Source organism: Peromyscus leucopus, chromosome X (assembly GCF_004664715.2).
Source record: "Peromyscus leucopus breed LL Stock chromosome X, UCI_PerLeu_2.1, whole genome shotgun sequence".
Classification (NCBI taxonomy): domain Eukaryota; kingdom Metazoa; phylum Chordata; class Mammalia; order Rodentia; family Cricetidae; genus Peromyscus; species Peromyscus leucopus.
In genome coordinates this window covers 137,529,086-137,673,264 of record NC_051083.1, presented here as the reverse complement: position 1 = coordinate 137,673,264, position 144,179 = coordinate 137,529,086, and the positions used below count along the sequence as shown (strand labels likewise).

Genomic DNA, 144,179 nt, shown 5'->3' with positions numbered 1-144,179 from the left:
TTTCTAACTAGGCTTGAGACTTTGCTTAAAAAATTATAAAGAAAAGGGAGAGTTAATATTCCTTAGTCTATTTAATTTAAAAAACATTTTCTTATTTGAGTGGATCAATGTTATGTTAGTAAGAAATGCAAATGGGTATACTAAAATTTAAAGTGTAAAGAGTTTTATAAAACTTCTTTTGGATGTTTTGCTAAAAGTTTTCAGAGTGTGTTAATGGTTAGATTGAGAATATTGCTTTTCAATATGGGTTTGTAGGAATTGTGTAAGTTTGGGTTCCTCTAACTAGGTTTGAGATTTTCTTTAAAAAATTATAAAGGAAGAGTTATGAGGTTTAATTGTTTGCAGAAATTATGTTTAACCTATTGATATTAATGCACCCTGGTTTTGTGGAGTTAAGTTTGATGTGAATACATCGAAGTTTTTCCTATGTTCTGTTAGCAAGAAAATTCAAATGATTAAGAGTTAAAGTTGTGCCGGGCGGTGGTGGCGCACGCCTTTAATCCCAGCACTCGGGAGGCAGAGCCAGGCGGATCGCTGTGAGTTCGAGGCCAGCCTGGGCTACCAAGTGAGCTCCAGGAAAGGCGCAAAACTACGCAGAGAAACCCTGTCTCGAAAAAACCAAAAAAAAAAAAAAAAAAAGAGTTAAAGTTGTAAGACGGAGAAAACTGTTAACTATATATAGCACCATATATGCTAATTCAAATGGTTCTGTTAAGAGTTTGCTTTGTGTTGTAAGACTGGGAGAATTGGGACTATGTGTAGCAATATTTATGTTAACCTGTTAATGGCAAAGATGAAGCTAAGGAATTCTTTAAATTTGTAGTTGCCTTAAGAGTTTTTTGGTTTAGAAAGGGCTTGAGGCAGCTAAGACTGCTGTAATCACCTTGGACCTAATTCAAAAGAGAAATGCCACCTTTATCATCCTCTACTCCCATACTGGGAGGTTAACAGCTATGGAGATTGCTATAAGCCATTAATAATTAGTTATTTTTTTATATATTAAGAAAGGTCCCGGGACCTGTGGGAGCCTGTTTTTGGGTTCCTCGTGGCTTTACCCAGCAGGTCCACATAGAGGATGATTAGGACCACGGGCCTGAGTGCAGGTGTCTGAGATGGTCTGCACTTGGCTGTGCTGGGGGAGGAGGTCTTTTGCTCCAACCCTTGGTGTCTCTATAAATACTGAGGCAGAGACAGTCGGAGCGTTGGAAAAGGTTCCAGGCCCTCTTGAGGCTATCCTTTATTTTCTATCTGTTTATCTCCGCAAGATTCTCTGCAATAAATCCTTCTATCTAATATAGAAAACTGCTGCTCACACTCAAGAAAACTCTGGGGAGCTGTGGGGTTGGTGGGTAAACGCCCCACACCCGCTCCCTACTCTCTTCCTTCTGTTGCATTTTGAAAAGACAAAAGACATTAACTGGAGAAGTAGCTGGGCATGGTGGCATGCCTGCAATCTCAGTAGTTGGTAAGCAAAGGCAGGAGGATTATGAGTCGAAAGACAGTCTGAGCTACATGAGATCTTGTTTAAAAAAAAAAAAAAAGACAAAGGGCTGACAAATGTGGATCCATGGTAGAGTACTTTCCCAGCATACTCAAAGCCCCAAGTTCACCCACCACACACACACACACACACACACACACAGAGAGAGAGAGAGAGAGAGAGAGAGAGAGAGAGAGAGAGAGAGAGAGAGAGAGAGAGAGCGCGAGCGAGAAGAGTAGGTTTGATCAATTTTGTCTTGACTGAAAAAAACTTTAAATGTATGCAGTCTTAAAAAGACAATCCTAATTCTAGTTAGTTTCTAATAAGGACTATTTGAACTCTACACCTTCATTCTTTCTAAAATCAAAGAGAGATAAAGATATTACATATTAAGAAAAAAAATAGTTTTGTTGTCCAGAAAACATTATTTTACATATATAGTAGCTGTGGCTATAACATTTACTTACCCCCAACCACAGGCACACTTTATCAGTAGGGGGAACCGAAGCTTTGCAGTACAGGTTATCTGCCAGTAAAAATCTGGTCTCCATTGAATTGGTGGACTCCTTTAAAAAAATGACAGCACCACAAACAGGCCAGGTTGATATCAAGGTTATAAAGGAGGGAATCGTAAGACATTTAAAACAGTACCATCATGAAGACTTACTTAGTTGTAAAAAAACAAAAAAACAAAACAAAAAACAAATGGCTATAATATAATGAATGGCTAAAATGACTTGACATGGATTCTGATTCAGCTACTTGCTAGTTGTGTAAATTTGGCATGTCACTATTTATCTATGTTTCAAGTTCCTCATCCATAAAATAAGGACAACAAAAATCCCTGCAGCTATGAAGGTTATGGTAAACCTCCAAGAAACACATCTTAGTTTTAAGTTAGGCAAGGCCTAGAGTAAAAAGATGAACAAAAGTACTCCAATCAAATGGGATCTGGAAGCAAGCGTCACTATGCTAATATCTGACAAAATAGACTTTAAATTAAAATTAATCAGAAGAGATAAAGAGGACACATCAATCTAATCAAGGGAATAGTTAACCAAGAAGATATTACTATCCTAAACATATGTGCAACACTCTAGGGTGCCCAATTTCACTTTAAAAAAAAAATCTACTACTGGATTTAAAGATACAGATTAACATCAATCTATTAATAGTAGGTGATCACAATACCCCACTTTCTCCAATAGACATGTCATCTGGCCAAAAAACAAAAAAAACAGAGAAACATCAGAATTAATTGACATCATATATCAAACAGACCTAAGAGATATCTACAGAATGTTCTACCCAAAGACCAAAGAATATACATTCTACTCAGCAGCATATGGAAGCTTTTCTAAAACAGACCACATCTCTGAGACACATTGAAAACAGTTCCATGAGCAACATTTACAGCTCTAAGTGCCTACATTAAAAAAGGGAACTCATGAAAGTTGGATCAATGGCTGTGGAGCATACGTGGGACTGGACTAGGCCCTTTGCATGGTGAGACAGTTGTGTAGCTTGATCTGCTTGGGAGGCCCCCTGGCAGTAGGATCAGAATCCATCCCTGGTGCATGACTGGGCTTTGTGGAGCCCACTACCTATGATGGGACACCTCATGCAGCCTTGAGGCAGGGGGAAGGACTTGGACTTACCTCTACTGAATGTGCCTCCACATGGGAGACCTTGCCTTCTTGTGGGAGGGAGTGGGGGATGGGTTGGGAGGGGAGGCTGGGAGGCTGGGAGGACGGGAGGAGGGAAGAGGGGAATCTTTGATTGGTGTGTAAAATGAATGAAAAAATTTTCTTAATAAAAAAAATCAGAAAGAGCACAAATAAATGGCTTAATGATGCAACTTAAAAAGTTGGGAAAAGAACAAACCAAATTCAAACCCAACCAACATCAAAAAAATAATAAAAATCAGAGCAGAAATCAACTAAATAGAAACAAAGAAAACAATATTTTAAAAAAAAATTAACAAATCTAAGATCTGGTTCTTTGAGAAGATAAACATAACTTAGATACCCTTGGCCCAATTTAACAAAAGAGGGATCCAAAATACAGAATCAGAAATGAACAGAGAAACATAACAACAGACACCAAAGAAATGGAGATTATAAGGGAATATTTTAAAAACCTGTACTCCATTAAGCTGGAAAACCTAAAAGAAATGGATGAATAGATTCAGCCAAACCATGAAAATTAAACCAAAAAGTCAATAACCTAAACAGACTCCTAAGGAATGAAGGGATGAAATAAAAGCCTTCCAGCAAAAAAAGAAGTCTAGGACCAGATGGATTCAAAGAAGACTTATATGAGACATTCAAAGCAAAGAGCTACAGCCAATCCTTCTTAAATTATTCAAAGCAAAACACAAATAGAAGGATCACTCCCAAACTCCTTCTATGAAGCCAATATGCCAGCATCACACCCATAAAAATAAGTAAATAAAATAAAATAAAAGCACTTTTAAATTTTGCTACTTCAGAATAAGACATTTTAAAAATACCTAACATCATTTCTAATTAAAATTTTACACACAAAAGTAATTTAAGTGAGGAGCTTAAAATTAAACTTGATTTTAGGGGAAGGCTACAAAGCCATCTTTTTGACACAAATATACTATTTTTAATGTTATTGCATATGCTAAAGAAGGTAGGGTGAATCCTACTGCACAAATGAAGTACTAGTAACCAAAGAGTCAAGGAAATCAGGCCTCTGTCAAAGAATTCTGATTCACTTATACTTGCAAAGAAAAATACACTTACTTTTTTCTTCTGCATGTATTTTAGAATTTCCAAAGTCTGTTTAATTTCAGGAATCTGACCTTTCAGCCTGTGAGGAGGGATAAAAAGGTTAACATAGTATTTTATAGGCAAAAATAAACATCAGGACCATCTTACTAGCCTTGCAATTTTCAACTGATATGTCCTTTAAAGACTATTTACAAATATAAAATAGTTAAGATATTTCATAAATTTTATTTAAATATTTTAGATATAAGAGAAAATATTTATGATCAATATTACAAAACAAAGTATATTTATAAACTATATAGAGAACTGTAGCTAGAAGTTTCTCCAGTCCTGCCTGGGCCCTGCAGTCCTGTGGCCTGCTTATAAAATAGTCACAGAGGCTGCCAGCCCGCCATCAGGGAGCAGCATGTAATGGCACACAGGTAAAGCCACGGAACATGTGGCAACATATAGATTAACAGAAATGGGCTGAGTTTAAGTGTAAGAGCTAGTCAGTGGTAAGCCCGAGCTAATGGCTGAGCAGTTTTAATTAATATTAAGCCTCTGTGTGATTATTTTATAAGCAGGCCACGGGACTGCAGGGCCCAGGGAGGACCAGAGAAACTTCTAGCTACAGAGAACACTAAGAATATAAACATTTGATTAAAATATTTAAGGGACTAAGGAGATTACTCAGTGGTTTAGAACACTGTTCTTTCAGAGGACTCAGGATAAATCCCCAGCACCCATGTGGTGGCTGACAATCAAGTTACAGATCTGATGTCAGTTCTGACCTCCACAAGCACCAGGCATGCAAACCAGATTTATTGATTCTTTATATTGCCTTCTTTATTACTATTTAGTTGATTTGTGCTCTGAAAATTTTTATTTTTTTTTATGTTGATTGGGTTTGGTTTTGGTTTGTTCTTTTTTCAACTTTTTGAGTTGCATCATTAAGCAACTCTTTCTAATTTTTTTAATGCAGGTGCACAGACAAGGCAAAACATTCATATGCATAAAATATTTTTAAATTAAAAAGATAAGATGTAACACCATGGATATATACAATACATAGTATAAAATCCTTACTTTATATGTCTAGCTCTCTGTTAACATTTCTAGAACAAGCCACATTCTGTAGAAGTTATTCACAGGCTCTGCATTTGATTATAAACTTTAATTTATAAAACAACATGTATCCAAACATATTTAATCCCAATCTGAAAACATCAATCACCTATGTAGTATTATATGGTGCTGTTCCAGGTATACATTCTCAGCACAAGTACATTATAATAAGCTAAATATCAGGCAAAGCACAATGATGTTTTCTCAGTGTATACATTTGTCACACTGTTTTTTAAAATGTACAAAATCATCTAGATACCCTCTGAATCACCCAGTGTGAATTATTACCTATCTTATCATAGATACAAAGTAGAAAAGGGTATGGACATATATATGATCTCCAGAGGTAGAGAAAGGGCCAAGCTGTGAAGCTGAGACATATAAATACTGATCTCTACTTCATGGAAAGATGAAATGCAAATTAAAACTACAGAGATTCCATCTCACTAGAGTCAAAACAGCTATCATCAAAAACACCTGGCTGCACCTAGTGGTATAGGCCTGTCATCCCAGCTACTTGGAAGGCAGAAGCAGTAAGTTTGAAAGTTCAAGATCTATCGGGACAACTTAAGAACCTATTTCAAAATAAAAAATAACAAGGGCTAGTAATATAACTCAAGGGTAGAGCACCTGCCTAGTACACATGACGCCTCAGGTTCAATTACCCAATATGGCAGGAAAAATAAAGCCAGACCTTATGGTACATACCTGTAACTCCAACACTTGGGAGGTGAAGGCAGAAGGATCATCCTTTGCTACATAGCAAACTCAAGACCAGCTTGTGCTATATGAGACTCTGTCTCAAAAATAATTAATTAATTAGCAATACTTGCGAGGATATACAGAAAAAAGGTACCTTATAGACTGCTGATAGGAATGTAAATTATAATATCTTTTATATAAAACAATATGAATGCTCCTCAGAAATATAAAAATAAGACCAGAGAAAAGGGTCAGCAGGTAAAAGCCCTTACTGATGAGCAAGCCTAACAACCTAAGTTCAATCCCTAAAACTCATAGAAAAACAGGATGCAGTGGCTGACATCTGTAATCTAAGGATGGCAAAATGAGAACTGCCCAGGAGAAAGGAGAACTGCCCAGAAGCTCACACATCAGCTAGCCTGGAGTATACAAAGTGGCAGAAATAGCAAGAGACCTTGCCTCAACAAGGTGGCAGAAGAGAACTGACTCCAGAAAGTTGTTCTCTGACCTCCACAAATGCACAATGGCACATGAGAACCTATGCTTGCACAATGGCATGTATGAACCTGAACACATACATGTGCACACACAACTGAAAAAAATAAAAATGGAAATACTACCCGATTCAGCTATATTATTCCTAAGTACATACCCAAAAGGAAATAAAGTAACCATACAAAAGTTGTGTGCATACTAATATTCACTATGGGACTATTCATAATAACCAAGACTAACAGATGAATGGATAAACAGGTATGTATGCATGGCACATGCATTTATGTGGAAATGGAACATTACACAACAATTAGTAAGAATGAAAATATGTCATTTGCAACATCATTAACAGAACTATATAGGTCATCATATTAAGCAAAATATACCAAACTAAAGTAAAAGGAAAGTTTTTAAGCACAATATTTGCACGTATGGGTATATCAGAAAAAATTCATTAGCTTGTACAACTTATATAATTAATAATTATAGTACTTTTTAAATGTAGAAATTGTTTTGATTACCTCCTTTTTTTTTGAGCAAGGTTGAGTTCCATAAACTTATACTTCTGATATTGTTCATCCAGCTTCTTTAACACTGTATCTGCAGTCTCATTCCCAGGCTGCTTCATGAAAGAATCTACATCCTCCTTTAGTATGAAAAATATAAAATTTTAAATTCATATTACAAATCTGATTTTCACTTTATTTATAAATTGAAAAAGAACAAATTTTTTTCTTCAAAGGCTTGTTTTATTTAATTTTTTGAAAATGTTTTCATAAAATATATTCTGATCAATTTCCCCTCCTCCAACTCCCCCAAGATCCTCCCACCTCCCCAACTCCATACTTTTTCTCTCTCTCTCTTTAAAATACAGACGAATACAAAAAAACACCACAGCATAATTTTAAAAACAGAAAAAATACAAGAAACACCCAAAAAAATCCATAAAAACACAAAATCTGAAATAACATCCAAGCAAAAGGCCAGTAAGAGAAAAAAAAAATGCTCAAACAAAGCAATACAAGACAAGTCTACAAAAATATCATTGAATTCATTTTATGTTGGTTACCTACTGCCGGGTATGGAGCCTACCCTTAAGTGTGTCTAATAAACCCAGTGAGACTTCATTAGTGAGAACTAATTTTTCCAAAGGCTTGTTTTTAATTAAAAACATAATTATAAAACATTAAAGACAGGTACAGCTGGAGCTCAGTGGTATACCACTTGCCTACCAGACATGAAACCCTAGGTCATCCCCAGTACTGCCAGAAGAAAAGTTATAGATAAGCTAGACATGATGGTACAGGCCTATAATCCCAGAATTCAGGAAGTAGAAGCACAGCCTCAGACATACAACAAATTTGGGTTAGCTTGGGCTACATAATGCCTGTCTCAAAAGAAGACAAAAATAAGTAAAAGGAAGACCATTTGGGGAAGTTTACATATATTATATAGCTAACTTATTCTTCCCTTTTTAATTCTGATTTATATATAGGTTGAGATATATGACCTTGCCTGTTTTATACATTTCTCCTGTGGCCCTAGTACTAAATATGAAAATCACTAGCAATGAAACACACTGCCTATTCATGTGCCCTAGTTGCTAAAGAAGTGAGCAAATTGTGTGCCAAATTTGTCATTTTTTCTTACTGCTTTAATTCAATTGAACATGTTTTACTTTTCATAATAACTCTGTAAACATTGTCATCCCTATATACTCAAGGCTAAGCAGTAAATGGGAAGCTGGGGCAGGATTCAAATACTCTCTAATGTAGAATTTCATGTTGTTAAAATATCATACCACTACCATTAGCTTTGGAATATCAAAATAATTATGTATAGATTGGGCTGCTTATTATATCTTATTGGTATATTTAACCATATTTAGCTTTTTAAATTTTACTTAACCATAAAATTTTAGAACCAGATGTCACGGTGTCTTTAATCTCAACTCTTGGAAAGTATGACAGGAGAGTTGCTATGAGTTTGAGGCCAGCCTAGTCCACACAGTGAGTTTTAGACCAGCCTGGGCTACAGTGTGGGGCTCTGTCTCAAAAAGTAAAGTATATTTTAGGATAAGACTATACAACCTTCAGATAAGGTTTATATTCATTAATTCAACTTCTAAAGTTACCTCTGATTACTGTTATATTTAAGACACACGGGAATGTGTGTGTACACACACAATCTTATGTATAAAGCATTGTGGTAGGATTAGGAGAAATAGCACAAAAAAACTACCTCATTTCTAAGTAACAGAGCATGATCAAAGAGGTTCTGAAGCCCACGTGTCTACTCAAATGCAAAATCTGGGTACCTCATTTATATCCTGTGTGATCTGGGACAAATTATTCAGGGACTGTTTCTTGGTTTCTTCACCTACATCTACAAAATAGGAACAACAGCAACTCCCTCCTAATTTTTGCAAAATCTCTTTAATTTCTGAACCTCAGAAAATATTCATGTAAAAATCACTTGAAAGATTTTGTTTTGTTTTGTTTTTTTGTTTTTTGAGACAGGGTTTCTCCGTATCTGTCCTGTATCTCACTCTGTAGACCAGGCTGGCCTCGAACTCACAGAGATCTGCCTGGCTCTGCCTCCCCAGTGCTGGGATTAAAAGCGTGTACCACCGCCGCCCGGTGAAAGATATTTTTAAAAGCACAGCACACTGAGAATACCCAAAACAATTATTACACCAGCAAATTAAAATATACAATATAAAATGTGATTTAAGTAAAACAAACAAACAAAACGGGTCTTTTGAAGAATGTTAGACATAAAACCGAGTATATACTTTTGGTGCAAACCAAAAGGTCAAGGAAAATTCCACTAAGATTTTATAGCAGTGCTTCACAAATAAATGGGAAAATATATACAACTTCTACCTTCTCTTTGAATTTGTGTTGGTCTCCCTGTTACGTGAAACCTTCCAATTGCATTCCCCACAATTCTCACAACTGCATACAAATTTGTTGTCTACCCAAACGGCTTGAATGGTATAAGTAAAACCAAATGGTTTCAGACACCTAATCACAGCCGGTTACCCACTGCATAAGGTTTCAATTCCTAAAAGCAAGACACACGAGAACTTCACATTCGTGCTAACTAACTTTCTCGGCCGTCTGGTTCCATTCCCAAGGAAACGGCCCACGACCCTGCTCAAACTGATTAGGTGCCTTAGCTGTCCTGACTACTCACTGTCCTCCTGCATCATAGTTGTCTTGTGCTTCTCAATAACCCGACTTTTTTTTTTTTTTTTTCAAAAGTAGATGACCACTGGCAACAACTGGACAGTACCAAAGGAAGCCCGCCTAGCATCCGGATCTTACTCCGCAATGCTCCTCCCCGCTCCCTCTTCTGGGCCCTGGTAGGGTTACCACTCTTCCAAGCCATCCACTCACAGGGTCTGAAAAATCAAGATGCGGGTTGGGACAACAGGCCGGGTATTACATTCCGGGACCTTTTAGCTCAGTCTCCCTCCTCCCCCCAAACACCAGGCCTCTGTGGTGATTGGAAAGCAATCTTCAACTGAGAGCAAGACGCCAAGGAACAGGGTCTCTTACCACAAACACCGCTTCAGGAATCCCTAGGTGGAGCCGCCGCCCGTTTCCAGCAGCAGCTTCTAAGCCACATCCGTCCTTAGCCGCGGCCATCTTAAGAAAGCCCGAGCGCAAATAACTGCCTTCTGAGGCGGCGTCCGTTGGCGTCCGTGATTGGATCGTTTGCACCTGCAGGACCGCCTCTGTTCCTATGAATCTGCGTATTCATTGGTGCTTATGTCTAGGTGGTGATTGGCTATACGCGTATGAGTGACAAGTTTAGAAAGGATGTGGTGGAAAAGCCGCAACTGCTGGAGGACCAATTCCGACTCCTGGGAAAAGGAATGTCAGAGATTTAGGGAATGGGCAAGGCTAAAGCCCTGGGAATCCAGACCATGCCAGGCCTCACCTCTACCTGCACTTCAAAATGGAGCGCACTCTCCAGAGTGGCTTCCGGGGCGATCCCAATTCCCATTCGCAGCTAATGGACCTGATTCTGAGTATATCCCCTAGACTCAAAAAAATACCCCACATTTTACACCAGTCTTCCTCAAAAGACACCTTCATTGAGAATCTCATCACCCTCTGGGTCAAAAGCTTTCAAATGCTTATAATTTACGTGCAAAATCCCAAGAGCTGTGATTAATTTCATAGATTCAAGGACTTCCCCCAGCGTTGTCCTCCACAATAACCCTTTAAAAGCAAATGTATTGATAAACCCGGTGTGGTGGCATAAGCACTGCATGAGACACTGCAAATAAAAGCAAATGTAACATATAGAACCAAGTAATTATAAATTGGTATTTTTTAAGGGTGTGTGTGTGTGTGTGTGTGTGTGTGAAGTAAGATCTCTAGACATCCTTGGGAAATGGGTGGGGTTAGAAGAAGACTGGGGGACAATTGGTTGAGTTGCTGCGAAGAAACGAAGCAAGACTGAAGAAGCTAAGAAAGCTGGTTTTCAATGTAGTGATGTAGTGGGTTTTGTTTGTTATTGCATTGTAAGTATATACATTCAACACACATATGAAATCAGAACAAATAAAGAAAAATTTTAAAGAATGTTTATAGCAGATTGTATATGTATATAAATTTAGTTTAATTTAAAAAATGCTTATTAGGACCAGCAAGATGGATCAATGGATGAAGGCTCATTGTCAAGTTTGAAATCTGAGTTCAATTTCCAGGATCTAAATGGTGGAAGAAGAGAACCTACACTAGTAAGTTGTCTTCAGACCTCCATTATCTACTTTCTGGTATGTACCCCTACTCATGCACCCACCCCCACACACATATTAATAAGTAAAATTAACCAGCATCTTTATCATTGGTATGTAATTACAGCCATCTAATAGTTGACAAAAAAAAATGCCAAAAATACACACTAGAGGAAAGACAGCATCTTCAACAACTGGGAAAACAGGATGTTCACATGTATGTAGCATGAATTGTTAGGTCTTATTAATAAAAACAAACCCAGAGTCAGGTATTGGGGTGAATGCTGAAAGATCAGAGAAGCAGAACAAGCCACAGCCACCTCACCTTGCCAGTTCCTCAGCTGATCCTGTTTCCTCAGACTGGAAGCCTCTGAGTCCTCATCCAAATGAATCTCAGCTGAACTGCTGCTAAAAGCCAAAAGCATAACAGACTCTAGTTTCTGGTTTTCATGCCTTATATACCTTTCTGCTTCCTGCCATCACTTCCTGGGATTAAAGGCACATGTCACTATGCCTGGCTGTTTCCAGTGTGGTTTGAACTCACAGAGATCCAAAGGGATCTCTGCCTTCAGAATGTTAGGATTAAAGGTGTGTGCACCACCATTTTCTGTCCTCTATGTCTATCTAGTGGCTGTTCTGTCCTCTGACCCCAGATAAGTTTATTAAGGTGCACAATATATTGGGGGACACAATATCACCACATTTCCCATTTTTGTCTAAAATTTTAAAAAGCTTATAATAATACAAGAAAAACTATATCCAATAAGTATATACAATATATACAGTCAAGAATTATATCAACAGTGTCTAGTCCATTAACATTTGACAGATTCAGACAAAAAATCCATTAATATATAACAATATTCAGTCCATTAACATTTGACAAATTCAGATAAAAAATTTCATTACTTATCCTATTTAAAACAAGTAGTTCCTTTTTAAAAGTAGATTCAAATAATCTCCCTTTTTATCTTATCATATCCAAATTTTCTTTTTTTTTCTGAGTGGATCCAAAAATCTACGATTTATCTTATCATTTCTACATCTTCCCTTTTTTCAGAGTAGATTCAGGGATCTACCCTTTTCTATATCTTTGTTTTTCTTTTTCTTTTCTTTAAACAAGAACCCTGTATCTAATCTCCTTTGCTTAGCATTTTTTAACCATTAACAATTAACAACTTGTAAGCAATCATAATAAACAATAACAATTATCCAAAAGCCATTGAATAACCAAAAAATATGGGTGTCGTTTTCTTAAAATTACTTCCTGCTTTCTGGGGGTGAAGACATCTTTAGGGGATCCTGAAAAGAAAATTTTTGGGTCCTGGGAGAGGTAGCTGTATCATTTGTTGTCCAGTCTCTGCATAATGGGAAAGTGCAGGGCTTATCTCAAGTCCTTGCTCCAGTTGTTTGTGAATCTGAATCATCTCAGCCAGCCAACTTGAAATTGTCCTGAGCAGTTTGTAGTCCAAAGCTGATCTTTCTGTTGTGTTAATCAGCTTAATGGTTTTTCCATAGTCCATGTAGAATCATCATTGTGGGGTCCCATCATCCTTTTGAAGATTTCAAAGTTGCTGTTAGGCGTGGTCATGGTTCCCTTTAGGTGTGTGTGTGTGTGTGTGTGTGTGTGTGTGTGTGTGTGTGTGTGTGTGTGTGTGCCTCCTCTATGGTTTGGAGCAATCACAGTCTGATAAATGTCTGTCTCTCAGAACCATGAATGTTCTTCCCTAGAAGAGAAAATCTTCACAACAATTTCTCCCCACTATTTGTCTTGCCAAACTTTTCCAAACTGGCCTTTGCCGATGCTTTCTTGTAACATGATGGTCCTGGCAATTCTTCTCTGAACAAGCAGCAGTAAACCCTTCGTCCCAGGTAGCAGCATCATTGCAGTCACCAACATGATGAGAAGCAGCTTGTAGCTCAGAGCAGAAGCCACCACATCCATGGTAACACCGCCACCACTTGTGTCTCAGCCCCAGCTGAAGATTCTCCTTTAGCAAGCCTCCTAGGCTGGCCTCAAACTCGGGATCCTTCTGCCTCTGCCTCCTTCAGTAAATCCAACCAAGTGTGCTACCACAACCAGCAATGTGTAGCTCGGATCTGAGCTGGGGCCCACAAGGCCACAGGCAAGTAGCTTTTTCTCAAATCCGTACCATGAATATTGGGAACCAGATGTAGCAAAAGGTCTTATTAATAAAAACAAACCTGTAGCCAGGTATTGGGGTGAATGCTGAAAGACCAGAGAAACAGAACAAGCCACAGCCAACCTCACATGTAGAAGAATGAAACTGGGCTTATAACTATTACCATTCACAAAAATCAGCTAAAAATGGACCAGAGACCTCAATGTGAAACTTGAAACCCTGAAGCTGCTAGAAGAAAACATAGGCAGAACCCTGCAAGATTTAGGTGTGGAAAGGACTTTCTGAATAGGATTCCATTCATTCAGGAAGTAAGGCCAACAACTGACAAATGGAACCTGATAATTCTAAGAGGCTTCTGTATAGCTGAGGAAACAATCAACCTAGTGAAAAGGAAGCCCACTGAGTGGGAGAGAATCTTTGCAAGATAGATATCTGATAAAGATTAATATCCAGAATCTATAAAGAACTCAAGAAACCAGGAGTCAAAAAAAAAAAAGAACCAATAAACTGGAAGAAATAAAAATGGCTAGGATTGTGTCCAGTTTCCTTAGCAATTATAGAAGGTCCAGCCTCTGATGAACTGAACCTCAAACAGCATTACAAAAGCATATTTATTGATTGTTACACAGTTGTTTTTGGGGGTAAAGTATTTCTTCATACCAAGGTCTTATCTAATGTATATGTCTCTCTAAAGGAAAAAATCACATGCCCACATGACTTTAGTCCTTTATTGTGTGTATCATTTGCAGTACACAATAATTCAAAAGCCTCAGGTGTGCCAGAGGTGTCTTGTGACCAAAGTCATGTAAAGTCTGTAATGCCTCTTCAGAAAAACAATTCTATAAATCATGGAAAACATTCACTATTTTCTACAATGATTCTTCAAGGTCAAAGTACTTCTAGAAAACAACTATTCACTCTAATGTTTTCCCTGGATACAGTGAAAACTATAATGTTTACCCTAGTTACAGTGAAAACTAAATTCCTACAACAAAAGGAGAATTTTCACTTACTGTTGGTAGGATTGCAAACTGGTGTAGCTGCAGCCACTATGGAAATCAGTATGGAGAATTCTCTAAAAGCTAAAAGTAGATCTACCATATGGCCCAGTTATACCATTCCTTGGCACATACCCAAAGGATTTAGACATCCTACTTCACAGACACTTGTTCAGACATGTTCATTGCAGATCCATTCACAGTAGATAGGAAATAGAAGCAATCTAAATGTTCATCAATTGATAAATGAATGAGGTAACCCAGACTCAGAAAGACAAATGTTGAATGTTGTGTTTTATTTGTGGGTCCCAGCTCTGGATCCTTAGATTTGATTATATAACCTGGAATAACAGCAGAAGCCAGGAAAGTAGAGGCTATGGAGGAATGAAGAGCTTTAGAGAGAGGAATAGTAGGATACAGGTGCTATAAAGGAGAAGGAAAACGTGGGGATGATAACAACTGTGGAAGGGGAGGGAGGATAATACAGAAGAAGAAGGAAGAAGGAGAGCTAAATAACCCTAAGAATGTTGGGGAAAGTCATAGGGAAACATTGCTCTATAAGCTTACTTAAAAATGCATTTAATATAATAATATAATAAATATAATATGTGTATATGGTTTAAATAAAATTAAGCCACATGGGGTGATAATGTTCCCCCTAGGAGCCATAGACTAACAAATACCCCAGTACCAAATAAGGGAAACATCCTTTCAAGTTATTGGTCTGGGAATCTACGAGACCCACACAACAATATAAGCCATTGCTAATGCCCTTGGTTGCCTTCCAGAAGTTGAAGGTTAAAACCTTATTGCTGAAGACACCATACACTTCAGACACAGGACGGAGAAATCAAGCTGATACTGACCTGAAACCCCTCCTCCCCAAGCTAGCTCTCATTGTATAAGAAGGTCCTATGCAAATTGCCAAGGGAGAAAATTAATCAGTAGTTCTACCAGCTGTTAAGCCTGAAAACCGCAATGACTAGTCCAACAAGATATCCTAATGGTGTGATATTGACATGTATACCTTGGAAATAATCAACGGCTGTCGAATTGGATTTAAGGCCTGCTCAGTACAAGAGTACTATAAACCTACTCAACTACCAATGGCTGGAGAAATCACAGGCCCTGGAGGAGAAATTATTACTACCACTTTCCTAAATCATATGTCCACAAATAAGGGTTAAAAAGCAATTTTTCATCCTCCTTTTCTTCTTCCTTCTCTTCTTTTTCTCCTCCTCCTCCTCTTCCTTCTTCAGCAGACAGAGATCCATAGCTGATCAAAATGCAGAGACTAGGTGACCGTGGGTGCATAGCCTCAATTAGTACATCAACAACACAATTCCCACACTTAAGACTCAGGGAACATATTAGAAGAGAGGGGCAGAAAGACTGTAAGAACAGAGGACCAGAATACTTGCTGCAAGACAGTGAGTTCTAGACATGACAGGGATATGATATCCAAGAAATCTCAACAATGTGGGTGCCTAAACAAGACCTGCATAATGACATACCAGAGGACATGCCAATGAGAAGGAAGGAAATTTCATATGGCCCTGCTACTCAGTGTCTACTGAGGGAGGGAGAATAATCTTTTTCCAGAGCAAGGCCCCTAATAGGTTGCCCAATCCTAAATGGTCAGCCCTAAATACATGTAAATATGAACCACATTAAATGGACTCAGTAAGTTATATATGTTTATATAAAATACAATAACAACCATACAAGGAGAGGCCATACATTCAAGAGAGAGTGGGGAGAAGGAAAGAGTTGGGAGGGGAAAAAGGAGGGGTGGAAAAATAGCAAAAATAAAAATACATGATAAAGTTATTTGAGATTTGTACAATTTGGGAAGCCTTGGTGCTGTGGGATGGTCTGTATGTCAAATTACTCTGATTGGTCAATAAATAAAACACTGATTGGCCAGTGGCTAGGCAGAAAGTACAGGCAGGACTAACAGAGAGGAGAAAAGAAAGAACAGGGAGGCAGAGGGAGTCACTGCCAGCCGCTGCCAGGACAAGCAGCATGTGAAGATGCCGGTAAGCCACGAGCCACATGGCAAGGTATAGATTTATGGAAATGAATTAATTTAAGCTATAAGAACAGTTAGCAAGAAGCCTGCCACAGCCATACAGTTTGTAAGCAATATAAGTCTCTGTGTTTACTTGGTTGGGTCTGAGCGACTGTAGGACTGGCGGGTGACAGAGATTTGTCCTGACTGTGGGCAAGGCAGGATAACTCTAGCTACACCTTGGTATTTAGTTTATATATGATTTTGATAACTAAAAACAAAACAATGAAAATTAAAACTTTCTCTACCACTAAAAAAAATTTAAAATGAGTATTTTTTTTTTTTTGATTTTTCGAGACAGGGTTTCTCTGTGTAGCTTTGCGCCTTTCCTGGGACTCACTTGGTAGCCCAGGCTGGCCTTGAACTCACAGAGATCCGCCTGCCTCTGCCTCCCGAGTGCTGGGATTAAAGGCGTGCGCCACCACCGCCCAGCTAAAATGAGTATTAGCTGGGCATAGTGGTATATAGCATCTTATCCCAGAAACTAGGGAGAGACAGGAGAATTCTAAGAAGGCCATCTTGGATCATAAAGTTCAAAACCAACATAGACCACAAAGCAAGACACTTTCTCAAAAAAAAAATGTGATTTTATTTTCAGATTAAAAAAAACCTGTTTATCACCAACATGACTACATTAAATGCACATCTAAAAGAGTTCTTTCAATGAAGAGATATGATTCTAATACAAAAGAATGGTTAATAAAGAATTTGTAAATGTGTAGCTGAATCTAAATAAAACTACTATTATTAATATTAACACTTACAGTTTTAATTTGCAGGGGCTAAACTAGGAGGCATCAGATCATACTATGAAGCACTAAAATATGTGTCAGAAGTGTGCCCTGGTGCTGTGGGATGGTCTGTATGTCAAGTTGCTCTGATTGGTCAATAAATAAAACACTGATTGGTCAGTGGCCAGGCAGGAAGTATAGGCAGGGCTAATAGAGAGGAGAGAACAGGAAGGTGGAAGGAGACCCTGCCAGCCGCCACCATGACAAGCAGCATGTGAAGACGCCGGTAAGCCATGAGCCATGTGGCAAGGTGTAGATTTATGGAAATGGATTAATTTAAGATGTAAGAACAGTTAGCAAGAAGCCTGCCACAGCCATACAGTTTGTAAGCAATGTAAGCGTCTGTGTGTTTATTTTATAAGTGGGCTGTCAGACTGTCGGGGCTTGGTGGGACCTAGAGAGAAGCTCTCCAGCTACACCCTGGAGTAAGTATTCTAAGATCTTTGTATTACTTGGAAGGGAAATTAATATATTACCTTTCTTTATTTTGTAGTCAGACTTTTTTGTCAGAACTTTTGGGGGGGGGTAGGACACTGCCAGATCCCCAGTAATGACAAGGAGATTTTTTTATTAATTATTAAAGCTTGGCCTTTAACTTAGGCTTGTTCCCAACCTGCTCTTATAACTTAAATTAACCTGTTTCTATTAATCTATGTTTTGCCATGTGTCTTTCTACCTGTCCTCCATTCTGTATGTCCAATTTCCTCCATGTCTCCCTGGTAAAATCCCCTGTGCCAGATTCTAACCCAGAGTTCCTATCTCTTCCTGGAAGTCACACCTAACCTCTCCTGCCTAGCTATTGGCCATTCAGCTCTTTATTAAACCAATCAGAATAAAACAGTAACACATTTTCACACAGTGTGATCAAATATTCCACAACATTTTTATAGTATTTCAAAAGCAAATTTTAAAGAAATTATCCAAACAAAAATTACAAGAAGTTTTGTATAATTTAACTTTGCTAAAATACATGCTGCATAGAAAATTATTTTAATAGAGAAAAACAGGATAATTACTGAAACAAAATAGAGTACATAATCTCCAAAATATTGAATTGAATAGCCTCAAGATTATCAAATGCCAGGGTTGTGTTTATTGAATTTGGAAGATGAGGATGATTCAGTTCAGTTCAGCCTGTTGAAAGATCATAATTTTTCCACTTGAATCTGAGTTGTTCTGCTTTGTTGCCTCTACTTGAACTGCATCTAAGTAAAAGAAAGCAAAAAAATCTTTTATCATTTATACCTGTCTCCTTGGTTATAAAAATAAATTAAGAATGTTTTATTTTTCTCAGTATCTAATACCTGAAGCTTTGTTAGGCAGATGCTTAAGAATCAAAGCTAAAGATTGAAGAAAAACTTTGTTTTCTAGAAAACAGTACTCTGAGCCAATATACATTGACTGTGATGTTGAGTTTTTATCCTTTACACATTGATTAGTTGAAATTGTCCTCATCATTCACTACTCACTGTCCTGGAACCTTCCATCTTTGAATTGATTATCCCTTCTTCAAAAGTTTTCATGTATGACTATTGCCTGGCTGTCTATTTTCTAAATCTTACCATTCATCTTTTATCAGTTCTCTGGAAAGGTATCTCTGAAATGTTCAATCTAAATTACCTCCATTACTAATCACAGAATTGTTGAATGAATAAATGAATGGATGAATAAAAAGACCATTGAAAATATAAGAATCCAGATGAAGTTTAATAAACACAAGCTTATAAAGTTCTGTGCTAGGTAAGCATATTTTTTTTTATCTTTATATGATACAGGAAATGATAAAATTAGTTTTGTCTTTTACAAAAGAGTAATAATACAGAGAAATGTCTACTTTTAAAAATCCCATTATAAGACTAGGTCCTGCTTCCAATAATTTCTCATTTCTATCAAGGCTCTAAGCAACAACAGTTCAAATATACCTGGTAACCTGGGCGTCGAATGGGAAGATTGCTGGTCTTTAAATCATATTTAGTATAAATAATGGATCTAGATGACATTATGGGAGGAGATTCCATGGAAGTTGGAACCTATTAGTAAAAAAGAAAAGTGAAAACCTTGTTTTAATTGATTTTCTAATGCCATAGTACCAAGAGGACGGACAAGTGGGTGTTCTAGTGTAAATATTACATTTAACTAATGCCAAGGGAAGGAACTGCCAAACACAAAGAAAACAATAAATCTGTAAAGGTGCTGCTAATGAAAGAGTGTAAGGGGAATGACTTAATGAATCATTCTCATAAGCAATAATGAATTAATCACAAAGTAAGGTATATAAAGAATTTGTCACAATAACAAAACTGCCATCTCTAGACTTAAAATATTCATAGAAAAAGAACAGAAATCTATATATTGGTATGCATATATCTTTGATGAAATATTTTAGTGTGAATATAGGACCACTTTTGTAGGGTTAATGTGAAGGTTGTGTAAAGTTTATTGATCTAAGTAGTAAGGTAAGGACAGGACAGGCACATCAGGTCAAAGACATTCAAAGCTAAGGTATTTCTTCTATTTTCTCTCATTTTTCCAATGGCTTATTGTGTTCAAGGTTCCAAACATATCCAGAAGATTTAAAAAAGGACATTCAAAGAAGAACAAATATAAAACAGCTATAAAGATCTCTCTCATTTTTGGTCACAGAAGGTGAGATAGGTTCTTTCTCCGTCGTCCAGATTAATCTCAAATTCTTGATTTTCCTGCCTTGGCTTTAAGTGCTGGAATTACAGGCCTGGCACTGGTCTTCATCTTCATCAATAACAATGTTGTAAAGTGCAAGTTCACTAAGCATATGACTAATGAATAAATTTCAAATTATAATATATTAAAACAACTGGAAGTATTAGTGTTCTGACAGGCAGGGCTCTAATTCAATAAGATGAAGATTCATAATTTTTTTGCTCTTTAAAAACACCTACAATTGGGGCTGACGTGATGGATCAGCTGTTAAGAGCACTTGCTCCTCTTGAAGAGCACCCACAGTTTGGTTCTCTGTACTCACATGACTGCTCACAACCACCTATAACTTCAGTTCCAGAGAATCTGATGCTCTCTTTGGCCTCTACAGGCACCAGGCACACACATGGTGCACATTCATACATGCAGGTAAAATACTCATATACAAAAATAAATCCATTTTTTTTATTTAAAAATTACTCAGCTGGGCGGTAGTGGTGGACACCTTTAATCCTAGCACTCAGGAGGAAGAGGCAGGCAGATGTCTATGAGTTCAAGTCCAGCCTTGTCTATAGAGCAAGTTCTAGGACATCCAAGGCTACACAGAGAAACCCTGTTTCGAAAAACCTGAAAGAAAGAAAGAAAGAAAGAAAGAAAGAAAGAAAGAAAGAAAGAAAGAAAGAAAGAAAGAAAGAAAGAAGAGAGAGAGAAGAGAGAGAAGAAGAGAGAGAGAGAGAGAGAGGAGAGAGGAGGGAGGGAGGGAGGGAGGAAGAAAAAAAAGAAAAAGAAAAAGTAAAAAATAAAAATAAAAATGCCTACAGTATATAAAATATGGGAGAAGTGGTGCAATTAGATAGTACACTCTGAAATACTACCTGTGGTAACTAGACTAGTCATATTAGAAGTACCTTTAGTCATTTAGAAGAATATTCTTCATAATTTTAAAAGAACTAATATATATATAGATCTGAAGCTATCTGTATTTAAGGATGGGATTCTCATTCTGTAGTCTGGCTGGAGCTACTTTGTACGTGGTTCCCATCAGCTCTACTTCCTGCTCACCTTTGTGTGAAATAACTTGGCTTTTTATGTGTCCTTTACAGTTTTCAGTCTGCAAACCATACTTTTGGCCTCAAGTTCTGTTATCCTAACTGATGCCCTTTTTAGTTAATGGTGCCTAATCTTGCATTTCCCACAATCCTTTTGGGATTTTTTTTGTCCTGATCAACCACCCTTTCTTGTCAGTAAATTACAAAAGTTTAAATCATATTTATCATTTTTGGTATCTTGGAGTATTTCTTCTTCCCCAACATTCTGTACATAGGTACCTGCTGTGAAGTCAGTGCATAAGTGCCTGGAGATTTTACCTTGAAGAAAAGTTCCAATTACTATACATTTTCTACTAATATTTAATAAAAAATATACAGATTGTACTGCAGAACAACATCTCATCCAGTAATTGAGTGTATGTACAACAGTGGCCCCACAAGATTATCTCGGTAATGTTAACATAATTTTCTAATTTTGTATAAGCACACTATGATATTTGCATGACAAAACTGCCTAATGATACATTTCTCAAAATAAATTCCCCACTATTATGTAAGACATGATTATATTATAAGATACAGAAAATAGTTTGCTGCATATTTAGTATTGAGAACAGATTCATACTGAGTTTTTTACAGTTAGGATAATGATCTTTCCTTGCACATGGCAGACATAGAATGTTTAAAGGCATCCAATTATTGTTAGTACTATCTTGGAAGCCAAAGAAGAGTTTAAAGTAGCTCAAATTTACTGAGGATAGGAATTCACTTGGAAAACAAGTGAAATATGCAGTTAGCTAAGAAGGAAGAAGTTATGACTCTTCTTTTGGCATCATATGAATAATTATAACAAAATCACAGAAATAAAATCTTCAGCCACACCACCTCCAATAAATAAAACTCCATAAATTTTTCAGTGTTCACTTAAATTCTTTAGTTATACTATATTTAGATGCATAATACAATGTGAAAATAAAGATAATATGACTTGAATCACAGCAGATGAAAAGCAAAGTAATATGAGCACAAGATGCATGATTCTCAACCTTAATTAGAATTAATTTTAAAAGAACTAATTAATTCTGGACAATTGCAGTAAAAAGTCTCAATATTTTTCTTAGTTTTTGTCTATTCCTATGTAATGTAACATGATATGTAATGACTTTTGAGCTTTGACATACTCCAGAGTGCCAGGGATTATTCAGATGGTCTTGAATAGGAAGGCAGAAATATCATTTCTCTGATCCTTCCCGAAGTACTCTTATTCAATGGCTTCTAATTTCACTACTTAAAATTCCTTCATACCAGAAATTTGTTGTAGAATAAAATATTTATTTAACTAAGTAAAGTTTGTTACATTTGTTTGTGTTGCAGAATAATTGTTTAACTATGTGAAGATGAGTTGCATTTGTTTATTTGCATTTGTTTAACTATGTAAATATGTGTTCCTGTTTTACCTTCCTGCCTAAGGCACCTGATTGACGTGAATGGCCAATAGGTAGGCAGAGGAGAGATGGGTGGGGCTGGCAGGCAGAGAGAAAAGCAGCCAGCCAGGCATGAAGGAAGCAGGAAAGCAGGATGGACAGTATGTAAATGTGGTAAATGAGCTTTGGGGCAGCACATAGATTAATAGAAATGGGATAATTTAAGTTAAAAAAAAATTAGCTAGAAACAAGTGTAAGCTAAGACCAAACATTCATAATTAATAAATCTCCCTGTCATTATTTGGGGACTGGTGGTCCAACAAAGCCTGCTACGGAAAGTGTGTGTGTGTGTGTGTGTGTGTGTGTGTGTGTGTGTGTGTGTGTGTATGCCAAACTAAAATTAATGAATAATTTTCATTACTAATGCTAATATTCTGTAACTATGACAAGGCATTCTTCATTAGGCCTTGCTATTCAAACTGTAACTTGTGGGCCATAAACATCAACATCAGCTTGGTAAAAATTTAGAGTCTCAATCTCTATTCCAGATCTATTGCATTTTAACAATACCTCTAGGTGAATATGTAAATAAAAGCTTGACAATAATAATGAGAGGCAGACAAAGGATCTAAACATTCTTTCAAGGGAGAACTATTTCCATAATATTCATAATCTTCATTATTATTAGAAAATTATCATTATCCTTGCTTCTTATTGCTTCCTATGTATATAATCTTCCCTGAGGGCTAAGGTGATAAAATGTAATTGTTTATGCTTTATATCATAATGGGAGGACTGTGCCACAAAATATCATCTATCATCATCTCCACCACTACAACCGCCATCCATTGCACTTCTAGCTAATGTTTTTGAGTATTTATTATGACCTATGCACCATTCTGAGTATCTTACATGTATTACCTATTTAAATGTAGTAGTTTATTTTTACCACCTTATTTTAAATCATTTTAATAATTATATAAGGTAAGTGATGTTTTAATCTCTATTTTACAGGTAAGAAAAAAACTGAGGCATAGAAAGATTATATACCTTATCAAGATCACATACATTAAGAAAGCTTTTTCATAGAGTCTGAAACCACAGCCTGAACTCTTAACCACTATGACATAAATTCTTTCTGATCTTACAGCTTGACAGCAAATACACTAAAATTACTTCCTTCTTAACTTTATGAAAGAATTAATTTTAAACATTCTCACATCAAAAAGAGTATGGTGGTTTGAAAGAAAAGGCCCCCAAAGGGAGAGGCACTATTAGGAGGTATGGCTCTGTTGGAGTAGGTGTGTCTTTATTGGAGGAAGTGTGTTACTGTAGGGGTGAGCTTTGAGGTCTTCTATGATCAAGCTACTCCCAGTGAGACAGTCAACTTCCTGTTGCCTTCTGATCAAGATGTAGCCAGCATCATGTCTGCCTGCACGCCACCATGCTCCCCACCATAATGATAATAGACTTAACCTCTGAAATGTAAGTGAGCCACCTCAATTAAATGTTTCCTTTATAAGAGTTGCTGTGGTTATGATGTCTCTTTACAGCAAACTTAGAAACCCCAATTAAGACAAAGAGTAATATGACTAGGGATGTAGTAGTGATAGAGCATTTGCCTAGCCAGGATGAGGCCTTAGGTTCAATTCCCCGTATAAGAAAAATCTGTGGTAAGGTGGAGGGTAAATAAGTTATTTTGATTTATCCTTTCTATAATATATACATATGTGAAAACCTCACATTGTACTACACAAAATGTACAATTATGATTTATCAATTAAATAAATAACTTTGAAAGGATGAAATTTTGACCAATACTACAATATGGGTAAACCTAAAGACATTATGTTGAGTGAAATAAGGCAGAGATAATACACAAACATCATTTTGCAAGAGCCAAATATCTGAGAAAGAAAAGATTTCTTTCCCATGATGGGGAGCTATGGCTCTATGAGGGCAAGGACAGCAAAATTGTTTTTCTTTAAATTCTCCATTTTATTAACACTTGAGACAATTGATATGACTCAATCATACAAGTGGGCAGTATCTATCTACTAGAGAAGCTAGCTGTTCATGAACTCAGATCAGCAACAACTTCCACTACTTGTGTATGGGTAGGTCTAACCCTAAGCACAGCAAAAACTCTTATTAATAAATCTTCTCCATAACATCTATCAAAAGATAAATCAAAAAAGTAACAGTCAAATGTATATAACACAATTCAAACTTATTTGGCACATAAAGAGCTACCAAAAAATCTTAATTTGCACAGAAATAGACATTCAATATAGACTAATCAAAAATGGCACATATCATAGAAAGACTTGACAAAGAGAAGAAAGTAACTATCATTAAATTTTTTGGGTTTTTTCAGATAGGGTCTTTTTCTAAAACCCTGATCTAAAACTCATGTAGTTCTTAGCCTACTGAGTGCCGGAATTACAGGAAGAATCCCCCACACTGACTCATAAAAGGTATTTACTAAGTAATCATGAACACTCATGAATTAAAACATAAACCATCAACAAAGAAATACAAGATACAGAGAAAAAACCAAATGGAAAATAAAAGTGAAAATGAAAATCAACAAAAAACCTCAATGAGGCCATATTCAGCCTCCAGGCATAGCCTGGATCACATATCATATGATTTGGTTCAGTCTGGTGAGTTCCCTGTACTCTAGCCTGCCTGTGGCCTTCTCAATCTCCAGACCTACTCTGGGTGGCACATCCTGTATGCAGTCTGAGTTTGAGTCTGCCTGACCCTAGCCTGCCAGAGTGCCATATCCAACCTCAAGGCTTAACCCAAGCTATACATCCTGTGTGTCAGCCCAGTCTGGGAAGTCCACCTAACCCTAGCCAACCTGTGCCATAACCAACTTCCAGGCCTAACCCAGGTCACACATCCTGTGTACTGGCCCAGCCTCAAGAATCTATGAACTCTTGCATGCTCATGCCATCCCAAAACTTCAGGCATTGTCTTGGTTGCACAGCTCGTACATGAGCCTAACCTGATGAGTGTTCAAGGCTCCAGCACACCCACACCATTCTCACTCCCAGGCATAGCTCAGGTAGCATAGCTTGTACACTAGGCCAAGCAGAGCCAGCTATTTATCCCATTCACATGCTAGGTTTCAAAACACAGTTGTCACCAAAGATTTAAAACAAAGGATTGTAGACTTGTGCAGTTCTGATATGGAAAAAGCTCTGGAAAACAAGTTTGTTATACTTGTTACAAACCCTTTTTTGCTGTCAAATGTTACCTGAACCATAGTAACCTGAACCATATGAGGCATAGTTCAAAAATTCATACTCAGTCATGTTTGTATTTTTGCTCCAGTAATATTAATTTGTTTGATTGATATATGCAATTCTCCATTCTTCCTAAGGTATGATACACCTTGTGTATTTTCTGAAATGTAAAAACATTCTGCCAGTTGTTAACCAGTGACTTATTATTCACCTCATTTCTGTTTATCTCCTGCTCAACTCTTTTATGAAATTAACCAACATGCCTTGTATAGTATCACACATTCATAAATTATCTCTTTCAATATCATTGTTTGGTGATATGTCTAGCCATATGCAGAGCTCCTAGAAAATAGATTAAAGTTCCTAGTTTATTTTGTATTTCTATCATTCAGCACAGTGCCTGAACCTAACAGATGATTAATAAACAGGGAAAAATAGTGGAAGACTCTGTGATGGGAAGAAATATGCTAAACTTGAATTTTTATTTGTGAAAGTTTGAATATGTTTGAAATAAATATGAATGAAATATGTAAGAGCTGATTAAAAAGAAATTTTCTTTCTATATTTACTTCCTTGATATAAGTTTTTATCTTTTACATATACATCAAAATTTAAAAGAAATGATATAGCACAAATGTTGCCATGCCGGGAACAAGTGGAATGGGCTTAGAATTCCAGATGGCTGATATACAGGTATAAGTATTTAACTCCCATTTTATTTCAAATGATTCTAGTTTCTGGTCCTCACGCCTTATATACCTTTCTGCTTTCTACCACCACTCCCTGGGATTAAAGGCTTGCTTTCTGGAATTAAAGGTGTGATGAGTCACCATGCCTGTCTGTATCCTTGAACACATGGATTTCTGCCTCTGGAATGCTAGAATTAAAGGAATGTGCTACCACTACCTATCCTTTATGTTTAATATTGTGGCTGTTCTATCTCTGGCCCCAGATAAGTTTATTAGCATGCACAATATTTGGAGGAATACAATACCACAGGTTGTAGTCTGGTTATCCTCTGATTTACATCTAGTATCCACTTATAAGTGAGTATATGCCATGTTTGTCCTTCTGACTCTGGGTTACCTCACTCAAGATGATCTTTTCTAGTTCCATCCAAACAATGCTGATATGAACATAGTTGAGCAAGTGTCCTTGTGGTATGATTGAGCATTCCTTGGGTATGTGCCCAAGAGTGGTATAGATGGGTCTTAAGGAAGGTTGATTCCCAATGTTCTGAGAAACCACCATACTGATTTCCAATGTGGCTGCATAAGTTTTCACTCCCACCAGCAAGTGGAGGAGTGGACCCCTTGCTCCACATCCTCTCCAACATAAGCTGTCTTCAGTGTTGTTGATCTTAGCCATTCTGACATGTGTAAGATGGTATCTCAGAGTCCTTTTGATTTGCATTTACATGATGACTAAGGATGTTGAGCAATTCCTTAAATGTCTTTCATTTAGAATCATTGAGATGCTTCTGTTGGGAATTCTCTGTTTAAACCTGTATCCCAATTGGATTATTTGATATTTTGCTGTCTAGTTTCTTGAGTTCTTTATATATTTTGAGTTCTTACATATTTTGGAGATCAGCCCTCTGTCAGATGTGGGGTTGGTGAAGATATTTTCCCATTCTGTAGGCTGTCATTTTGTTTTATTTAATGTGTCCTTAGCCTTACAGAAGCTTCTCAGTCTCAGGAGGTCCCACTAATTAATTGTTGCCCTCAGTGTCAGTGCTACTGGTGTTATATTTAGGAAGTAGTCTCCTGTGCCAATGGGTTCAAGAGTGCTTTCTACTTTCTCTTCTATAAGGTTCAGTGTAACTGGATTTATGTTGAGGTATTTGATCCACTTGGACTTGACTTTTGTGAATGGTGATAGATATGCATCTATTTGCAGTCTTCTACATGTTGACATCCAGTTATGCCAGCACCATTTGTTGAAGATGCTTTCTTTCTTCCATTGTACAATTTTGGCTTCTTTGTCAAAAAGCAGGTGTTCATACATGTGTGGGTTAATGTCAGGGTCTTCAATTGGATTCCATTGATCCACATGTCAGTTTTTATGCCAATACCAAGCTGTTTTATTACTATAGCTCTATAGTAGAGCTTGAGGTCAGGGAACATGATGCCCCCAGAAGTTGCTTTATTGTACAGGATTCCTTTAGCTATTCTGGGTTTTTTGTTTTTCCAAATCAAGTTGAGTATTGCTCTTTCCAGGTCTGTGAAGAATTGTGTTGGGATTTTGATGGGGATTGTATTGAATCTGTAGATAGGTAGATTGTTAATCCTACCTATCCATGAGCATGGGAGATCTTTCCATTTTCTCATATCTTCTTTGATTTCTTTCTTCAGAGACTTGAAGTTCTTGTCATACAGGTCTTTCACTTGTTTAGTTAGAGTTACTCCAAGGTATTTTCTATTACTTGTGGCTATTATAAGGGGTGATGTTTCTCTGATTTCCTTCTCAGCACGTTTATCATTTGTATATAGGAGGGCTACTTATTTTTTGAGTTAACCTTGTATCCTGCCACATTACTGTGGTGGTATTGTCTTCCCCAAAATATTGTGCACCCTAATAAAGTTATCTAGGGTCAAAGACAAAACAGCCACTAGATATAGAGGCTAGAAAACGGTGGCACTTACGCCTTTATTCCTGGTATTCCAGAGGCAGAAATCCATCTGGATCTCTGTGAGTTTAAGGCCATATTGGAAACAGCCAGGCATGGTGACACATGCCTTTAATCCCAGAAAGTGAGCCTTTAAACCCAGGAAGTGAGGGCAGAAAGCAGAAAGGTATATAAGGCATGAAAACCAGGAACTAGGCTGGTTAAGCTTTCAGGCTTTCGAGAAGCAGTTCAGCTGAGATTCATTCTGGATGAGGACACAGAGGCTTCCAGTCTGAGGAAACGGGATCAGCTGAGGAATTGGCGAGGTGAGAAAGCTGTGGCTTGTTCTGCTTCTCTGATCTTCCAGCGTCCACTCCAATACCTCGCTCCAGGTTTGTTTTCATTAATAGACCTTTTAAGATTCATGCTACACATTACTGAAGGTGTTTATCAGCTGTAGGTGTTCCCTGGTAGAATTTTTGGGGTCACTTATGTATACCATCATATCATCTGCAAATAGGGAAAGTTTCACTTCTTCCTTTCCAATTTATATCCCTTTGATCTTTTGTTTTCTTATTGCTCTAGCTAGAACTTCAAGTACTATATTGAATAAATATGGAAAGAGCAGACAGCCTTATCTTGTTCCTGATTTTGGTGGAATTGCTTTGAGTTTCTCTCCATTTAATTTGATGTTGGCTGTTGGCTTGCTCTAAATTGCCTTTATTATGTTTAAGTATGTTCCTTGTATTCCTGATCTCTCCAGGACGTTTATGATGAAAGGGTGTTGGATTTTGTCACAGACTTTCTCAGCATCTAATGAGATGATCATGTGGTTTTTTTCTTTCAGTTTGTTTATATGGTGTATTACATTGACAGATTTTCATATATTGAACCATCATTGCATCCCTGGGATGAAGACTACTTGGTCATGGTGGATAATTTTTTGATGTGTTCTTGGACTCTGTTTGCCAATGTTTTATTGAGTATTTTTGCATCAGTGTTTATGAGGGAGATTGGTCTGTAATTCTCTTTCTTTGTTGCATCTTTGTGTGGTTTGGGTATCAGAGTAACTGTAGCCTCATAAAAGGAGTTTGGTAGGGTTCCTTCTGTTTCTATTGTGTGGAACAATTTGAAGAGTATTGGTATTAGTTCTTCTTTGAAAATCTGGTAGAATTCTGTGCTGAAACCATCTGGTCCTGGGCTTTCTTTGGTTGGGAGACTATTAATGACTGTTTCTATTTCCTTAGGGGTTACTGGTCTATTTAAATTGTCTATCTGGTCTTGATTTAACTTTGGTATGGAGTACCTATCCAGAAAATTATCCATTTCTTTTAGATTTTCCAATTTTGTGGAGTACTGGTTTTTGAAGTATGACCTGAAGATTCTCTGGATATCCTCATTGTCTGTTGTTATATCTCCCTTTTCATTTCTGATTTTGTTAATTTGGATGCTCTCTCTCGCTCTCTCTGCCTTTTTGTTTAGTTTGGATAAGGGCTTGTCTATCTTGTTGATTTTCTCAAAGAACCAACTCTTTGTTTCATTGATTCTTTGTATTGTTCTCTTTGTCTCTATTTTATTGAGTTAAACTCTCAGTTTGATTATTTCCTGGTGTTTATTCCTCCTGGGTGAGGTTGCTTCTTTTTGTTCTAGAGATTTCAGGTGTACTGTTAGGTCACTAGTGTGAGATTTCTCCAATTTCTTTATGTGGGCACTTAGTACTATGAATTTTCCTCTTAGCAGTGCTTTCATAGTGTTCCATAAGTTTGGGTATGTAGTACATTCATTTTCATTGAATTCTAGGAAGTGTTTAATTTCTTTCTTTATTTCTTCCTTGACACCTTAGTGATTCAGTTGAGCATTATTCAGTTTCCATGAGATTGTAGGCTTTCTGTAATTTTTATTGTTGTTGAAATCTAACTTTAAGTCATGGTGGTCTGATAAAATACAGGAGGTTATTCCATTTTTTTTGATATTTGCTTTGTGACTATGTATGTGGTTTTAGAGAAGGTTCCATGGGTTGCTGGGAAGAACATATATTTTTTTTTTGTTAGGGTGGAATGTTCTGTAGATATTGATTAAGTCCATTTTTTTTTGAGTCATAACATCTGTGAGGTCCCTTATTTCTCTGTTAAGTTTTTGTCTGGAAGATCTGTCCATTGGTGAGAGTGGCGTGTTGAAGTCTCCCAGTATTAATGTGTGGGGTTTGAAGTGTGATTTAAGCTTCAGTAATGTTTCTTTTACAAATGTGGGTGCCCTTATACTTGGGACATGAATATTCAGAATTGAGACTTCATCTTGGTGCATTTTTCCTGTGATGTATATATAATGTCCTTCCTGATCTCTTTTGATTGATTTTAATTTGAAGTCAATTTTGATAGATATTAGGATATCTACACCAGCTTGCTTCTTAAGTCCATTTGATTATAAAGTCTTTTCCCAGTCTTTTACTCTGAGGTAATGTCTGTCTTTGAAGTTGAGGTGTGTTTCTTGTATGTAGCAAAAGGATGGATCCTGTTTTCATATCCATTCTGTTAGCCTGTGTCGTTTTATAGGTGAATTGAGTCCATTGATATTAACGGATATTTATAACCAGTGCTTGTTAATTCCTGTTATCTTTTGGTTGTAGTGTGTGTGTGTGTGTGTGTGTGTGTGTGTGTGTGTGTGTGTGTGTGTGTGTTTCCCTTCTTTGAGATGTACTGCTGTGGGATTATCTATTGCCTGTGTTTTCAAGGGTGTATCTGAATTCCTTAGGTTGGAATTTTCCTTCTAGTGCTTTCTGTAGGGCTGGATTTGTGGATAGGTATTGTTCAAATCTGGTTTTGTCTTGGAATGTCTTGTTCACTTCATCCATGGTGATTGAAAGTTTTTCTGGGTATATCAGTCTAGGTTGGCATCCATGGTCTCTTAGTGTCTGCATTCCATCTGCCCCAGACATTCTGACTTTCAGAGTATCTTTTAATACTTTTAATATTCTTTTATATTCTTTTAATATTTTATAATTTTCCACCTTCTTAAGGAAAGAGTTAGAACAATTTTAAGTGAAAACAAAAAATAGTTTCTTTTTTTTTCCTTTCAATTTTAGTTCTCCTTAGCTTTGGTATGATGGTTTCTTCTTTCTTTATCATTAAAAAGCTGGGCATGACACATACCTATAATCCCAACACATGGGAAGTAAGGCCAGGAGAATCAGTTTAAGGTCAGTTTCAGCTACATAATGAGTTCAAAGCCAGTGTATACTACATAAAATCTTTCTGACAAATTTGTACCTAACTTGAAAATTATTTTCTAGTTGTTAGTCTTGTCTCTTTCTACTATATATATGTTTTTGAGTAATAAAAACTTACTCATTAATGGGGCTTTCTCTAAAGGTATGATCTGTTTCATGAAACAAACACAAATTTTATATCATTTCATATGCGTATTCTTTAAATTCGTTAAAATATTCATTGTAAAAATAGGTGATTAAAGCTGTGTGTGGTGGCACACACATTTAATCTCAGCACTCAGAGAAGGGAGGCAGAGTCAGGTGAATCTCTAAATTCTAGACCAGTCAAGAACACACCGTAAGACTTTGTCTCAAAAAATATTCTTACTTCCTACAAGTGGGCCATCCAAGTTGTTTGCTGTGACTTTTTCACCTTGCTGTTCATCTCCAACAGATTTGCAAGCTTGTGAAAATAATGGTAGTTGTAACAAATTATGTGGACAAAATAACCTGAAAACAAGAGAAAGAATAAAAGCATAAACTAAATATGTATCAGTACAGCAATGCCATTTATGTGTGTACCCATTACAAATGAAGAACACTTCAAATTAAAGGTAAATGAGTATAAATAAAGGGATATTTAATTATTCATTAAATAAATTTGATCAAGTATTTGTTACATGACAAAACCTGTACTGGGTGCTGAAGGCATGACAGTGAACAAAAATGTTAGAATAAAAAGGTTCCTTCCCATAGTTTTATTGTATTTGAGACAGAAAATAACCAAGAAAAGTATTTTTGTGATGTTAGTGATTAGGGGTAAAGAAAAGGACATCAAGGAATGGGATATGATATGCTTTTCAAAATTACACATTCATTTATTTTGTGAGGGGAATATATACATGAGTGCCATGGCACATGTGTGAAGGTCAAAGGACAACTTGCAGGGAGTCAGTTCTCTCCTTCTACCACATGGGCTCTGGAAATTGAACTCAGGATGTCTGATTTGGTAGCAAGTACCTATAAACACTGAAATATCTTACCACAGGCTTAGGATGAAATTTGTTTATGGAAATCTGTCCAATAATGAGAGATGTAGTTTGGAATAACTCATTATAATGGTAATTTATCAAGTTGTCTGTGTATTTCTAAGGTTTTTTTTTTTTAGTATATTTAGGTTAATGTATGACATTATTGAATTTTGTATAGGAAAAGCTGAGAGGGGTACTTGTAAGTTAAAGACAAAATATGAGACAGTGAACAACAGAAAGATGATGGGTCATGAGTAAAAGCCTCAAGGAAAGAATATGCATGGTATAAAGAACATAGAGGAAAACACTGTGCCTGGAATTGCAATGATCAAAAGGATCATAAAGGCAACTGTAGAGTGGGTATGGCTAGATCATTGAGGGACTTTTTAAGGATTCTGGCTTTTATTCTGAGAGAATCATCTCAGCCAACTTCATTAAGATGGAGAAGTCATTGGATGGATTTGAATAGAGAATAGATATAATGTAGGCTATATTAATAAAGTCATTATGCTGTATAAAGAATGGCCTACAGTAAGTATGGGAAAAGCAATAACTCAATAGAATAACCAAAAGAATATTAGAAGTCTTCTATATAGAGCTGAAAATATGGTTACTAACACAAATTTATTGTCTCCCGCCTCTACGACCTAGGACCTGGGACATAGTCAGGCCCCGGGAATCAACACCCATCTCTGCCACAGTTGCTGACCAGAAGGGAAGACTCCTGAGGGCAGGTACCCCCACCAATACCCACCATCAGACCTTGCAATCTACAAGACCAACACCCTACTCCAAACAAACCCATCATCCTACAACCCCAGTGTCTTCCTGGGACACGGAATCTGCCAGCTCTCATTGGACCAAGAGATCTCATTGGACAGCTAGCTCTCATTGGACCAAGAGAGGATTTCTGAGACACAGAATCCACCAGCTCTGACTGGACAAAGAGCCCTGATAAGACCAAGAGCAGCACCCTGAGACACAATCAGCCAACTTGGATTGGACCAAGAGCAGCTCCATGAGACACAGAATCTGCCAGCTCTAATTAGCCAAGAGTTAAGATCGAATCAATAGTGGTCCCCTGAGATACAGACACAGCAAGCACAGATTGGCCCAATAGCAGCTCACTCAGACACAAGCACCTCTTGCACTACTTGGAGAAAGAGATGGGTAGACACCAGTGCAAAACTACATACAAGAACATAAAAATGTGGCATCACCAGAACCTAGTAGTTCTACAACAGCAAAACCTGGACATCACAATGTAGAAGAAGCAGGAGAAAGTGCCCTTAAAAATAACTTTATGAAGATGATAGAGGCCTTCAAAGTAGAAATGAAAAATTCCCTTAAAGAAATTGAGGAAAATACAAACAAAAAAATTGGAAGAAATCAACAAATCCCTTAAAGAAAGCCAAGAAAACCATGAAAAAGCAATTAAAGATGTGAAGGAAACAGTTCAAGACCTGAAAAGTGAAACAGAAACAATGAAGAAGACACAAACAGAGGGAATGCTGGAAATAAAAAATCTGAGTAAATGAACAGGAAATAGAGATGTAAACATAACCAACAGAATTCAAGAGATGGAAGAGAGAATCTCTGGTGTAGAGGATACAATAGAGGAAATAGATTTGTCAGTCAAAGAAAACACCAAAGCCAAAAAAGTCATAACACAAAATGTCCAGGAAATCTGGGACACCATGAAGAGGCCAAACCTAAGAATAATAGGGATAGAAGTAGGAGAAGAATACCAACTTAAAGGCACAGAAAATATATTCAACAAAATCATAGAAGAAAACTTTCCCAATTTAAGGAAGGAAATACCTATGAAGACACAAGACGCTTATAGAACACCAAATAGACAAGACCTCCCCCCAAAAGTCCTCTCACCACATAATAATTAAACCATTAAACATACAGAATAAAGAAAGAATATTAAAAGCTTTTAATATTAAAAAATATTAAAAGCAATAATAATCAAATTAATTAAATATTAAAAGAATAATAAAAGAATATTAAAAGAAAGAATATTAAAAGAATATAAAAGAATATTAAAAGTATTAAAAGATACTCTGAAAGCCAGAATGTCTGGGGCAGATGGAATGCAGACACTAAGAGACCATGGATGCCAACCTAGACTGATATACCCAGAAAAACTTTCAATCACCATGGATGGAGTGAACAAGACATTCCAAGACAAAACCAGATTTGAACAATACCTATCCACAAATCCAGCCCTACAGAAAGCACTAGAAGGAAAATTCCAACCTAAGGAATTCAGATACACCCTTGAAAACACAGGCAATAGATAATCCCACAGCAGTACATCTCAAAGAAGGGAAACACACACACACACACACACACACACACACACACACACACACACACACACTACAACCAAAAGATAACAGGAATTAACAAGCACTGGTTATAAATATCCGTTAATATCAATGGACTCAATTCACCTATAAAACGACACAGGCTAACAGAATGGATATGAAAACAGGATCCATCCTTTTGCTACATACAAGAAACACACCTCAACTTCAAAGACAGACATTACCTCAGAGTAAAAGACTGGGAAAAGACTTTATAATCAAATGGACTTAAGAAGCAAGCTGGTGTAGATATCCTAATATCTATCAAAATTGACTTCAAATTAAAATCAATCAAAAGAGATCAGGAAGGACATTATATATACATCACAGGAAAAATGCACCAAGATGAAGTCTCAATTCTGAATATTCATGTCCCAAGTATAAGGGCACCCACATTTGTAAAAGAAACATTACTGAAGCTTAAATCACACTTCAAACCCCACACATTAATACTGGGAGACTTCAACACGCCACTCTCACCAATGGACAGATCTTCCAGACAAAAACTTAACAGAGAAATAAGGGACCTCACAGATGTTATGACTCAAAAAAAAATGGACTTAATCAATATCTACAGAACATTCCACCCTAACAAAAAAAAAATATATGTTCTTCCCAGCAACCCATGGAACCTTCTCTAAAACCACATACATAGTCACAAAGCAAATATCAAAAAAAATGGAATAACCTCCTGTATTTTATCAGACCACCATGACTTAAAGTTAGATTTCAACAACAATAAAAATTACAGAAAGCCTACAATCTCATGGAAACTGAATAATGCTCAACTGAATCACTAAGGTGTCAAGGAAGAAATAAAGAAAGAAATTAAACACTTCCTAGAATTCAATGAAAATGAATGTACTACATACCCAAACTTATGGAACACTATGAAAGCACTGCTAAGAGGAAAATTCATAGTACTAAGTGCCCACATAAAGAAATTGGAGAAATCTCACACTAGTGACCTAACAGTACACCTGAAATCTCTAGAACAAAAAGAAGCAACCTCACCCAGGAGGAATAAACACCAAGAAATAATCAAACTGAGAGTTTAACTCAATAAAATAGAGACAAAGAGAACAATACAAAGAATCAATGAAACAAAGAGTTGGTTCTTTGAGAAAATCAACAAGATAGACAAGCCCTTATCCAAACTAAACAAAAAGGCAGAGAGAGCGAGAGAGAGAGCATCCAAATTAACAAAATCAGAAATGAAAAGGGAGATATAACAACAGACAATGAGGATATCCAGAGAATCTTCAGGTCATACTTCAAAAACCAGTACTCCACAAAATTGGAAAATCTAAAAGAAATGGATAATTTTCTGGATAGGTACTCCATACCAAAGTTAAATCAAGACCAGATAGACAATTTAAATAGACCAGTAACCCTAAGGAAATAGAAACAGTCATTAATAGTCTCCCAACCAAAGAAAGCCCAGGACCAGATGGTTTCAGCACAGAATTCTACCAGATTTTCAAAGAAGAACTAATACCAATACTCTTCAAATTGTTCCACACAATAGAAACAGAAGGAACCCTACCAAACTCCTTTTATGAGGCTACAGTTACTCTGATACCCAAACCACACAAAGATGCAACAAAGAAAGAGAATTACAGACCAATCTCCCTCATAAACACTGATGCAAAAATACTCAATAAAACATTGGCAAACAGAGTCCAAGAACACATCAAAAAATTATCCACCATGACCAAGTAGTCTTCATCCCAGGGATGCAATGATGGTTCAATATATGAAAATCTGTCAATGTAATACACCATATAAACAAACTGAAAGAAAAAAACCACATGATCATCTCATTAGATGCTGAGAAAGTCTGTGACAAAATCCAACACCCTTTCATCATAAACGTCCTGGAGAGATCAGGAATACAAGGAACATACTTAAACATAATAAAGGCAATTTAGAGCAAGCCAACAGCCAACATCAAATTAAATGGAGAGAAACTCAAAGCAATTCCACCAAAATCAGGAACAAGATAAGGCTGTCTGCTCTTTCCATATTTATTCAATATAGTACTTGAAGTTCTAGCTAGAGCAATAAGAAAACAAAAGATCAAAGGGATATAAATTGGAAAGGAAGAAGTGAAACTTTCCCTATTTGCAGATGATATGATGGTATACATAAGTGACCCCCAAAAATTCTACCAGGGAACACCTACAGCTGATAAACACCTTCAGTAATGTGTAGCATGAATCTTAAAAGGTCTATTAATGAAAACAAACCTGGAGCGAGGTATTGGAGTGGACGCTGGAAGATCAGAGAAGCAGAACAAGCCACAGCTTTCTCACCTCACCAACTTCTCAGCTGACCCCGTTTCCTCAGACTGGAAGCCTCTGAGTCCTTATCCAAATGGATCTCAGCTGAACTGCTGCTAAAAGCCTAAAAGTTTAAAAGCCTAAAAGCCTCTCCTTCCTGGTCCTCACACCTTATACTTTTCTGCTTCCTGCCATCACTTCCTGGGATTAAAGGCATGTGTCACCATGCCTGGATGTTTCCATTGTGGCCTTGAACTCAGATCGGATCTCTGCCTCCCAAGTGATAGGATTAAAGGTGTGTGTGCCACCATTTTCTGGCCTCTATGTCTATCTATTGGCTGTTCTGTTCTCTTACCCCAGATAAGTTTATTAGGGTGCACAGTATATTGGGGGACAAAAGATCACCACAGTCAAGATGTAAAAGATTGCAAATAGATCTGTATCTATCACTATTCCCCAAATTCATGTCCAAGTGGATAAAAGACCTCAACATAAATCCAGTTACACTAAATCTACTAGAAGAGAAGGTAGGAAGTAGCCTTGAACCCATTGACACAGGAGACCACTTCCTAAATATAACACTAGTAGCACAGACACTGAGAGCAACAATTAATAAATGGGACCTCCTGAAACTTAGAAGCTTCTGTAAGGCAAAGTACACTGAAAATGAGACAAAACAACAGCCTACAAAATGAGAAAAGATCTTCACCAACCCCACATCTGACAGAGGGCTGATCTCCAAAATATATAAAGGAAACAAACCAATTAAAAAAGTGGGCCATAGAGCTATAAACAGAGACTTCTCAACAGAAGAATCCGAAATGGCTGAAAGACATCCTTAGTCATCAGGGAAATGAAAATCAAAAGGACTCTGAGATACCATCTTACATCTGTCAGAATGGCTAAGATCAACAATAATAAAGACATCTTATGTTGGAGATATGGAGCAAGGGGTACACTCCTCCACTGTTGGTGGGAGTGCAAACTTATGCAGCCATGTTGGAAATCAGTATGGCAGTTTCTCAGAAAATTAGGAATCAATCTTCCTCCAGACCCAGCTATATCAATCTTGGGCACATACCCAAGGGATGCTCAATCATACCACAAGGACACATGCTCAACTATGTTCATAGCAGCATTATTCATAATAGCCAGAACCTGGAAACAACCTAGATGCCCTCAACTGAAGAATGGATAAAAAAAAAATGTGATACCTATACACAATGGAGTACTACTCAGCAGTGAAAAACAATGCCATCATGAAATTTGCAGGCAAATGGATGCGACTAGAAAAGATCATCCTGAGTGAGGTAACCCAATCTCAGAAGGACAAAGATGATATGTACTCACTTATAAGTAGATACTAGATATAAATCAAAGGATAACCAGACTACAACCCACAGCTCCAGAAAAGCTACCTAACAAGGAGGACCTTAAGAGGGATGCATGGATTGCCCTGGGAAGGGGAAATAGATGAGATCTCCATGAGTAAACTGGTCATGAGGGGTGGGCAATGGAGGGTAGAGGATGTGGGATGAGAACATAAAGGAATGGGATGGTCAAACTAGAATAGGGAAGGAGTGGGAGAGCAATGAAAGTGATATCTTGATAGAGAGAGGAGCCATTATGGGGTCAGGAAGAATCCTGGTGCTAGGGAAATTCTTAGAAATCCACAAGGACGACCCCAGCATAGACTACAATCAATAGTGGTGAGGGTCCCTGAACTGGCCCATTAATCAGATTGGTGAATACCCTAACTGTCATCATAGAGCCTTCGTCCAGTATCTGATGGAAGCAGATGCAGAGATCATAGCCAAGCACCAGGCTGAGCTCCAGGAGTTCAGTGGAAGAGAGAGAGGAGGTTCAAGATCATGATGGGGAAATTTACAGAGACAAGCTACTGAACCAAGCTCAAAGGAACTCATGAACTTTAGAGCGACTGCTATAGAACTTCCATGGGACCGGACTAGGCCATCTGTATACGGGAGACAGTTGTATAGCTTGGTCTGTTTGAGGGGCCCCTGGCAGTGGGATCAGGATTTATCCCTGGTGCATGAGCTGGCTTTTGGGGGCCCCATTACCTATGGTTGAACGCCTTGCTCATACTAGATTCAGGAGGAATGGCTTGGTCCTGCCTCAACTAAATGTTCCAGGCTTTGCTGACTCCCCATGAGAGCCCTTACCCTTTTGGAGGAGGGGATATTTGGGGGGGGGAGGCTGGAGGGTAGTGGGAGGAGTGATGAGTGGAGGATCTGTGGGTAGTATGTAAAATGAATAAAAACAATTTCTTAAATTAAAAAAACAATTGATATAAAAAAGATATTAGCTTACCTATAAGAAGACAGTATGTCATTTTTCAATTCCAAAGAAGCTAAATGCTGTTTTAGTGCTTCAATTAAACTGTGTGGTACCTAAAATATTATTATAAAATATTTGTTCTTTCATATACTTAACAAATGTATAATCTATCTTATAAAATGACTAATAAGGCAATTCTATAAATATTATTGCTACATGTAAAATCATTATTAAAAGCATCATGTTATAAAATCAGAATTTATTTTTAAAAATAATTTATTTTATGTACATTGGTGTTTTGCCTGCAGGTATGTCTGTATGAGGGCATAGGATCTCCTAGAAGAGGAGTTACAGACAGTTATGAGCTGCCATGTGGGTGCTGAGAATTGAACCCTGGTCCTCTGGAAGAGAAACAGTGCTCTTAAAGACTGAGCCCTCTCTCCAGACCCATAATATCTGATTTTCAAATCAGGCTTTGAAATACTTTTTTATGGCCGTGTCCCAGACCCCAACATGGGTGGAAATCCCCCTGCTCATAGCTAGTATACATATCAGAGGTGCAACAGGTGGCAATTAATACTCAGGTGTTAGACCACTAGAAGTTTAACTCTCTAAAGGGAATGTCTTGGTCAAGCAAGGTTTATGAGATTGACTCCAGAGTGTCTTTTGCTTCTGTTGTGCCTTTGGTATCAGATATTATGTATATGGTATGGGGAATTCTCCACTATCTGTACTGTAATATGTCTATCTCAATCTTATGGGCATTTATATCTATGGATTATCTAGAAGATGACTCCTTAAGTTGTATTGTCCATTTGATATCTATAATGTTAGCTTACACAGAGTTTGATAACCAAATATGGATTCAAAGAAATATTACACAAGCCAGGAATTATAAGTACCTGAGAACTGCTTTGTATCATAGCTCAGGCTGACTTAGGAAAATAGTCATGTTTTCAGCTACTAAAACAGCTTTTCTACCATTAGCTGATTTAAAGCCTCAAAGTAAGTTCAGATTAGACCAGGTTCCCTGCTAATTGATTTTAAGGTAGATATTCCCCAGGGAAAAAACAGTCCAATTCACAAGGACATACTGAGCTATCTGGCTAGGACATAAATACAAAAAAGCCCAATTGTTGTTAGCTGACAAATGAGTAAGATCTTACACCCATTCCTGACCTCAAATTGTGAAAAATATATTCTGACTAGCTAAAGCTACAGAAAAACTTGACTCTGTAGCCCCTAATGAGGGATGCAGGTGTTCTCAGATCATTAAAAGTTACATACAGGACAAAAAGTAAATTTTAAGATTTAAGCATGATATTGCCATAGTATCTTGAAGAATACAGACTTAAGCTAAAAGACAAATGGTTTCTCAGGAATGCTGGCTTGAGCCTTAGAAGAATTATGGGCTCATTGCCTGAAGACTCAACACTCGCCAGTTACCCATTAATTGCTGGGAGTTAGTACAAATGTTTACATAGTCTTGGTTTCTTGTTATTTACTTAAGAAATGGAATGTAACCCTCAAATGTAACTCCTGAATTTGCATGAAAGTTTCTGTTGGATATATGTAGCTGTAAAGAACAAAGAGATAAGGACCAATGAGAAAGAACGTCATGAATGCTATAGGATTATGAGATTCAACATGAGAAAATAAAGACAGTAACCTTCAAAATGTGAGTTTTTTCCCTATTCCCCCAAAAGCCCTCAGATGAAATAGTCTTAGCTTCACAATGCCATGGATTCCTTGCAAGCCCTGTGTGCAGCCTTGGAGCTGGTTATCTAAGACTGCAATACCCCCCCCATTCAATCAGAGGCCACGCAGGCCACCAGAAGTCCAGCGTCCAAATCGAGTGGAGACCCTCTGCTCAGTCACAGGCTACACCAAACAAAGGATCAGAAAGGAAACAGAAAGCAAGGAACAAAATACACATCCAACACAGACAAACCCAGAAATCAGCGCCTAGATCTATAATCACCCCAAACTGAGATTTATAGATGAAAGCTTAAAAACAAAAACAACAGTCAAGGCAATATGTTACCACCACCAAAGCCTAGCTATCCTGCAACTGCAAAACCTGAATATTCCAGCACAGCTGAAACACAAGAAAAAGAGACCTTAAAACCAACTTTATGAAGATGATAGAGGCCCTTAAAGAGGAAATGAATAGATCCCTTCAAGAAAAGCAAGAACAAACAAACAAATATTTGAAGGAAACAAATAAAACTGCTCAAGACCCAGAGATACAGGGATGGTTCAACATACGAAAATCTGTCAATGTAATCATATAAACAAACCGAAAGAAAAAAACCACATGATCATCTCATTAGATGCTAAAAAAGCCTTTGACAAAATCCAACATCCCTTCATTATAAAGGTCTTGGAGAGATCAGGAATACAAGGAACAAAGGCAATTTACAGCAAACCAACAGCCAACATCAAATTAAATGGAGAGAAACTCAAAGTGATTCCACTAACATTAGGACCAAGACAAGGCTGTCCACTCTCCCCAAATTTATTCAATATAGGACTCAAAGTTCTAACTAGAGCAATAAGACAACAAAAGGAGATTAAGGGGATAAAAATTGGAAAGGAAGAAGTCAAACTTTCCCTATTTGCAGATGATGTGATAGTATACCTAAGTGACCCCAAAAATTCTACCAAGGAACTCCTACAATTGAAAAACACCTTCAGTAATGTGGCAGGATACAGGATTAACTCAATCAGTAGCCCTTCTATATAAGAATGATAAACAAGCCGAGAAAGAAATCAGAGAAACATCGCCATTTACAATAGCCACAAATAATAGAAAATACCTTGGGGTAACTCTAACTAAGCAAGTGAAAGTCCTGTATGACAAGAAATTTCAGTCTTTGAAGAAAGAAACTGAAGAAGATATCAGAAAATAGAAAGATCTCCCATGCTTATGGATAGGTAGGATTAACATAGTAAAAATGGCAATCTTACAAAAAGCAATCTACAGATTCAATGCAATCCCCATCAAAATACCAACACAATTCTTCACAGACATGGAAAGAGCAATACTCAACTTCACCTGGAAAAACAAAAAACCCAGGATAGGCAAAATAATCCTGTGCAATAAAGTCACTCTGTAGGCATCACAATCCCTGACCTCAAGCTCTACTATAGAGCTACAGTAATAAAAACAGCTTGGTATTGGCATAAAAACTGACATGTGGACCAATGGAATCGAATTCAAGATCCTGACATTAACCCATACACCTATGAATACTTGATTTTTGACAAAAAAGCCAAATCTGTACAATGGAAAATAGAAAGCATCTTCAACAAATGGTGCTGGCATAACTGGATGTCAACATGTAAAAGATTGCAAATAGATCCATATCTATCACCATGCACAAAACCCAAATCCAAGTAGATCAAAGACCTCAACATAAATCCAGTTACATTGAACTTGATAGAAGTGAAAGTAGAGAGTAGCCTTGAACCCATTGGCACTGGAGACCACTTCCTAAATATATCATCAGTAGCATAGACACTGAGAGCAACAATTAATCAATGGGACCTCCTGAAACTTAGAAGCTTCTGTAAGGCATAGTACACTGTCAATAAGACAAAACAACAGCCTACAAAATGGGAAAAGATTTTCACCAATCCCACATCTGGCAGAGGGCTGATCTCCAAAATATATAAAGAAATCAAGAAACATAAAACATAGATATAAAAATAGCAAATAATCCAATTTAAAAATGGGCTATAGATCTAAATATAAAATTCTCAACAGAAGAATCTAAAATGGATGAAAGACATTTAAGGAATTGCTCAGCATCCTTAGTCATCAGGGAAATACAAATCAAAAAGACTCTGAGATACCATCTTACACCTGTCAGAATGGCTATGATCAAAAACACTGAAGACAGCTTATGTTGGAGAGGATGTGGAACAAGGGGAACACTCCTCCACTGTTGGTGGGAGTGCAAACTTGTACAGCCACTTTGGAAATCAATATGGAAGTTTCTCAGAAAATTAGGAATCGATCTATCTCAAGACTTAATGATACCACTCTTGGGCATATACCCAAGGGATGCTCAATCATACCATAAGGACACTTGCTCAACTATGTTCATAGCAGCATTGTTCGTAATAGCCAGAACCTGGAAACAACCTAGATGGCCCTCAACCGAAGAATGGATAAAGAAAATATGGTACATATACACAATGGAGTATTACTCAGCTGTAAAAAAAAAATGCCATCATGAAATTTACAGGCAAATGGATGAAACTAGAAAAAATTATCCTGAGTGAGGAAACCCAGACTCAGAAAGACAAAGATGGTATGAACTCACTCATAAGTGGATACTAGATGTAAAGCAAAGGATATTCAGACTACAACCCACAGCTCCAGAGAAGCTAGGTAACAAGGAGGACCCTAAAAGGGATGTACAGATTGCCTCGGGAAGGAGAAACAGAGGAGATCCCAACGAGCAAACTGGGGATGGGGGCGCAATAGAGGGTAAGAAATGGGGGATGAGAACATGAGGGAAGGGGATGGTTGAGCTGGGGGAGAGACAGAGTGGGAGAGCAATGAAAGAGATACCTTGATAGAGGGAGACATTATGGGATGAGGGAGAAACCTGATGCTAGGGAAATTCTCAAAAATCCACAAGGATGACCCCAGCCTAGACTACTTACTAGCCACAATGGTGAGGGTGCCTAAACTGGCACATCCTGGTAATAAGATTGGTGAATACCCTGTCATCATAGAGCCTTCATCCAGTAACTGATGGAAGCAGATACAGAGATCCATAACCTTTCATCAGGCTGAGCTCCAGCAGTCCAGTGGAAGAGAAGGAGGAAGGATTATATGAGCAAAGGGGGTGTGTGTGTCAAGATCATGATGGGGAAATCTACAGAGAAAACTGAACCAAGCTCAAAGAAACTTACGAACTTTAGAATGACAGCTGTGGAACCTGCATGGGACTGGACTAGACCCTCTGCATACAGGAGACAATTGTGTAGCTGCATCAGTCTGAGGAGTCCCTGGCAGTAGGATCAGTATCTATCCTTGGTGCATGAGCTAGCTTTCTGGATTCCATTACCTATGGTTGGATACCTTGCTTACCCCTGATATAGCGGGGAGGGGCTTGGTCCTGCCTCACCTGAATGTACCAGGCTTAACTGTCCCCCATGGGAGAACTTACCCTGTTGGAGGAGGGAATAAAGGGAGGGGAAAGACACAGGGGAGAAGCGGGAGGAGGGATGTGAGAAGGATCTGTGGTTTGTATGTAAAATGAATTTTAAAAAAACTTTTCAGGACCTGAAAATGGAAATAGAAGCAATAAAGAAAACACAAATTGGAAATTCTGAAAGTGAAAAATCTAGGTAAGCAAATAGGAACTACAGAGACAAGTTTCACCATCAGAATACAAGAGATAGAAGAAAGAATCTCAGGCATTGAAGATACAATAGAAGGAATAAATATATGAGTCAAAGAAAATATTAAATCTAAAAAAATTCCTAGCACAAAACATTCAGGAAATCTGGGACAATATAAAAAGACAAAACCTAAGAATAATAGGAATAGAGGAAGGAGAAGAATCCAAATTCAAAAGGATTTTTCTTTTCAACAAAATCTTAGAAGAAAAATTTTCTAATCTTAAGGAGATGCCTATAAAGATACAAGAAGCATACAGAACACCAAATAGATTAGACCAGAGAAGAAAGTCCCCTCACCACACAATAATCAAACCACTAAACATGCAGAAGAAAGAAAGAATACTAAAAGCTGTAAGGGAAAGGCCAAGTAACATATAAAGGCAGACTGAGAATTACACCTGACTTCTTAATGAAGACTTTAAAAGCCAGAAGGGCCCGGACAGATGTGTTTCACACTCTAAGAGACCACAGATGCCAACCCAGTTTACTATACTCAGCAAAACTTTCAGTCACCATAGATGGAGAAAACAAGATATTCCAACGTAAAGTCAAATTTAAGCAATATCAATCTACAAATCCAGCCCTACTGAAGGTAATAAAAAGAAAACTACAACGCAAGAAGGTTAACTATCCCACGAAAACATGGGAAATAAATAATCTCACACCAGCAAAACAAAAAGAAGGGAAACACACACACACACACACACACACACACACACACACATCATCATCATCATCATCACCACCACCACCACCACCACCACCACCACCACCACCACCATCACCACGAACAACAACAACAATGAAGTAATAGGAGTTAACAATCAATTGTGATATTTTATTTGTGCATTAACAAATAAAACTTATCTGGGGATTAGAGGGCAGAGCCAGCCACTAGATTAAACGCCGAGGCAAGACAGTGATCATACCCTTAATGCTATTACTTGGGAGGCGGAGATCCATCTGGATCTCTGTGAGTTCAAGGTTACACTGGGAACAGAGCCAGGCATGGTGGGACACACCTTTAATCCCAGCACTTGAGATCTCATCTTTGCTTGGGAAGCACACATGCCTTTAATACCAGGAAATGTCATGGCTGAGTGGAGAATGGCATATAAGGTGTGAGGAGACAGGAACTAAGGAGCAGTTCAACTGAGACCCTCAGGGGTGAGGACTCAGAGGCTTTCAGTCTGAGTATTCGTGGAAACAGGATCGGCTGAGGAGTTGGCAAGGTGAGGTTGGCTGTGGCTTGTTCTGCTTCTCTGATCTTTCAGCTTTCACTCCAACACCTGGCTCTAAGTTTTCTATTAATAAGACCGTTCAGGAATTCGTGTTACAATCAATGGTCATTGATATGCCTCAATATGAATGAACTCAATTCCCCAATAAAAAGGTACAAGCTAATAGAATAGATACAAAAAACAGGATCTATCCTTATGCTGCGTACAATAAACACACCTCAACATCAAAGAAGGATATTACCTCAGAGTAAAGGGATGGAAAAAGATTTTTCCAAGCAAATGGACCTAAGAAGCAAGCTGGTGTAGCCATTCTAATATCTAACAAAGTAGACTTCAAACCAAAATTAATCAAAAGAGACAGGGAAGGACAGTTCATACTCAACAAAGGAAAATCCACCAAAACGATGTTTCAATTCTTAAAATCTATTCCCCAAATGCAAGGGCACACACATATGTAAAAGAAACATTACTAAAGTTTAAAGCATACATCAGCCTTCACACATTGGCAGTTGGAGACTTCAATACCCCACTCTAACCAATGAACAGGTTATCCAGACATAAACTAAACAGAGAAACACTGGAGCTAACAAACATTATAAACCAAATGGACCTAACAGGTATCTATAGAATATTTCACCCAAACATGGAAGAATATACATTCTTCTCAGCACCTCACAGAACTTACTCCAAAATTGACCGCATACTTGACCACAAAGCAAGTCTCAACAGATACAAGAAAATTGGAATAACCCCCTGCATCCTATCAGACCACCACAGGTTAAAGCTAGATTTCAACAACAACAGAAACAAAAGAAAGCTTACAAACTCATATAAACTGAACAACTCTCTACTGAATAAAAACTGTGTCAAGACAGAAATAAAGAAATAAAAGACTTTCTAGAATTCAATGAAAATAAATACATAACATATCCAAACTTATGGGACACAATGAAAGCAGTGCTAAGAGGAAAGTTCATAGCACTAAGTGCCTTCATAAAATAATTGGAGAGATTTAATACTAGCAACTTAACAACACACCTGAAAGCTTTAGAATGAAAAGAAGTAAGCACACCAAAGAGGAGTAGATGGCAGGAAATGTCAAAGTCAGGGCTGAAATCAAGAAATAGAAACAAAGAGAACAATACAAAGAATCAATGAAACAAAGTTGGTTCTTTGAGAAAATCAACAAGATAAACAAACCCTTATCCAAGCTAACTGAAAGACACAGAGAATATCTAAATTAACAAAATCAGAAATTTAAAAGGGGATTATAATAACAGACACCAAGGAAATCCAAAGAATCATTAGGTAATACTTAAAAAAACCGTACTCCACAAAATTGGAAAATCTAAAAGAAATGGATAATTTTCTCAATAGAAACCAAAGTTTAATCAATATCAGATAAGCAATTTAAAAAGACCTATAATCCCTAAGGAAATAGAAGCAGTCTTTAAAAGTTTCCCAACTAAAAAAATACCAAGATCAAACTGTTTTAGCACAGATTTCCACCAGACTTTCAAAGAACTAAAACCAATACCCCTCAAATTATTCCACAAAATAGAAACAGAAGCAACATTGCCAAATTTATTTTAAGCAGCCACAGTCACCCTGATACCCAGCCACACAAAGATTCAATAAAGAAAGAGAATTACAGACCATTTTTTTCTTATGAAAGTAGAAAGAAAAATACTCAATAAAACACTGGCAAGCAGAATCCAAGAAGACATCAAAAAGATCATCCACCATGACCAAGTAGTTTTCATCCCAAAGAAGCAAGGATGGTTCAATATATGAAAATCAGTTGATGTAATTCATCACTTTAAAAACTTGAAAAAATACATAATCATCTCATTAGATGCTGAAAAAGCCTTTAACAAAATCCAACACCCCTTCATGATAAAAGTCTTGTCGAGATCAGGGATACAAGTTGTACACTGTGAAGATGTATTTTTGCCAAGTGCCTTCTTATTGGTTTAATAAGTAGCTGAATGTCCAATAGCTAAGCAGTAAGAGGTTAGGTGGGACTTCAGGGCAGAGAGAAAAGAAAAGGAGATGAATCTAGGTGGGGGAGAGATGCTAGAGGAGATGGAGAGAAAGAAGGACATGCAGGAGAAGAGGTAAAAGCTATGAGCCATATGGCAGCACATAGATTAATAGAAATGGGTTGATTTAAGTTATAAGAGCTAGTTAGAAATAAGCCTAAACTCAGACTGAGCTTTCATAATTAATAATAAGTCTCTATGTCATGGTTTGGGGGCTGATAGTCCGAGAAAGTCTGCTACAAACATACCTAAACTACTTTGAGATTCCATCTTACACCTGTCAGAATGGCTAAGATCAATAAATCAAGTGACAGCTCATGCTGGTGAGGATGTGGAGCAAGGGAACACCCCTCCATTGCTGGTGGGAGTGCAAACTTATACAGCCACTATGAAAATAAATCTACCTCAAGATCCAGCTGCACCATTGTTGGACATACACCCAAAGGATGCTCCACCCTACCACAAGGACGCTTGTTCAACTATGTTCATTGCAGCTCTATTCATAATAGCCAGAAACTGGAAACAACCTAGATGTCCCTCTACTGAAGAATGGATAATGAAAATGTGGTACATTTACACAATGGAATATACCCAGCAGTTAGAAAATGCCATCATGAAATTTGCAGGCAAATGGGTTGAACTAGAAAAAATCATCCTGAGTGAGGTAACCCAGACCCAGAAAGACAAACATGGTATGTACTCACTTATAAATGGATTTTAGCTGCTAAGTAAATGATAATCAAGGTACAGTCCACAGACAGAGAGAGGCTAAGTAACAATGAGGTCTCTGGGAGTGGAGGGTGAAACACATAGATCTTTCTAGAAATGGGAAAGAGAATAGATTTTGCAGGTGGACTGGGGGAGAGTGGGGATAGGAATTGGAGGGATCAAGTGTGAAAGAATGGAGGGAGAGAGTACTTGGAGAGATGACTGGGATTGGAGGGCATTTGAGGGATGATGTGGAAACCTAGTGCAATGGAAACTCCCTGGAATCTACAAGGATGATCCTACTAATGGAGAATACAGAGCCTGAACTCTCTATCTTCTGTAACCAGACAAGGCTTCCAGTGGAGGATCTGGGACACCAACTTATCCACAAAACCTTCAGCCTGCAATTGTCCTGCCTGAAAAATATGCTGGGGCAATGGTAGCAGAGAACTTGTGGGAGTAACCAACCAATTATTGGTCTAATTTGAGGCCCATAGCATGAAAGGGAGCCCATGCTCCCTGGATGACCAGGCACCAGAAAGTGGATAGCCCAGAGACCTAGGGTAGAACCAAACATGACTGTCCAAAAAAAAAAAATCAATGAAATGATTCCTAATGATGTTCTGCTGCACTCACAGATCAGTGCCTAGTCCAGTCATCATCAGAAAGCCTGCTCTCTGAAGTTGAAGGGAATGGATGTAGAGACACACAGCCAAACTTTTAGGTGGAGAGAGAGCACATGTTGGAGGTCTCCATTAGGTCCCACCTGCTGTGGGATATTCTGTATGTGCTGTGGGAGCCCATTCTTGGGTTCCTCGTGGCTTTACCCAGCAGGTCCGCATAGAGGATGATTAGGACCACGGGCCTGAGTGCAGGTGTCTGAGATGGTCTGCACTTGGCTGTGCTGGGGGATGGTCTGTATGTCAAGTTGCTCTGATTGGTCAATGAATAAAATCTGATTGGCCGTGGCTAGGCACGAAGTATAGGCGGGACTAACAGAGAGAAGAAATAAAAGAACAGGAAGGCAGAAGGAGTCACTGCCTGTCAGCTGCCCGCCACGGCAAGCAGCATGTGAAAATGCCAGCAAGCCATGAGTCACATGGCAGGTATAGATTTATGGAAATGGATTAATTTAAGATATAAGAACAGTTAGCAAGAAGCCTGCCACAGCCATAAAGTTTGAAGCAATATAAGTCTCTGTGTTTACTTGGTTGGGTCTGAGCGGCTGTGGGACTGGCGAGTGACAAAGATTTGTCCTGACTGTGGGCAAGGCAGGGAAACTTGAGTGAGACCCACCCCTTGGAGCTCGGGAACCACATGGAAGAGGGGAAAGAGGAATTTTGGGAGCCAGAGGAGTAGAGGACACAGAGAGAGCATGGCCAGTAGAATCAACTAACCCAGGGCTCATGGAATTCACAGAGACTGAAGCAGCAATCACAGAGCCTGCATGGGTCTTCTATGTCCTCTGCATATGTGTTATGGTTATTGATTTGGTGTTTGAGGAGGACTCCTGACAGTGGGAATGGGTCTGATGTGTATGACTTCTTTGCCTGCTCTTGGGACTCTTTTCCTCCTACTGTATTGCTTCATCCAGCCTTGATGTGAGAGTTTGTTACGGTTTGTTAGGTAGTGTTCAGTTGATGTCCCTGGGAGGGCTGCTCTTTTCTGGGCGTAGATGATGGGGGTGGGGGGTTGGATCTAGGGAAGAGTTGAAGTGTGGGAAACTGGGAGTAGTGGAGGCAGGGGAAGCTGCAGTTGGGATGTATTGCATAAGAGAAGAATAATTTAAATTTTTTAAAAGAAATACTATTTTAGAAATAACAGCAAATATAGAGTTTTTCTCTGTTTTGTTCAATGTTAAATTTTAGGTATTTGGCATACAGTCCATGCTTAACTAATATTTGCTGAATAAATGTAGATGTAGCTTTAATTAGCCATTTCCATTAAAAATGGAAAGTGAAGACTTCCTCTCATAGAAGATAAATTCCCCACCGATGTCCTATATTGTATAGATAAAATTGGCTCATTGAAAGAAAAGATATTTGGGAGTAAAGATAAATGATACAAACTGCTGAGCTGGCTGGAAGATTTAGCAAAGAACTGGTTACAGTGGTTTAGATATGGCTCAAGGACAATTCCCAAAGAATAAATTCAAAACTTTTCAGTATTTGAACATGTTGGTTGGAAACATTTTTGGTTTGATTTGGTTTGGACAGTTCACTGCCAGCTGTAAATCCAACGGAACAATGCCATCTAAGCTTAATAGACACAATTGTCAGAAGGTGCTTAGAAATCCAAAAAGTTAAAAGCAGCAAGTGCTTTGCTTGCAATGAGTGAGAGTGACACTATAAGACCTCCTTCATTAGACATGTGGTCACTCAAACCATGGAGACATTGTGGTGACTGGTAAAATTCACTTGGGCAAACACCATGGCAGAGCCAGCCATCAGATCCCCATGTTTGTACCCTGGAACTGTGACAGGCAATGTGGACCAGATATATGATATCTGAACTATTTTAGCAAAAGATAAAAAAAAGTGTGTCTGACTGCAGACTGAGCAGATCCTTTGTAAAATTAAATGCAAGAAGTAGTAGCTGAAAGAATTTTCCTCCTCAGAAAAGTAACATCTGAAGGGATCTCTCAAGTGGTGACCAGCTTAACTTCCATCCACTCTGAGCAAAACCTGTTAGAAGTACAATCTAGTCACAAAGGAAGACTTTAACAGCTCTCCATGGAAACTAGAAGTTAACAGTTTGAACTAGTACTTTGTTTTTCAGAGGTCTCTGTCAAGAACACTGACCAAGGAGCACAGGGTGGAGCTAACCTCACTCTCACATTCCGCTCCACTCTCCCATCTAGCCCAGAATTTCATTCCATTCCAGGGTTTCCAGAATACCTGAGACAGCCAGTTGACTGGGGAGTAGTTCAGCCAGCTGAAGGCCTTGACAGAAGATTTTCTGTACTGGCTGGGAGCCAAGGGCCAGGGGGGCTGATAAGGAAGCTCTTACAGTAAACAGGGCTCCTTTGCATAGAAATGACTGAGGATCTGCATGAGCTTCTGCCAATAAAACCCTCATCTGCTTCTTGCGAATCTTCACAGCATGTACTCCACTTTTCTAACACAAGTATCCTAGGGACCAGCAATGAGGTAAGAAGAGATGGGTAGCCTAGTGGGAGATGGGGTCCTCCACTTGGGTATTCTTCCTGGCAGATGTCTCCTTAGAATTCACGTTGCACATACTGGTCAGTTTGTGTGTAGTGCAACAATGGTTGAGGTTGTAGTTTTCAGGAAAGGTTCTCCTTGCTGCCCTCAGGACCTCCACAGAACAAGGAATGCCAATGTGAATAAAAACCAGGGCAGTAAAGTCAAGTCTATAGACATCAAGCCATGATTCTAGCCTTTGTTTCACTTTTCTCAGGAACTAGTAGGCTTGGGTCGTGTCTCTCTTTTGTCTTTGTCTGTACTAACATAAACATTCTTATTTAATCTTTGTCTCCCGGCTAATGGGATCATCTGGCTGCTCATTAAGGAAGCCTGGTATTATTTCAAACAACAGTGGTTCTCACTGTGAACCTTTAGGGTAAGGATGCCTGAAGGGATGTCTGTGAATGTTCTACGTAACCAAATTTTCCCAGAAACTTGTCAGCTTTCTTTGCTGGAGATGATACAGATGCCTCTACTTCACAAGTTCCATTCCCCATCAGGATCTGTATTAACTTCTGCCCTGGCTTCTAGATGTATAACTGTAGCTAAATCTCATTAAAGATTAGTTGAAAAGTTAGACATAGTAGCACAGGCCTGTGATGCCTTCACTCAGGAAGGCTGATGCAGGAGGGTCATGACTTGACCCCTTGGAAGACAGTCTAGGCTATATAGTGAGTTCCAGACTACTATGGGTAACTTAGTAAGACTGTCTCAAAAAAGAAAAATTGAAAATCGACTAGATTTCGAGTTTTATATATGTGTAAAGATAGGTGATAGATTCATATGTAGATGCACGTGTGCGTGCATATGTGTGTGTGTGTGTGTGTGTGTGTGTGTGTGTGTGTGTGTGTGTGTGTAATAATACTAGGAAGAAGACCATCAGAGGAGAAAGAAGTCTTCCTGGAGGAAGGGAAAAAAAGAAAAGAGCAATAGGATATGTGCGACATAAAAGCAGAAGAGTAGCTACTGGAGGGAAGAAGGAGACCAGCAGGAGTGAGGCAGGATGATGGGGGAGTAAAGTGAAGGAAATTTCAACAAAAACAAAATGTGTATGAAAAGACCATAATGAAACCCATTACTTTGTATGTTAATTTTAAAAGAACACTTTAAGAATGTGATGGACAAGCAGGCAGATAGAAGGGTTATTGAGGTAGCTGTGGCTTGTTCTGCTTCTCTGATCTTCCAGCATTCACCCCAATACCTGGCTTCAGATTTGTTTTTATTAATAAGAACTTTTAAGATTCATGCTATAGGTTATTGATATAGCTTAGTGGTACAAAACTTGACTAACATGTGAGAGGCCTTGAGTTCAATCCTGAAACAGCCCACCACATGAAAGTAAAACAGTATTGCAAAAATAATGCCTTCCAAAAGAATATTATAAAATGGTGCTAAACTGATTCTTAAAGACACAAAGGATATAAGGGTGATTATCCCCATCTCCATCAAAACTACTCAGCCCCAGTTTCTGGGGAGGGAAAAAGCCTGAGCTCATTTGATTCTTACTGTTATGGGACAGTCACTAACATTCTACCCCTTTGCAGTTGTAAAAAAATAACCATCTCTGTCCACTCAAAAAGCATGGTCTAACTATTATACCAGGAGACACTATGTGTGTGTACATGTAACTTCTAGATAAATCAAAATATACACAGATCATTTTATGACAAAAGAGACTGATGATGACTAATACAATGGACATGCAAATACAAAAAAATCACTTTAAATACAATATGCCACTGACCTGAGAAAGATATGGAATGTCTTTCTGCTCAATTCCAAATTCCTGAATTCACAAAAAGAGGGGAAAGCATACATATAACTGTAGGGAGTATTAATAAAAAATTAACAGATATGCTATTGTGTATACATAAAAGAGAAAGTACCTCAAGAATATATCTTTCTGGATTAAAAAAATGACCAGGCAAACATATGTCATATACATTTGAGCACAAAATTATACTTAACCTAAGGATAGATTCTAAAAGAAAAGGCCTGCCTGTATTGAGTCTTTGATACTTGGGGAAGAGCTAAATTGCATATTAGCTAACATGCAAATGTGTTATTTCAAGTAGAAGTCAGCCACTATTCATACTGTTGTTCTCCTTATTGATAATTTATGTTTATTGTCTTTGATTTTTAGACGTTTTCCTGTCAGTTATCTAGGATTGATTCACCTTGTTTGGCTTGGATTACTCTGAGCATGAGGGAAAACACAGGCTTACCTTTGCTATTATTTCTTTCTCTCACTCACCACAGACCTGTTTTGTCTATTGCCCAGTGCCTGGAAAGATTTATATCATATATATTTTGATGAAGTTTTGAAATTACTTCTGATAGTAGAATAAAGGTAATACTAAACTAATACAGAAAGCAACAGAAAATCCTTGGATATAAATGAATTTCTAACCTCTGCAACCTTTAGGAATTCTGTCAGTTTGGCTGTTCTTCCAAGAAATTTGATGTAAATATCCAAACTTTCCTTGCATTGGTTCTTCCTCATGTTAAAATAATTGTCTAAAAATAGAAATAATAGATAACATGAGAGAAAAGTGAGAACTGCATTAATTTATTTTAATGTATATTGTACTGGTATTTTATTATTTTAAAATACATAGCCTTCAACAATCTCCTATTTTGGATCTACAACAAATATAAATCTAAATATAGAAATAAAAGAAAAAATGCTTTACAAATAAATTATACTTGACCAAGATTTCTTTTAAAAATAATTTAACTTTAAAAAAAGAAGTTTTAACTTGCCTAAAAGATTAAGGATCCCTTCATTATAAGCTGAAAAAAGACGAAGAGAATCTTTAAAGAGTAGTATAAAAGCAGACTGTATGATCCCATTAGTTAGTTGGTCAGGATTTGCCTAAAAAAAGAAAGAATTATTTAATTACCACAACAGTTTAAGATGATTCTTCCTCCTGGATACAGTTAACTATTCCACTTATTAATTTTCTTAAAACTCTTACATTAAAATTAAGAAGAGCATCAAATTGGGTTTGAATGACTGGAAGTGTGTTTAGAAGTTCATTGGTATTCATACTTCTCATCACACCATGTGTCCTACAAAAGATAAAGGAATATCATAAATATCAGCAATTAAGAGTTTGAGAAGCACTATGACATGTATTTTAAAATAGAGATGTGTTGTTTTGTGAAAATTTCAAAGTCAACTACACGTGTTCAGTGTTTACTTACAAATTAATGATATTTACTGACCCTCTCTTGATTTTTGTGATGTCAGATGAGATCATTCTGTATGCGAGCGACTTTTCATTCAGGTACCTGCTATATCGTCTGATGAATGTTGACATAGTATAGCCTAAAAATGAGGTATGTTATTTCCAAATCAATGATATTATTTGCAATATGTTAACAAATGTGACAACTTCAGTCCACTTCACCTGTATACTTCAATAGCTTTGAAGTATAAAACCTAGACATTATTTCACTAATCTGACAATTCTCAAATATTCTGTTAGATTATTTTTTTACTTTTTTAAATCCTTGATATCACCATTTATATGTGTTGATAGTGACATTATTGAACAGAAGAAATGATTGAATCGTATGAGCTTCTTTCATGTGTTCAATAAATCTATTGTAAATTCTTATAATTTTTTTACTGTCCCAGTCTGCTCCTACCACCTCTCCTCAACTTTCATGCCCTCAGCAAATAATCCTACCCCATACTTCACAGAGAAACCAGGAAAAGACCTTAGTAGAAGTCAACTTCTAGCTTCTCAGCCTTCAAATGTACCTTGATTTATTTATTCATCCGATTTATTAATTCACTGAACAGTTAGTCGTTGAGTACCTACTACAAGTCAGGTATTGTTCTAGGTGCTGGAAGTTCAAAAATTTCAGCTCTTATGCACTTCTGATGTAAACTGACAAAAGGTAATGATCCCAAAACAAAACAAAACAAAATTAAATGACACAGCTAGTGAGAAGTGGACTAAAGAAAACTCAAACAGGGAAGTAGCATAAAGAAAAGGATGTGGGACAATTTTGGTAGATTGGATATAAGGCTTCATTGAGCAAAGTCAATTAATAAGCTAGTAAGTACTCAAATTTGTGTTAATGAATTAAGGGATTATTTACCTCCAAAAAATTCTCACCACATCACATCCTTAATAATTTAGAAGCATTTTCTTAACAAGGAATAGTTTTCAGATCTTTTCCTTCTCTGTTGAGTAGAAATATTTCCATCAAAGACTCTTCTTGCTGGGCGTGGTGGTGCTCACCTTTAATCCCAGAACCCAGGAGGCAGAGGCAGACAGATCTCTGTGAGTTCAAGGCCAGCCTGGTCTACAGAGTGAGTTTCAGAACAGCCAGGGCTGTTACACAGAGAAACCTTGTCTCAGAAAAACAAAAACAAAACCAACCAACCAACCAAACAAACAAACAAAGACTCATCTCACCTTCTATGACACTTTTATCCAGGAAGTTGTGTAAAGTAAACAAAGAACTTCGAGAGGCAAGATGTTGAATAAAACGCTGTCAAACATAATGTACCAAATTTAGTTTTTGTATCCAGATGAAGTTCATTAATGATTTTAATTAAATGTTTTACCCTCAAGACTTTCTGTCTAACCACCTCTCTCTTTTGGTTTTTTGATTCATTCTAAATTGCAGAACAATACAAAAATAATGATATATCTGTGTACCTCACTAACTAGAAATACCAGCTGTTTTTTTTTTTTTTTGTATCCACCTCAAGGTTAATTTTATAAGAGACCAACTGAATGTGGTGATGCACACCTTTAATTCTAGCATTCAAGAGGTCCTAATTTAAAGGTGCAGGTGGATCTCTATGAGTTAAAGGCCAGCCTGTTTACATAGTGAGTTCCAGGCCAGCCAAGGGCTTCATAATGAAGACTCTGTCTCAACCCTCCCCTCAGAAGAAGAATGGAACACTACAGTTAAATTGCCCTTTGACCCATCCTCAAAATCTGTTTCTTTTTCCTCCTAGATACAAATATAGTATCATAATTTTAAACAGTCTTTGCAATCTATTTTCTTAGAATTTCATATGCATGTCTTCCATGGACAAACATTATGCATATTTTAAAAATTTACCTAAATAGGGTCTGTAAGACAGCTCAGTGGGTAAAGGAATTTGGCATCAATCCTGATGACCTGAATTTGATTCTTTGAACCCACATGGTGAAAAGAGAACCAATTCCCAAAAGCTGTCTTCTCACATCCATCTGTGCACTGTTTGTATGATACATACTATAATATATATATAATATGTAAATATATATATAAAACATTTGTCTAAATGGTATTGTTCATTAAATATCATTCTAAAATTTGTTTTTAGGCAAGCAAGATGGCTCTGTGGGTAAAGGCACTTATTGCCAAGCCTGATCGTGCACACACACAACATATAATAAATGTAAAAAAATTAAAATTGTTTTCTATATTAGAATTATTTTTGAAATCCAGCATTCTTAGTAAACATCACATTTGATTTAATACTAAATATGTTGTAATGTGCTCATTATATTGCCTTTTTCTATAATTATATGTTCTTATGATTAGCTATCAAAATACTATAAAAACAGCCACCTACATTTTAATTAGCTTTAAATTTAATGCTGAATATTTCATCTTTGAGGAAATTTTATATATGTGGCAAGATAAGGATGTCATTCTATTTTTAAGTATTCACTTGGGTTGGTAGACTTTATTTAAAATTGACCCCTCCATATTTTCTTCACATTTTTAGTGCTACTAATCTCTTTTGTAAGTATGGTTCTTGTTCTGAGATATCGATTATGATACATATGTATGTTTTACTTTAGAGATACTATCCTGTGTAGTTACCTTACTTTATACTAAATATCAAATTACAACCAATTTCTAAATATTAATTTTAATCCAAGACTTACTGAAATTAAAGGTTTATGAATTTGAAGTAGAAAAAATAATTTAATGTTATGAACTATTTCAGCTGTTCTGTGAAGTTAAAATATGTATATGGAAAGAAATAGGCATGTGAGTATATAATACCATCAGGTGTCCAGTCTTTCTCAAAAAGTAAAGTAGTTATGCAGTAATACATTTGTGGGAAGGGGGTCCCAGTCTAAATAATCTGAAGAGGGCTGGAGAGATGGCTAAGTAGCTAAGCACACTGACTGCTCCTGCAGAGGACTCAGGTTCAATTCCCAGCACCTACATGGTGGTTTACAACCATCTGTGACTCCAGTTCCAGGGAATCCAACACCCTCTTCTAGCTTCTGTGGGCGCTATATGCATGTGGTACAGTGTGGTGATATTCCCCAATATATCATGCACCCTAATAAATTTATCTGAGGTCAGAACAGAATAGCCACTAGATATAGAGGTCAAAAAAATGGTGGCACACACGCCTTTAATCCTATCACTTGTGAAGCAGAGATCCATTTGGATCTCTGTGAGTTCAAAGCCACACTGGAAACAGCCAGGCATGGTAACAAGAGCCTTTAATCCCATGAAGTGATAGCAGAAAGGTATATAAGGTGTGAGGACCAGGAACTAGAGCCTGGTTAAGCTTTTAGGCTTCTAGCAGCAGTTCAGCTGAGATCCATTTGGATGAGGACACAGAGGCTTCCAGTCTGAGGAAACAAGATCAGCTGAGGAACTAGTGAGGCGAGGTAGCTGTGGCTTGTTCTGCTTCTCTGATCTTCCAGCTTTAACCCAGTTCCTGGCTCTGGGTTTGATTTTCTTAATAAGACTCTTTAAGATTCATGCTACAGTACATAGACATACATTCAGGGCAAACACTTACACATAAAGAAAGAAAACTGGATAATCTGAAGAGTAATCTAAATATTCAATGTCCACTCTATTATGTACCTTATTACCAGTGGTTATTTTAGCAGTGGATAAGTGGTATATTTCCAATAATACTGATTTCAAAGGTACAATCATAATTGAAAGAAAAAATGTGATTAACTTATTTTACCTTCCACTAATAGAAGTAAAAGGTAGTGAGACCTTTTACAAAAACATTTTGCAATTGTCTGTTTATGGTTCTTTGTAATAGAAGGAAAGAAACACTGCACATGAATGACACTAACCTCATTTCCATTAACCATAAGGTGATGTATGGTGACCAGGGCTTTGAAGACCACCACCCAGCTGCTGCTCCTAGCTTTTGCAGAAAGGACATTAGCCAGATGTTCAACACTCATATTTGTTTGGTTTATGTACTGTAGTAGACCTAATCAGAGATGGTGAAAGCATTAAAATACAGGTTGAGAAATAATTTTCAATTCACTTCATATTGCTAACCTTTTTATTTTACTATTTGATGCACTCATATTCATTTTCTCTGTTTCTCTGTCTCTGTCTCTGTCTCTGTCTCTCTCTCTCTCTCTCTCTGTGTGTGTGTGTGTGTGTGTGTGTGTCTGTGTCTGTGTCTGTCTGTCTGTCTGTCTCTGTTTCTGTCTCTATATCTATCTATCTCTTATTTGGAGTGGGTTAATATATATTTCCCTAGAATTCATTATCTGGCCTGCCCATAGTAATATATAAATACATGTATATTTTTGTTAATGTCATTACAAGCAAAAATAGGAAATGAGATCCTTCTAAGAAGCTAGAGGTTTTTGTGTTTTGTTTTGTTATTGAGACAGCATCTCATGTATATTATAGACTAGTTTCAAATTCACTATGTACCTAATAATTCACTCCTGATCCTTCTGCCTCTACCTCTGAGTTCTTGAATTACAACTGTACTCCACCATGCCAGATTTATGCCAGTTATATGCTAGGGATATGATGCTGAGAATCAAACCTGGGGTTTCATAACACTAGAAAAACATTCTACCAACTGAGATACATCCTCAGTCAGAAGTTGACATTCTAATTCTATCATCTTATGTCACTAGTCTAAGTTATTTAAATACTTTTTAGTACTCTAGAATTTGGTATTCAAACGGTTATTGGTGCTGGGCCTTCTGGCACATGTCCGTGATCCTAATACTAGAGAGGCCGAGGAAGGAGAAATGGAACAAGTTGGAGGATAGACGGGGCTACAAACAAGATTCTGCCTCAAAATACTAAAACCCAAGCCCAAAACAAAACAGAAACAAACCCTCAAGTGGATCTTCTCTGCTTAGTGGAAGGTATGAGCAGTGATCTGGGACTTTCCCACATACGGTGTTGAGGGGCTGGGGAAAAGAGGGAAAGGGTCTCTGGTAGAGGTGGCAGCCTCCTACTCACTGGCCAGATGCTTTGGCTCTGGTTCCATGGGCTCATCGGTGGTCGCCCCAAGGGCAGCCTTGGACACAGATGATCCCATGTTCAAGTTGGAGTCTCCGAAAGACTGTTACCACAAGAATGACTGCACAACAGAGATGGCTGTGGTGTCTGTTCCCTCTTCTTCCCGACCAGCGGGGACCAGCACCCTGGGCAAAGGACCAGCAGTCCCTGCAGGTGACTGTTACTAGATGACGGTTCCTTTGTGTCACATGACAGTTCCAGCATTATGAGGTAGATTTTGAACTTGTAGAGCACCATATTTAAACTTGTAAAGCACAGGGATTCTGGAAGAATGCCAGGAAAGATGGCTACTAGGCCTGAAAGGGTAGCATGGGGATATTTGTTTGAGCTCCTAGGACAGGCTCTGGACTTGTAGCTAGCATCTCAGCAGAAGTGGAGAGTTAATGGCAAAGTAAACAGACAGAATTTAACTGCTGCTAACAATAATTTTTCCTCTGTATGCTCAAATCTAGTTACTCCCACCCAGAATATGTTGCATATCTAATAACTCTCTTTTAAATCTTTCATTACTCTTCGCGTTGTGGTTATATTTTTCCATTAAACCTTTGAAGATATTCACAGTAATTATAATAACTGCTTTAAAAATGTCTGTGGGGCTGGCGAGATGGCTCAGCCATTCAGAGCACTGATTGCTCTTCCAGAGGACCTGTGCTCAATTCCCAGTCATGGTGGCTCTCAACTGTAAAGTACCAGGGGATCCATTATGAATTTCTGGGCTTCATTGGGCACAACGGTGCATGATGCACAGACATACATTTAGGCAAACACACACATAAAATAAAGATAAATAAAATCTCAAAAAAATTAAATGTTTATTTGCTAATTCTATCATCTTTGATATTTTTGTATGTTTTGATTAATGTAATTTTTTCCTTATGTATAATCACATTTTTCTGCTTCTTCCTATACCTACTAGTTTTGATTTTGATGGCAAATAATGCTAATTTTGCTTTTTAGAAGCAAAATGTGCTGTTTTGGACAGTTCATAGGTGTGGAATCATAAAATATATGGCCCTTTGTGACCAGCATTTTCACTGAGAAAAATATATTTAAAGCACTCAGGAAGCAGAGGCAGGCAGATCTTTGTGAGTTTGAGGACAGCCTGGTCTCCAAAGCGAGTTCCAGGACAGGCACCAAAACTACACAGAGAAACCCTATCTGGAAAAACAACAACGAAAAGATCATTTACGTTGTGGCAGGTAGAACTTCATTTAAATTTTTTATTATTTAATATTTTTAATATTTAATTTAATATTCTGCTTCCTGCATAGATCGTAAAATTTGTGTTTCATTCATCTATTAATGGGCATTTGGTCTGTTTTGCCTTTGAACTCTTGATTAATGTGCACGTATTTGTTTGACTACTCACTTTCAGTCTTTTTGTCTATTTTAATTTATTTTAAATTTAATTCATTTATATTTTTGAGGTGCTGGGGATACAATCCAGGGCCTTGCACATAGTAGACAATTGTTCTACTGTTAAGGTACCCTAACTCCCAGAATATGAGTTGATTTTTGTCTCTTTATTCATAAGTTATAAGATGCCTATATATTATGGATTCATGGCCCCTGAGATATATAATTTTCATTTCCTTTTTTGATTGCTTTTTCACTTTCTTGATAGTGATTATTAAAATAAGAGTTTATTTGATAAAATCCAATTTATCCATTTTCCTTGTTACTTATGCTTTTAGTGCTGTATTCTTTGCCTAATTCAATGTTATGAACATAATTCTTATTTTTGCAGGAGTTTTACAGTTTTAACGCATACATATGTAAGTCTATGTCTATGATACATCTAAAATTTTACATTTATTTATTATGTACACAGACATACACATGCATACCATGGTGTACTTGTGGAGCTCAAAAGATAATTTATAGGAGCCTTATATATGTCATATATATATTCTACAGCCAAAGCAGTGCCTAAGTAATTTTTTATTTTACCATAAATGGATGCAGTTTTATTTTCAGATTAATCATTATTAGTATATAGACATACTGCTGATTTTTGTGTCTTAGTTTTAATCCTGTTCTTTATGGTTTTATTTAATGTAGTGTGTGTGTGTGTGTGTGTGTGTGTGTGTGTGTGCAGGTGCAAAAGTGCTGTAGTATCTATGTGGAGCTCAGAAGAAAACTTTTGGAAGCCAGTTTTCTTTTTCTGTCATGTTTTTTCCTAGGCTTTAACTTGAGGTATCAGGCTTGGTTGGTGGCAGGCACCTTTATTCATTCAATCATGCTTCTGGCTTGTGCAACTTTAAGAGCTCATTTATTAACTCTAATAGTTTGGTGTGGTAGAACACAGCTATAATCCCAGCACTCAAGAAGCAAAGGCAGGAGGATGATGAGTTTGAGGACAACCTGGGCTACAAACTGAGTTATAGGCCAGCCTAGGCTATGTATCAAGACATAATTAATATATAAACAAAGAACATGGTTTTGCACCTTTTCCAATTCTTAGAAGTTCTTATTTATCTTTCTCTTCCTCAATTTCCATGGTTAGAATCTCCAATATAATGTTGGTAGAAGTGGAAGGAATAGATGGCTTTGTCTTGATACTGATTTTATGCAGAAAGCATTCAGCTTTTTTTTTTTTTATAATCACAGACTATGTTGTTAGTTGTGGGTTATTCATATATAACTTTTGTCTGGTTGAGGAAGTTCCTTCTCTGTCTAGTATGTCTAATGTTTTCTTTATAATAATGTGTTGCCTTTGGTTAAATACACTTATATCATGTGACTTTTTTTCCTGGAGAAATGTGAGTAAATATCTACTCACTTCAGATAGAAATGACTCAAAGGCAGATACATCACCAAAACCTCACTGTAGCATGGATGGTGGCTCATGAAACCTAGAACTCACTGCACAACTTGAAGCCAGCTCAAAAGGTTGGAGAGGGTCTCTTTTGGGCACATCAATTTGTCGAAGAGTATTTCTCATCAGTCCTTACTGCTTATATATGCTTGAGTTCAGAGGGGCCTGGTGAATCTGATCAGTTTAGAGACTTCCTGAAAGTACTGAGTTACTTACTTCATGTGTCTTAATGTCTTTCCCTGCAGGATTAAATGTCTCACCTCACCTTAGAACATCCTAAGTTTTAAGCTTCCCTCCAAGGTAAAAGATTTTATCTCAAAGGAAATTGCTATACATCATTTTATCCTGCATGTCTTGAATTAATCCTGTAATTTTGTTCTTTTTCCCTCCTCCTTGTCATTATTATCGTCTTTTTTTTCTTGACAATTTTACTCTGCAGCCCAGACTTGCCTGAAACTAGTGTTAAACTACTTGCTTCAGCATCCTAAATACTAGGATTGTAGATGTGAGCCACCACACCTGGCTCTGCACACACACAAACACACACACACACACACACACACACACACACACACACACACACACAATTATTTGTTGAACTAGCTACACACGCTTAGGAAAAGTCTACTTTGATCATGTGGTACAATTATTTTTGTACTCTGACAAGTTAGGTTTGCTAGTAGTTTGTTAAACATTTTTGCATCTATATTCATGAAGAATATTGGCATTTGGCTTTTTGATTTTGAAGTCAGAGTACTGATGAGTTGAGTAGTTTTGAGGATTGTTTATATTCCTGATTTGGAAGAGTTTGTGAAAGATTGATATTAATTCAAATATTTGGAAAAATTTAACAATTAAACTGTGTGGTCCTGGGCTTTCTGTGGTGTGTGGGAAATTTTTCAATTGCCAAATTGATCTGTTTACTTCCTGCAGGTCTTATTTAGATTTTTCATTTCTTGTTGGATAAGTTTCAGTGTTTAGTGTTTTTCTAAAGATTTATTTCATTTGTTATCTAATTTAGTAGAATACAGAGATCCATAGTTTGCTTTAATAATCCTTTCCATTTTTTGCAAGCTTGACAGTTTACCATTTCATTCTCAATTTTAGGAATTTGAACCTTTTCTTTAAATGGTCAGAATGACTTTAAAATTGTTGGTTTTGTGGGTGTTTTAAGAGAATGGACTTTAGTTTGGTTTTTTTTTTATTGATTTTCCCTATTTTTTCTATGTCATTTATTATCACTCTAACCCTTATTATAACCTTTCCTCTTCTCACACTGAGTTTAATTTGATCTTTATTTTCCAATTCCTTAAGATAGAAACTTAGATGGTTGATTTCAAATCATCTCTTTTTAAATTACACTTTTAGAACTATAAAATTTCCCCTGAGACATCACTTATGCTGCATTTCATAAGTTAATTATAGAATAGTGTGTTCATTTTAATTTATCTCAAAATATTTTGCTACTTTCCCTTATGATTTTTCTTTGACCCAATAGGTATTAAGAATGTTTATAATTTTCATAAATTTGTGAACTTCTAAATGTCCTTAATTATTTCTTTTTCAGTTGTAGTTAGAGAACATACATTTTATTATTTCAATTGATTGAGGCTTCTCATATGGTCTAACATATGATCTAACCTGAACAGTGCTCCATAACATTTGAGAAGAATGTGTATTTTGCTGTTGGATCATCTTACAAGTTATCTGTTAGGTTAAATTATTCCATTTCCTGACTGATTTTCTACCTGGTCATATGTACTATAGAAAGCAGAATTTTGAAGTTCAGAAGTAGTTATTTTTTTAACTGTCCCCTTCTCCTTTAATTGAGTCAAGATTTTTTGCTTCATGAACTTTGGGTTCTGTGATTAGGCATTTATATTGCTTACATCCTCCTGACAAACTAGCTAGTTTAACTTTATGCAATGCTCTCATTTTCTCTACTTTTAAAAAATATACATTGTGTAAAACATTAGTTTGGCCATTCCAACTCTCATGATTGTTGTTTGTATTTTATTTTTCCAGTCTTTTACTCAGACTATTTGAATGTAAGTGTCTACCCAGGGAACAGCATAGAGTTGGATCATGCTTTTTAAGCCATTTTTAACAATCTCTTCATTTTGACTGGATTGATTTATTTTTATTTAATGCAGTCCCCAATAACTTAGGATTTAGTTCCAATATTTTGGTCTGTTTTTTTTTATAACTGTTGACCTTTGCTCCTTCATTACTGCTTTCTTTTGTGCTATATAGGTATTTTGTTCTGTATCATTTTAACTCTGTTTCTTGACTATACTTTCAAAATAGTTCCTTTTTTTCACCTGGGAACTATAATTAACAACTTAGAATAACTTATTTATGTGCTTATGTGTGTATGTATGTGTGTGGTATATGCACATGTGAGGAGAGGTTTCACATGCCTATCACATGATATCAGGTGTCCTGCTCTATTACACTATGCCTTGTTCTGAAGAGAGAGGTTTTTCTCATTGAACCTGAAGCCAGGCTAGTGACCAACAAGCCTGAGTGATCCTCCAGGGTCTGCTTACCTCAGTACTGGGGTTATAGGTTTGTGTAGGACCTAGCTTGGTACTGGAATCTGAACTTTATGATTTCACACTAATTATTCTTTTTTGTTTTGTTTTTATTTGTTTGTTTGTTTTTGAGACAGGGTTTCTTTGTGTAGCCCCGGCTGTCCTGGAACTCGCCCTATTAGACCTCAAACTCACAGAGATCTGCCTGCCTGACTCCTGAGTGCTGGGATTAAAGGCATGCACCACCTTCTTTTGGCCACTAAGTACTCTTAACTTCTGAATCATCTCTCTCAATCTCCTTTAGCTTTGATTCAAATATCATTTCAATAGTATTACAAAAACTGTTCAAATATATCTCTATTCCATGCCTCACTTTTTTTGCCATTATTGTTATACATAAAAATTACATATTTTGTATGTATGTATACATATAGTAAATGTCCAAAAACACATTCTATAATTATTTCTTTATGTAGATGTTTTCTGAGTAGGATAAAAACATGTCATGAACTTAGTAGGGACACCTGATTGACATAACTCAGAAGTCCTGGACTTAAGCAGTCCTCCTCAGCCTCTCAAGTAGTTGGGACTACAAGTGTGGACAATCACATCTAGCTCTCTAATTTTATTTCTGGGAATATCTTCTAATCTCCATTTTGGAAGAATAATTTTCCTAAATATAAAATTCTTCATTGATATTTTTCCCCCAGCACATGTACCATCCCACTGCATCCTGGCCTCTGTAGTTTCTAATGACAATTGATCTGTGAGTATTTACTGAGGGTCCCTTGTATATGATACATCATTTCCCTTTTGACACTTTCCCTTTTGATACTCTTTCATTGTGTTTAAGTATTTTGAATGTCTAGATGAAGATCCCTTTTGATATATTATACTTGGAATTCTTTTATTATTTATTTATGTTTCTTGAATGCATGTATTCATAGCTTTTCTTAAATTTGGAATGTTTTCATTTTTTTATGCCTTTCTTCTTCTCTTAACTAGAACTTCCATTATGTGCATGTTGCTATCTCAGAGGTTGCTGGGGCTCTGTTTGTATTTATTTGTTGTTTTATCTTCAGCACAGTGACTATGCCTTAATCCACAGCTATTTCAGCCAGCAATTGCGACTCTGCAGTTACCAGCCTGCTTCTCTGCCAGTGGTCTACCCACTGAGGCCACAGCCTGTTGGGAATTCTTTTCCCACAGGCACTGGCTCTGCCACTGCCACTAAGGGTTGTAGGCAGAGTTTTCCTGTCCAAACTGCCTGCTCCCAAATAACTGGCAGCCGCTTCCCAAATAACTGACTTGGAGACTTAATATAAATTATAAATGCCCAGCCAATAGCTCAGACTTGTTACTAGCTAACTTGTAGTGATATTTTATTTGTGCACCCCAATAAAGCTTATCTGGGAATCAGAGGAAAAAGCCAGCCACTATATTAAATATAGAGGTCAGGCAGTGATAGCACACACCTTTCTTTAATCCTAGCATTCGGGAGGCAGAGGTTTACCCAGATCTCTGTGATTTCAAGACCACACTGGGAATAGAGCCAGGCATGGTGGCATATGCATTTAATCCCAGTGCTAGTTAACCATAGAGGTCTGGACAGGCAGACAGGAAGTGATAGAGCTGGACAGAAAGAAGAAAGTGATGTAGCTAGGAGGAGAAAGGAAGTAAGAGGGCAGGAACACAAGGTATATAGGTGTGAGTATACAGGAAGTAGCTCTCTCTGGAGGCTGAGGAGTTGATAAGGTGAGGTTGGCTGTGGCTTGTCCTATTCCTCTGATCTCTCAGTTTTCACCCCAATATCTGGCTCTAGTTTTTTTAATTAATAAGACCATTTAGCAATTTATGTTACACTAATCTTACATTTAAATTAACCCATATTTCTTATCTATGCTTTACCATGTGGCTCATAGCTTGTTACCTCATTTTCTACACATCCTGCTTCCTTGGTGGCTGGCTGACCTCTCCCCTGACTCCATCCTTCTTCTTCTCATCATTTTTGTACTTTGGTTAGCCTGCTTATAATTCTTGCCTGGCTACCAGCCAATCAACTTTTTATTAAACTAATCTGAGTGACAAATCTTCACAGTGTACAAAAGGATTATTCCACAGAATTTCTCCCCTCCTTATCTAACTAAAAAGGAAGGTTTTAACTTTAACATAGCAGATTATATCAACAAAAACAGTTATTAACTAGGAATTACAGTTATAATATCAAGTCCATTTTTAAAAAGATTTTTATTTTATAATTAATTTAATTTTACATATCAGCCACAGATTCCTCTGTCCTCCCTCTCCCACCTCCCAGCCTTCCTCCCCAATCCAACCCCCATTTCCACCTCCTCCAAGGCAAGGTCTCCCCTGGGGAGTCAGCCCAACTTGGTAGATTCAGTTGATACAGGTCCAGTCCCCTCCTCCCTACACCAAGGCTGAGCAAAGTGTCTCCACATAGGCCCTAGGTTCAAAAAGGGAGCTCATGTACCAAGGACAGGTCCCGGTTCCACTGCCTGGGGGCCTCCTAAACAGTTCAAACTAATTGACTGTCTCACATATCCAGAGGGCCTGGTCCAGTTCCATGGAGGCTCCTCAGCTATTGGTTCACAGTTCATGTGTTTCCACTAGTTCGACTCTGAGATAGCATCTTACATCCATCAGAATGGTTAAGATCAAAAACACTGAAGACAGCTTATGTTGGAGAGGATGTGGAGCAAGGGGAACACTCCTATACTTTAGCTAGAGTTTTCCTGCCTTGCCCACAGTCAGAACAAATCTTTGTCACCTGCCAGTCCCACAGCCGCTCAGACCCAACCAAGTAAACACGGAGACTTATATTGCTTACAAACTGTATGGCCATGGCAGGCTTCTTGCTAAATGTTCTTATATCTTAAATTAATCCATTTCTATAAATCTATACCTTTCCACATGGCTCGTGGCTTACCAGCATCTTCACATACTGTTTGTCGTGGCTGGCAATGACTCCCTTCCCCTTCCTGTTCCCTTAATTCTCCTCTCTGTTAGTCCTGCCTATACTTCCTGCCTGGCCACTGGCCAATCAGTGTTTTATTTATTGACCAATCAGAGCAACAGATTTGACATACAGACCATCCCATAGCACTATACTGTTGATCAGAATGCAAACTTGTACAGCCACTTTGGAAATCAATATGGCACTTTCTTAGAAAATTGGGAATCAACCTCCCTCAAGACCCAACTATACCACTCTTGGGCATATACCCAAGGAATGCTCAATCATGCCACAAGGACACATGCTCAATTATGTTTATAGCAGCATTGTTTGTAATAGCTAGAACCTGGAAACAACCTAGATTCCCCTCAACTGAAGAATGGATAAATAAAATGTGGTACATATACACAATGGAGTACTACTCAGCAGAGAAAAACAATGACATCGTGAGGTTTGCAGGCAAATGGATGGATCTAGAAAACATCATCCTGAGTGAGGTAACCCAGACTCAGAAAGACAAACATGGTATATACTCACTCATAAGTGGATACTAGATGTAAAGCAAAGGATAACCAGACTGAAACTAACAACTCCAGGGAGGCTACCTAGTAAAGAGGACCCTAAGAAAGACACAGGGATCACCCAATGACAGAGAAATGGATGAGATATACATAAGCAAACTGGGGGTGGGAGAGTAATGGAGGGCAAGGAGAGCTTAGGGGAGCGAGAGGTCCAAGCTGGATCAGGAACAGAGTGGGAGAACAAGGAAAGAGTGACCATGATAAATGACGACACCATGGGAATAGGAAGAAGCAAAGTGCTAAACAGGTCCCTAGAAATCCACAAAGATACCTCCACTATAGACTACTGGCAATGGTCAAGAGGGTGCCTGAGCTGACCTACTCTGATGGTCAGATGGCTAAACACCCTAACTGTCATGATAGAACTCTCATCCAATGACTGATGGAAGCAGATGCAGAGATCCATGGCCCAGCCCCAGGCAGAGCTCCAGGAGTCCAATCAGCGAGAGAGAGGAGGGATTGTATGAGCAAGAGATATTGAGACCATGATTGGAAAAAGCACAGGGACAAATAGCCAAACTAGTGGAATCAAGTCCATTTATATTTGACAAAATTAGAGAAAATATTCTATTATTTATCTTGTTTTTGTGACTCCAAAATTTTGTACCTAATTTACCTTCTATCATAACTAGGGAAAACTATAACTCACTAGTCTTCAACTCCATCAAATACCCCAGAAGGATGAAATATTACCTAATGACATGGACATCAGGCTTCCTGAAGAGTCACCCAAAGTTCCTTGGCAATGTTGAGGCATCCAGCTATGGCCTACAGGCCTAGCATAGCTGACAGACTTTCCTGAGAAGCAGGGAATTCTGAATGACCTACTTTGTCTTGGCAATGTTCGGCAGTTGCATTTCTTGTATCCTGCTGGCCCAGTTTGGACAGTAACTGTCAGCAATTGAGGCAAGGGCAGTTTCTTTGCCCACATGGATAGCTTTTGCCATAAAGAAAACAACTCCATATGGAGTTTCTTTGATGCCCATCATCTTCTCTGAAGTAGATTGGTGCTGCCAGGAGCAGACATTTCTCACTGTCATGAAAAGCCTTAGGTTGTTGAAGTGTTTGAAGACCATCTATCTGTCTAAATAAATCTGTGTAAGAGCTTCAAAACATACCTAACATGACTATAAATTTGTCTAGTATAGACAACTAACTAATCTGTATTTTTTAACTATACATTACATTTTTTTTAAGTTTTTTTTTAAATTATGCATACAGTGTTCTGTGTTTGCCTGCAGGCCAGAAGAGGGCACCAGATCTCATTACAGATGGTTGTGAGCCACCATGTGGTTGATGGGAATTGAACTCAGGACTCCTGAAAGAGCAGCCAGTTCTCTTAACCGCTGAGCCATCTCTCCAACTATACATTACATTTTTGAATGAGCTGCATAAGCACAATACCTTAAACAAGAGTAGAGATATACATACAGTATAAAGAAATTAAATTTGTATCAATAAACAAGAATCCATACCAATGTAAAATATTTAAGGTTAATAGTTGTTTTTTGGATTAATGTAGGTTTAATAATCTACCCTTTTATTCTATCATTTCTATATCCCCCTTTTTCTTTTCAGAAAGATATCTTTGAATCTAATCTCCTTTGTTCAGCTTTTTTCCTGACCATTACCAATAATAACTTGTAACCAACCCCCCTTAAATGATAACAAACATCCATAACAATTTTTGGGGGAATGTGGGCATAGTTTTCTAGACTACTTCCTGTTGTTTGGGGGCATTTACATCTTTTGGGGAATCTTGAGAAAACTGGGGTAATAATGAAGTTCCAGCTGGAGTAGTCTATGAGGCTGGGTCATCTCAGCCAGCAGCCTTAAAGATGTTTTGGATGTAGAATTTTGAGGAGACTGTAACAGAGACATTTTGAAATACTGGATCGCCTGTTTGGTCTCCTTTCTCTGAAAATACATAAACTTTTAAAGGTAACACACATATCTGCATCAACAGAAGTATATATTTTGCATTGTACACAAGTCAGCCAATAATGATTTTTTGTTTTATGTTTGAGAAGCTGTTGGGAGCACTGTGGCTGGCATGAGACTGTGAGACTAGAAAGCTGCATTTGGCTCCATTTTTTTTTTCAGACCAATAGTGTTTGGTTTTACCCCAGGTCACTGGGCTATCTAGTCTCTGGTTCTTGGTCACCCACACAGTATCAGGTGTGTGTTCCTCTTGTGGAGGGGGCCTTATGTCAAATCAGACACTAGTTGGCTACTGCTGTAAGTTCTGTGCCCCCATTGCCCTTACGGATCTTGTAGGCAGAACATTGTAGGTCAAAGGTTTTGTGTCTGGATTGATGTTTATAAATTTACTTAAATATTCATAAGTAGACACATTAGTTCTTTTGCCATCCAGGTATGGAGTGATAAAATGTTTCACAAAGCCAGATGCTCAGAATGTAGTGCCAATTTATGTAAACTGCCAGTCTACTTCTGGCCACTGTAGGACACACTCATCTTTTCCCACTCAGCCTGCTCACTGATTTTAACTTTCCTACTTGAAAAATATTTACCCCACTTCATTCTTTCAAATTTCCTAGGAGGTCCATTGACTACTTCCTGTCTCCTTCATATCACAAAGTAGGTGGTTTGTAAGTGAAAGCCGTATATATATATATATATAATTTTACAATACCATTCAGTTCTACATATCAGCCATGGGTTCCCCTATTCTCCCCCCTCCCACCCCCTCCCCTTACCCCCAGCCTACCCCCCCATTCCCACCTCCTCCAGGACAAGTCCTCCCCCGAGGACTGCGATCAACCTGGTAGACTCAGACCAAGCAGGTCCAGTCCCTTCCTCCCAAACTGAGCCAAGTGTCCCTGCATAAGCTCCAGGTTTCAAACAGCCAACTCATGCAATGAGCATAGGACTTGGTCCCACTGCCTAGTTGCCTCCCAAACTGATCAAGCCAATCAACTGTCTCACCTATTCAGAGGGCCTGATCCAGTTGGGGGCCCCTCAGCCTTTGGTTCATATTTCATGTGTTTCCATTCATTTGGCTATTTTTTTTCAATAATTGAGTAAAACTGAAATTTATTATAAGCCACAGTCGTCCTAGGGACCTCCATGCTATATATATAGCCTCCATGGTTCTATGGGTTGTGGTCTGATTGTTCTTTATTTTATATCTAGAATCCACCTATGAGTGAGTACATACCATGACTGTCTTTCTGGGTTTGGGTTACCTCACTCAGGATGATTTTTTCTAGTTCCATCCATTTGTCTGCAAATTTCATGCTTTCATTGTTTTTCTCTGCTGAGTAGTACTCCATTGTGTATATGTACCACATTTTATTTATCCATTCTTCAGTTGAAGGGAATCTAGGTTGTTTCCAGGTTCTGGCTATTACAAATAGTGCTTCTATGAACATAGCTGAGCATGTATCTTTATGGTATGAATCAGCATTCCTTGGGTATATGCCCAAGAGTGGATTGGCTGGGTCTTGAGGTAGTTCGATTCCTAATTTTCTGAGAAACCACCATACTGATTTCCACAGTGGTTGTACAAGTTTACATTCCCACCAACAGTGGAGGAGTGTTCCCTTTGCTCCACATCCTCTCCAACATTGGTTGTCATTGGTGTTTTTGATCGTTTGTTAGAACTTTTTTTTTTTTTTTTTTTTTTTGGTTTTTCGACACAGGGTTTCTCTGTGTAGCTTTCTTGGAACTCACTTTGGAGACCAGGCTGGCCTCGAACTCACAGAGATCCGCCTGCCTCTGCCTCCCGAGTGCTGGGATTAAAGGTATGCGCCACCACCGCCCGGCTAGAACCTTTTTTAAAGATTTTTCATGTCTTATGTGGATCTACTCCAGGTGGTGGCTGCCATTTGTAGTTTTCCTTTCTGGAAGCTTTCCAAATAACTGACTCAAAGACTTAATGTAAATTATAAATGCTCAACCAATAGCCCAGGCTTGTTACTAGCTAATTCTTACGTTTAAATCAACCCATATATTTCTTATCTATGCTTTGCCAGGTGGCTCATAGCTTGTTACCTCATTTTCTACACACACATCCTGCTTCCTTGGTGTATGGCTGGCCTCTCACCTGACTCCACCCTTCTTCTTCCCATCATTCTCCTACTTTGGTTGTCCTGCCTATAATTCCTGGCTATCAGCCAATCAGCTTTTTATTAAACCAATGTAATTGGCAAATCTTCACAGTGTACAAAAGGATTATTCCATAGCAAAAGGTAGCTTTAATTAAATCTCTCTATCATTCTATTTATAAATAAAACTTGAGACTCAGAGGCTGGGGTGAAATCTGCTAGCTCAGGGAGGTTGAGTAGCACATAGCTAACCTTCTCTCCTTGCTGGCATCTCCCCAAAAGCCCATCCTTCTGATCCACCAAAAACAGAACAAGCCTCACCACTCAAAACGCCCCCCTACTACCAGTGCACCTCTTTATCTCTTCCAGATGCCCTCAGATGCTTTATGATTACTTTCTGTCAACTAGTTGCTAACTTAGCCTTCTGACCCAAGGTTAATTTTATTTAATTAACACAAATGCAAATTCAGGGTTCATAGTGTGATCAAATATCCCCCAACATTTATTCATTGTTTTTTCTTTCATATTTTCAAACTCATGTGATATATTGCCATGATTTGGATTTTAAATTACTCTGAAAAGCTCATGTAATAGAGGTTTGATCTTTAATGCAGCATTGTTCAGAGGTGGGATCATTGGAAGATGTTTGGATCATGATGCCAATTGTGCCACAAGAGTGATTAATCAGGGACTGGAGAGGTGGCTTAGTGGCTAAGAGCACTGGCAGCTCTTCCAGAGGACCTGGGTTCAATTCTCAGCACCCACATGGCAGCTCACACCTGTCTGTAACTCCAAGATCTGGTGACACAGACAGACATGCAGGCAAAACACCAATGCACATAAAATAAAAATAAATTATATAAAAAGAGCGATTAATCATATATGGATCAATATATTCATAGATGCATAATTTAATAGATATTGACAAGTGGTGGCAAATTCAGAAGTTGGACTGTTGGAGGAATTAGGTCATGGAATAGCTCTTTTTTAATTTAATTTAATTTAATTTTACGATATAATTTAATTCTACATATCAGCCACGGATTCCCTTTTCCTCCCCCCTCCTGCCCCCTCCCCTTCACTCCAGCCCACCCCCCCATTCCCATCTCCTCCAGGGCAAAGACTCCCCCAAGGACTGAGATCAACCTGGTAGACTCAGTCCAGGCAGGTCCAGTCCCCTCCTCCCAGGCTGAGCCAATCCCTCTGCATAAGTCCCGGGTTTCAAACAGCTAACTCATGCAATGAGCACAGGACCCAGTCCCACTGCCTGGATGCCTCCCAAACAGATCAAGCCAATCAACTCTCTCACCTATTCAGAGGGCCTGATCCAGTTGGGGGCCCCTCAGCCATTGGTTCATAGTTCATGTGTTTCCATTCATTTGGCTATTTGTCCCTGTGCTTTATCCAACCTTGGTCTCAACAATTCTCGCTCATATAAACCCTCCTCTTTCTTGCCAATTGGATTCCTGGAGCTCCACCTGGGGCCTGGCCATGGATCTCTGCATCCATTTCCCTCAGTCATTGGATGGAGTGTCTAGCATGACAATTAGAGTGTTTGGCCATCCCATCACCAGAGTAGGTCAGTTCGGGCTATCTCTCGACCATTGCCAAAAGTCTATTGTGGAGGTATCTTTGTGGATTTCTGTGGGCCTCTCTAGCACTTTGCTTCTTCCTATTCTCATGTGGTCTTCATTTACCATGGTCTCCTCATGGAATAGATCTTGAAGGATATTTTTAGTCTCTGGAACTTTCCTCTCTTTTTCTTCCTGGTCATTCTGTGGTGATAAGCTGTGTTCTACCATGAGTTTTTGCCTTATTGTGGCTCTAAATGCAATGGATCCAAGCAACTGAAATTAGGAGCAAAAATAAAGCTTTCCTCCATTAAAGTGATTTTATCAGTATTTTTTGCAACAGAAGTGTAAAGCTAACACACTGACCCTTCAAGTTTAATTATTCTTCTGAATGTTTAAGTCCACTATTGAGTTTCTCAAATGTAGTTTTCATTTCACTTATACTTTTCATCTCCAACTGTCTATTTTCTTCCTTTTAAAAACATTGTCTTTAGTTTTTACTTTATTTTCCTTCAGTGTGTGATCAAATCCAGAGCTTTTCACATTAGGCAAGTGCACTACCACTGAGCTACATCCCCAACTGTCTTAGTTAACAGTTTATATTGCTGTGATAAAACACCATGAGTGTGGTAGTTTGAATGTAATTGCCCCCCCCCCCATAAGCTCATAGAGAGTGGCACTAATGGAAGTGTGGCTTTGTTGGAATAGGTATGACCTCGTTGGAGGAAGTGTATCACTGTGGAGGTAGGCTTTGAGGTCTCATACATGCTCAAGCCATGCCCAGTAGTTCAGTTTACTTCCTGTTGCCTGTGGATCAAGATGTATTAACTCTTAGCTCCTTCCCGGCGCCATGTTTCTGCTTGCATGCTACCATGTCCCACTATGATAATAATGGATTAAACCTCTGAAACTGTAAGCCACCCAATTAAATGTTTTCCTTTATAAGCATTGCCCTGGTTATGGTGTCTCTTCACAGCAATAGAAACCCTAAGGGATTGTAGTCGATCATAAAGGTCAGGGCAAGAACTGATGCATAAATCATGGAGGAATGCTGCTTATTGGCTTGCTCAGCTTGCTTTCTTATAGCACCCAGGACCACCAGCCAATGGATAGCACTATCCACAATGGAGTGGATCCTGTGGTGGTATTGTGTTCCCCAAAATATTGTGCACCCTAATAAACTTATCTGGGGTCAGAGAACAGAATAGCCACTAGATACAGAGACTGGAAAATGGTGGCACTCACACCTTTAATCCTAGCCTTCTGGAGGCATGGATCTCTGTGACTTCAAGGTCACACTGGAAATAGCCAGGCATGGTGACTCACGCCTTTAATCCCAAGAAGTGAACCTTTAATCACAGGAAGTGAGGACAGAAGGCAGAAAGGTATTTAAGGTGTGAAGACCAGAAACTAGAAGCTTTTGCCTGGTTAAGCATTCAGGCTTTCGAGAAGCAGTTCAGCTGAGATTCATTTGGATAAGGACTCAGAGACTTCCAATCTAAGGAAACAGGATCAGCTGAGGAACTGGCAAGGTGAGGTAGCTGTGGCTTGTTCTGCTTCTCTGATCTTCCAGCATTCACCCCAATACCTGGCTCCAGGTTTGATTTTAGTAAAAAGACCATTTAAGATTCCTGCTACAGGATCCTCCGCATAAATCACTAACTAAGAAAATGAATTACAGATTTGCCAATAGGCCAGTATTATGGAGGCATTTTATCAATTGAGAGTCTATCTTATGTTAAGTTGACATAAAACTATCCAGCACACTAACTGCTGTCTCCAGTTAGTTATCCATGGTTTCCTTTTGCTTTTTCAGTAGGTTTACAACTGTTGATTTGAATCATTTTTCTGGTAAATCCAAGGCCTGTTGTTCAGGACAGTGTATAAGCTATTTTCTTCATTGCTTTGCTAAAAATACCTGACAAAAGTGACTTAAGGAAATAAGAGTTTATTAGAAGGAATACTGTCCAGCATGATGAGGGAGACCTGCTGCAAGAGCATAGTGTGCTTGGTTACATCGCACCAGCAGTTAGAAAGCAGAGAGAAGAGAGGAACTGAGACTGAGCTATAGAACCTCAAGCCTAAACTCTGACCCACTTCCTCTAGCAAGAGTATGCCTAAAAGTTTCACAACTTTCTCAAATAGCACCTCCATCTGGAGACTAAATATTCAGGCATTTGAGACTATAAAGGATGTTTCACAAAACACATTTATTGTTTCTTCTCTTCTCCTCCTCTTCCTCCTTCCTTTCTTTCAGTGAGATGTACTTTCTAACATACTTTGTATGTTAAAAGTGGGAAATTTAGAATGCCACAAAGTGGTGACTCTAAAAATCAGATGCCCTTCTTCCCAGGATCTGATTTTGTTTGTTATAATGAGTGATTGAGCAAATCATGATACTGCCATCACATAAGATAGCAAGGTTATAGTTAAGACAACAATTATGAAAACAATACAGCTGTAAAATTTTTAGGATTACATTCAATAAAGGTCATATGGGGCTAGAGAGATTGCTTAACAGTTAAGAGTATATACTCTTAAATATGTCCTAAGTTCAGTTCTCAGCATTCATATGGGTGGCTCACAACTGCCTATAACTGCTCCAAGGAATCTGATGTCTTCTTTTTGTCTCCAAAAGTATACACACACTACTACTACTACTACTACTACTACTAATAATAATAATAATAATAATACATTATTATTATTATTCAGGCCAGCCTGATCTACACAGAAAGTTCCAAGACAGCCAGAACTACATAGTGAGATGCTGCTATATAAATAAATAAATAATAAATAATAAATAAATAAATAAATAAATAAAAAAGGAAAGTAATCTTTAAAAATGACGTTTTTTTTAAAGAGGAACTCACATACAAAACTATAAGATCCACTAATGCTAGTACTGAATAAAAACTAAAATAGAAAGCTAACAATCGATTATGAAAAATGATAGTTATTATATGATGATGATATAGGGTTTTCTCTTAATATTCTCAAGTTTCCTTTAATATGATTTTTTTTGTTTTTAAAATTGGACATTTTAATTTTGTATTTAGGAAATAATAGATGATCATGTACAGATTCAAAATAGAGATTACAGAAGTGTAAAATAAGCTCACAATAAGACTTTTGCTATGACTTAAACCTCAGGCAACAGAGGAAGCAAGTTCTTATGAAATCTTCAAGACACTGCATATGTAAGTTTTACTTTTATTGATTGATTAATTTTTTGCTTTGAGACAGTCTCATATATCCTAGGTTGACTTCAAATTCACTAAGTAGTTGGGGTTGAATTTGAATTTCTGATCCTCTTGCCTCCACTTCCCTGAGTTCTGGGATTACAGGCATTCTCTGTGGGAGAATGCTTGTCTCTCATTAGATGCAGATTTTAAAAGGTAATTTGTTATAATAAAAATTTAAATATAATAAATTAAAAAGCAGTACAAAGTCCTATATAACCTTCACTGAGATAGCTCAATTATTTCACAGATGTGTGAAACTGTTCAATTGTTAATTTCTTAAATCTGTGTGATGTGACTGTCTGTGTATGTCCCACCATTATCATTTGGGCTTTTTATGAACTAATTGAAAGCAAGCTGTAAACATTATATATTATTTCCAAATATTTAGGTGTGATAGTTTTAAAAACAAGAACACTCTTGAACCCACAACACTGTCAAGCAGGAGGTCAATTTTAAGAATGATTCAGTTTGTTATCGGCATATACAATAAGAAGAGGCAAGGATTTCAACTTCCTATATCCTTTTCTCAAACACCAGTCAGGGAAATACTGACATAAGAAAGCCTGAATGAATGCTGCACCAGTTTTGAGATACTTTCTTGTTGAAGAATCCCTTTAAGAATATAGCTAGCAGTGTTCTTTTGTATTGTATGCTGAGTAGAGCCAAGCAGAAAGCCTCAAATCTCTTAAGAGTCCAGAAAATGAGAAACTGTCTCATGGCAGCATCCCAGAAGAGATAAGGTTAGAAAAATGTGTCCTTGAAGCAATACCACACAAACCTAACATTGTCTTGCTTTCCAGGAGTAGAAGACATTCTATAAAGACTAGAGTTACAACTCAGCTTATGTATGCATGGACACATGCTTGCAAGGTCATAGGGCAGCCATATCAGGTCCATTTTCTATGCCCTTGGTTTTCAAATATTGAGCTATAAAGTCTCAGGAATATGGGGGCACTCCATCAAATATAGTCTAGTAAATTCTACTTATAGGAAATCTACCAAATATATTGTTTTAGGGAACAGAACAAGAATGACAGTCACTATGACTCTTTAAGTATTGTAATCAGTTGAAGGATACACTTGGGTCAGGCTCCCCAACTGGAGCCAAACCAGTTCAATATTTCATTAATGCAGACAAAATAAGAAATATTGAAAGTTTCACATTTTACTTTGACAGAAAGTATTTTGTAGAATCACATTTATATATCAAACTGACTATCATACATATATGATATACTGGAATATGAGTCTTTGTTATCCAAGGAGAAAACTCACAAAAAGAGGGATACTTATATGCTTAGTGCAGTCTCCTCCTATAATGTTTACTCCATAGAGAATGAAACTTGATAGTCATCCTGCTGTCAAATGGCAGAATTCACTATGGGCTACTGTCCATGAGGCAGAGAAAATGAAATAAAGGTGCATTTGATGGTGCTAGTGGGTGGGGTCATATGAGGTAAGTACTGCAATAATCCCACCCAGCTAACAGAGTTACTTTTTGCATAGGCTGCACAGTTGTAGCAGCCTAGTACTGAAAAAAGATTACTGGATTATGGAGACTATATCCTAGTGTAACACTTACTTAAAGAAGACAATTTAGATGTTAAATATGACCATTCTCTGAAAATATACCTCTCAATTACATAAACTATTTAATCATGTTGAGAGAGGGTTACATACCCAATGTTCTTAAGTAAGCTAAGCTATCTTTAAACCAGGCCCAAGTATGTATAGAAACATCAATGTAACAAAGTCCCCAGGAAAGAGAAGGGGGCGATAAAGATCATGTTACAAAAGTGCTGATAGAAACAGGAATGCCAAAGTCTATGACTTCATGCTAACTAGTTTTCTTAAGCACTCCTGTTTTTATTAGCTTCATCAGCAGTGTGGGGCCTATTTCTCCAGCATCTAAAACTACTTTTCAGACATCACATAGCTGGCCATGAGGATCTCCCTTTGAGAATATAACATTCATTAAGTACATTTAGCATAAGCACAAGAGTATAAAGGATATTTCCCACACAAAAGTATACTGAAGAGTTTCAAAGACCTCAATTTTATGTATAGAGTGAGCAAATGACACTGAAATAGCAATATTATAACATGAAAAAAGTCTTAATCACAGTGAGGCACCACCAAGAACTCAAAAGCATGATAAAGCTTCATTCTTCTAAAATAAATGACCCAATCTGGCAAAAGTTTTATCTTCTTTTTAAACCAAGTAAATTTTTTTTCTCTTGTGAAAAAGAGTCACTTTTCTTTGAAGCACAAAACATTTACCCTACTGTTTTAGGAAATGTTCCTTGGCAAGCAGCCACCCCAATTTTGTTGGGGCTTAGTTATTAGGTAGTAGCAACTATAATCATTAAGATTAAGACAGTAGGCAAAACTTTGTCATTACAGTGAAAATATGAACATCAGAGGTAAACTCTAACACTGTATGAGTACAGGTAACACTTAAAATGTTGATCTAATTTTAAAACAACTTTTACTGCAAGTTTTTCCAAACAGTGTAAGGACTTCTTAAAACAAACAAACAAACAAATAAAAACTAAGACAGGGTCTCATTCTGTAGTTCTGGTTGGCCTCAACAATAATCCCTCTACATCAGTGTTCTGAATGCTGGGATTACAGACATCAGCAAGTACATTCAGTTCTAAAAGGACTTGAGCTTTTCCAGCTCCCCCTCCCCTTCAGTGTTGACAGTTGAACATAAGATTGCTCTCTCTCTCTCTCTCTCTCTCTCTCTCTCTCTCTCTTTCATTTCTTGATTCTGTGAGGAATAGCATAGGACCTTTGATAGAGATTTTGTTGAATCCTACAGACCACCTTCAAAGACACAGCCATCTTCACAATATTAATTCTGACAATACACAAGCATGAGAAGTCTTTTCATCTTCTACTTTTGTCTTCAATTTCTTTCCTCAGTGACAAAATTTTCATCATGTTTTACCTCCTGGTTTATGTTTATATTTCTTACTTATTCATTTTTTGTATATTGAATGAGATTTTTCCAGACTGACTTCATTCTCAACAGGTTAATCAAGGTATATGAATAGCTACTGATTTTTGTGTGTTCATTTTGTGTTAGGGTTTCCATTGCAGTGAAAAAAAATTCCATGACCAAAATTAGCTTGGGAAGTAATGGTTTATTTCATCTACAAATTCCAAGCCATACTCCCATCACTGGGGTCAGGACAGGAACTCAAGGCAGGAACCTAGATTCAGGAACTGAGGCAGAAACCATGGCAGAACACTGCTTACTGGTTTGCTCCTCATGGTTTGCTCAGCCTGCTTTCTTATACTATCAAGGACCACCCTCCAAAGGGTGGCACTATCTCCTGTGGGATGAGCCCACCAATATCAACCATTAATTAAAAAAATGCCCCACAGCCTTACCCACAGGTCAACCTGGTAGGGGCATTTTCTTGATTGAGGATTCCTTCCTAAATGATCCTATCTCATGTCAAGCTGACATAAAACAATCCAGCATATTTTGTGCCCTACTACTTTGCAGAAAATATTTATTGGTTCTAAGAGTTTTGCAGTGATGTACTTAGGGTTTTTGAAAAATGGAATCATGTTATCTGCAAATATGAATAATTTGATTTTTCCTATTTGTATTCTTTTTATTCTCTTGTCTTACAGCTTTAGCTAAGACTTTAACTGTTATATTGAATAACATTGAAGAGTGAGCACCCTTGTTTTATTCCTTACTTTAGCAGAAGTGCTTTTGGTTTTCAACATTAATATCATGGTGGCTATAGGCTTATTGTATAAAGCCTTTACCATGTTAAATTATGTTCACTCTATTCCCAGTTCCTTCAGGGAATTTTATCATGAGTAGATATTGAAGGGTTTTTTTGATATTGAACTTTTTAAAAAGCATTTTATGCATCTATTGAAATGATCAGGTGATCCTTAAGCAAACAAGCAACCCCCAAATACTAATAGGGAAGAAAGAAAACAACAAACAATCCAATCAACCAGAAATCAATGAACAAATTGCAAAAATGAGTCTTCATCTTCCTGGAAGCTCAAGGTTAGTCCCTGGAACGTAAAGGTAAAAGGAGACAGCCATTTTTATAAAGTTGTTCTCTGACCTTCACACATGAATTGTGACATGTGTACCCACAGTCATCATGTACACTCATACATACACAGTAAATAAAGAGTTTGAAAAATAAACCAATAAGCAAAGTCATAGTACTACAAAAGAGTATAGTAGAATGGAAAAAAAGGTGCGGAAGCACAGAGGTCAGAAAGGAAAAAGGGAAAGGAAAACATTGTTCAATAATGAAAAATATGTGCAAACAAAATAAGATGAATATGAAAGGGCACAATTTGGGGAGTATTAGGCAGGTGGTATCAGCTGAACATGTGATCTTTTATCATTCCTGTGGTTTTTTGCTCCTATTAAAATTATATTGGACTTTCTTAATATTTGAAAACAGTTTTTTCATTTTAGTAGCGTTTCTTTGTTGTATAATAGGGTTCTTGGCTGGCCACTCTTAACTTTACAATTTGTGGGCTGGACAGGTTCTTCCACCTGCCCAATACTCCTCAGATTGTAATTTCTGGAATGACTAATTTTCTACCTAGAGAATGTCTCTCAAGTTTGTTAGAAGTATGGGAAACAGGTACAGCACTAAGATCTGTTACAGGGAGAAAGATATGTCTTTGTGCTTTTAAGACTCCCTACATCTCACCCTGATGAAGGGATGTACCATGAATTTCAAGTAGACCCCTGGAGCTTCTGAATTCTCAGACTCTATAGCAGTGAATGGCGGTATGTGGTCCTAGAAGTTGTTTTATCCACTCACCTGCACCTCAGAACTATCATACTCCAGGGTTATTCACAGGTGAGGTCTGTTCTTGGCCACTGAGGGGGAAGATACTTTTTCCTATGAAATTTACTGAGATGAGAGCTTCTTGTCCTTTTTGACTTGTTAGTATCCAGCCATTCCACTCCATGCAACTGCCTCCAAAAGCTGTCTCTCTCTCTGGAGCTGAGGCATGTTAAATTTAGGATCCCTGGTTTGTGGTTGTTTTCTGTTCTCTTGCCCACAGGGTAGCTCAGTTTTTAAGTTTTCTTAAGATAGCACTAGGCTACTGCTCTGAAGTCTTACCAAGTGGCAAAATGGCTTTCCTCCCTACTGCTGACCCATCCAACAGAGGAATCACTGTATCACCAAACCTACAACAGTATTTGAGGTTTGCAAGGGCTATAGTAGTGTTCTGAAGGGAGAACTACCCATCTATTTTTCTCAATGTGACCTAGATTACCTGTTGAAGGAGGCTTCTGATTCTCTTCCCCCTGTCAGAGTAATGAGGTGGAGCTGCATTCAGCTTGGCTTCTTTCCAGTGCAACACCCATCTCCTTTCCAATTTTTAAGATTGCTAACTTTGTGAATTTCTAAAACTGTTCCTCTTGTTGAAATAGTTATTTTATTCTCACTCTTCTTCATTAGGTCACACAGCTGCTATTCTATTATTTTTCCAGAAGACTGGTTATACACTTTTATTCTATGTAAGTATCAAGGGGTATTTGTCCACTTTTGAATTGGGTTGCTTTTTTGCAGTTGTTGTCTGAGCTCTTTATATATTCTGGACACTAGATTCTTAGATATGTTGTTTATAAATGTTTTGGCCTATTTTCTGAGTTTTCATTTTTTTTAATGTTTTTGATGTACATTTCTAAATTTTTTAGGTCTAACAACTATCTTTTTGTGTTTTTTTCTAAAATGCCATTGCTAAAACCAAAGTAATAAAGATGTTCTAATATTTTAATAGTTACAAATTTTTACATTTAAATCTTTACTACATTTTAATTAACACTCATACATGATATGGGGTAGGGGTTCTCCTTCATTATTCTGTGCAGATATTTAGTTGACAAGTCACCAGCTGTTGAAAGGACTATGGTTTCCCCCATTCAACTGTCTTTGTATTTTTGTTAAAAATCAGTTTATCATATACATATGCATTCATTTCTGGAGTCAATTCGATTCACTGTTAGTGGAGAACAGTATTTGAAGTCTAGCATCTTGGTAGCAGGTGTGCTCATTAGCTACTGAAGTACCATTTCTATTCCCTCTTAATGGGCAGAGGTAAGAACTGGAGGTATACAGATAAAATGATCATTCTCTCAATCGATACACATAATTCCCTTTTAAAACAATCATGTTAACTTTCTATTTCCATTTAACATCATGGGGGTAATTTTATCTTTCCTTTTTACATATCTGTAAAGAAGTCTCAAGCATGAAAAAACTAGCTCCAATTTTCCTCAATGCCTTTACTTATTTGCTCAATCGTTTTATTTAATGCAAGGGATCATTGTCTCTGCTTCACTGTGAGGGTACTGACACAGGACAACTTTCACTAAATCTTGTTCTTGCCCTGTTGCTACAAGGCTAAGAACTCTTATGCCTTCATAAAGTAACTCCAGACACTAGGCACCATGATACCCCATCTGCCCATTCCTCCTCACACATACCTATTCTGTACATTCCAACTCTAATTAATTATTTAAAAAAAAAATCCAAATTGCTATAATTCTGTAACAGTGCAAACAGTTTAAAAGGTGACAAAAATGTTGAGGTTGCCTGTTTGAATTCCAATTTATGCACATGTATGCTTCACTAAGGTAAGAAATATAAAAGAATATAGGTTGGGCCAGAAACATGTTAAAATTTAGATTTATCAAATTCAATGTAGTAATAAGACTGCCTAGTGGATATATATAATGGGCAGTTAGAAATCTAAGTCTGGAGTTCAGAGATGTGGAGAGAAATGGATTTGTTTGTAACTGCATGGACAAGCTTATGAATGAGTTTTAGAAGGAACAGATAGGAAATAATAAAATAAATGATAACAAAGTGGTAGATTTGGAAAAATGACTAACTGTGTCAAGCCAGAGATTTATTAATGGCAGTTTTCAAAAAAGAATGTAAGTTTGACTATATGGAAGTTATTGGTGACTTTAGGAGGAATGGTTTGTCCTAGTAAGATCTTCAACTGTAGAACTTCAAAACCATTATTATGGTAATGGTATAATACTGCTAAGTAGGCTACAGACTTTATTCACTTCTACTAGATTTTACATGCATTGATTTTTCTATATATAAATCTATAAAATGCTAGCACAGGAACAGATTTGTGTACTAAACACTAAATTTAAGATATAAAACTGTTTCATCAGCCTAAATGAACTCTTATGTCACACTCCAATAATACTACATATGCTATACAATGTCCAGTCCCTGACTCTGGAAATCTGTTCTTCCTTTTCATTAATTCTAACATTTCAACAATGCTCTAGAAATACAACCATACAGTAAGTGACCTTTTTTTTTTGAGGGGGGGATGTTGAGACAGGGTTTCTTTGTGTAGCTTTGGAGCCTTTTCTAGAACTCACTCTGTAGCCCAGGCTGGCCTCAAACTCAGATCCGCCTGCCTCTGCCTCTTGAGTGCTGGGATTAAAGGTGTATGCCATCACTGCCTGGCAGTAAGTGACCTTTTAAGACTTGCTTTTCTTTCATTTACTATATGCCCCAAGGCTCATCTAAATTATACAGATATTAGCAATGTGTTCCTTTCCACTTCAGAGTAGTATTCCATGGTAAGAATGGCTTATTTAGCCATTTACCCACTACAGAACATTTGGGTTGTTTCTAATTTGCAGCTACCACAGATAAAGCTGCCAAGAAAAATTTTGTAAAAGTTTTTGTGCAAAGACAGTGTGACTGCTGGGTCATGTTAAGTATATGCTTAACTTTATAAAAATTTCCAAACTCTTCTACCCAGTAGCTGTATTTTACAATCCTGTCATTGTGTGACAAATCTAGTCTACATCCTCAACAGTATTTGGCATTTTTACTATTTTCTCTTTAGCAATTCTCATAAGTATATACCATACCACACTGTAGTTTTAATTTGCACTTCCCAGTGACTTATGAGGGTTAATATATTTTCACATAATTACTTCTATTTGTCCTCTTTAGTGACAATGTTTATGTCTTCTTTTATTTTCTAATGGAATTGTTTATTTTTGAGTTTTGAGCATATCTTTTCCATTGATCAGATATTACATGGGTTGGAAGTAATTTCTTGCCTTTCCTCTTCTTAATACTTTGCAGAATAAAAAGTTTTAATTTTGATGAAGTCTAAATATTTACTTTGTTCTTGTAGACTGTGCTTTTGAGTTGAAGATTAAGTACCTGACTCCTGAAAAATTTTTTTTTTGAATGATTTTTTTTAAAAGTTTTCCACCTTACATTTAAATACATGACACATTCTGAGGTACTTTTAGAATGTATTTTGTTGGCTTGTGGAAATTCAATTTGTTGAAATGACTGCCCTTTCTTCTTGATCACTTTGTACTTTTTCAAAATTAGTTAAGCATATTATTGTGTGTTTATTTCTGAATTTTATTTCCTGTTTCATTGATTTATACATCTGTTCTTCTGCAAATATCATAGTATCTTGATTACTGCAGCTTCATAGTAAGTCTTGAAGTTATATAAGTCTTGAAGTTATAAAATGTGGGTCCTCCAACTTTATATTTTTCAAAATTGATTTAGTTTAATAAAATGTATACGCAGTATTTTCAGCTGCCCTATAAAAAAGAAAATGAATAAAGAACAATTGTGGTGGAAGGAAATTAGAGAAAATACAGTATTTACATTTCATATTCCCTAAGAATATTTATTTTCAAATACAAGTATGCCTCAGAATCAGCTAAGTAGGTCATATAGATTTCTGGGTTTTAGCCTCAAAGATTGAACTTTGAAATTCAACTGATTCTGATGCAAGTGGTTCTGAGATTTTGAAAAACAACAATCTAGGCAAAAATGAGACAACCCAAAACCTCCAATTATTACTGTGGTTGGGACTGATACTGTTTTCTTTCTTTGTATTCTTTTTCCAATTCCCACTTCAGTTTCCAGGATTCAACAGGCTCAATTTTTTTTTTCTGAAGACACATATCAATTAGTGGCTACATATGAATGAATAATAAAATACAGTCATTATATTTTTTGAAGTATGATTTCTATTATAACCTAAATCCTAAAAAAATCATGGTCATATTATAATTGAATTCTTAGACAGGATCACTAAGAATTTGCTTTAGACTCAAATAAGCTAGAACTCAATTGTTTGCTTAAAAAAGGATCCACACAGATCCAAATTTAGGTAATCTCATAATATGTATTTAGAGATCAAGAAGGAAATCCTGACACACGATTCTAATTGAGAATAATCAACAGATGTGAGTGCCAATGAGCCACCTGCACATCTTTCCCATTAATCCTACAGTACTTATGATTCACTTGCCTAGCAAAAACATCAAACTATAAAATAGAAATAGCAAGTGTTCTTCCTTTATCTTATTATATAGGATGGATATATCTGAAAATAAAAACCAAGACTTCAAATTTTAAAAAGTTTATGTTGCTGCTGCACATCTTTAATCCCACCATTCAGGAAGCAGAGGCCAGTGGATTTCTGTGAGTTCCAGACCAGCCACAGCTACCTAATGAGACACTGTTTCAAAAAAAAAGTTTGCCGGGCGGTGGTGGCGCACGCCTTTAATCCCAGCACTCGGGAGGCAGAGGCAGGCGGATCTCTGTGAGTTCGAGGCCAGCCTGGGCTACCAAGTGAGCTCCAGGAAAGGCGCAAAACTACGCAGAGAAACCCTGTCTTGAAAAACCAAAAAAAAAAAAAAAAAGTTTATGCTGGGTATTTTCATTGAGAATAAACATTTAATGCCAAGCATGGTAGGTGGTGCATGCCTTTAATCCCAGCACTACAGAGGCAGAGGCAGGTGGATCTCTGAGTTTGAGGGCAGCTTAGTGAGGTATGCATAGTGAGTTTCAGGGCAGCTAGGGATACACATTGACACTTTGCCTCAAAAAAAAAAAAAGAGAATAAGTACTTTTAAGTTTTAAAATAAAATTATCAGACATTTTATTTCCAGATATTCCTTGCTAATGTACTTCCTATACCCCTTACAAAATAACTTTCATAGTCTGCTTAAAAACTTTCATATTCCTGTAAAAGAAAACAGCAGCTACAGGTAAGAGGATTCTATAAGCTCTGGGGAAATTTTAGGAACACAACTTGTATTTTTATATACATAAAACTATTTATTGGGATATAAAAAGTACTCCAGAATTATCTGTCTACATAGGAGTTATACATAGTTTTCAACCAAATTCAGCACACAAACTGAAATATTACCATACTTTTGTCCTCTTGCTTTATTCTAGGGAAGACAGCTCCTCCATAAGCTCTTCCTTTTCTTGTTGCAACTCCTGCAAATGCTGCTGGTTTTGCTCCAATCTGTCTTCCAACCACTGTAGTAGAGGCCCACTGACTGCTGACATCTGGCTGCACAAATTCTTGGTAAATACTTCAATAAGAAAAGAAAAAAAACAGATAACTATGAAAAGTACTACTCACTGGCATGCTCCTACTATACTACCAACAATACCTTAGTTTTGGGCACAGGAAAAAGGAATTGGAGGAACAAGTTTCTAAAGTATAATAAGTAGGACTCGTAAATGATTTTCAGTAGTCAACTAGAGGGAAAAGAGCTGAGCAAAGCAGATACATATTCTGAAGCCCTAGATCCATAAGCCAAATAGAAATCTAATTATGTAAAAAAATAAAATTAAATTTAAAAAAAGGAGAAAAGTGGCCAGCTCTTCATTTCTTCAAGTGAAAGGGCTAAGAAAGCACAGAAGAATTCCCTTCTCCAGTAGGACTCTAGTGTCTCCTCAAATGGAAATAGAATTAAGTCTATGGAAGTTAAGCTTGTCTCTTTTGATCAGCACTAGAGTCTTGTGCCTAGAAAGCTATCTGGCAGAGAAAAGGTACTTAAAACTTTTTTTTTTTGATGAATAAACAAATGAATGGATGCTATTTAGTAACTAACCTATCCATCACTAATTTAAAATTTTCTATTAAATATGAATTATTTCATATATAAGTGCCTGTCTCTATGCACTGCCCAGGTACACTGATCAGTTTTTCTACTTTTGAGCTGTTACTATATTTTTTAAATCATTGTGATTTTAGAGTATGGTTGTATGCCATACATTACCAATCTTAACTCTTTGTCATGTTATATTGAGATAAAAATGATGGGATATACCAAGCCATGCTTCCTTTCTTGTCTTCACAAAGAAGTTTCCTACCAATCAGAAATCTTTCCACTGGTTGTTGTGGTGCATGCCTTTAAGCCCAGCACTTTAGAGGCAGAGGCAGGCAGATCACTGTGAATTTGAGAACAGGGTGGTCTACATGGTGAGTTCTGGGACAGCCCAGGCTACACAGAAAGACCCTGTCTCAAAATAACAAACAAACAAACAAAATAGAAAAGAAAGCTTTCCACTGTTCTTCACCAGTGACTTAGTTTATAAATGTTTTGTTGTTGCTGTTTTTGTTTTAGTTTTACTTTTTTTAAAGTCAGGGTCTCACTCAGTAGCCAGGTTTTATTCCAGAACTCTCTGTGAAGACTAGGTTGGCCTCAAACTTATGGTAGTCCTCTTGCCTCTGCTCCCCAAGAGCTGGTACTATAGACATACAACACCACACCTTGATTAGTCATTAAATTGGGAAATCTGGGTTAGCTGAATAATAAGTGTAGCTAGGGATGTGTGTATGTTGAAAAAAGTAAATTGGTACGTATACTAATACTGAGTTTTTTGCTCCTTAGACTTAACCAGGAATTCCTCCTCTATTTATTCATATGGAAAACTTCCTGCCTCATGTATTCCCTTTCCTCTATCTGACTATCTCTTCCAACTCTTAATACAAAAGGTTGGTAGTAATGTGATAAAACCAGTTCATAATGGTACATTGCTAAAATTTCTGGAAGTTACTGAGCATCCATGCTATGGAATACTGCAGGAACTGGGGTTCCCTAAGAGGTAGTATTTAAACATATATGAGCACAACACTGAGCTAGTCTATAAAAAAGCTTTTCTGGTTTTCCTTCTGTCTTATCATAAAGCCACATTTATAGTATTTAAGGGTCTGTAGGGTTTCAAAGAAATGTAAGGAGCAAGATTAGTTAAATTTTTGAGAACAAAACTCCAAAATAAACTAAAGTTGCTTCTATAAAATGTCAGAGATCACTTCATATACTCCAGAAAAAAAAAAAAGCTTACCTGAGCCATTATGGATCTTGGTTACTGAGTCCAGATGTGTAAGGCTAAAGGGATAAGGTACTTTAGGTTAGCAATGAAGCAGAATCAAAATGGTCAGGTGTTTAATAAAATTTAATAACCTACATCAGACCTTTGCCAATTGGATTAGATGAACACAATGATTTGAGTTCCCACCATTGTTCATTTTAAATTTATTTTGGGGATATGGTTTTATTTAAAAATTCAAAAGATAATTCAAAGACATAATTATGAAATTACTATCTCTCATTAAAGCTCTTGATACACTACACATTTAGTAGACAAGGCCCAGTACTACACAATGGGACCACTAGGATGTTGTGGTTTATTTTCACAACCAGAAAAGGAAATGTGTTTTGACTTGAAGGATCCAAAACATATGAGGCAAGATAGTAATGTCAAAGAGATCATTACAATATGGTGTGAGAAACAGGATTTGAAACTGCTGTGAAGCTCTCTCCCAGATAGGTAGAAGGAAAGGGGATTCAAGAGCTGAGCTGTTAGATAAAGGGTCTTCACTGAAGTTAAAAAAAGAAACAATAAGAGTTGCTACCTGTGAATCCTTCTATATGCATCCTGTTCTTCCTGACACAGGATCTTTGGCAGCTCTACTGCTGATTCAAGGCATACTTTCCCAATAGTGATATGAGGTACAATATGGATTGGGATTTCAATTCTTTCATACCTGCAAGGCAACCAATTTAGGTCACATTTTATCCCTTAATTAGAATAAATTCTCTTTAACTTTAACGACTTTGGAATATGGAGTGCTTCAAAGATTACATATTACTATAATCCATTAAGTTGCTCAATTTGACAGTGGAGAGAGTTCAAATTGGGCTTTAATGGAGAGCAAATTAGAAGTCTATTTGTACACTCATTCTCTAGTCCCTTAGTGAATTTGAATCCATTTCTGCAAATTTAACAGAAACGTTTAGGAATTCAAAATCAATATGGCCAACTGTCCAAATAAAAGAAACAACTAATAATGCTTTTAGTCAATAAGTTGCATGAAGCTGAATAAACTGACTCCAATGCAGTGACTCTATCGGATGCATTTTGTAGATGGAATTATTCACATAAATAACTAGCATCCCACATTTTTTGTTCTCTTCTATAGATAAAACTACATAAGACATTTATATATACTCCCATTCCATGATAGAATGGAAGGTACAGACAAGCTTGTTCTAAGTCCAATCAAGCTACCTGTATATATTTCTCACACACAATATACCTAAACTCTACATTAACAGTGGGGTCAGTGGATGATCCAGTCTGGGAGCCTTCTACATTATGAAATCCATGGGTAGTAAAGTAGAATAAGATCTAGTTCTCTGCTGCTTTCTCTTCCTACCCACCAAAGTGTCTTTGGGTCCTATATCATAACTTAGATGAAACATACATGATAGGAGATTACAATTATCCTTCACTTATCCATATTTACATAATCAGGAGAGAGTTAATGAAACAATATACAATAGTGGCCTTTGAAGAAGGCTACTTTGTGGGGGTAAAACACAGTGATTATTATTAATGATGAGTCCAGAAACACTAAAGAAGTCAGTCTGCTACTCTTAGTTCTCTTAACAAGGTTTCCAACTAAATTTGCTGGGTGTATATGCATAAATGGTCCCAACAGTATACCATATTTGAACATACATTTCCTTAAATTCATTGAAGAAACTGCAGAGTTTCTGTTAGTTGACCAAAACTGAAAACAGTAAGTAATGACAGAGCCAACAACTAAAGAGGGAGAAAATTTCAGAGACGAGCCTCACAGTTAGATCCAGTTTTCCCAGAAAAATATGATTCTAAATGAGGAAACTTATAGGAAAAAAGTTCCAAAGAGTTTTCAAAAGTACTGATGAGTTCAGAATGACAAAATTATAGCTGAGGACATGCAAGGGTAGAGAAGCTCTGCAAACTGTTCTCAGGCATATGATGGTAAACATACTAGGAACAAAAAGAGAACTATATAGTATTGTACTGGCTGGTTTTGTGTGTCAACTTGACACAAGCTAAAGTCATCAGAGGAAAGAGCTCCAGTTATGGAAAGGCCTCCATGAGATCCAGCTGTAAGTCATTTTCTTAATTAGTGATCAACAGGGGAGGGGACAGCCCATGGTGGGTGGTGCTATTCCTGGGGTGGAGGGAGGTCCTGGGTTCTATAACAAAGCAGGCTAAGCAAGCCATGAAGAGCAAGCCAGTAGCAGCACCCCTCCATGGCCTCTGCATCAGCACCTGCCTCCAGGACCCTGCCCTGTTTGAGTTCCTGTCCTGACTTCCTCCAGTGATGAACTATGATCTGGAAGTATAAGCCAAATATACCCTTTCCTCCTCAACTTGCTTTTTGGTTATATGTAGAATGAATCTTAAAAGTTCTTATTAATAAAAACAAACCTGAAGCCAGGTATTGGGTGAATGCTGGAAGATCAGAGAAGCAGAACAAGCCACATCCAACCTCACCTTGCCAATTCCCCAGCTGATCCTGTTTCCTCAGAATGGAAGCCTCTGAGTCCTCATCCAAATGAACCTCAGCCAAACTGCTGCTCAAAAGCCCAAAGCTTAACCAGCTCTAGTTCCTGGTTTTCATGCCTTATATACCTTTCTGCTTCCTACCATCACTTCCTGGGATTAAAGGTGTGAGTCACCATGCCTGGATGTCTCCAGTGTGGCTTTGAACTCACAGAGATCGAAGCAGATCTCTGCCTTTGGAATGCTAGGATTAAAGGCGTGTGTGCCACCATTTTCTGGCCTTTTCATCTAGTGGCTGTTCTGTTCTCTGACCCCAGGTAAGTTTATTAGGGTACACAATATTTTGGGGAACACAATATCACCACATTTCTCCTCTTTTGTCTAAAATTTTAAAAAAGCTTATAACTAATACAAAAAAAACTATATCCAATAAGTATACACAACATATACAGTCAAGATTACACTACAATGTCTAGTCCAATAACATTTGACAGATTCAGACAAAAAACTCCATTATATACATTAACAATGTCTAGTCCATTATCATTTGACAAATTCAGATAAAATTTTCATTATCCTATTTAAAATAAGTAGTTCCTTTTTAAAAGTAGATTCAATAATCTCCCTTTTTTATCTTATCATATCCGTACTCTTTTTTCTTTTCATAATAAATTCAACAATCTATGTTTTGTAATTTTTATACCTTTGCCTTTTTCTTTTTAGAGTAGATTCAATGAATGATATACCAACTTATCTTATTATCATTTTTTCTCAGAGTAGATTCAATGATCTACCTCATATCTATATTCTTTTTCTTTCTTTTCAAACAAAAACTCTGAATCTAATCTCCTTGTTCAGCTTTTTTCCTGACCATTAACAATTAACAACTTGTAACCAACCATCATAAACGATGACAATTATCCATAAGCCATTGATTGACCAAAAAAACACCCATTCCACCTCTTGGGAATGTGGGCATCGTTTTCTTAAAATTACTTCCTGCTTTCTAAGGGCAAAGACATCTTTAGGGGATCCTGAAAAGAAAATTTGGGGGTTAATTGTCAAGTCCTGTTATCATTTGTCCAGTTTCTGCATAATGGGAAAGTGCAGGGTTTGTTTCAAGTCCTTGCTCGAGTAGTCTGTGAATCTGGATCATCTCGAAATTGTCCTGAGCAGTTTGTAGTCCAAAGCTGATCTTTCCTTGGTGTTAATCAGCTTAATGGCTTTACCATAGTCCATGTGGAATCATCTTTGTGGGGTCCCGTCATCTCTTTGAAGATTTCAAAGTTGCTGTTAGGCGTGGTCATGGTTCCCTTTAGATTTTTTTTGTGTGTGCCTCCTCTGTGGTTTGCAGCAATCACAGTCTGATAAATGTCTGTCTCTCGGAACCATGAATGTTCTTCCCTAGAAGAGAAAATCTTCACAGCAATTTCTCCCCACCATTATTCTTGCCAAACTTTTCCAAACTGACCTTTGCCAATGCTTTCTTGTAACACGATGGTCCTGGCAATTCTTCTCTGAACAAGCAGCAGTAAACCCTTCATCCCAGGTAGCAGCATCACCGCAGTCACCAACATGAGAAGGAGCCAGCAACTCGGAGCAGTAGCCGCTGCCTCCATGGTCCTACCACCACCATTTGTGGCTCGGCCACAGCCACAGCTTCTTTGTAGCAAGCCTCCTAGGCCAGCCTCAAACTTGGGATCCTCCTGCCTCTGCCTTCTTCAGTATATCCAACCAGTGTGCCACCACAACTGGCAACATGTAGCTCGGGTCTGAGCTGGGGCCCACAAGGCCACAGGCAAGTGGCTTTTTCTCAAATTCGTACCATGAACATTGGGCGCCAGATGTAACATGAATCTTAAAAGTTCTTATTAATAAAAACAAACCTAGAGCTAGGTATTGGGGTGAATGCTGAAATATCAGAGAAACAGAACAAGCCACAGCCACCTCACCTTGTCAATTCCTCAGCTGACCCTGTTTCCTCAGACTGGAAGCCTCTGAGTCATCATCCAGAATGAATCTCAGCTGAACTGCTGCTCAAAGGCCTAAAAGCTCAACCAGCTCTAGTTCCTGGTTTTCACGCCTTATATACCTTTCTACTTCCTACCATCACTTCCTGGGATTAAAGGCATGAGTCACCATGCCTGGATGTTTCTAGTGTGGCTTTGAACTCACAGAGATCCAGATGGATCTCTGCCTTCGGAATGCTAGGATTAAAGGTGTGTGCCTCTGTATCTAGTGGCTGTTCTGTTCTCTGACCCCAGATAAGTTTATTAGGGTGCATAATATTTTGAGGAATACAATATCACGACAGTTATAGTATTTCGTCACAGCAATAGAAACCCTAACTAATATAGGGACTAGAAGCCTAAACTTGAATTATCTCAATTCCTAACGAAATACAAAGTTCTACTAGCTAGAATATAGAAAGCCACAAAAACCCTTTCTCTCACTATAGAAAATATTAGGTAATAAAATATAAAAGAAAAATATCTCTTAATTATGACTACAAAAGTAATTTCAAATAAATTATGTTCTAGAAAGAAACAATGAATAGATTATGAGTAGAGAACAGTGACCACTCTTCTCATTTGAGACAGAGAAAGGTAAATGATAGGGCTTTGCCTAAAGCTTAACTTTGCTAGGAGTAAGGAGAAATGAACAGGGCTTGTAATTATGCAGGTGTATGTGATAGACTGAAACATGTAGAAGCCTTAAACAGAATTGATTCAACTCCACAATCAAAGTTAAGTCACCTGATCACCAGAGTAGGTCAGTTTGGGCTTTCTCTCACCCATTGCCAGTAGTCTATTGTGGAGGTATCTTTGTGGATTTCTGTGGGCCTCTTTAGCACTTTGCTTCTTCCTATTCCCGTGGGGTCTTCATTTATCATGGTCGCTCTTTCCTTGTTCTCCCTCTCTGTTCTTGATCTAGCTGGGATCTCCCGATCCCCTAAGCTCTCTTTCCCTTGACCCTTGCCCTTCATTACCTCCCCTCACGTCCAATTTGCTCATGTAGATCTCATCCATTTCTCTGTCGGGCGTTATCTGTGTCTTTCTTAGGGTCCTCCAGGTAGCCTCCCTGGAGTTGTGAGTAGCAGTCCAGTCATCCTTGTTCCACATCTAGTATCCTCCTATGAGTGAGTACATACCATGTTTGTCTTTCTGAGTCTGGGTTACCTCACTCAGGATGATTTTTTTCTAGATCCATCCATTTGCCTGCAAACCTCATGATGTCACTGTTTTTCTCTGCTGAGTAGTACTTCATTGTGTATATGTACCACATTTTATTTATTCATTCTTCAGTTGAAGGGCATCTAGGTTGTTTCCAGGTTTTGGCTATTACAAACAATGCTGATATGAACATAGCTGAGCATGTGCCCTTGTGGTATGATTGAGTATTCCTTGGGAATATGGCCAAGAGTGGTATAGCTGGGTCTTGGGAGAGACTGATTCCCAACTCTAGTGATCGGATGGCCAAACACCCTAACTGTCATGATAGAACTCTCATCCAATGACTGATGGAAGCGCATGCAGAGAACCTTGGCCAGACCCCAGGTGGAGCTCTGGCAGTCCAATCGGCAAGAAAGAGGAGGGATTGTATGAGAGAGAATTGTTGAGACCATGATTGGAAAAAGCACAGGGACAAATAGCCAAACTAGTGAAAACACATGAACTATGAACCAATAGCTGAGGAGCCCCCAACTGGATCAGGCCCTCTGCATAAGTGAGACAGTTGATTAGCTTGAACTGTTTGGGAGGCACCCAGGCAGTGGGACAGGGACCTGTCCTTAGTGCATGAGCTGGCTGTTTGGAGCCCGGGGCCTATGCAGGGACACTTTGCTCAGCCTGGGAGGATGGGACTGGACCTGCCTGGACTGAATCTACCAGGCTGAGCTGAATCCCCAGGGGAGTCCTTGCCCTGGAGGAGATGGGAATGGGGGTGGGCTGGGGGAGGGTGGGGAGGGCGGGAGGAGGACAGGGGAATGAATCCATGGCTGATATGTAAAATTAAGTTATATTATAAAATAAAAAAAGTTTAAGCCAAAAGCTTTACTAAGAACATGGGAATAAGATTTGGGCTGAAAAGCAGAGTGATCTTCAGTATTTCATATTTCTTAGATCTAAAATTCATGCTATACATGGGAACTGTGATGACCATTGGGCAGTTGTCACCCTGTGCTCATATCATAGCAATAAAGATAGGTAGGTAGGTGGGTAGATATATAGATAGATAGGAAATGAAAAGAAAAAAGGAAAAAAAAGGAATTAAAAAAATAAAGTTGGGATATAGTTCTGACTCAATTAACTTCTGAATGGATAGAAATAAGCCTTAAATTTTATATAAAATACTTCAATTAATAATGAACTAATTCTCTTTTTAAAATTTTAGACAGGGCCTCTTGATATAGTTCAAGCAAACCTGGAACTCACTCAGTATCTCAGGCTGGTCTCTAACTTGTGAAACAAAGTTTCAGCCTTTCTAGTGTTGGGATTACAGGCCTGCATTATAATTTCTGGCTCATATCTATTCTCAAATGTACATGGTACTCTCTCCCCAGAATATACCACATGTGAGACCATAGGTACCTAGCAAAATTTAAAAGTATTTTTTCTGATTACAGCATAAGGAAACTAGAAATTAATGGCATGAGGAAAAGTAGAAAATCCACAGATAAATAAATTAAACAAGATACTCTTAAACAACAAATGGGATAAAGAACTCATAAGAGAAATGAAAAGAAACCCTGAGACAAATGAAAATGAAAACATAGTTAATCTATTATGAGACGAAGCAAAAGATTTTTTGATGAAGAAAGTCAACACAGATTATTTATAGCCATGAATATGTACACTGAAAAAGAATAAGAAAAGCAAGATGGCTCAGTGGGTAAAGGTATTTGTTGCACAAGCATAATGACCTAAATCAGATATCCAGGACCCAAACAGTAGAAGGAGAACTCCAGAAAGTTGTTCTCTAACCTTGACATGTATATCATGTCATAACACACCTCCACACATCATACACATGTGCATGAAAAAGCACACACATGTAATAAATATTTTTTAAAGTTGAGCATGGTGGTGCATACCTTTAATCCCAGCACTTGGGAAGCAGAGGCAGGTTGATCTTTGAGTTCAAGGCCAGCATGATCTACAAAGCAAGTTCCAGGACAGTCAGGGCTACACAGAGAAACCTACATAAAGAAACCCCATACCAAAACCCTAATAAATAAATAAATGAAATTTTAAAAGAAATCTACTTTGCTACAGATGCAGATAATGAGCTCCAGAAATTTATCTATTTAAGACCCTGTCTGAAAACAAAACAAAAATTCAAGAACATTAAAATAGAGATTAGGGCTGGTGAGACTAGGATGGTTCAAAAGGTAAAAGCACTTGTCATGAAACTCTGACAATTTCAATTTAATGCATGGAAACTACAGTAGAACAAGAGAACTGACCCCCAAAACTTGTTCTCTGACCTGCATGCCATGTGTACCATGCCATGTGTGTACACACACCACATATACAAATACAGTAATAATAAACAAGAAAATAAGCCAACAACCCAATTTCATACCTCAAAGAGAAAAATTTGACTAAACCTAAATCAAGCAGAAAGAAATGGATAATAAATAGTAGATAAAATAGAACAGAGAACATAAAATCAACAGAAGGAAACAAAAATTTGCTTTTTAAAACCAACACAACTTTAGCAAGATACACTAAGGGGGAAAGGAAGGACTATTCAAATAACTAAAATTAGAGTTGTAAAGGATAATTAAAACCAGTGGCAATGATGAGGCTCAGGAGATGGTTCAGCAGTTAAGAACAGTGGCTGCTCTTGCAGGGGAGTGTCGTAGTTAGGTTTCTATTGCTATAACAAAACACCATGACAAAAAGCAAATTATGGAGGAAAGGGTTTATTTGGCTTACACTTCAGCATTGTTGTTCATCAGTGAAGGAAGCCATGACAGGAACTCAAGCAGAGCAGGATCCTGAAGGCAGGAGCTGTTGCAGAGGCCATGGAGGGGTGCTGCTTACTGGCTTTCTCCTCCTGGCTTGCTCAGCCTGCTTTCTTACAGAACTCAGGTCCACCAGCCCAGGGATGGCACCACTCACCACCGGCTGGGCCCGCCCACATCCAGTCACTAATTAAGAAAATGTTTTACAGGCCTGCCTACAGCTGGATCTTATGGAGACATTATCTTAATTGAGGTTCCCTCCTCTCAAATGATTATAGTTTGTGTCAAGTTGACATAAAACTAGCCAGCACAAGGAACTCATTTCAGTTCCCAGTACCCACATGGCAGCTTATAACCACATGTAACTACAGCTGTAGGGGATCCAACAACTTCTTCTGGCCCCTGTGGGCACTGCACACACATGGTGCACAGGCAAGCATTCAGGCACAACACTCATACACATAAAAATAAATAAATCTTTTTAAATGCCAATGAAATAAAAAAGACTATAAGTGAATATTATAAACAATTGTATACCAATAAATTGAATAACAACTGTAACATAATACTCTGTAATAAAAAAAAGTTTATTGTTCAGGCTGGAGAGATGGCTCAGCAGTTAAGAGCACTACCTGCTCTTCCAGAGGTCCTGAGTTCAATTCCCAGCAACCACATGGTGGCTCACAACAAACTATAGTAGGATCATATGACCTCTTCTGACATAAAGGAATACACGCAGATAGAGCACTCATATACATAAAATAAATAAATCAAACTTTAAAAAGTTTATTGTTCTTTTTTAAACTTTTATTTTTATTTATTTTATTTTATGTTTATGTGTGTTTTGCCTGCATAAATATCTGTGTACCACATCAGTGAAGTAACCATGAAGGCCAGAATAAATTGATGAATCTTTGGAACTGGAATTACAAACAGTTGTGAGCCAACTCACAATGTGGGTGCTGGGAATCAAACCCCACTACTGAGCAATCTGTCCAACCCCTAGTTTTTTGGTTTACTTAAATGTTGAGGAAATATTTCATGAGGAAATAGTAGTTATCTGTGTAGTTAACTGAGGTACCAATTTCTGAACACTCAAATATAATTTTTGAAGACACACTTGAACTTTAAATATAATGGTCCTTACTCTGTCCCCAGAATTAGTGTCTTTCTGGAACCAAAACACACCGAATTCTCCATCAAGTCATGTGATGAGAATGGTCAATGTTGGAGTCAGCAGACATTCACTATGAGACCTGGATTCTGTATGAACCCTCCACCAACGATTTCCAAAGACAAGGCACTAGTGAAATTGTAAACAGACCAAATGAATAACCTTTTAAAAAGTAACCTTTTAAAAATGATTAGAACCAGGTTCAGTGTCTCATTTCTGTAATCCCAATTACTTGAGAAGGAGAGACAGCTCTTAAATTCAAGTTCCTCCTGGGCAACTTAGCAAAACTCTGTCTCAAAATAAAATTTCAAAAGGGGAATGGAGATGTGGCTCAGTTGATAGAGTACTTGCTTAATGTGTATGAAGCCCTGGATTTGATTCCCAGCACTGCATAAATCAGCAGTGGTAGCACATGCCTGTTAGCCCAGCACATTGGAAGGTTTAGGCAAAAGGATGAATGAATGAATGAATGAATGAATTATCTGTTAATCATATAAAAATGATATGCCCTCCTTACACCTCTGTAATGTAAAAACATCTCTCCTAGAGCCCTCAACTCTACTGAACTCAGTGCAGGAGCCAGTCAAGTTGGGAGTGAAACATCTGATATTTTTAGATGATTATTCTGTCCCTTCCGATCAAGAATGTTGAGAACAAAGCTAATTATTTGATTCAGTTAGTGCCATTATTATTTATCTAACAAATACTTACAGAAATCATGTTTGGTTTTTTATCTGAAATACAACATACCCTTTATGTACCTATTTTCAAAGACTAGGTTCTACATATCCAATACTACTAAGTATTTTAGACCAACATATCTTTAGTACGCAGTATTATAAAGGATTCTTTTTTTAAATTACGTGTGTGTGTGTGTCTGTGTGTGTGTGTGTGTGTGTGTGTGTGTGTGTGTGTGTGTGTATTTGTGCACAGATCAGAAGACAACTTGCATGAGCTGGTTCTATCCTTCTACCACATGGGTCCCAGGGATCAAACTCAAGATGCTAGGCTTAGCAGCAAGTACCTTTAAACCACCTCACTGGCCCAAGGATTCTTTTTTTTTTAAATTGGCCTCACGTTTTGAATACATTTTATAACTTAGTTACTGCTACCAAATTAAAATACAGTTCTTCTTTTCTCCTTTCTTTCTCTCTTTTCCAAGAGTTTCACTCTGTAGCCCAGTTTCAAACTTGTGGCAATACATTTGCCTTGGCCTGCCACATGCTGGGACTTTAAGTATGAGCCACCGCACCACACTCAGCTCAGCATGGTTAACTTCTAATTACAAAAATATTAATAACAAACATAAATTAATAAATAAGACAAAAAGTGCTCATTTTGGCAGCACATATACTAAATAATACAGAGAAGATTAGTATGGCCCCTGCACAAGGGTGACACACAAACTCATGAAGCGTTCCATACTTACAAATAAATAAATTAATAAATGACAATAATTACCCATATACTCATGATTATGGGGTGCCAGAATCACTACCATTTATGGAACACTGGCATGTGCCAAATACAAATAATGGTAAATATTTGATCTGCATTATCTCAATTAAGTCTCACAACATGCATGCAATACCACCTACGTTTATTTATTTATCTCTTATTTTTTACTTTTAAAGATTTTTTTTAATGTGTCTGAGTATTTTGCCTGCATGAATGTCTGTTCACCACAGTGTACTTGGTACCCACAGAGGTGGTAAGAGAGCATCAGATCCCCTGGAACTGAAGTAGCAGATGATTGTGAGCCATTGTGTAGGTGTTGGGAGACTGAACCTAGCTACTCTACAAGAGCAGCAAGTGCTCTTAACTACTGATCCACTTCTCCAGTCCATTACCTCTTTTACAAATACAAAAATCAGATGTTTACCTGGGTATGGTGGCACATGCCTTTAATCCCAGCACTTGAGAGGGAGAGGCAGAGGCAGATTGATCTCTGTGAGTTTGAGGCCAGCCTGGTCTACATTTCGAGTTCCAGGACAGCCAAGGGTTACACAGTGAGACACTGTCTCAAGAAAAAAAAATCAGATGATTAGAAAACTGCACTAACTTTGATAATTCATAGCCACAGGGATAAGTAGACCGTATATTTAGTCTTCAAAGTCAGGCTGCTGGACTACAGAGTGTGAGTTATAATTGCTGCAACACATTTTCATAAATTTTTGTGTTTCCATTCTGTCTTGTATCCAACATAAATATAACATATTTTGGGCCAGGCTTGCATATATAATCTCAACATTCAGGAAGCAGGATCAGGAGGACTGTCACAAGTTTGAGGCCAGCCTGGTCTATACAGTGAGACCTGGCTTTAAATAACAATAAAATAAATTGTCCTTCAGAAAGACTAGAGCAGCTGGGAGTCCCATTTACCACCAGCAATACAGAACAGCAGCCACATCCAAACTGATCATTACTTAAAGCAAAACTAAAATAAAACTATGACAATTTGACAGGGAAAGCAACATGTTATCACTAATTTATAGCTTAAAAATAAAACCTTTGTTTTAACAAATAATTTCTGCCATCTACTGTCATCCATGCTTTCATTTCAATCGAAGATTTTTGAATTGTTATATAGTCAAACCTGTCAATCTTCTACCATGCACAATTCCTTTGATGTTATATACTTAGAAAACCTATCAGTAATTCATATGTTCTTCACTTCTCCACTTAGAGCCATCTCAACTTTTTGTTGGAATATAGCCAGTTAAAATTGAAACTCATCTGCAGATGAGTATGAACAGATAAATACTTCTACCTTATTTCTTTCTAATATTTTATAAAAAGGTCAAAATGAAAAAAAAAAAAAAAAAACAATTTTCTATGAAACATTTGAAGACTTCTTCCATTGACCTAAAAAGAAATATCCATCAGAATGAATGAATCAGTAGAATGAAATTTCAGTAGTTCTTGGTCTTATGTCAATGCCTTCTTGATTGGGTCAAGTTTCTACAATATATTGTTACCCATCCCAAACATGTTAAACGGGTGTTTGGAATTCTCTATAGCGTTTTCTGACTGGAGGAGTATCCAGGTGTCATTCATCACATTTTTCCCATGTTCTGAATCAACTGCAGTCACCTATCTTTACAACTAGAATCAAATAAGGGGCACAGGAAAAACTGAACAAACCTGTCTAGTGCTCCTTCTAAGTGTCCATTAGAAACATTAAAATAGTAATTGGCATGCTCTCCACTAGAAAAGGCATTTTGACTTGCACCATGTTCTTTAAGAAACTGACTATAGCCGGGCGGTGGTGGCGCACGCCTTTAATCCAGCACTCGGAGGCAGAGCCAGGCGGATTCTGTGAGTTCGAGGCAGCCTGGCTACAAGTGATTCAGAAAGCAAAGTACACAGAGAAACTGTCTGAAAAAAAAAAAAAAAAAAAAAAAAAAAAAAAAACTGACTATAGCCGGGAGGTTGTGGCACACGCCTTTAATCTCAGCACTCGGGCGGCAGAGCCAGGTGGATCTCTGTGAGTTCGAGGCCAGCCTGGACTACCAAGTGAGTTCCAGGAAAGGCGCAAAGCTACACAGAGAAACCCTGTCTCGGAAAAAAAAAAAAAAAAAAGAAAGAAAAAAGAAACTGACTATATTCGTTTTCTTTAGGATATTTACCAAACAGCATATGTTCAAAAAAGTGACTTAAGCCAGGAATATTTGGAGAGTCTGACAATGAATCTATGTTCACAAGTACTACTTGTCTGTGGTGGGATCACTGATTAGAACCACTTTGATACCACTAACCAATTCTAGTCCATGATATTCTTGATAATCTTGGTCTTCTATTCTCTGGATAAGAGAATTATCCATTTTGCTATGGAGGCATCCCCCAGTCCCTTATTATTGTTTTTTTTTTTAATTTTTATTTTACTATCTCTAAATCTACAGTCATTTCAACTATTTCATTATTATATTATATTGGTAATTCATGTCTCTCATCTCTTTTCCAAGACAGAGTCCCACTGTGTAGGTATATAGTCTATGCTGGCCTTGAACTCACAGAGATGCACCTAACTTTGCCTTCTGAGTGTGTGATTAAAGGTGTGCACCACCATGTCTGGCTCACTCATCTTTTTATTGATAATTTGTCTTTATTGTTTTTGACTTTTTGAGACAGGATCCCATGTAGCCCAGATTGGCATTGAACTTGCTTTGCAGCCAGGGTAATCTTGAACTTCTGATTCTCTTGCCTCTACCTGCCAAATACTGGTAGAATATAGTTATTTACCACTAAATTCAGTATTAAGACTTGTTTGAGACAGGGTTTGGCAATGATCTCATGGTGTGGCCTAGGCTGGACCATAACTCATTATGTAACTGAGATTTTCTTTGAACTCACTGCAATCCTCCAGACTCAGCCTCCTAAGTATTTGGATTACAGGAATGAACTATCATGTCCAATGCTAAGATTTCTTTCATAATATTCTAGATAGTATATCTTCATCAGTTATAAAATTGGCAAATATTTTCAACTTTATAGGCTGTCTTTTCACTTTCTTAATATCTTTTCATACACAAGTTTTATGTTTTGCAAATGTATCTATTCTGTTATTCATGTTTTGCTGTCACATTTATGAAAACTTGTCATATTGCAAAACTCAAATGTCATGAAGATTTAACCTATGTTTTCTTCTAAGTGTTCATGGTTTTAGCTTGTACATTTAGTTCACTGGTTTAATCTGTAGTCAATTTCTATATATGCTATGAAATGGGGGGTCCAACTTAACTGTTCTGTATATAGAGTTGTCAAAGCACCACTCAGAAGAAAATATTCACTTCTTGTTCAATGACATTGACACCCTTGCTGAAAGCTGATTTTATTTTATTTTGGGTCTCTCAGTTTGTTCCATTGGTCCGTATCTATATTCTAGTTTCACACTATCTAAGTTTTAAAAACTTATTTCTCTGATTTGGTCTTTTTATCAATATTGGTTATTCCATGCCTCTTAGATTTTATAATTATCTTCTCCATGTCTGCAACAAAAAGACCTTTGTAATTATGTAAGTATTTCATTGATTCTAGATATCTTTGTAGAGTATTTTCATTTAACAATATCAAGTCTTTCAGTATATCATTGTGTTAGTTTTTGTTTACTTGATAAAAAACTAGAGTAACCTGAGAAGAGGGAACCTTAATCAAAAAACTGCATTCATCATATTGGCCTGTGGGAATATCAGTGGAAGCAATTTCTTGATTAATGATTGATGTGGGATGACCCAGCCCACTGTGGATGATACTACTCCTGGGCAGGTAGTCCTTGGTGCTATAACAGGCTGAGAAAGCCAGTAAGCCACACTTCTCCATGTCCTCTGCACCAGTTTCTGCTCTAGGTTCTTATCTTGAATTTCTGCATTACTTTCCTTCAATAATAGACGGCAAGATATAAGGTGAAACAAACCAGTTCATCCCCAAACTGTTTTTGTCATTGTTTTATCACTGAAACAAAGAAGCAAACTCAAACAATCATACACATATACATATAAGTATATATGTATATTCTTTTGTTTCTTTAAGTACTTTCTAGTTTTAATGGATCAAGTTTCTCCTTGCCTTGGTTAAATTTTCTCTTACATATTTTACTAAATTTAATGTTATTTTAAATGGAATTGTTTTCCCATTTTCCTTTTGTATACTGCTAATAAATAAAAACTGATTTTGTGCTTTGAACATGAACCATGAAACTTTGCTTGCCTAACTTTGATGCTGAACCTGTTGCTCTCGATAGAACTATGAGTTCAATGCCGAAGAACAGTGGCAAATGTTTATTCTATTTCTGTTGTTATGTGACAAACTTATTTGTCAACAATGAGTATAACAGCTAATTTATAGTTTTAATAAATGCCCATAAATGTTGTAGAAGTTCTCTTCTATTTCTAGTTCTCTAAAGAGAGAGGGAGGAATTAGAGAGGGATGTGGAAAAGAGTATTTGACATGTGTCCTACTAAGGAAGAGAAAGCTGTAAAGATGATGCTGTTGATGGATCTGCTTCTGCTAACTATAAGGTCATGCTAACCTTGAATTCAGGACTTCTACCTCAATTCTCATAACTATTATTAAGAATAAAACATTTCAGACAAGTAGGATTCAAAAAATGTCTCACTATTCTTAGGAACTTACTAGAGGATCTCTTCAGCAAAATGACAATGACTCAAGAATACAAACTATAATAGATAAAACTCAGGAGTAAAGAAACCAGGCCCCCATCACCCTGAATATCAGTTGAGCAACAAGCCTAAGTGAATGTCAGATGAGGATAGGATGGTTTCATGGAGTAATCCTTAAAATGTAGGGATTCCAAGTGTTTTCATATTATTTCTAAGAGTTTAGAACTCAAGGAAGTGATAAAAATGAGGGAGAAAATCTATTCAAAACATCATGTAAAAGCAAAGCAAAAAACAAAAAACAAAACCTACGCAGAAAAAAGCAGAATCATCATAGTATACTAGTTGACATTAGTTAGTTGAATAATATTTACCTAAGTACAATGATGAAATTTATTTTTTATTATAATTAATCAATATACAAAACATATACAATGAAATTATGATTATAATCTTGATCACAGATGTTTGTAACTATGAAAATTTAGTAATCATGAAGCGCCAAATCAGTATTGTCAATTGTTAATACAATACAAAGGCAAACTTCAGGTGGGTCTGAAAAGCCCAATACAGAGGAGGCACAGGCAGCAGGATTACAAGCTCAGACTGGAGTACATAAGACCCCGTCTCAAAACACAAAAATAAAAAAAAGCAAACTTCATTAGAGATAGAAAAAAATGAAAAAAATAGTAGCTACATTTTGGAGAATGGAAGTGGGATGGTATCAGTGACCATCACCTTTATTTGTGACAGCAAGATAAAACAAAAATAATAACAGTAGGTAGAGTTTAGGTTGTTTGTTTTGTTTTATTTTTTGTTTTTTGAGACAGGATATTACTATATAGCCCTAGTTGGCCTGGAACTCACAGAGATACACCTGCTTCTGCTTCCTCCATACTGAGTGGGAAGGTGGGATTAAAAGCACACACCACCATGCCCAGCAATAGATTACTATGGGTTTTTTGTTTGTTTTTTATTATATTTGTGTTTTGCCTGCAAGTATGTCTGTGCAAGGGTGTCAGATCCCCTGGAACTGGAGCTACAGACAGCTATAAGCTGCCATGTGGGTGCTAGTAACTGAACCTGGGTCCTATGGAAGAGTAGTCAGTGTTCTTTACCACTGAGCCATCTCTCCAGCCCCTGCTTGCTGTGGGATAGTCTGTATGTCAAATGCTCTGATTGGTCAATAAATAAAACACTGATTGGCCAGTGGCTAGGCAGGAAGTATAGGCGGACTAACAGAGAGGAGAATTGAGAGAACAGGAAGGTGGGAGGAGACACTGCCAGCCGCCACCATGACCAGCAGTATGTGAAGATGCCGGTAAGCCACGAGCCACGTGGCAAGGTATAGATTTATAGAAATGAATTAATTTAAGCTATAAGAACAGTTAGCAAGAAGCCTGCCACGGCCATACAGTTTGTAAGCAATATAAGTCTCTGTGTTTACTTGGTTGGGTCTGAGCGGCTGTGGGACTGGCAGGTGAGAGAGATTTGTCCTGACTGTGGGCCAGGCAGGAAAACTCTAACTACACCTGCTTACTATATTTTAATGAGAAAATTAATCTATACAAACATTTAAATGAAATATTATAATTTTGAAATTATTTTTTTGGCAGGAAGGCAAGAGTTACATTTCCATGGTAAATGTTTGTCTAGTATTAATGGGGCCCCAGGTTCCATCCTTAACAACACTGAAAATGTTTATGTAGCAACAGAGAAGTATCTACAAAAATCTCTAAATTTCTTCACATTTGGTCTTTGTTTTAGAATACACCAGAGAAAGGGAAACTAGTAGTACAACACAATTTGGGAAATGTAGACCAAGACTATGGTGATATAGCTATAACAAAGAAACTGTGTATCTGGCTCAAGCTTCCTACACTTTTACAATACCCAAACTGGTGAAGAAATTCTAATTTTTCTTAGAAATGTTAGTAGGTAAGAGTAGAACAATCAATTCTATGACTAGGCATTAGTCTCTCAATAATAACTTCTCTGTCATACTTACTCTGAGCTTTTTTGGGCTTGTATGGATTGGAAGCAAGTGTAGAGTACCCGACCAGTCTATTAAAAAAAAAATAGAAAGGAAATGTCATACACAAAAGGATTCATTTTGTTGTTATTTTTTTTCTTGAGACATTATATCTGGATGTCTTTACAGAGTACATTATAGCATTCAATATACATATACAATGTGTAATAATTGACTCAGTATAACAAGCATTTCTGTCTTTAACCATTAATCATTTTTGTTTGTTTGTTTTTTTGAGACAAAAAGGTATAGCCTTGGCTGTCCTGGAGGTCGATCTCTAGATTAAGTTGGCTTCAAACTCTCAGAGATCCACCTGCCTCTGACTCCTGAGTGCTGGGATTAAAGGCATGAGCCACCACCACCTGGTGTACCAGTAATCATTTTTGTGTTGGAAATTCCATAGCAATTTAGTAGACTCTAACTTAAAACTCAAAGGCTTTTATGGACATATTAGGCTATAAGAGATTCCAAAGATTATAGAATATGCCATAAATAAATCAATTTCTGTGAGAAGAACCATATACACAATCAATACAAGTCCAGCCAAACATCTTCTCATAAGATAGAATTATTAATAAATATGAGAACCAGGAAAGTGATTAACCTCGTTTATTATTTATGATGACAATAAGCAAATTAAAAGTGAAAAAACCAAAAGCATTTCAAAAATAATTATAAAGTTCCAAATATTGAAATCTAGTGTTTCTAGAAGACAATGACTTTATGGAAAATATTCAGTCTTCACACCATGATCAAAGCTGTATTATCTTTTGCCTAGATTACTGGCAATATCTTCCTAACTGGTTTCTCTGATGCCATTAGTTTCACCCTTCCCACTCCAATCCTGTCCAGTCCATTAGCAATATAATACCTAGAGTAATTCTATTAAGACATAAAGTCACCCTGTAATGGCTTCCCAACTCAGAGGCAAAGTAAAGGCCTTACAAAAACTAGTTCCCATTACATTTTGGGCCTCTTTAAGGATGACCAAATCAGAATACTTCCAAGAGATAAAAAGGCTAGTGAAATAGGGCATTGCAAAGTAAGTATAAAAATTAAGACTGAGGCAAATTGGAATATTTTGTCATGGTTTTCTCTCTACTGCAGCCAGACCAACTTCCTTAATGTTACCTGAAAATGCCACACTTACCTTAGGGTGCTTGCACTTGCTATTTCCTCTGTCAAGGATGATCTTCCCCTAAGAAATACTCAAGACTTGCTCCCTTACCTTCTTCTAATCTTGACTCAATATCCCTTTCCATTGAAAACTTCCCTGGCCATCCTATTAAAATTGCAAAGAGATTTTTCTCTATTCGGTATCTATTCTGTGCACAAACACACACACATATATGGCCAAACGGTATATGTACACACATACACTTATACATACAATACCTTTGTGTTTTTGTCTTCTATGAAACAAGAAAAAATAAGTCCTACAAAGCCTTGATCCATCATTTGGTACATGGCTTGTGTACGAACATCTGAAATATAAATAAAAATATTCTGTTAATAACATATTTAACAGACTTTATTTAGAGATAACAGTAGTGACTAATTATTGGTTATCTTGTCAACATTCATATTCTACAGGCAAAATAGAGATACTGTAATGATAATATGAATGTCAGAATGTATTTTGCCAAGTTAAAGAATATTATGAAAAGTTTGCTATTAAGTAGTAACTCCAGGTGCTTAACCCAAGAGTAGCCCTACCACAAAATGTAGCATAGAAAAAAATTGAAAATTTCAGCTATCCCTAAAACTTGATAATTTTCTCTAGACTAGAAGATAGGCTTTTTCTTAGAAGGAAATCCTTTTGATGACCATGCTATGTAATGGAGGAAAAATTATATTCATTTGAGGGAAATAAACAAACACTGCAACCTTATAACACTTACCAACATGGGATGGCCAAACGGTTATATGAGGATGGGAATGATACCAGCCAACAACTCTCATCGGACGGCCTGTTAGTTCAGCCAACCTGTATGTTTGTCAAGGTATTTTCAAAATAAGAAAAACCTGATGCTTATAATAAAGGCTCAAAAAACATAATTAGGGTCAATGCTCAGAACTTTCAATGTTATTCACTTAAAGTCAGTTTTTTCTTTAAATATAACTCACATTTCTATTACATCATCTTACTCCAATTGTACAAATGTTTGGTCATTCAAATCGTTACATTCTCTACAAAAAAGCTTGTTTAAATCTTCAGAATTCATTTATATTCTCAATTTGAGAATCTTCTGTCCTGTCTACTCCCATTTTCAGTAAATAAAGAAATAAATGTGTGTGTGTGTGTGTGTGTGTGTGTGTGTGTGTGTGTGTGTGCAAGCACACATGTATACTCATATCCACTGTTTCACAACCTTCCTAATACTGTGATTCTTTAATACAGGTCCTCATGTTATGGTGACCCCCCAATCATAGAATTATTTTCATTGCTACTTCATAACTGTAATTTTGTTGCTGTTATGAATCATAATGTAAATATTTATGGAGCCAGAGGTTTGCCAAAGGGGTCATGATGCACAGGTTGAGAACCATATATGCTGATATGTGTGCACTGTAGGATGGAACAGGCATGCTAGGCAAGTGATCTACCCCTAAGGAGGTATACTTCAAGCCATAATAACTTTTTAATTTATTTGATTTCTCTAAAGTAGGCTGTCAAATGTTAAAAACAGCAAAGTAAAGTAGTTGCAGGCCACATAAAGTCTACAGTTCAATTTCCCACGTCCTGTAAAATGCTGCTTAATTTTCCTACAAATTACCTATATTAAAACACAACCAATGATTGCCATTTTGACTGAAGTGAAGTGGGATCATAACAATTGATTTACATATCCTTGATGGCTGGATGTTAAACACTTTTGAAATATTTATTGGCTAGTCATGCTTCTTCTTCTAAAAAAGATCTATTTATTTTTATTTTATCTGTGTGTTTTATTTGCATGTATGTATGTACCATGTGCATGCCAGGTACCCAGATGTTTCTTCTTTAGAGAACATGAATCATGAAAGAGAATTTAATGCTATTTTTTTTCCTAGTTTCAACTCAGAGTTTCTTCTTTTTGTATAGATAAGTCAATAAAAATGTAATTGAGGAACTGAGGAGGTTAAGAGCACTGGCTGCTCTTCCAGAAGATCTGGGTTCAATTCCCAGCACCCACATGGCAGAGTGCCAGGGGATTCGATGCCCTTTTCTGTCCTCCAAGGCATTGCATGTACATAGTGCATAGACAAACATGCAGGCAAAACACCCATGTAATTGATAATGAAAGTAAAAAAACCTAAGTGAAGCTCCACTGCTTCAGAATAGCCATTCTAACTGTATTGGGCCTGGGCAATTGTTTGAGTGGCTAGGTTAAACTAGCTGTTTTTATTTGTGAGCTAATTAGAATAGTTATTTAATTTTAAAAAGTATGCTGTCTATTCAGTTCATTGTGCATATATTGATTGGCAGGGTTTTCTGGTGTTTAATTTTTGCAATTCTTTATACATTCTAGATATTAACTGCTTGTTTGAAGTATAGCCAGCAAATATTTTCTCCCATTCTATGTATGTATGGGCTGGAGAGATGGCTTAGTGGCTGCTTTCCTAGAGAATCCAGGTTCGATTCTGAGCATCCACAGGGCAGCTCACAACCATCTGTAACTTTAGTTCCAGGAGATCCAATACCTTTTTCTAGTTTCATGGGCACCAGGCACACACACACACACACACACACACACACACACACACAAATACACACACACACACACACACACACACACACGCAAGCAAAATGTCCATATACATAAAATTAAACACACACACACACACAATACATTTTATACAACTAAGTTTGAGGAACAGTACACTTTTTGAGATAGTATCTCACTATATAGGTCAGGCAGGCCTCAAATTTGCAATCTTCCTGCCTCCACTTCCCACAACCTGGAATTACAGGTGGAACCACCACACCTTTCTTAAATGTGCTTTTAATGTTCAAACAACAAGAAAAAATTGCTTATTCCTTTAACCTATCTCTTTAGCTGTAGATGGGGAAGAATATTTCACATGGTAGTGAAGAGTAGATGCGGCACTCTGTGTAAGTTGTGCCTGGCTCCCAGTAAGTGCTGGACAAATCATAGTTGTAATGGTATAGTCGTGTACCCAGCCATTACCTGTTTGGGAATGGGTTGGTTTCCACTTGAATATAACAAGTAATCTCAATTAAAAAAAAAAACAAAACATTATTTTCAGAACTATAGGAATTTTTTGTTTGATTGTTTGTTTGTTTGTTTTTTGAGACAGGGTTTCTCTGTGTAGCTTTGGAGCCTGTCCTGGAGCTCACTTGGTAGCCCAGGCTGACCTTGAACTCACAGAGATCCGCCTGGCTCTGCCTCCCGAGTGCTGGGATTAAAGGCGTGTGCCACCATCGCCCGGCCAGAACTATAGGAATTTTTGTTAGGGCAGTTAATTCTCTTTGTTTTTAAAATATATGAAGTAACAATGTTCACTAGATAGGAAACAGATAAAGTGAACCTATGAGATGACTTCCAGACCACACAAGAATAGGGAAGGAAAACAAAAGTCAAGCCGGGTGAACTACTTAGAGCTTAAGTGAATCATTAAGTCTAGTAGCTTTCAGGGCAGAGAACATCTTCAAAGAGACAGAACCCTAGATATGTCCAGTGGGTCCCATTTGAGTACTCCACAGGGCACAGAGGAACACAAGTGTGTGAGGGAAGGACCTGAGGCCTAAGAAAAAGTAATTACCCCTTACAAGGGTAATGGTAAGGAACTACTTGGCCGGAGAAGCAGGATGGGGACCAGCAGTTATTTCCTCCTACACATACTCTGCCAAGGTAGAGAGACATCTTTTAGGAGGCAGGGGGGAAGAGTGCTTAGAAGGGTCCTATCTTAGTAGTGATGAAAACCTCCTATACTCAGAGTTGCTCTGCTCTACACAGTTCACCCTGAAAAGGCTCAGATGCTCTCCAAGTTGCTCAACAGAATCCTAGAAGCCAGCTCATGGGTCTGTATAGCAATACAGAAAATAAGGAAAAGGTAGACTGTGACATTAAAGCCCACATGCCCAGGATACAAAGTAGCAGCAAATGTAAAGTAAGGAGATGAAGAACACATTTGTAACTGTCAGGGGTTAGGTGTGACAAGGAAACATTGGGTGTGACTATGAAAAGGTAGCATAATAAAATAGTTTTATATCTTTAAAACTTTTATTATATTATGTGTATTGTTTGTACAGATGCAATGTGCCACAGTGAGCATGTGGAAATCAAAGAACAACTTTTTGTAGTCAATTCTCTACCTTTAAGTGGGTTCCAGGGACAGATCTTAGGTCACTAGGCTTTTGTGGAAAGTACCATTGCCCATGGAACTATCTCATTGGTCCCCAGTTTTGAAAGTTGACTATTTAGGTGGCTATTTATATCATGTGACAAAGTAGCATAGAACTATAAATATTCTGTCACTGTCAATTTCCTGGTTTCTTTTTATACTATAATTTTGTATGATATAGCCTACAGGCAAACTGGGTCAAGGTTACAAAGACTTTTCTGTATTATTTTTTAATTCCTAATGGATTTACAAATATTTCAGAAACAGAATTTTTAAAAATGTAAAGGGCAATCAGTTAGGATTAATAAATCAATAAGAAAATATAAAAAGAACTACAATTATACTAGGGAGCACATATAACAGTAAACACATTTCCAAGAGGAAAAAAATCACTACCCTTCTTTCAAAAAGATAATTTTTATAATTTATAAAAATCCTCTTGAAAAATAAAAGATTTTCAAACCTATAGAAAAACAAATTAAATAAACAGAAAATTTAGTAAAAAGTATTATCAACTCTTAAAAAAATGAAAACCTAACTTTAAGCTACATGTAATGAAACATATCTTTTTTTACAGCACTCAGGAGGCAGAGGTAGATGGATCTCTGTGAGTTTGAGGCCAGCCTGGTCTACACAGTGAGTTCTAGGCCAACAAGAGTTAAACAGTGAGACCTTGTCTCAAAAAAAAAAAAAAAGAAAGAAAGAAAAGAAAACACAACAACAAAATAAAACAAAACAATAAAAAACCTAAGTTTACTCATAAGAAAAATATAAGTGAGGTACAGTACAGATAGAGCTACATATTGAGACATTGTCTCAAAAAACATGAAAAAAAAAGTTGAAAGAAATAAAACTATTTTATTATTGAAACAGAGTCTCACTACATACTCTAGGCTGGCTTCTACCTGGTAAGTACTGGGATTACAGGCATGTGCCATCATACCCTAGCTGACAAATTATTTTCCTAGGCAGATTAGCAATAGTGAAACACAGAAGAATCATTTAGATGAGGCATCACATTTGGGGTCCTGTCATGCCACTAATGCCCCAGTTTCACACAGAGATATAACCTTGAAATGTGCAGTAGCTCTACAAGCTGACAGCTAGTTTGCTTTATAGTTTTTCATAAAGTAATTAATAGCATTTGTGGTCAGGTTTATGTTCTCTATAGAGATCATCACACCGTTTGGGATTCAATAGAATGTGTGTTTAAGTGCATACTCTAGAAAATGTTAGCAAAGTTTTCAAAACATTGGTTGGTAAAAATGTACATGATGAGGTCGGGTGGTGGTGGCGCACGCCTTTAATCCCAGCACTCGGGAGGCAGAGCTAGGCGGATCTCTGCGAGTTCGAGGCCAGCCTGGGCTACCAAGTGAGTCCCAGGAAAGGCGCAAAGCTACACAGAGGAAACCCTGTCTTGAAAAACCAAAAAAAAAAAAAAAAAAAAAAAAAGTACATGATGAAGAAGTATCTCAACAATTGGATAGTCGAATTCTTGAATTAATTTCCTCAATAAGGATCATGCAAAGGTTGAAAGGTAGGGAAGATGAAACCAAGCAGGCCATGTTAGGAGAATCTGTTGATAATTTTTCCATACTAATATAAGGATTTTGATTGGCAGTTAAGACTTACACTTTCTGGTGACAAGGTTGCTACATTAGGAGCTGGAGAGACAGCTTAGTGGTTAAGAATCTATATTCTACTTGCAGAAGATGTGGGTTTATTTCCCAGCACCCACATTCACAACTGCCTGTAACCCCAGCTGCAAGGAATCCAATGTCTTCTTCTGAACTTTTCAGGCACCTGCATTCACATGTGGTATATATACTCAAACATAAAATAATATAATTTATATTTATATAGTAAAAGATATATATTTATAAAAATATATATTTTAAGATTGTGATTTACAAATGTCATCATGATATAAAACTAAGTAAACTATATTTTGTTGACATAAGTAAAGATGCTTTAGACTCTAACAAATTCTTTAGAAGTGGCAAATAAGATGGCCCTGCAGTTAAAATATCCAGAAATGATGAATACCAATGCTATCAGATTTCAGTGCTCCAACTTATACAGCAGAGTGACTACTGTGTTCAGAAATCCTGTAATGATTGACAGGTACACCAGGATAAGAAAGCAGCAGTGATGATATTGCCAAGATAAAAACCTATCGATTTCCTAAAGGAACAGGAGATTTCATGGTGGACAGAAAATATATAAAAGGAAATATGAAAAAAGCTATAGGAGGGATTGAAGAGATGTCTAAGTGGTTAAGAGCTCTAGCTGCTTTTCCAGAGGACCCAGGTTCATAAACTCCAGTTTCAGGGGATATGACACCCTCTTCTGGCCTCCTTGGGTACCAGGCACACATGTGGTACATATACATGCAGGCAAAACGCCCATAAACTTAAGCTATTTTTTTGTTTGTTTTTTTGTTTTTCGAGACAGGGTTTCTCTGTGTAGCTTTGCGCCTTTCCTGGAACTCGCTTTGGAGACCAGGCTGGCCTCGAACTCATAGAGATCCGCCTGCCTCTGCCTCCCGAGTGCTGGGATTAAAGGCGTGCGCCACCACCGCCCGGCTTCATAAACTTAAAATAAAAACAAATACAACTTTTTGAAAAAGCTATAGTACCATTTTTCATGACTATTTTATCTAGTCATGAAAATACTTAAGAAATTTGTGTAAGTAATTCTACTATAAGCTAAAACTTGGCTCAAAAGTAATATAAATGCACAAAGCATATAAATATACTTGAATATGAAATATTATGTGGCTAGTAAGGAGATATATTTTTACATATAATCAATCCATGCTCTTTGAAAAAAGTATTTTTAAAAGATTGTATATAAACTAGATTATTCTATGCCTTATTTATATTACAAAATCCAAAATTTAATAGAGAAAAACTTGATGAAACATCAACAAAATACTAAAAATACATATAAAAACTTCAAATTCTAAAATCTAAACACAGGAAAAAGAAAGTAACTTTACTGCTTTTGTATTTCCTGTCTGACTGGGAGACTATACTCCAAGTAATAAGAACATATTGTTAGGCCAGCTGATGGTGGCACACATTTTTAATCCCAGCACTTGGGAAGCAGAGGCAGGTTTGAGGCCAGCCTGGTCAACAGAGTGAGTTCTAAAGACAGCCAGGGTTATACAAAGAAACTGTCTTGAAAAACCAAAAAATAAATAAATATATTTTGTTATTGATTTCCAATGAATTGTTAACATAGAGATATGTTACATTCAATATATAAACAATTTATTACAAAATGGACCTACAGCCAAGAGGTGGTGGTACACGCCTTTAATACCAGCACTCAGGAGACAGAAGCAGGCTGATCTCTGTTGAGTTCAAGGCCAGCCTGATCTACAAAGTGAGTTCTAGGACTGCCAGGGCCGTTACACAGAGAGACCTTGTCTTAAAAAACAAACAAACAAACAAATAAAATCCCCCCAAAACAAAATGGACCTATAGATAGTAAAGACTGTAAAATTTAAATATAAATCATAAAATTTGATATAAATAGTATGTATGCATAGTGTTAACTTTAAAAGTATACAAAGGAGCCAGGATTGATGCAGCTGATATCTGCAATCCCAGCACTCAAGAAGTGGAGGCCAGACTAGACAAGGCTACAGAATAAGACCTTCTCTTAAAAAAACCCAAATTAAAAAGTATAATATGTATTTTAAAATTCATTTTCTCCATCTATGCACAGATAGGACCAAGAGAAGATTAACTTAATCTGGTAAAACAATAAACCATTGGAGGCACTGATATAAAGTTAACTTGCCATAGATAAGGTATGGAATTCAGACTACAGGAAACAAATAATTCTTTGGTTATCTTTAACATGGCATAATGTGTTCAGTTCTCTTCGTGACATTTTCTGAGGAAAAGGTTCACAAACTAATCTTTTCAGGGATAGAGACCAAGATAGTAAACAACCTAGAAATTAGAAAAACTGGAAGGGCAGGAAGGAATGGAGCCAATATGTAGAAAGTATGATGGGAGGCAAAAGATACTGCATATAGAACTCACTGTAGAGTGTTTTACCCTAGGTCCTGTGGACATTTACAAGTATGACTGTCCAAAATTATTATTTCTTCCAATAAAAGAAACAGTAAGAAATGAAATTCTGATTAACCTGGGATGAGGAAATGGCTCAGTTTACAAAGTACTTACTTTTTTAGTGCATGCTCTTGAGTTCCATCCCCAGAATTTATAACCTAGTCACAATGGCTATCATCAAGTAAACAACAGGCCTGGATAGATGGCTCAGTGGTTAAGATTACTTGCTGCTCTTGCAGAGGATCTAGATTCAGTTCCCAGCACTTACACGGTGGCTCACAGTCATCTATCTGGTTTTTTTTTTTTTTTTTTTTTTTTGGTTTTTTCGAGACAGGGTTTCTCTGTGTAGCTTTGCGCCTTTCCTGGAACTCGCTTTGGAGACCAGGCTGGCCTCGAACTCACAGAGATCCGCCTGCCTCTGCCTCCCGAGTGCTGGGATTAAAGGCGTGCGCCACCACCGCCCGGCTCATCTATCTGTTTAAAAAAGGATGTTTCCACAACCTGGCAATGAGCCAAAGAAATTATAAAGAAATGTCCTACTTGTTCCTTTTAAAATCAGACACCATTACCAGCAGGATGTAACCCAAAGGGTACTCAGAGGAATGAAATCTGGCACATGGATGTGTTTCACTTTGCAGAATTTGGAAAATTGAAATATGTACACCATACCATTGATACTTATTCAGGATTTCAATGGGCAACTGCTTTGAGTTCTGAAAAAAGCTGATTCTATAATCATGCATTTGCTAGAAGTTATGGCCATCATGTATATACCTGCACAAATTAAAACTGACAATGCTCCAGCATATGTCTCTGTTAAAATGAAAACAGTTTTTTGCTTATTACAATATAAAGAATATTACAGGTATACCACATAATCCTACAGGCCAAGCAGTTATAAAAAGATCAAACAGGGGCTGGAGAGATGGCTCAGAGGTTAAGAGCACTGGCTGTTCTTCCAGAGGTCCTGAGTTCAATTCCCAGCAACCACATGGTGGCTCACAACCATCTAGAATGAGATCTGGTGCCCTCTTCTGGCCTATAGTCATATGCGCAGGCAGAATACTGTATACATAATAAATAGATAAATAAAAAAAGAAAGCTTAAACAGAACTGTAAAGGATATGCTAAATAAACAGAAAAGGGTAACAAAAGACGCCAGAAATAGACTTCATAATGCTCTATTAACTTTGAATTTTCTCAATGCTAATGAGAAAGGAACAACAGCTGCAGAGAGACATTGGATAATAGAAAAACTACAGAATTAAATCAGCCTATATACTTTAAGGATGTGCTGACCTCAGAATAGAAACCAGGATACATGTTACGTTGGGGACAAGGTTTTGCTTTTGTTTCTACAGGAGAAGATAAGCTGTGGACACCATCAAAATTGATAAAGGTTCGATTTGAACAAGAGAGACCTCTTAATTAGAGGAGGTGATAGTTCATCAACCAGTATGACCATCCAATTTAAACTAACTTATACCAGTAACACATGCCTTTTCATTTAATCAGATAATAACTTGCCGAAAGGGAACCTCCCCAAAATTAGTCTTGGGGAAAGGTTTTTGTTTTTGTCTTTTAGCAGAATGAAGGCTAAGGAATCTGAAGAACACTGGACAAATGAGACAACTGAAGAAAAAGGACAATTCATCTATCCCAGGAAACAGAGTAAAATGGCCTATTGGTATATCATGTATAAAATTTCATAAGTCTTCCTAAATGTGTTTCTGCTCTTCTCTAAAGAAATTTAACACTATTGGTCTTCTTGTAGTCTCAGTTCAGTTAAAATTTAAAGCTGACTTTGGAGTTGGAGAATGGCTCTCTCCTTCTTTAAACTCAAGCATGTTGTTAAAAGGAAAATACAGCCAGGCGGTGGTGGTACACGCTTTAATCCCAGCACTTGAGAGGCAGAGCCAGGTGCATCTCTGTGAGTTTGAGGCCAGCCTGGGCTACAGAGTGAGTTCCAGGAAAGGCACAAAGCTACACAGAGAAACCCTGTCTCGAAAAACCAAAAAAAAAAAAAAAAAAAGAAAAGAAAATACAAACTCCCTGTATCATGCCAGAAGAGCCATCTTCTGATATGGGACAGGAGAAAAACCAAATTAATTAACGGACTATTCTATTACTACTAATCTCAATTCTTTGATTCTATTCTGATTCTTTAAACTTTTCTTAAAGTATGAATTTTATATCAAAATTTCAAGATTAATATATAATATATATATATTTTAAACTTTGTTAAGATATGAATGGTCATATAGAATACTAACTAATTCTAGATAAAAGGCTTCAATTAGCTGCTTATACATATATTTGTGTTCAAGTCTCTTATCAGTTTTCTGAAGGAAATCACAGCCAGGCCTAACATCAACTGAAGTCTCCAGGAAGAAGATGGGGCCCCACAACAACAATAATTCCACGTGGACAATAATAATATCACTAAGTTGACAAACATCATCTATAGATCAGCTTTGCACTACAAAGTGCTCAGAGCAATTTTGAGAGGGCTAGATGAGATGATCCAGTCTCAAAGACTACTTGAATAGGGACTTGAGATAAACCCTAAACTTTGGCATTATACACAGACTGGATAACAAAGGATATAGTTACCTTTCCTAGAATTTGACAATTAACCCCAAATTTTTCTTTTCAGAATAAAGATACCTTCACCCATACCCAGTAGGAAGCAATTTCAAGAATACGATGCCAACATTCCCAAAGAGGTGGTATGGGGAGGGTGGTTTTTTGGTCTTTTAATGTGTTTTGGGTCTGGGATAATTTTCATTGTTTAGGAGGGTTGGTTACAAGCTATTAAGGGTTAGGAAAAGGGCTAAGCAAAGGAGAGTAGATTTAAGGTTCTTGTTTAAAAAAAAAAAGAGAGAAAAAAGAAAAAGAAAATTACTAGTTTTAAATACTTTACACTGGATTGGATTTTTTATATTGTATACAAATCATATATATTGAAATTGATATTGTTAGAAAATGCTATATGTATATTTCTAATTTTGTTCAAGATATTGTATTTATACCATTCATTTAACAATGTAATGCAATTTGCTGATCTTTGAATGTTATTATTACCAACTATTAGGATATATACAAATGAAAGTTAGTAGTTAGACATTACAATAGAACTTGTAGTCATATTAGGTATGTTTTCAAGATCGAGCAGATATATTTTAGATAGATAGGTCATCTTCAAACCCTTCAGAGATCTACAGAATATGGTATTTAAAATGTTTTAATAACTTAGAACATTTTTCTTTTTTGTTATGACTATGAGACATGTCGGCTCCTGGCAGTACCAATCTACTTCAGAGAGAATATGGGCATTGAAGAAACTGCATATGGAGTTAACTTTCATTGTGGCAAAAGTTAGCCACTGTACAACAAAGTATCCTCGAATCAACTGCTGACAACAGGACAGACAGGACACGAAACAAAGGACTACCGATTCTTGCCAAGACAAGTGTGGTTGTGGCTTTAACAAAAGGCATCTTCTGAGGCCAGGACAATATGGCACCATCCCTGAAGTGGCCTTCACAATCCAGAAAAGGTACAGTGCCCTTTTCTTCGAAGGCAGCTGAACAGGCAGTGGGCAGATGGCTTCTGATGTGTAGTGGAACGGCAGCTGAAACAGTTATTCTTGAAGAGTAACTAAATTCACACCTCTCAATAGTAGACTGGCATTTCATACAGGGATATGGAGAAAAACGGGATGCTGAGATGAAACCACACACACACATAGCCAAGAAGAATGGACAGCTGAATTAAAAAAACATCAACAATTTCCAGAATTTAAAATCCTGAATCATGACATGACACTAGTGGAATTCAGGTGTTTCTGCTACATGGCCTGCTCTCACCAAATGTTGACCTTGTGTACATCCTACTTCACCATTGAGTCTGTCAGATACGCTAAGCCTATAGGCTGAAGATGATATCCCAACGCTGTGGACAAACCTTTGGTGACTGTCCAGGCAGCTGGCTGTTTCTGTCAACTCACATTTTTTTTGGAAGTTGTTTGCATGCACTTCCTGTTTTTATTTTTGTTAGGTAATATTATTTCCTTCTTGGGTCTCTGAGGGAGTTGAAGATTAGTTAGTTATAGCTGAAGATTAGTTAGGATAGAAAGTGAATTAGATACAATAGTATAGAAAATGGAATTATTTTCTCTGAATTTGTCAAATACAAATGGACTAGACATTGTTTAGGTATTTATTGCTTGTATATATGGTATATAGTTATTGTACTTTTGTATATAGTTTTTCTTATATTAGTTATTACTTTTTTCCTTTTTTCTTTTTATTAAAATAGAAAAGGGGAAATATGGCGATATTTTATTTGTACTGAAATGTGATTTTATTTGTATGTTAATAAATAAATTTGCCTGGGGGTCAGAGCTAATAGCAAGCCATAGCAGAAGTCTGGCAGTGGTAGTACATGCCTATAATCCTGATCACACCAGCATGGAGACACACGCCTTTAATCTCAATACCAACCATAGAAGAGCTGGAGGTCTGTATAGATGGGCAGTGATGAGGAGGTCATGTGGTTGAGTTTACAACCAATGAGAAGACAGAACAGAAAGTCTATATAAAGACAGAGACACAGGAAGGAGCTCTCTTGTGGAGGGAAGGACAACAGTAGCAGTGAAGGGTAAGGTTTTTAGCTCTTAGCTATTACTCTGACCTCTTGGGCTTTCATCTCTGCATTGACTCTGTGTTTCTTATTTAACAAGACGGTTACATCTACAAGAAAATATTATATTGAGTGAGGTAACCAAGACCCAGAAAGACAAATGGCATATGTTCTTTTTCATATGTGGATCCTAGCTTTTAATTTTTATATATGTGTATTTTTGTGGGAATGAATGAGGAATACATGTGTGTAGAAGTGAGGAAACCAGAAAGAGGTTTATGAGGGGCAGGAATAGGGCTTTAAGGAAGCACAATGAGGAGGGTAATAGAACATATGTGGAAACAGAAAGAAAATACTGAGGAGAGGTTTAAGTGGGGGGGGGGCAGGGAGATGGTGGAGCAGAAGGAATGGAGGGAGGGTAAACTGAACATAAGCATGTAGGAAAATATCATGTGGAAACTTGGTACGTTGTAAAGTACGACTTTTTTAATGGTAGAAAGTGTTTAAGAAACAATACCCGAATACACACACACACACACACACACACACACACACACACACACACACACGAGCGAGAGAGAGAGAGAGAGAGAGAGAGAGAGAGAGAGAGAGAGAGAGAGAGAATATGAATTAGATCTAAAACGTCAATATGAAAACCAGAGAACATTCACTAAGGAGAAAATTTATGAAACCACCTAAAGTAAGATGACTCTAGCAATTGCATCAGTGTGGCCCACAAGCCCCACAGCACACAAAGCATCTAATAGTAAGGATATTTCTGCCTCTGTTGAGGCTGCAGACAACTGCTCTGGAGAAATTTCTACACGGTCCTTTCTCTTATCAGAACGTCGCAAGATGATGACAGAATGGATGTGAACAATTCTGATGGTATCCATCTAAAGGAAAATCCAAAGAAATGGTTATTTCTCTCTCTGGCCAATTACATTTCTCTCTCCAATTTCCTGTAATTATAGGATTACATTTTATTATTAAAGTAGCAGTAGAGAATTTCAGTTTTGAAAACTGATGCTTTTCTTATTAATGATGCAATATTATATATATATATATATTTAAATTTATATTGTATTCTTGAGACAGAGTTTCATGTAGTCTAGGTTGGCCTCCAACTTGCTGTGTAGCTGGAGCTGGGCTTAAACTCCTGATCCTCCTGCCTGTACCTCCAAAGTGCTGGCATTACAGGCATGCATCAGTATTTCTAGTTAATAAATGTTTTCAATATACCATATCCCAATCAAGATACATATTTCAATAGTATTTAGATCAAGGATGTACTTTTTGAATAATCATCTAAGATGTGCAATATGCATTATCATATGAAGGAATATAAAACTGTTCAAATGCTAATAATATGGTTGAGGAGAAAGTATTGTACATGAAACTACACTAAAATAATGGAGAAAATCAATATTAGAGGAAATCATAAGAGTGACTTACATTAGAAAAAAATTAATCATAGAGAAGGTAGGTAAATGTTCATATTTGTTGATTGCTGTGCATGTTCATACAGAATTCCTACAGTTGCCATGTAGGTATATAAGCTACAGAAGAGGTAAAGTGTGAGTAAAATGTTTGGGAGACAGGTTGGTTAACTGATGTAGTTGTATAGCTTGAGGTGGAAAGACAGAATGAAAGGATGTACAAAGTTTCTAATATCATGTAGTAGATTTCAGGATGAACTAGAAGGAAATTAAATATGACAATGTTTTTCTGGTAGTATTTAAGCTTTGGCTCAAACAGAATCAGTTTGGAAACCATCAACAAAATTTTCATGAAGTAACAAAAAACGTATGGAGAATGGGGCCAGAGGTCTGGGCCTAAATCAAGAGGGGTGCCCACATTTAGAATAGTGTAGAGTAAAAAGGAGAAGAAAGACAAAGAAGACATAAGGAACAATGAAATGGTTCGAGTTTGGGATTGAGGTGGGGCAGTTGGCTTTCAATGACAGAAGTGGCAAGATAAAGATGAAATCTGAGAGGAAGTTTTTGACATAAGCTATGATTTCCCTACTGTACAATGACACAGCTCTTAAAATATGTTGTCTGATTTTAAATGAAACATATGATGCTCACTGTAAACAAAAGGCTTAATTCAAAAAAGGGGAGGGGGAAGAATGTGAAATATCTCAACATTTCTTAAATATTGACTACATATTGAAATAATACTTTATATAATAAAACCAAATAAAATATACCCTTATATTAACATTATTTTCATCCTTTGGCTGTAGCTACTTATTAAAGAAAATGTGGCCGGGCGGTGGTGGCGCATGCCTTTAATCCCAGCACTCGGGAAGCAGAGGCAGGCGCATCTCTGTGAGTTCGAGGCCAGCCTGGTCTACCAAGTGAGCTCCAGGAAAGGCACAAAGCTACACAGAGAAACCCTGTCTCGAAAAACAAAAAAAAAAAAAAAAAAAAAAGAAAAAAAAAAAGAAAATGTGAATATAGTTAAAAGCATTTTGGTATGAAAACCTAACTTGAATAGACAAAAGTCAAGACAAGGTATCAATTGCATAACAAATACTGACTATTCTTTTAATAAATAAAATGTTGCTTAAGGGATAACCTGTTCTTTTCATTGTTGTTGTTTGACAAGGTCTTACTCTACAGCCCAAAATGGCCTGCAACTTACTATGTAGCTTAGGTTAGCTTGAAACTCACAAAAATCCTTTGCCTGGCCTCTTGAGTGCTGAGATTACAGATGTGAGCCACTTGGCTTTATAATTTGTTGAAAACACAGATAGCTCTAGAGGGCTTATATCTCAGAAGGTTGTTATGCTTTTGTATTATTCAGTTACTTAGAGTTCCCATAAATCATGTGTTTCTATTTTATGTGGCTTTTCACATAGTCTCCCTTCTGTGTAAATATTTTCACTTGGTAATCTCTTTCATATTAAGTTCCTGACCATACTATAAATACCTAATCATTTTCCTCTCATATATATTCTTTCATAATAGATAAACACTTATTTTTGCTAGAACACACATTGTGTTCTATTTATTTTCATACTTTTCTCTTGTACTAGAATACAAGCTTCTCAAAGCAGGGACCATATTTCATTTATGACTTTCTTACCAGCAACTAATACAATGTGTGCTGGGCATAGAGTAGATGAAAAATAAAATTAGAAACAGAGACAGATGCATCCCCTCTCAAAGAATAATGAGACAAATAACTGACTTTTCAACAGGATCTATGAAATCCCAAAGATTACATCTTAGAGAACGAAAATAAAATACATGCAAACCAATAATTCTATACTCTAAGAATATATCCTTTAAACTGCAGACAAAATAAGGACATCTTCAGATGAATAATGGAGGGAATCTATTATCAGGACAGAAATGTTACAGTTCTTCAGACAGAAAAATAATTCCAAAAAATGAAGGAATGATTATGTGCCATAAAATTATTTGCATAAACACAATGAATACAGGGTGAACAAAAAAGTAATATCAATGTTAAATAAAGCTCAAAATACATATAGGATTAAAATGTATGCAATAATCCAAAAGGTAGAAGGGAATAAATTAAAATAAAAAAATGTTCAAAAGTTTTAGTACAAATACTCCTGAACCGACAATTATTCAATCAAGGAATTTTTAAACTTTACACTGATGGGGATGTGGTATATATTCAGCAGAAATTGTACTTCAAATTTAAATCTTTTCCTGGGTTGATGATAAACATGTAGCATAATAGACTTTTGCAATGCTGAGCTGCAGGTTTCAGTAAGCTATATAATCATGAAGATAAAAAATGGATAATGCACAGTGTGCTAGGATGTTTGGTCTATATTTTCAACTTACAATGAATTTATTCAAGATATAACAAATCATATTATTGGAGAGATGGCAAAAATAGTTGTATTAAACTGTAAAAAATGAAGACTACATAATGCAATATGTAGGAAAACCACTAAAAACATAAAAGACTATTATAATAAATGGAGGGTCAAGATAGAATAATAAAATATATTTGATTAACACAAAAGAAGGCAAGAAAAGAGAACAAGTAATTTAAAATAAAAAGTGGATTAAATAGAAAGCAAAAGAATGGTAACCGTAAGTCATACATATTAGTAAATACTAAAAATAACAAACTCCAAATAAAAAGATCATCAGACTGGATTTTTATATGCTGCTAAAAAGAGCTATAAATATTGGTATACAGACATGTAAAAACGAAAAAAATTTTACAAAAGAGTAGTGAGTAAAGGAAAATATAGAATTAATAATTAGGTTTTCTTCTTGAAAATGAGAGTGACAGGGGCTGGAGAGATAGCTCAGAGGTTAAGAGCACTGGCTGCTCTTCCAGAGGTCCTGAGTTCAATTCCCAGCAACCACATGGTGGCTCACAACCATCTGTAATGAGTTCTGGCACCCTCTTCTGTATACATAATAAATAAATAAATAAATCTTAAAAAAAAAGAAAGAAAATGAGAGTGACTTAAGTATAGTATTTGTAATGTGACTTTTTTAAAAAAGATTTATTTATTATATGTACTTTATGTATATGGGTTTTTGTCTGCATGTACATTTTCACACCAGAAGAGGGCATCAGATCTCATAGGACTACAGTTATATATGGTAGAGATCCACCATGTGAGTGATGGGAATTGAACTCATAACCTCTGGAAGAGCAGCCAGTGCTCTTAAACATGGAGCTATCTTTCACCCCTGTGACATTTTCTTTTAAATAGGTGAAGTGTTATGGTTAATCTGGGTTGTCAACTCGGCTGGATTGACAAGATGCCTGGAGTGAGATTAGGGAAGCTCACTTCTGGTGTGCCTGTTAAAGCATCATTTTCAGAGAAGACTGATTCACAGTAATCCAGCATGTGGATACTCCATACAGTAGTCTGGGAGCCCAGGCAGAATTAAAGAAAATTAAGAGAAAGCCTGCCAGGGCAGCCTAGCTCCATCCTTCCTGAGCTAGTGCATGTAGCACTGTCACCATCGCCCATGGCCACCAGATTCCAGAGCCTCCAGCTGTCCAATGAAGATGCACAGCAGCTCTGCTCCAGGGAGCTCCCAGGCCTGGATTGGGGCTACATCATTTGTCCTCTTTGCTCTGAACTGAATTATCCTATTCTCCACTATACAGAAAGTCAATTTTGGACCACCAGTCCTCCAACTGGGTAAGAAATCCTATAAATTGCCTTTTATAACAAGTATCATAGAGAGGGAAAGAAAGAGATCTCTATTCTATTGCTTCTGTTCCTCTAGAAAACTTTAACACAGGAAGAAAGGCAGCTTAAGTTGTTATGGTGAAGGAGTTTGTATATAAAGATAATAAGTAGATGCTTTAAGGCCTAATCGCTTGGAGAAAGGATAAGAAACAATTATTTTTATTGTAGTTTACAGAATCATTAGCTTTTGTTATATTGAAGGAAAATCTAACTGGTTTTATACAATTAGCTTAGAGAACGGCATGAAAAGTGGGGTGGCGTGCACACTCATGAGACAAGCCAGAGTGGGCTAAAAATCATGACACCATGAATAAATTGCCTATAAGAAGTATAAATAGACTACTGGGACTAGGTAAAAAGGTAACAAGAATATGAACCAAACCTCAAAGTCTTAAGTAAAGTAGGAGAAAGCCTAGATAGAAAACAGGCAGTGACAGCAAGCAGAGGAACAGGGTAATGTTGATCAGATTATTTCTATTGATCAAGTGAAGTTCCTATAAAGAACAGAAACTAACTAGGTCCCATTGTAGTGAGATTTTTCATCTGATTTTAGTAGAAAAAAATACATGCTGCACAATTACAAAGTGGATTAATATCCTGGCTGAAGTCATCAAACAGACTGCAGAAATTCCTCCCCAGCTGAAAATTTCCATCATGCAAAATTTTTATCATACATACCTTTTCTGCAACTGTGCGCATTTCAGTTCCAGTGTATGTAAATTTGGAGTCATTCCTATTGGAGATAGATTAGAAAAGGGGGGAACTAGGGTTTGGAATAGAAAAAGGAGTCAAGGGAAAATAAGATAAAACAGTTCTTGCACTGTAACCTTAGCTGAAACAAAAGAGTAGGGAAAGAGAACAGAGTAGACTCCAGGTATTAAGGAGGGGACTTGATAAACAATAAGCTATGCTTTGCTGTTTAAACAAAGGAGACCCAAAAGTTTTACCATCTCTCAAGCTTTTAAGGTACTAGTAACCTCTAGGAGCACTGTAGGGTTCACAGGGGTGGGGGTGGAATGGGTCAGAAATCCACTGATTATTTAGATGGAGGAATAGATCAACAAGGGAAAAGCCTCTCAATGTGTGGATATTATTTGCTACAATGAAAGTTACTGGCATATATATCCCTGACATTTCAGGGAAGAGAGAATGTAAAATACAAAGCAAGAAAATGGAAAGCAATAGAGCCAAATGTCAAGTATATTGATAGTCATTTTTAATAAGCTGCCTTTATTTCAGTCAACAAAGTTCTATTTGTGTACCTATCATGCAGTAGCCAATTGGGCTCCTGGAGCTCCAACAAAATTCTATTTATAAGAACTTTTACAGGTTCACTTATGATGTTGGTTCCTTCAGCCAGATTTTTCCACATGAGAGCATAAATGTCTCAAATAAAAATCATGCTATAATACAAGGTTAAAATGAATCTTTAGGGCTGTGGTAGAATTCAGATTGTATTGTTGAGGATGCTATAATATAAAGTTAAAATGAATATTTAGGACTGTGGTAGAATTCAGATTGTATTGTTGAGGGAGCTCTGTTCTGTAAATGTTAAGATACAACATGTACACACTATTACCAAAATTGTTGCAGTTCTTCACTAAGAATCAGTTTAGAGATTATAATATGATGTAAGTAAACAAATATAGTCTTACCTTATGTCATCATTCAACTGGAGTAGGAAAGAGCAGAAAACATTACTGACACATTGTTTATTAAGTTATAGGGATGCAAATTTACATGAAAATTAGGTCATATGTTCATACACAACAGCATGAAAGACTGGAAAATTCAATCTGAGCACTTTACAACTACACTGTATTTCTTCATCTACTTACACACCTCTGTAACACTTAACCACAACAGACTTTGGAGTCCACAAAACCCTTCTGACCTGAATACTTTGCCCTACTTTAAAATGTTTTAGTGATAGCTCTGCTTCCCATAGAGAAAACTGGTAGCGAGACGAGAAGTTTTAACCGTGGTCTGCTTGTTTCCTAATACCTCAATATCCTCATTATACCAGAATGTGTCTCTGGCTTGATTTTCGGCTTTGGTCACTGGTGTGACAACTCCCACCCCCGTGGGCTCATGCAGACCGCTGAGGGTTTGCAGGAACATAAGCATGGATCACAGGGCCGGAGGAAAAGGACCCCGCGACAGCATTACAAAACGCAAAGGACCTAAATCGCGTTCCTGTGGCCTCCCAGCCGCTTCAGGTACCACTGGGTACTACTGATCAGCAAGGTTTCAGCCAGGTTGGCCGACCTACTCACCTCCCCTATACATAGACCCATCACCTCCTCCTTTTCAGTGCTCAGAGCATGGTTGAGACAAACTAGGAAAGCGTCAGACTCAAGATGAACCGCTTGAACAGCTTGCAACACCTGCACCGCCATCTTTGTCGGTTCCACACGTCCGCCTACCGCCCACAGCAGCCTGGCCAACCACGTACTCCGACGCAACCTTCCCAACCGGCCGCTTGATGCTCCGCCCAGGCCTGGCCTAGCGGCGCGGCTTTCAGAGGCGGAGCCTGGGGCGCGGAGGCGGTGCCCTCCTAACAGCACCTGGGAGTCTCACTGGTCGGTCTGGGCTGGCGAAGCAGTGGGACACTGGTGGTGGCTGACAAAGGCAGTCTGCAGGGCAGTCCGGGCCGCTGGGTGGCTGGGTGGCAGGGAGGCGGTGTTTTTCCGCCAGGGCGGACGTGGGCTGTGAGCAGCTCCCAGGCGCAAGGGCAGACGCCTCCACAGTGCTGGAGCCCATTTTGCCCGCCCGCTGAGGAGAACTCTGAGCGGCCTACACGCGTCAGGGACAGCGCTTTGAGGTGACATCGCCACGAACAACGGTCTCTTTGAAAGTTGGTCCTAAAACAGTTAAGGTTTTATTTTATTTTGTTTTATTTCCAAGTCACAGCTCTTGAATCTCTCTGGACCACGTCCTGATGCTGGCCTGACCTCCTAACTTCGGTTCTAGTGACCTCGGCCTTGGATGTCCCTTGGTTCGCCTTGGGCTTGCATCGCGATCCCTGCTTGAGTGTCCCGGGGTGGGAGACCTGGAAGTTTTAGCCTAGCTGTTCCGGAGAAGGTGTAATTAGTCCAAGAAACATTATATACATGTGAGTAACCTTTTACAGAAACAGTGTTTTACTGTATCTGAAAAAGTAAGTCCAGTTTGCTTGCTGTTACTTTTTACAAAAGCTTTTAGATATATATTTGTTTGATACAGGAAAAGAAGGATTGAGGGAGAGACTTAACTTTTTATTCGGGTTTGAATGTATCACATCAAGTAACTAATTCTAGGAAATTACAAATTTCACCTGATCTCTTTCCTGGTGTCAGACATGATTAACTTATATGTAAAACTTACTTTATTTTAAAATATGCCAATGAACTAAGGGATAAATGTACAAACCTTCCTTCCAATTTACAAGTTTACCAATTACACGAGGGATTTAGTATTGATTATAAATTAAAGCAAAATATATGCCACTCAGCCTCCACAGCTGATAGCTTTTGTTTGAATTTGTTTTTTAAAACTCCTTTTAAAATTCTGAAGCCAGACAGATATGGCAGTACTGGAAGGGAACTTATTCAAGGCGCTACTTGAAGAGGTGTTGATGCTTCGCTCTTCTCTCCCAAGTCAGCTCCAACCCAAGTCTCACCACAAATACTGTCCCAAATCCAGGGCACTGTGGTGCAATATATATGCCAACAACCTCTCTTTTTACCTTATGCTTATGTCAAATCTTTCCATGATTAAGTTTCATAATGATAAAGGTTGGAGAAACTGCAGGGGTGTAATTGGACCTAGCTGCAGTTTTAATTTTATGTCTTATGTTATTTTCAGTTACTGTTCATAGCTAACATGTCCTGCCTTGGTGGGACAGCAGGAACTGCTCATCTTATTACATTTGCTTAAGGGATATTTTTGAATTTATCAATTTGTTTAGCTGCCTTCAAGAAGAAAAATACTTTTTTTTAGTCAGTCTCATATTCTAGAATGTTCATGCTACCTTTTACAGCTCCAAACATTTGACCAGAGAGGGAAATAATGATTAACATTTATAGCAAGCTAAAGATTCTACTAAGAATTTACATACATAGTGTGTATAAACTGCTTCAACTGGAATCAGGCTCTGAAATCTCTAGCTGTGTTAACTAGTTGGAATGGTTATCTAATTTCTCTGTGTCTTACTTTCATTACCTTTAATTGGGAATAATACCAATGCCCATCTCATAACATCCCATGAAGATCAAATGGGTCAATGTACCTAAACATATGTTTTTGTTTCTGTTTTTTGTTTGTTTTGTTTTTCATTTTCCAAGACAGGATTGGCTGTCCTGGAACTCTCTCTGTGGACCAAGCTGGCCTTGAACTCAGAGGTCAGCTTGCCTCTGCCTCTGAGCGCTGGGATTAAAGGTGTGCGCCACCACCACCCAGCACCTAAACATATGTTAAACATATGAGAAGTGTTTAATAAGTACGATTGCAGTCAATATGTTCATAATTTTACACCTCAGGAAAACTGAGGTAGAGAAAGATTAGGTTGTCTGAGGATCACAAAGCTTCTAAGTGGCACAAGCAGGATGCATTAATCAGCCAAGCTGATACCTGGACCTATGTTCTTTGGCAGCTGAAATCATAATTGGATGAGAATATTAAATGGCTTCAAATAATTAGCATATTCAACTTATTGATGCCATTTAAAAACTCAAATACCTCAAAATAAAGCAAATCGTACTCTTATAAAGAAAAAAATACAAAACTATTCTTCCTGTAAAGGAAAAAAAGATGGTTTTATTTAAATTACAACCAAAGGAAGCTCTTCTATTCTGAAATTCATTTAAAACCTAATTTACAAAAAGTGTCTAAAATAATGTGTCTACGTCAATATAGCTTTTGGAATCAAGGCAACTTCTATGGAGGTCATCTCTTTTAGTGGATGCTATAGCTGTAAAGTTATGCAAACATATTTTGGGTGCATTTGTATCTGAAACCGGTAGTATTTTTAAATTAAATTGCATAGGTTTATATTCCATGTATTGTATTATACTAAATTTGTAACTAAATTTATCCTGTAGTTTTAAGATATTCCTTAGTTTGGAGAATCCTGTATTTTGTGAACAAATACCATATGCCAAAAAAAAATGTTCTCTAGTCAAATAAGTTTGGGAAATATTAAACTATATAAAAATCTCTGTACAGTATAACTTAGTTGGAGTTTTTACTATACTAATATGCTTTTATGATCTCCAATGTTCCCAAACATACTTGACCAAGGAAAATGTTGGGATCAAGGGTTCTAAACAATCACATTTATGGAAATGATGTTCCATTCATCCAACATGTTATTTTTATAGACTTTGATCTAAATGCCTTTTTGCTCAGCCTTTGCATTTATCTACTGAGGGTGTTGATGTTTTCATAGTTATGTGGTGGCTTATCAGTCTCTTGATCACTGCTGTTGCCTTTCTCTGGGCCCTTATGCTCTGAATAATAGGACACAGAAATCCAGGCTAACATGCAGAGTGTTGTTCCCAGGCTCATCTTGTCAGTGCCCAGCCTGTTAACCTTTGGAGGTCACAGCAGCACACTATACTGCTTTTCTTCTGAGAATATTTTGTAGTGCCTCATAGTAATTTAGAATATCACAATCTATCTGCCTTCTTTTCCACTGGAATTATTTCCTTCCAATGTCAGTATGACCAATAAAGTTTTGTTTTTATTCAAAAGAAATTTAAATGTCAACATGTTGGTTGTTGCTAGGACCTATCTATATCTATATCTAGGACCTATCTATATCTATGAAGTTGAGATGGTCTTGAAACCCTTAACAGTTGGCTCCTGCTTTAAAAAATGCTCTGTGTGTGTGTGTGTGTGTGTGTGTGTGTGTGTGTGTGTGTGTGTGTATGCGTGCGCGCGCACGCGCACACACTCATTTTTATTTTTGTATTGGAATTTACTGGGGGTGTTGTATGTCTAAAGCTCTTCAAGAGAGGAAGAACACTTGTATTTGCTAAATGAAAAAATGGCTTACAAATGTATATCTAGAGACTCATGCATTTTAGGCAGATAGAAAGGAAGAGCAAGGGTATGCAGCTTGAAACAACCCTGGTATTTGAAAAAAAATTTTGGTTTGAATACAGTGGTAATGGTGATATTTGCTGGAACTGGTGATATAGGGTGTAGCAACTGAATGAGAAGAAGAAATTCAAGATAACTCATAGTTTTTGAGTGTACAGAAGAGTTGATATTGCCATACAGAAAGTAGAGTTTGGTTAAGGAGAAAAGGATACTAACATAAATAAGTTGGAAATGAGAGAGTACATCCAGATGAAAAGGGGAACATGTGAAAGGTTCAGAATCATAATCACTCAGGAAATAAATGGATAACTATCATACCTATTTATTTGTCACAAAAATGTGACCATATTCTCTCTCTCTCTCTCTTTCTCTCTCTCTCTCTCTCTCTCTCTCTCTCTCTCTCCCTCTCTCTCTCTCCTCTCTCTCTTCTCTCTCTCTCTCTCTCTCTTCTCTCTCTCTCTCTCTCTCTCTCTCTCCCTCTCTCCCTCTCTCCCTCTCTCTCCCTCTCTCCCTCTCCCTCGAGACAGGGTCTCCTTATGTAGTTAACCTAGGGCTTAGCTATAATATACTAGTTGGCCTCAATTTTACTATATATATAGCCCAGGCTGGCTTGAACTTTGCTCAGCTTCTGGCATGCTAAGATTGCAGGCATGCACCAACATACCCATTTTGAGACAATAGTTTTTATTACTAATTTCCTTTTAGGGGATAGGCAGAAAAACAGTGTTAAGGGGGGAAATCAGATTCAGGATGGTATCCTTGAAAGAAAGAAGAGCTAGGCTTAGCATCATTCCTTTATTTCTGGCTTCTCATTCCACATCATGATTGACATCTGGTTTGCTCTGGATAGTATCACGTTGAGGACTCTAACAATCTCCCAAATTATGCTTCATTTCCCTTCCCATTAATAGCTACTTATTGGGAATGGGGGGGTCTCTATTATGGGACAGATACCCACTGATGTATTTGTGCTCTGTAAAAGATAGAAATACAGTGAATCTGCATCATGATGCTATGAGTGATTCCCATGAGATTCTGTTCATGAAAAATGCATCTGAAGTTATGAGATCTAAAGCTGGACGTAGGACTATTATGGAGAGTTTCCTTGCCACCCCAAACTTTGAGAACTGTGCTTTATTTACATCTTTTAAAGAGCAGAGAGATATTTTTGACCTTCTAGTTTGTAGAGTAAAAATTTACAACTATGCCTCTTAGAAAAACAGGCTTCTGTGACATCCTACTTAAGTGAAACAGGGAGCTAGATGGATGGCTGTTGTTTGCTTTCAGAAAGTCATGAAACTACACTAAATATTTTTCCTAAAATGAAAATCCCTTTCTGGATAAGCCTCACTAGTTATAAATAACTTTTAATATAAAAAGATAGGTATTTCTTTTACCCTTGTAACAAACTTAGTCTCATTTTAGAAAGCCATATACATCATTGAGAATCTTTTATAAAATGTAAACTGCTTGGGAGTGGCTTTTATCTGAAGAATATGGCATGCATGTGTCTGTTTCACTACTTTTCTGCCAAAATCATGTATCCTTAGGTACACTTTTGCGCATTTTCTATTGCTAACACACTACCATTGAATACTGCTTTGTAGATGCAAAAGAGAGAAAAACCAATGCCCAGCCTCCTGCAGTTCTCATCTCATCTCCCCACAGAATGAACTTAGAATTCTTGAGTGCTTTGCCATACAAAGTTTGCATTACCTAGGCTTTGCCTGAGTGTCACTTCAGTTTCATTTTCAGAAAACTTAAGATGCCATTTGATATGTGTAGGTTTACAAATAGGTATGTATGAGGTTTGGTTCTGGTTGGTGGTTGCTAGTCCCAGGTCACCTTGCTCACTAGTGAGTTCATACAAACCTCAAAAGTCACACCTGTGTCCTGTGCGCGGATGCTGCAGGCTTAGGTGGAGAAAAGCAGGGCTAGAATTGGAACCCAAAGCCCAGAATGGCAAGAGAGGATGTGGGGGCTCCACCCGATCATCTCTGGGTTCACCAAGAAGGTGTCTACCGCGACGAATATCAGCGCACATGGGTAGCTGTGGTGGAAGAGGTAACTGCTTTAATTTAAAAAAAAAAATTTTTTTTTGCTTTTGCTTTTAAGTAACCTGGTTTCTATCTAGTCTCAATATTCTGATGTCTTTGGTTTTATCTTTGATCATTCCTGTTAGGAGACAAGTTTCCTAAAGGCTCGAGTCCAGCAAGTTCAGGTTCCCTTAGGTGATGCAACTAGGCCAAGTCACCTTCTTACTTCCCAACTACCTCTCATGTGGCAACTCTACCCAGAGGAACGCTACATGGATAACAACTCTCGCTTGTGGCAGATTCAGCATCATTTAATGGTACACATTTTGCTCAATCATTTTCCCTTATACTGGGGATCTTACAATGGAGTGCTTTATAAACTTTTTTTTTTCTGATAGGTGAGGGGAGTACAGGAACTACTGCTTAAACTTTTGCCTGATGATTAACCTGGTATGTATTTCTATTTTTTTTCTCCTTCTTCCCCTTCTTTGTTTTCACTCTATTCAGTTGTAATAATTTGAATGATTTTTTTTTTCAGGTGCTGGAATTCTAAGAAGATATGTTCCTCTGTTCTATTCACATCATTCACCACTACAGTGCTCCTACCCTTGGGTCTGGGTGGGGAGAGAGTAGTTTGAAAAACTACAGAAGTTTAGGAAGGGTCATGAAGAACACTGCCAGTGACACTTCAGAGAGAGGGTTACACCGGGCAGAAATCAAGCCAACAAAAACATTTAGTCAGGAAATGTAACTTGAAATTGACTCCTCTGGAAATTGCCATAGAACGTTTAATGGACTTCATCGGTTGAACCTGGGATCTGGTGAATCCCACAAAAATCAGCACATGCTACAGAACAGATGCCCTCATCACCAAGGACTTGGTACTTATTTAGAGAGAAGAGAGCAGCCTCTAGCAGCATCAACATGTATTTGTTGCTTATTTCCCCTGCAGCAAATCACCTGCCTTTCCTTCTTCCATCCTGTAAATATCTGAGGTTTTGTTCTAGTGTTTCCCATCCCAGTACTGACCTAATTTGGATCTACTGAGAACTTAAGGAGTTCTGGGAGGAAAAGGTTATTTGTACTGACTGATAAAATTAGTTTCAAAGGCTCCTGTGCCTTTCTTCTTTCTGAAACCTGTGTCTTTGAATTGTTTTTACAAGTTTCTCATCAAAATCTTGTGAATCTAAATTCTTTGATTACAAATATTTTATATATTTGGCTTCCATTTGACCTCAATAGATAATGTTAACTTTAATTGGCACTTTTCTCAAGAGGTAATAGCAACTAACATTGCTAATTCCAGGGAAAGTGTTTCTTTTACTTGTAAAAATTTTCCTGAATTAAAGCAGTCATGACAGTTTATGTACATTAAAGTAAGATTTTGCTTTTTAAAGTATGTCTTGGGTCCAGAGCAATGGTGCATGTCTATAATCCCAGCTATTTGGAAGACTGAGGCAGGAGGATCACTTCACCCAAGGAGTTTGGTGCCAGCCTAAGAAACATAATGAGGCTCTGTCTTAAACAAAAAAGCACTTGGGTATAATAGCTACTGTGTATTGAGTTCTTGATACTTTCCAGTTACTATTCTGTGCACTTTATATGTTTTATCATGTTTAGTTCTTCCATCAGTTCCTTGAGGTACGTATAATTCCTATTGACATGAATAATGAAAAAAAAAATGTTCAAGTGTAATCATTTACCAAGGGTTTCTTTTGTGAATCATAGAATCAGGCATTGGGCCAGGCCTTTAAAACAGTGGTGTCATTCTGACATTTGCTTACAATATTCAAAATGAGTAGACTGAATTTTTTCATGTCTATATCTTCCATACTTGAGATGGAAATATAAAAATATAGTTAATTTATCATATGAATTGAGAAAGAGTATTTTTAGTGCAACTGTTTTTTTAACAATTGTAAGGTCATTCGACTTGCCCCAGAATAAAATTCTATGTAGATAGGCTTCAAAGTCTTTATAACTAAAAAAAGTAACATTTTAATATTTTTTTTTTGTTTTAGTTTTCTGGATATGCCACAAAAGGATCCATGTCAGAAACAAGCCTGTGAAATACAGAAATGTTTACAAGGTAGTATATAGATTTTTTTAAAAAAAATATTTTTAAACTTTATCAACTAACTGTAAGAAACTAATGATATTACCAGCAACTTTCATTAACTTTAATTAAGTAATTATGAATCTTTTCTTCTTTGTATTATGAAATGTTTAGAATATTAAAAGAGTTGTTATGTAGGGAATGGGAGGCTCTCTTCAGTGGTAGAGCACTTGCCTAACATGTGCAAAGCCCCAAGGGTTCTATCCTCAGCACCACATTTACACAAAAAAGTGATTTCATTTAAGCTATGGGTTATTGAGTTCCATTGTACATTAGAATTACCTAACATTTTTTGTTGTTGTTTTGTTTTTTGAGACAGGGTTTCTCTATGTAACAGCCCTGGCTGCCCTGGAACTCATTTTGTAGACCAGGCTGGCCTCTAACTCAGAGGTCCCCTGCCTCTGCCTCCCAAATGTACCTGGAGAACTTTAAAACTTGTTTAACACACTTAAAGCAGACTTCCTGGAGGTAGGGTCTGAGCAGGAATCATTTTACAAAGCTAACCAAGTGATTTTAATGCACAACCCCAGCTAAGAATTACTGAGATAGCCAGGCTGTGGTGGTACACGCCTTTAATCCCAGCACTGAGAGGCAGAGGCAGGCGGATCTCCGAGTTCAAGGTTAACCTGGTCTACAAAGTGAGTTCCAGGACAGCAAGGACTAAACAGAAACCCTGTCTTGAAAAGTCAAAAAAAAAAAAAAAAAAAAAAGGAAAGGAAAAAAGAATTACTGAGCTAAGCAAAGTCCTTCTATGAAAAGACTGGTTTGGAGTTGAGGATATGGGGCATCTGTGTCAAAACTCAGGTGGCTATAGCTGTGTGGTTTACTCATAGTATGCTGACTTTATCAGTTCTAAAGCTTTTCATGGAGCCTTAGGCTTTTCTAAGTATAGAATCATATTTATAAACATAAATAATTTGACTTCCTGCTTTCCTATTTGTATTTATTTTATTTCTTTCTCTTGCCTGATTTCTCTGCTGAACATTTCAAGTACTATATTAAGTAAAGGTAGAGAGAATGGAAACCCTTTTCTAGAGGAAAAAGTTGCCTTCAGTTTTCCCTTATTCACTATGATATTGGCAACAGGTTATATTTAGCATTTATTCTGTGAAGATACAACCCTATTATACCTAGTTTCTTCAGGGTTATTTTACATGAAAGGATGTTAAATTTTATTGAAGGCCTTTTTCCTACATCTATTGAGGTGTTAGTGTGGTTGTTTTGACTCTATTTATATATTGTATTTATTGATTTATGTATGTTGAACCATATTTGCATCCTTGAAACAAAACCAGCTCTTTTCGTTGGTATCACTGAATTAAGTTTTAAAGTCATTAACTTAGGCTTTCTACATGTATGTTCGTTAAAGGATCTTTGATGTATGTATTTTACTGTTTTTACTCTTTGTTCTTTTGGGAGCCCGCCACCCAGCTCCAAAGTAAATTACACATGGGGGCTTATTGTTAATTATAAATGGCCAGCCTTAGCTTGGCTTGTTTCTTGCCAGCTTTTCTTGACTTAAATTATCCCATCTACTTTTTGCAACTGAGCTTTTCTTGTTCTCTTACTTCTATAAATCTTACTGTGTGACTTGCTGTGTGGCTGGGTGGCTGGCCCCTAGTGTCCTCCTCTCCTTGTTCTCTTGCTCTTTATTCTCCTCCCAGATTTCCCTTTCTATTTATTCTCTCTGCCTGCCAGCCCCAACTATCTTTTCTCCTGCCTCACTATTGGCCATTCAGCTCTTTATTAGACCATCAGGTGTTTTACACAGGCAAAGTAACACAGCTTCACAGAGTTAACCAAATGCAACAAAAAAGAATGCAACACATTTTGCATCATTAGGAGGGAGGAGGTGGGATCTGTGGGTGGTATGTAGAGTGAGTAGAAAATTTCTTAATAAAGAAAAATGAAAAAAAATTGCATCATTAAATATTCAGCAGCATAAACATATGTAACACATCTTAAAATAATATTCCACAACAATATTGGTTTTGTAAAATAAATTTGGAAGAATTCTTTCCCTTTTATTTTTTTGTATATGGTATTTGACCTGCACATATATCTGTGCATCACATGTGTGACTGGTGCCCATAGAGGCCAAAGGAGGGTTTTGAATTTCCTAGAACTGGAGCTACATACAGTTGTGAGCCATCATATGGGTACTGTGAATCAAACCTAGACCCTCTAGAATAGTGGCCAGTGCTCTTAACTGCTGACTTATCTCTCCAGCTCCATTCTTTCCCTTTCTATTTTATGGTCTAGTCTGAGGACCATTGGTGTTAATTTTTTGTTTTTGTTTTTGTTTTCAAAATAGTAGTTGTAGACCATCTGCATAGCATGCACAAAGCCCTAACTTCAATCTCTACTACCACAAATATGTCAGGATCTGTGCTTTTCTTTGATGGGAGGTTTGTTTTGTTTTGTTTTGTTTGGTTTATTTTACTTTCTTTTTTTTTTTTTTTCGGTTTTTCGAGACAGGGTTTCTCTGTGTAGCTTTGCGCCTTTCCTGGAACTCACTTTGTAGCCCAGGCTGGCCTCGAACTCACAGAGATCGGCCTGCCTCTGCCTCCCGAGTGCTGGGATTAAAGGCATGCGCCACCATCGCCCGGCTTATTTTACTTTCAGTTTCATTGCTTGCTATTGATTTATTTAGATTTTTCATATTTGGGAGTTCAATTTTGATAGGTCATATATGCAGAAATTTGTCCATTTTCTTAGACTTTCCAATTGACATATTTTTCAAAATATTCATTAATTATTTCAGTTGTTTTTAGTGTAATATTCCTTTTGTCTCCTATTATTATTATTGCTTATTATTATTGTTGCTGATGCTGTTGTTGTTGTACTGGAAGTTGAACCTGGGGCCTTGTGCAAACATTCTACCAATGAGTTATATTCTCATGTCTCTTGTTACTTTTTAAATTTTGAAGTTATCCTGTCTAGCCTTGAAATCACTCAACAGCCCAGGTAGGTCTTGAACTTGAGATCCTCCTGCCTCAGCCTCCTGAGTATTTTAGGATTATAGCTCCATGCCACTGGGCTTGGATTTTAATTTTATGAATTTGAATCTGAGTCTTCTTTGTTTTGATTAGCTTATTTGTCAATTTTGTTTCCTTTTAAAAAGTCAACAGTTTCATTGATTCTTTGTATTTTTTGTGTTCTCCATTAATTTTCTACTTGATTTTTTATTTTCTTTCCATCTATTACTTTTGAGTTTGGATTGCTCTTGTTTTTTTTCTGAAATCTTGAGATACATTCTTAGGTATTTATATGAGATCTAATTTTTTAATATGGGCACTTATAAATTGTGAGTTAAAATGCACTATAGATCAAATAGACTTAACAGACTTCTAGAGAATATACTATCTAACAGCAGCAGAATACATATTATCTTCATCAGCCTATGGAACTTTCTCCAAGATAGATCAGGATGGCTGGCTAAAGGGTATGTTATTCCCCATTCCAAGAACTTTTTGTATATATAGCCAGCCTGAGCCACCACTAGTCCATGTTTATATGTGGCCAAGTGAGGATTCACTTGAGGCCCTCAGTCTGTGTAGCTGGGAGACTGACAAATGGCCTAGCCACATACTATATCCCCAGTGCCTCTGAGTTCTGAGCTGGGGGTGGAGGGATGCAGGAACTAAGCAATCCACAGGTGTTGGTCTTGGCACTCTCAGCCTTAGAACCCATAGTAAACCACACGCCATGAACACCTTACCTTTATGTTTTATAACCCTTTCAAAACCTAAAAAAAATTGTTAGCTCCTACTTTTATTTTTAAAGAAGGGGGATTAAATTTGGCATTCAAGCTTCAGTTTGCTATGAAACTATGAAAAATGTGGGTTATATGCATTTTTTCTAATTTATCACATTACAAAATGGGACTAGTGGCCACTAATCATATCGAAAACTACTGCCAAAGGCACTTAACTAAAACAGAAATTATATATTAAAATAGCATTCAACCACTTATAAATTGTGATTTTCTTCCTATTAGATCTTTAGATAGTTATTAATGAATTCTCCTTTTACTTCTTGACCTGTTGACAGATTTGTAAATCAGAAAGAATTCAATAGAGTTGGGTATATCTTCTAGGTGCTAAGTGAAAAGTGTTGGAAAATGCTTAATTACCTTGTACCTTCTTAGTTCTATGAGATCATTAATAAAACTTGCCTGTTTTTCAGCCAACAACTATATGGAATCGAAGTGTCAGGCTGTCATCCAAGAACTTCATAAGTGTTGTGCTCGATATCCCAAGGGAAGATCTCTTGTCTGCTCAGGATTTGAGAAAGAAGAAGAAAACCTGACACTAAAGTCTGGATCCAAGTAAAGTTGTGTTGAGAAGTTAAATTCTGCTTCATGTTTCCCTTAAGTATGTTTTATTTACTACCCCTTCTCCATGCCAGGTAGCAGCAAATAGCAAATGAAAAAGTCAATTGTAAGAGTTAGCAAATATGCCATTTATGCAAAATAGACCAAAATAACCTATGTTAGAAAATAAATATGTGTAATGTAAAAGGGAGCTGCTAAAATAAACCTGTTTTACGTGAAAATTTTGGTTACTGAATGTATTTTAAGAGACTATTAGATTCAGGTATTAATGAATTCTTTAATTCCTGAAATCAGACCGTTATCTGTATCTTGACCTTGTTTGCCAAATCTTGGATCTCTGTTGAATATAGATGAGATGTGGGGCGTTTACCCACCAACCCCACAGCTTCCCAGAGTTTTCTTGAGTATGAGCAGCATGAAATATTAGATAGAAGGATTTATTGCGGAGATAAACAGATCCCCCAGCACAGCCAAGTGCAGACCATCTCAGACACCTGCACTCAGGCCCGTGGTCCTAATCATCCTCTATGTGGACCTGCTGAGTAAAGCCATGAGGAACCTGAGTGCAGGCTCCCAAAGGTCCTCCTTTCTTAATATATAAAAAAATAACTATTAATGGCTTACAGCAATTTCTATAGCTGTTACACCTCCCAATATGGGAGTAGAGGATGATAAAGATGTCATTTCTCTTTTGAATTAGATCCAAGGTGACGACTACAGCAGTCTTAGCTGCCTCAAGCCCTTTCTAAACCAAAAACTCTCTCTTTTTTTTTTTTTTTTTTTTTTTTTTTGGTTTTTCGAGACAGGGTTTCTCTGTGTAGCTTTGCGCCTTTCCTGGAACTCACTTGGTAGCCCAAGCTGGCCTCGAACTCACAGAGATCCGCCTGGCTCTGCCTCCCGAGTGCTGGGATTAAAGGCGTGCGCCACCACCGCCCGGCCTAAACCAAAAACTCTTAAGGTGAATACAAACTTAAAGAATCCCTTAGCTTCATCATTACCATTAACAGATTAACATTAATATTGCTATACTTAGTCACAATTCTCTCAATCTTACAACTCAAAGCAAACTCTTAACAGAACCATTTGAATTAGCATATATGGTGCTATATATAGTTAACAATTTTCTCCGTCTTACAACTTTAACTCAATTTGAATTTTCTTGCTAACAGAACATAGGAAAAACCTCGATGTATTCACATCAAACTTAAATATTTCCTTAACTCCACAAAACCAGGGTGTATTAATATCAATAGGTTTCTGCGAACATAATTCAATCTCATAACTCCTCCTTTTCTTTATAATTTTTTAAACAAAATCTCAAACCGAGTTAGAGGAACCCAAACTTATACAATTCCTACAAACCCATATTGAAAAGCAATATTTTCTTTCTTTCTTTCTTTCTTTCTTTTTTTTTTTTCAAGACAGGGTTTCTCTGCGTAGCTTTGCACCTTTCCTGGAGCTCACTTGGTAGACCAGGCTGGCCTCGAACTCACAGAGATCTGCCTGGCTCTGCCTCCCGAGTGCTGGGATTAAAAGCATGCCCCACCACCACCCATCACGAAAAGCAATATTTTCAATCTAACCATTAACACTTTGAAAACTTTTAGCAAAACATCCAAAAGCAGTTTCTTAATAAAACTCTTTACACACATTAAAAGTAGTCTCTTAGTATACCCCATTTGCATTTCTTACTAACAAAACATGACTTTAATCCACTCAAAGAAAATATTTTTTAAATTAAATAGACTAAGGAATATTAACTCTCCCTTTTATATTTTTTAAGCAAAATCTCAAGCCTAGTTATAAAACCCAAACTTCTGTCTATACAGTTCCATTTGTAACACAAAACCAGTTTCATAAGTAATTCCATTTTTACATAAACAGTTCCACAAAACAATTCATGAATCATCAGTTAATAAAGCATATATGCATACACAAAACTGCATCTTGATTCTAGGTAGAAATAAATTTCTTCATTTAAATAGTTCCATTTTTAACCCAATTCCAGCAAACAGTTCCTAGGTCATTACTATGAATAAACTCAAAATTGTCCCATTGCAATGAAATCTCTATTGTTCAGTTTATTAATTCTCAAAATTCAAATGATAAATGCTGGTACTAGCCTTCCAAATATGAAGAAATTCATAACTAAAATC

At 37.3% G+C, this 144,179-nt stretch overlaps 5 protein-coding genes and 1 pseudogene across 14 annotated transcripts in view; 3 read left to right on the top strand and 3 right to left on the bottom strand.

Annotated features, from left to right (window-relative positions):
- The window catches only part of Vbp1 (VHL binding protein 1), a 24,120-nt gene extending 13,858 nt beyond the window's left edge, over positions 1-10,262 (bottom strand). Inside the window, exons 1-5 of one of the 2 annotated variants that reach the window (XM_028888542.1) lie at positions 10,107-10,262; positions 7,065-7,189; positions 4,252-4,318; positions 3,621-3,644; positions 1,948-2,046 (exon numbers count right to left, since the gene is read on the bottom strand). In XM_028888542.1, coding sequence (XP_028744375.1) covers positions 1,948-2,046; positions 3,621-3,644; positions 4,252-4,318; positions 7,065-7,189; positions 10,107-10,196 — 405 coding nt within the window. In that variant the 5' untranslated portion in view covers positions 10,197-10,262. The remainder of the gene's footprint in view (positions 1-1,947; positions 2,047-3,620; positions 3,645-4,251; positions 4,319-7,064; positions 7,190-10,106) is intronic. The other variant, XM_028888543.1, reaches the window with a different exon arrangement.
- An 8,108-nt stretch (positions 10,263-18,370) lies between these two features.
- On the bottom strand, positions 18,371-60,877 carry LOC114706248 (phosphatidylinositol-binding clathrin assembly protein-like). The gene is made up of 12 exons (XM_028888605.2): positions 60,347-60,877; positions 59,200-59,342; positions 56,554-56,629; positions 55,349-55,451; positions 55,099-55,192; positions 54,884-54,995; positions 54,531-54,637; positions 53,865-53,906; positions 39,536-39,615; positions 31,905-32,026; positions 19,223-19,330; positions 18,371-18,505 (listed from the first exon to the last, which is right to left on the bottom strand). Exons 1-11 carry the CDS (start codon positions 60,423-60,425, stop codon positions 19,290-19,292), a joined length of 999 nt encoding a protein of 332 aa, XP_028744438.1. The 5' UTR covers positions 60,426-60,877; the 3' UTR covers positions 18,371-18,505; positions 19,223-19,289.
- A 25,585-nt stretch (positions 60,878-86,462) lies between these two features.
- On the bottom strand, positions 86,463-129,940 carry Brcc3 (BRCA1/BRCA2-containing complex subunit 3). Of its 3 annotated transcripts, none has more exons than XM_028888483.2 (11): positions 129,728-129,940; positions 129,107-129,123; positions 128,130-128,184; positions 123,019-123,138; positions 110,063-110,150; positions 109,557-109,645; positions 108,138-108,193; positions 90,947-91,078; positions 90,376-90,419; positions 88,447-88,613; positions 86,463-86,816 (listed from the first exon to the last, which is right to left on the bottom strand). In XM_028888483.2, the coding sequence occupies exons 1-10, from the start codon at positions 129,848-129,850 to the stop codon at positions 88,462-88,464; spliced, it is 876 nt and encodes a 291-aa protein (XP_028744316.1). In that variant the 5' UTR covers positions 129,851-129,940; the 3' UTR covers positions 86,463-86,816; positions 88,447-88,461. The 3 variants fall into 3 exon arrangements, with proteins under 3 accessions (XP_028744316.1, XP_028744315.1, XP_037055271.1); XM_028888482.2 differs by having other exon boundaries at positions 88,442-88,613; positions 129,728-129,939; XM_037199376.1 differs by lacking the exons at positions 128,130-128,184; positions 129,107-129,123 and having other exon boundaries at positions 129,728-129,913.
- Positions 101,343-101,442, top strand: LOC114706258 (annotated as a pseudogene).
- Positions 129,941-129,991: 51 nt separating the features above from the next.
- Positions 129,992-136,936, top strand: Mtcp1 (mature T cell proliferation 1). 2 transcript variants are annotated; one of them, XM_037199377.1, is made up of 5 exons: positions 129,992-130,566; positions 135,448-135,599; positions 135,718-135,888; positions 135,970-136,021; positions 136,110-136,936. In XM_037199377.1, exons 2-4 carry the CDS (start codon positions 135,495-135,497, stop codon positions 136,015-136,017), a joined length of 324 nt encoding a protein of 107 aa, XP_037055272.1. In that variant the 5' UTR covers positions 129,992-130,566; positions 135,448-135,494; the 3' UTR covers positions 136,018-136,021; positions 136,110-136,936. The 2 variants fall into 2 exon arrangements, with proteins under 2 accessions (XP_037055272.1, XP_028744317.1); XM_028888484.2 differs by having other exon boundaries at positions 130,480-130,566; positions 134,063-135,599.
- Cmc4 (C-X9-C motif containing 4) lies at positions 129,992-142,244 on the top strand. Of its 6 annotated transcripts, none has more exons than XM_028888487.2 (3): positions 129,992-130,566; positions 137,593-137,660; positions 141,876-142,244. In XM_028888487.2, the coding sequence occupies exons 2-3, from the start codon at positions 137,603-137,605 to the stop codon at positions 142,019-142,021; spliced, it is 204 nt and encodes a 67-aa protein (XP_028744320.1). In that variant the 5' UTR covers positions 129,992-130,566; positions 137,593-137,602; the 3' UTR covers positions 142,022-142,244. The 6 variants fall into 6 exon arrangements, with proteins under 6 accessions (XP_028744320.1, XP_028744321.1, XP_037055274.1 ...); XM_028888488.2 differs by having other exon boundaries at positions 130,239-130,323; XM_037199379.1 differs by lacking the exon at positions 129,992-130,566 and adding an exon at positions 135,802-135,888.
- Positions 142,245-144,179: the final 1,935 nt, after the last annotated feature.

Bases quoted from the DNA above. Each gene is read 5' to 3' on its own strand.
- LOC114706248 (XM_028888605.2), bottom strand. From the start codon at position 60,425: ATGGGATCATCTGTGTCCAAGGCTGCCCTTGGGGCGACCACCGATGAG. The intron at 54,996-55,098 runs GTAAGAGTTTTA...TTCTTTTTTTAG, and splicing joins ATGCTCTTCTTAATTTTAAT to GCAAATCCTGACCAACTAAC. The intron at 39,616-53,864 runs GTCAGTGGCATA...ATAATATTTTAG, and splicing joins ACATTCCATATCTTTCTCAG to GTACCACACAGTTTAATTGA.
- Brcc3 (XM_028888483.2), bottom strand. From the start codon at position 129,850: ATGGCGGTGCAGGTGTTGCAAGCTGTTCAAGCGGTTCATCTTGAGTCT. The intron at 91,079-108,137 runs GTAAGTATGACA...GTTGCCTTGCAG, and splicing joins CAAGCCCAAAAAAGCTCAGA to GTATGAAAGAATTGAAATCC. The intron at 88,614-90,375 runs GTAAGCTTTTTT...TTCTTATTGAAG, and splicing joins CAAGATCCATAATGGCTCAG to TATTTACCAAGAATTTGTGC.
- Mtcp1 (XM_037199377.1), top strand. From the start codon at position 135,495: ATGGCAAGAGAGGATGTGGGGGCTCCACCCGATCATCTCTGGGTTCAC. The intron at 135,600-135,717 runs GTAACTGCTTTA...CATTCCTGTTAG, and splicing joins GGGTAGCTGTGGTGGAAGAG to GAGACAAGTTTCCTAAAGGC. The intron at 135,889-135,969 runs GTACACATTTTG...TTTTTCTGATAG, and splicing joins AGATTCAGCATCATTTAATG to GTGAGGGGAGTACAGGAACT.
- Cmc4 (XM_037199378.1), top strand. From the start codon at position 137,184: ATGTTTAGTTCTTCCATCAGTTCCTTGAG. The intron at 137,213-137,592 runs GTACGTATAATT...TTTTTGTTTTAG, and splicing joins TCTTCCATCAGTTCCTTGAG to TTTTCTGGATATGCCACAAA. The intron at 137,661-141,875 runs GTAGTATATAGA...CCTGTTTTTCAG, and splicing joins AATACAGAAATGTTTACAAG to CCAACAACTATATGGAATCG.